General features: G+C 37.3%; 4 protein-coding genes across 8 annotated transcripts in view; 2 read left to right on the top strand and 2 right to left on the bottom strand.

Moving 5' to 3' along the window:
• The window catches only part of MS3_00003477 (uncharacterized protein), an 11,896-nt gene extending 3,345 nt beyond the window's left edge, over positions 1-8,551 (top strand). Inside the window, exons 3-7 of the mRNA XM_051211289.1 lie at positions 2,002-2,185; positions 3,095-3,662; positions 4,655-4,691; positions 6,819-6,916; positions 7,734-8,551. Coding sequence (XP_051071329.1) covers positions 2,002-2,185; positions 3,095-3,662; positions 4,655-4,691; positions 6,819-6,916; positions 7,734-7,858 — 1,012 coding nt within the window. The 3' untranslated portion in view covers positions 7,859-8,551. The remainder of the gene's footprint in view (positions 1-2,001; positions 2,186-3,094; positions 3,663-4,654; positions 4,692-6,818; positions 6,917-7,733) is intronic.
• A 34,321-nt stretch (positions 8,552-42,872) lies between these two features.
• On the bottom strand, positions 42,873-59,720 carry PPP2R1A_1 (Serine/threonine-protein phosphatase 2A regulatory subunit A alpha isoform). Of its 5 annotated transcripts, none has more exons than XM_051211292.1 (9): positions 59,654-59,720; positions 59,513-59,606; positions 58,127-58,502; positions 55,917-56,192; positions 55,598-55,822; positions 51,082-51,354; positions 49,846-50,163; positions 44,875-45,042; positions 43,987-44,545 (listed from the first exon to the last, which is right to left on the bottom strand). In XM_051211292.1, the coding sequence occupies exons 3-9, from the start codon at positions 58,490-58,492 to the stop codon at positions 44,387-44,389; spliced, it is 1,785 nt and encodes a 594-aa protein (XP_051071332.1). In that variant the 5' UTR covers positions 58,493-58,502; positions 59,513-59,606; positions 59,654-59,720; the 3' UTR covers positions 43,987-44,386. The 5 variants fall into 5 exon arrangements, with proteins under 5 accessions (XP_051071330.1, XP_051071332.1, XP_051071331.1 ...); XM_051211293.1 differs by lacking the exon at positions 59,513-59,606 and adding an exon at positions 45,814-46,059 and having other exon boundaries at positions 44,245-44,545; XM_051211291.1 differs by adding an exon at positions 45,814-46,059 and having other exon boundaries at positions 58,127-59,720.
• A 17,194-nt stretch (positions 59,721-76,914) lies between these two features.
• Positions 76,915-95,541, bottom strand: MRPL21_1 (39S ribosomal protein L21, mitochondrial). The gene is made up of 4 exons (XM_051211295.1): positions 95,344-95,541; positions 95,249-95,310; positions 85,911-86,231; positions 76,915-77,822 (listed from the first exon to the last, which is right to left on the bottom strand). Exons 1-4 carry the CDS (start codon positions 95,505-95,507, stop codon positions 77,815-77,817), a joined length of 555 nt encoding a protein of 184 aa, XP_051071335.1. The 5' UTR covers positions 95,508-95,541; the 3' UTR covers positions 76,915-77,814.
• A 108-nt stretch (positions 95,542-95,649) lies between these two features.
• Positions 95,650-100,766, top strand: MRPL21_2 (39S ribosomal protein L21, mitochondrial; the record flags this gene model as incomplete). The annotated part of the gene is made up of 3 exons (XM_051218740.1): positions 95,650-95,686; positions 100,307-100,627; positions 100,664-100,766. The coding sequence occupies 3 exons, from the start codon at positions 95,650-95,652 to the stop codon at positions 100,729-100,731; spliced, it is 426 nt and encodes a 141-aa protein (XP_051071336.1). The 3' UTR covers positions 100,732-100,766.
• Between the last annotated feature and the right edge of the window lie 43,413 nt (positions 100,767-144,179).

Here is a 144,179-nt window from a genome sequence, read left to right on the forward strand (position 1 = left end):
GATCTGTAACAATATGAAAACAAAATATTTCAGCTTTATTCAATAATCATACCTTATCTAAAGTGAGTACCTTCTGAGTACATTATGCTCGTTTAAATTTATAACTGGATGCTTTTGTTGTTGACGAAAAATTATTCACTAAAGTCAACTTTATGACGATTCTTCATCTACTGAACCAACAGAAACAAGATGTTACTTATGTCCATAACTAACCAATCTAATCGTTGCTTATACTCCCATCACGCCAATTGATCTGATGTGTCTCGATATTATCCTTATTACATGTAACCTGCCAATTGAAGGATATTATTATCCTATTATATTAGTGTGGCTCACAATTTCTATTCATTTCGATAAGATACGGAATACTAGTCGGTATGTTTGTGCGTTTCACTTAATGACTATAATTCCTCTAATTATTGTACTAATCGAATTGTTTTTTTACGTTTAGAAACAGATCAAGTTTAAAACACAGTTGTCCTTGTTCTGACCAGAGCTTTCATATAGACTCCGGGGTCGCCAGTATCGCGTTTACAGTTCTAGTAGTACATCTTTAGGACAAATTAAATCCTACACAAGTGTCACACATAACAACAACATGGGAGTTAAGTCAGTCAGTCAGTAACTACGTAGAACTTCGTACGTACGTATATCAGTTCGAGTTGCCACACCACATTAGCACAGAGATGCAGTTGTCGACTCAAATCCCGTAGTGGTAGAGGTGGTAAGAGTATAAGCAGAAATCCGAAAGATTAGGGTTTGAAGATGTTATTTAAAGAGTATAATACAGTGAAATAAATTTGGAAAGAGGAAAACTGAGACAAGGAAGAATCAGGAGATTAAAATTTGGGAGAACACAAAGAGTGGATGCACCTGCACCATTGCAAACGATTTTGAGCCATGTCATTCAGGGTCTCTACCATCGGTTGCTATCATCTCGCGGTCCCCAATCAGGTAGTCTACACCTACCAACATGACTCAGTTCACTTGTCAGTGACTTCATGGATTTGTGCCATGTTTTAGTTTGGCCGCCCCTAGCTTTCTTCTAACCTACTCCTATACCACTGAACACCGCACGTCGAGGCAGTCGGTCGTTGGGCATACGTAACACGTGTCCCAGACATTTCAACTGATAAAGTTTCACCACTTGATCAATTGATTTGCCATCCCTACCTAGTACCCGTTTCCTAACAACTGAGTTACTTACTCGATGGTCCCAGGATATACGAGCAATGTTTCGAAGATACCTATGATCAAACAGTAGTAACCTACGAATATCCTCTACTCTTACCGGCCATGTTTCACAGCGGTAAATTAGGACGGAATGTACTGCTGCGCAGTAAGCTTGTCCTCTGTTTGGTAGACGGATATCTCGCCTACGCCATAAATGGCGCAATTTGGCAAAGGCTAGTCCAGCCTTCTGTGTCCGTGCTGTGATTTCATAACACACCAGAGCACAAGAGTTGATCAGATTACCAAGGTAAGTGAAGTGGTCAACAATCAGTGATTGAGACCAGTTAGATGGGATTACATCCAGCTCCCAAATTCTACCTAAGACCTCAATCAGTCTCATTGCTAATACTGGACCACCATCTTTAAAAATCTTCAGGAGTAAACCTGTCAGGGCCTGCTGGTCTCCCTCACTTCAGATTTCCTATAGCTTTTTCAACTTCGTAAAGAGTTGGAGGACCTACATTAACTTGCCATTCAGGTTGACTAGAAATCGTGGTAGTTAAAACGTAATGACAATTAGTACGAAATAATGAAAGACAGTAATTCTAAAGTATTAATTTAAGTCATTACAAACAACCAAAAGCAGTTTCGCCACGTGTTTTAATGAAACATGGAATATTAACAGAGTCCTTGGAATACGGTTATAGTTAGTATATCACGTCTGCGCAAACTGAAGACTTCAGAATTAAGTGAAGTATTTAATTATTTGGATTTCTATTAATTGTTCTAATATGTTTGTATATGTAAGTTTCCTATTATTAATTACAGAATTGCAGCTATAATACTTGCATTGCCGATCACAAATAAGCCTGAATTTTCAAAAAGTGAATCAAGTGCAATAAAAGGTAATGCATTGCTAAAAGAGCTTTCATCAATTGCTGAACATTCTGTTGAATTAGAAACTGTTGTCAGTGCTTGTTTTACTCAGTTGGAAAATCTTGTTTCTCAATTAGTAAGCATGAATAATTTTTTTAAAACATTTACCTCCCAATTTTGACAGCCTGATTACGACCGTCATTAAAAACATCTTACCGAAATTAGATGTAAGACCCTCCCGGTACATAGAAATCTGAGAATTTTCTTATTCAAAAAACAAATGAAGCAGAAATTATCTTTTTATTAGTAATCATATGATGAAAACTATTGACACGACTTACATGTACATACCCGTTGATACCTGAACAACGTTATCTTTTAAAATGATTTTCTAGAGCATTGTTCTGTTAAGGCCTCATTAACAAGACTGCAGTCTATTAGCGGATAGCACTGATAACAAAGCTATAATCACATCGAGCGAATATATATATATATATAAGAATGAGTCATCGAGCGATATTTAGGTGATTAACAGTTAAGCTAGAGAAAGATATGTGCGTAGGCCGTCACATGTGATCGAACATACACGATTATACATACATGATAGTGACCATAATGATAAAAATAAATAGACGAGTTGTTACTGTCCGAATAAACAAATAAGCTAATAAAACGGCTCGACAGAATTGACTGTAGGAGAGTTGTTGTACACTATTTAGGTTTAGATTTTGAGAGCTTTTCCTTATGATACTCTTCCTTTTAATCCGACTACTTCCTTCGTTTTGATAAGACCAGACTGTTGAAACATTACTATAATGCATCAAATTAAAGGAGTCAAGTAATTCCAGTAAAATACTAATGCCTTTCAAATGTTAGCTTTTTCGTGTAATTCAATATTTGAATTCATTGTTACTCATGGTAAACAAACAATGAAAATTTACCAGCAGATTCACTTAAGATACTTCTAAAATATTATTCATATTTTAGAATCTTTATTTGTTTTGTCGTCACACAAATGTTCATCGGTATTATATTTTCAATATAGAATCAATATTACGAACCTACCCGAATATGTACTACTACCTCATGGTGGTGGATCCGTGCACTATGTGAACATCTACCTCGACTTATGCAAGTCGCTCCATTTTCCAATCCTGTAAACATATTACGTCTTCTAATCGAAGATGTTAAAAGGAAATCTATATTATCAACAAATACCAAACAAAATACTGGTCACCAGACGGCAGAACCAACAAAATGGTCGAGAGCACTTGAATACGGTCTTCAGGAAGCCAAATCTAAAATAAGAGTAAAAGAAGGCAGTGGAGCGTTAAAGTACCAATGGCCTAAGGTTGGTGAGATTTTACAAGCTAAAGAAACTATAGAAAAACAGTATATACTGGAAAGCAAAAGTGGAAAAAAATCACCGACAAGATCACTCTCATCTCATATCATAGATACTGCTCCTTCCCCAATAGATGAAGAACAACATCGTTTCTTTGTAACGAGCGATAACGAAGAAGAAGACGTTTGCATTCTACATGAACAAGTAGATACTTCCTCTCTTTCCGATAATGATGATGATGAAGAAGAGCAAGAACAAGAAATTAAAGGTAAGATTTCATCACTAAATTTAGTTGTATTAATGTTTAAATATGATATTAAGAAAGCAATCATGATGTGACAAAAGTGAACGTTTAACTTGGTGTGCAGGATGTAGAAAAGAGCCAGAAAATAATATAATTATTCAAAAAATAAAATGTGTTAAAGTCTCCGGTTAATGACGTTTCACATTTTATGAACCACAGAAAATAATCTCACTTTCCCATTTGAACATAACTCATCTGTTGATTTAGGTGCTCGTATTTGTCTTTAAACCTGATTCACTTTTTTTTCTGCTCTGGCTCAAATTTGATGGAACGTTGGCGTTAAGCAAATATACATGCCACCGACCCTTGTACATATTTATCGACGTAATTCGCGTTAGAAAATAACGGAGTAAAATGAATTTTGAATACGTATATTTTATAAACTCGTTGCCTCAGATAAGCAATCAGAGAAACGAAACGGAGAAGCAGACCGGAGAAGATAATTGTGTCAACTCAGTTTGATAAAGCCTGATTCAACATTTATAGCTAAACAAAAGTAAGCTAAAGATATGTGCTGAGTAGCATAAGCAACGGACTTACATACGCTCATATAAAAATATTTAAGATTAATAAGAGGATAATTGATAAGATACAAAATGTGACTCATGAAGAATGAATAAATTGGTCTATCAAGAGGCTAGAATAACCTATGTGGGCTTGACACAATACCGACACCACAACGTGATACCTAAGATGAATGTTCAGCGGCACTTAACTTCCAACCTTGACCTAAATTTTGATCGATTTGTATACAACACCATCAACAAGTATATCTACGTGAGTTTTCAATTCTTTGCATTTTCATTCACGTTTGACTTTGGACATGAACGTAAATCTCTTACATTCTGTTCGTCTAAGTGGTATATTTTCTTTTATAATAAATTCCAGTTATGTTGCGATTTATTCTCTGTTTTCTAGAGTATACAAACAAGTTTTTTTTCATAATTTTTCTCTAGATAATTTATTACATAAACAAGAGAAGGTCCGCAGCCTGTAAGTATTCCTCAACTGCTTTCGTTATATCCGTGTATCCCATATCTTTATTAGAATTCGACCATAATTTTGGTAGATTCATTCCCAGTTTAGTGTAGACATTGTTCTAAATTATAATTCTGTTTATAAAAATCAATAATCCATTTTATTTTACAAACTTAACAGTGTGTTAATGCATGTGAGTTGTGGTTAACAGTGTAATCAGGCCACGCGTTTCATTTTATTCCAGCAGAGTCGTTTGTGTGTACCTGCATCCAAATATTGATGCCCACATTGAGAGTCAAGTTTAAAATCTGTCGCTTCGAAAGTGAAAACCTTGTTCAATAAATTACTAACCCCATACAGCCACTAACTTATTCAACAGATATGAGATTACCTATACAACTGTTTGTTCCGTTGTTGACTCTATCGATTCCCAATCGTGAATTGTTTCTTTGTTTTGTTAGGGTATTTTCTATGGGATATACCTTATTAATAAAAGGTTGCGAAAGTAGTAGATTAAGAACATTTGTGCACCTTCACACAAACCTTGACCTTGATCACCTAAATTATTAAATTTACTACTTTTGGAAACGTAAGAATACCAGGAAAAATAAATGTACTTCACTTGGGTAGCACGTGGAAGGCATAACTTAATGTAATGACATTATATTTTTCTGAATCCATTATCGCTTTTTATTTGTGTTGGGTTCGCCTAAATAAATTTTCATCAAAGATACCAATATTTGCTAGTTCATTTGGTTTCACCATACTTTAAAGATCCCAGTAATAAAATACAGATAGCTGTTTATGGTCTCTGACTATCAACACTATATCTTACGGTTGTAAAAGGAGGCAATACTTAGATTTTTGTTGACACTAGGGTATATTATGATAGTCATAAATGTTTGACTTTGACAAGTTAAGAGAAATCGATTTATTTATACTGAGATTGATGTTATATAATTCTGAATTGATTGAACGTTTTAGTAAATTGAAGTGTTTGACTCACTAAACGTCTTTATTAGAAGAAAAAGCGTAACAGTTTAATGTAATTACTTTGAACTGTTACGTGGAACTGGATAAAGAGAAGTTACCACCATTGTGTCGATGCCAGTATTTTAACGCTTGTGACGGTTGACTTAATTTCGAATCGTTTTCACCACCACGGTTATCAAACCAATGACACAGTAAAATTATTATCTCTTCTTCTGTTTTCCTATAGAACGGTTACCCGTAGCAAGTGAGCAGAGTATAACACGGAAAACGTTTACATTTGTAACTGGCCACTAAAAACTTTGCCGGTCTTTTATTAGATAACGTCATCCAGCTGTTACTTCAAGCAATTGAGCGTTAATAATTCCCGATGTTTACATTATTAGAGATGATTTATGCAAAAACACTTGTTATATTCTACGTATCAGATATCTCTTTGTAGTGTTCCTTCTGGATTGGTACTCCGCTCTTTGTCATTTCATTATAGAGGGTTGATGAGTAAGGTATTATCGCACTTTAATACATAAACTTATTGATTATTATACAGTACAGAAGTATTTGACCGAATGGTTTACTTCAAGATGATCCGGTGTTTAATCTATCTTTGATTAGACTCAACATTCCCCGGAAAGTTTAAATTTTATATACAGAGTAGAATAAGTTAACGTGTGCCAACGTTATTCATTAAGCAATTTAATGCGAGGTAACCCATAAACTCATTATGGTTTACTCTTGAAACTGCACCAAACTGGTTTTTATATCTCAAGGTACTAGTCAACAACTATTCACTCATATAATCCTCACTAGTAACCATCAAGTTAATTTTTATTTAGAATAAATCAGTATTTTTTAGTTTCATTTAAACCTATTCTTGGTAATTATTACTCTGAAATTACCTAGTAAGTAATTCTTACAAAAAACACTTTTTGTATCATGGTTTAATCCACTTATGAACCCCGTTCGTACGTAAATCGCAATCGCATTTACCTTATTATGTAACCTTTATCATTTAATATAAAATTTTATTACTTCTGCGTATATTTAACATAACAAGAAAACCAATAGAACTAAATACTGTCGGTCTGTCAAAAGTTTGCGTTAAGTTTTGGTATGAGGACAGCTAACCAGTCAATTGTTTTTATTTATTTCTAGATTTTATATTCCTATAAAAGCTGAACCGATAGAAACACCACCAGCTATAGAAGATGTACATGAGTTGATTGAACGTGTGCTCCAGTACTGTCGACCAGGTAAATATTTTCTTGCATATACTTAGGATCTTTCGTCTTTATTCCTTATAAATAAAACACCAAACTACACATAAAAAATAAACACACGTTTCATATGTTTTACATGTTCATCACATTAAGGATCCCATTATTTATCTTCCATTTCTGGTTAGTATGATAAGTTATCAACTTAAAAGTATTCCACAAACCAGTAACGAGACTGCTTTTCACAGTCGCGACTTTTTTGGCTTTATATATGTCAATTTGAAAATATAGTAATATGTTTTCACGAAAATGGCATTCTCAATAAATTTTTTTCAGGTCGTACAGTTTACATTCACATTAGTGGTTAGAAAGAATAATCAAGTTTAAAGCAGATCATCTTTTCATGAGTACAGGATAAGAGTTTGTAATCGCTAGTAGAATATTCTTGTTAGCGATTATAAATAATGGAAACATTACCAGTTTATATATTTTATGCTGGAGTTAAATCATATATGAAAAATTATTGAAGGAATAAGTTAATATATAGTTTTTGAATAAATAGTGGAATTCGTTAATTATAGCGATGTAAACAAATGTGATCTAAAACAGCTTCATAAACAAAACAATAAAATGGACAAAACACAATTTCTTTGAGATCAGCTAGCTTTCTTACAATAATTATATACATTTACTATAAATATATTTGTGTAGAGTTTTGTATCCCATTTATGTCATGGTGGAAAAAGAAATATTAGTTTCACACCGTGTAGGGCTAATAACGTTTACCATTTTACCCTGTAGTTATAGTAAATCTTAACAAAATATGTTCATTCCTTCTCTTTTTTTATCTTAGATATTGTAACAACTGTACGTCAGATCTTGTCAGATTTTGATTCACCAAACACTTCATCACTAGAAAAGTCAATACGGATTCAAGAAAGTGTTTTAGGACATACTAAAGCTCCTGTTATACAATGAACAACGTTTTGTGTTTCACTACCGTACATACTGAATAAAGATCTTGTCACTTGCAACTATAACAAAGGCAAAATCAATTCAGTTTAAAATGAAATAAGTGTATACGAACTGTTTAGTATTCTTACATTTGAACCATTTTGCATATAATATTTAGTTATAGCTCCTCTATTGTCTGATTTTAACGATTCTGTATTTCCTTGGGATAATTATAGCAGTGATAGACTGTTACTTAATGTGCTTTTACAGTCAACTTTTCTGTTATTGTTGTTTTGTTTTCCTTCTCTTCAGTTTTTCCTTAAATATTTACTTCCTTAGCTTAATTAGTAATTTCTTTATCGACTACTAGAAATGAACTAATATATGTACTTAATAATTTGTTTGTTATTAGAATCCCATCTTTTATGACGATTGGTGATTACGATGCTAACAGTTTATTGACAATAGTGATTACTTTTGTTGCAAAAATTTGGTATCATCCGAATGTCAAAGTTCTATTTAATTTCGTTTTACTAGTTTCTTACAAATCCCCTGTGATTCCGATTGTTAAGCGTGATTATTGATGCAGTATCGAAGATACTGCATCAATTAACTAGGATAACATCTATTTAAGGATTTTAGTCTAGAGTAGTTGGTCTACTATTTTTATGTAACGTGCTCTCCTAAACTTTTCTCAAGTTATAGTGTATAGGTCGTACAATTTTTGTCCTGTGTTTTGTGTGGGAAGACGTCTGCAAGCGAATAATTCGGCTTACACTAGCTAAAATGTCTAGAATACTTGAGTGTTCTCCACCATTTACTATTCGGACGTAGTGAGTTTTACGGTGACATGTTTATGGTCTGGCAACTGAACAAAAAAATTTAAATCTACCGATATACCAAAAATATTCGGTGATAGGACCGTATTCACTTTATCACTATAAAGCACTGTGATTTATTGGTGAAATTTGCGTATGCACTGCAAAAAGTCACATGCTTTCAAAAAGTAACGCAAATAAAAATATTTATATCTAACTCAAAATAAATGAAGTTCCATGTCATCAAGGTTTTTTATGAATTATTTGTTGTGTAAATTTAACGATCACACGATCTGGAACTTAAAAAACACCTAAAATAAATCAAAAAAATGACGCCTGCATTTCATTGCTGTAAGTAATTAACCGACAGAAAGTACCGATCAAACTGCACAAATTTCCATTACTTTCAGCCATTGAACAGTATAAATATACAAAGTCGATTTTATAAATTAATACATGAAAATGACATATGAATAAATCAAACACCCATTAAATCTCACAAGCAAAATTGTTTTGAATTAATTAAAAAGACAATCTTTGATTAAACTTCACGCCGAAAATAAGTGGACACTTATGCAGTCAGATGGATAGACCAAACAATGTACAATTTTGCAGCCACGTGTAGATTCATTTTTGGAACATTAACGCGAGTTACGGTCTCTAGTAGAGACATTATGGAAGCAGAATTACTGAACAGTTCAAGAACACACGAAATTAAATAGCTGCTCAAAGATGTTGATATAAGATTATCCAAATGGTTACGACAAGAACATGAATACGACTAAACTCGGAGAGGGAGGATTTTGTTTTTATCACTGAATAGTTTACCAGGTAAGTTGATTGAGGTCTTGAATTAAAGATCACAATATCTACATGATGTGTGGGCGAGAATGATAGTGATTGGTTGTCTGCTTAGTCAGACATGCAGATAGTCTGACAGGTGTTAGATGAGTTATATAATTCCCCTATCTTTATTCTTACTTATTATTGACTGTTCATTGTTGTTGGATTGTGTCAGGTTTTGGTGTGGAAACGTATTTACGTTCTAGTTCGGCTAATCACGTGTTCTTGATCAGAGTTGTGTTGAAGTACAGTAGAATAGACACTGGGAGGGAATCTAGTGTAGATATTCGTCTTAGGTAAATTAACGTCCCATAGACGAAGTGAAACCGAGCGTTGTAACACTATATCAACCAAATTCTTAACAAAAAAAACTAATTGCTGCGTAAGAAGCATTTGTCATGAACTGATAAGCCAGCTTATACACCTTTAATGAAGGACGTATATTCATAGAATAGAAAAATATTAGTCCCTGTATTCTCTCAACACGATTGCTGAAATATATATCTCAAAGTAATAGGAAGTAACAGCCCTTCAATTAAACTTAATATATACTAAATACCAAAATCCGGTCAAACGTCGAAAACACGAACTGACAATTGTCCCCACATGTAAATATCTTTTTAATCCGAATAGATAGTTCATTTAGTTGCACATTTTTTGCATTTGTTGGTTTCTCACCTTGCTACATAATCAATCACTTAAAAAAGAATTCAGGACTGTGAACTTCGATTAATTATCTATCTCTTAAATACCTGGTATTCTTGTTGGATCGAACTCTGTATTTTATTCACTCTGTTCCTAGATAATGGGATGTAAAGGACTTTCGTTGATATTCATACATTTTAATAACCTTACCCATTAATACTGTTTACATTAGTCATTGTAACACTTACTAAAGGAGTCTCATCGAATGACACTGATATTAGAAAATGAATTCAGAAATTGAAAAGCTGAAGAAAGGTAGTGAATTCAATGCCAATTATGTCCTTGAAATTCATAGATAGAAAGCTATAAGAGAATTTGTAAAGTCTTCTGACCAAATTATTTCAATTAGTGGGACTATTTTGGTGTATGGACAAACAATATATGTTTGTGAGTTGCAATTATATTAACAATCATTTGAATTCAATGAAAAATATATGTTATTTAAGGATATACATAATAATATCATTTGGAATGGTTTCTCAAATGATATCAGTGCGTGATGAAAACGACACAAATCACCACAAAATCTCTGCAAATAATAATCCTATATTAATCAGTGAATAGTTTGGAGATGGATATTCGCAATGATAAAACCCCCTGATTTGTTTAGTAAACTAAGTTAAGAATATGCCAGATATCCACAGTAAAGTTAAATTATAGTTGCTCTGCATTACCAGTAAAGTGCAATTTAAACAGCCGAGCCATTTGAATCTTTCTAGCTTACTGTGCAGAACCGTGCTCACCACTTTTATCATAAAGCAATACCGAAGCCTTATACCAATATTGAGAAATCAATTCCAGGCATTAACATCATCTATGGGAAAATAGAAGCCCTTAAAAATATTCTAATCACTGTTCTTGAAAGTAGATTCTTAAACTACATTGTATTTAACTCTGAAGTTGCTAATCCAATGAACTTTAGAATACCGTAAAGGTAACTCTCAAGTACTCAAAAATTCACATTTGTCAAACACATCCTTTATAATTATGTATATTAAGTTTAATAAAAGTGAAACTGTGTTATGTATTAGAAAATTTCTATTTAGAAAGTAAAAACGATAAGATATTTAAGAAAATAACAATATTCTGAATTAGAATCTAGTTATATATATCAAAACCAATAGTTATAATTTGACCATTAGTCACCTAAATAATAACTATGTCAAGTGTATCGTCAAAATTAACAGTGAGTGCATTATGTTAAATATCAAAGAAATCTTTTACCACTAAAATTAGTTTATGCACCAAAAAATGCGAAATTACGTAATATAGAAGAACTAGAATATTGAATAAACGAATATTCGACATTAGAAGATTTAAGGAAGAGAATTTCCATAAGTCCTAGAGATCAAACTTCACTGAGTTAGTCCTTCCTTTTAATATTGATGATATTTACAAACGTTTTCATACACAGTGCATTGGGTAATATATTGAATGATTGACATATTTGCATCGGTCTAATTTGACACACCTCATTAGCACAACAAGATAAACACTAAATTCATAGTAGTCACTTCAATAATAGTAATATACAAAAAAGATTGCATGTAAGGATATGATACAGAGAGGAAGAATTAGTTTGTAGAAGGAAAGATACAAAACAATTTTATTCTTACGGTTTAAGGGCGGACAAAAAATGTATACACCTCCATTGTGATCGATTCTGAGCCATATCACAAAGAGTCTTCAACATTTGGTTACGTTAAGCACGCGGACCCCAATCAAGTAGTCTGCATCTACCAACATGGCTCATACCAGAAGTTAGTGACTTCAAGCACTGATGCCACGTTTTGGTTCGGCCGCTCCCAACTTTCTTACAACCATCTCCAACACCGGTTAGCATTGCACGTCGTGGTAATTGGTGTTCAGGCATACTCAACACGTGGCCCAACCATCTCAGTCGATGATTTACCATCACTCCCTAATACCCTGCGTCTAACCTCACTATTACTTACCCGGTGAGCCCAGCAGATGCCAGCAATATTTATAAGATATTTATGGTTAAAAACTAGTAGCTTACAAGTATCTTCTACTCCTAATGATCATGCGTATTCTAAGTCGATAGGTGGAACCTGATAGAAGATCAGTTCTCGAAAATTCAGACGATGAGAACGCTATTCCCAGCATTAAATCTATGGTGAAATTGAACAAAAATTGAGAAAGTGGACAGCCTTGTCGGACACCACATGAGATTGCAAAATCAGATGACAGTGCGCCATTAGCTCTAACTCGACAGCGCTCAAGATCGTCGTATTCATGAAAATCGTGAAAGTAAAAATCGTCAACCACCAATTAGAAATGTTCCTCCTAGTGACTGGTTAATTTAATTAGATTACATAGAATTGGTTATTACAAATATATAATGCCTTGTTACTTTCTAACTAATCCTTAAGATGAAATCATTGCAAACTTTCTCATCAAAATACATTAATCGTGAGAACAGAGAGAAACGTTTTGTCACTTGATTTAAACTAACATGATATTCATCATTCTGGTAGTCGACACATAATTTATAGTTTCCCTATTGGTAGTTTGGACCACACCTACATAAACTATAGTGTCTTGCATATAGCACTGTAAATAGATTTGAATCAATATTGATATTATTTTTTTCCAGCCCATTAGTTTTAACTGCATTTGTGTGTTGTTGTTTTTTTCAGCAAAAATTATTATCTATTAAGGTGATGTAAATATTTTTATAAAGCGATTTAATAAATTTGATCACATGTTGAATCTAGTTATTCATCTGTCAAAATGAATTCATTGCTGGTATAATTGAATAGATGTTATATTGTTCTAACTAATAAGCTGTTATGTACTTTTAGTGGAGACATAACATTGCCTTCTTAAATAGGTTTATTTATTTAATTATTGGTCTCCGATTATTATTATTGTCTGTAACATTTTATTTTCTACTTTTTTCATAATGGTAGCCATTGTTTACAGCATTATGTTGATTTATCTATATTTTGGTAGAAGTGTTTCTTTGAAGGTAATAAAGTTTATATGTGTATGCATCACAGTCATATTTCTTTACCTTAAGACGGTATTCGATTCCATATATCGAAAGGTTTTATGGCAGTATCTGTCACTGAAATAAAGAACTACTAACCCTGTACATGTTCTCTACTTGGTTGAAAAATAACCAGTTATAAATCAGGTTATCCTTAGATTACTGGTATGCTATCATAGGTGCCTTCGGCAGTTTACTAGTGTGTGTTGGGATAATCGAGTAAACCATGATGAGATTAGACACAGGGTACCATAAAAAGATTGAAAATAGATTGGTGAGACAGTGAATCTTCGTCGGCATGTACTATGTATGACCAATCACCGCATACATCGACTTGCGATATTATCTGGTGTGGGATTGTGTCAGTAGAAAGCTAAGAGTGACCAAACCCAAACGTCACGTCTATCCATGACGTTGCTGACTGCTAAACTGAGATTGTCTCGTTAAGGCTTACATGATTATAGTAAACAGTGGTTAGAGACTTTGGGTGAACCATTCCCAATGACGCTCTCTGTTATAACTTGTGACTGCCGATTAATGTACAGTGACTTATCTGTCGGATCAATGACGCGTAAAACAAGTGCGAGCAACCTAGAGTCTGACTGGCCCTGTTTTCCGCCTAGCCCAGACAGTTAAGTTCAGAACACCAACCCGAGCCACTGCGATATGAATCATAATATTTCAAACATACTCTGTTTATATACCAATCAAGCAGACCACAACGTACCAATGAAATATGAAACAACATTTGTACAAGAATTAACCAGATGCGGCTGTGAATGAGGGAGGTAGTAACTAATATACTGGGTATAACTCAAGAATGGTAAAACGTATAATAATAGTTTATGGGTCAAAATAAAGCTTATAATAAGAGGAATATGAATATGCCTAGTTTAGTTACTTAATAATTATACAATGGAAATATACGTTTAGTATTGGTCTATCAATAGATCCCAAATTTACCGTTCATTATGTTTCTCGGGTCCTAACACTCTTTTTCTTCTACTGGATCCCAATTTTACTAATTATCTTAAACGAATTTATATTCCGTGAATCTATATTTCATTCTTCATTAACATCTGTTTTACTTAATTGTTTCTACTATTACTAATACTGTTGCAACTCAGATTACTGGTATCTTGTTGTGCTGACTTGGTGTAATAACTGGGAATGATTTATAGATGCATCAGGTTTTACTTTGCATTTGACTGTCTGATTTAAAGTGAAATTTGATGATATTGTTCTGAACGACAATAAAAGTTAGCCAATTAAATTGTTCGGACTAGAAACACAATTGTCCCAGGAACATTGAATTAGGTTGCAAATCCTTTTTATTATTTCGTACACATTTGTTTTTCATGATGATATAATGACTATTTATTAATGATTATTACACATCTACTGGATATTTTAGGAAACAGTTCTTCCATCTTCACCTCATTGTTTTACTTTTAAGACAAGTTAAGCAAGTACATATCACGAATCTGAATCTATTTCCTTCACGAGTATAATCTCCAAATTTACTTATTATGTGCCAGCTGTTAGCTTCACTGATTTTCTTAATCCTGATAGACTAATCAATCCAACTCCTAGGGTGGGAACAAAGTATAACAACACCATATTTTATTGCTCTTATGAAATGTTTATTTACAAATAAACTGTCATGAAATTTGGTACTTTGAGTCAAATCGAAACTCAAGTCATTCATGCTACCTTTCAGTGAGGGGAAGTACTCGGTTTCTAAGCATCAGGTGTTATTAGTTGGGACACCAGGATATTTGTCTTATATACAGAACAGTTACTGCTTTCCTTTGTGAGCATTTAAAATTTTTGTATGGTATGAAACCATTGAAATATCCACTCAGCTCATGAATAACTGAAGAGAAAAAAGAATTGTTTGCTTATAATGGTGATATGTTTAGATGTACATTCTTGGCAGAAAGTATCTCTACTAACATAAATTTCAGACATCGACTAACTACCAATTTTCAGATCTTATACCTTTTAAAATTTCAGTAACATGTAACTCATTGACCCATGATATGGTATAAACCTATTTTTTTAGTTGTCATTCAAAACAAATATCAGAATAGGTATCATTACCAAGGTCTGACTTGATAATTTCAAATAAATTGAGCACTGGGGATATCACAATCATATTATTTTATCTAAAACATAAGAATAGTTTTTCTGTTTAAACCGAAGCTACTCATGAGTAGTATGATTATAAACAATTATTTGTTTAGACATCCGCCTATGACTAGTTCAATTTATACTCTGAGCAGTTTCAAACATGAATTGGATAATATTAACCTGCAATTTCTTCTTAACCATCAAGGTTCATTCTTTTATGCCGTTATCGTAAATCATCAACTGAACCATCAATTTATCGGTATTCGATTAGCTGTTTTTATTCATTGAAACAGTAATCTTCAATTTATATTTATAAACGAAGTTAAAATTCCTATCAAAAATGTTTAAAAATTGGATATCGATAGATACAAATCTGAATAGATAAAGAATACGCATATCTGATATTAGAGAGTCACATATAGTTTGTTTTTATAAGTCTCAGTAGTCTCTTGTCATGTTTTTTTATGGAACTTATGTTTCCTTTAACATATTTGAGAGATAAGTAAGGCAAAATGAAAACAATGAGGGTATATAGTTCGAAAATATAAATATTAAATGAAACGACTACCTTTGTAATTGCTAACACATGAAACTTTTCCCTGATACATCAAACAAGCATTTCACAGTATAACCCTACGGTTCTTTTATGCCAACATAAGCTTTGTAAGATTAATCTATTATGACTGGAAATAGTAAGATTTACTTTCCAGTTGATTAATAGCGTAAATAATTTCGAAAATATTCAAACCCTGTTCTGACAAATGATCACTTTGTTATCAATGTTTTTTTCAACTTCCCTAGTCTAATGAGATATCAAATAACTCCAATTGCCATTCTCATTAAATAATAATAAGTTTTAAACGATTACCACTGTAATCCCATCTTTTTCAATCTTCCATTCATGCAAAAGTTTCAAACATTTGTTTTGACAGAATATGTTAGAAAATCCCTTTTTCGTGCAGAACTTATCAGTTTTATTTGACTGAAGTGATAAAGATTTTCGTTATTTTGATAGTAATATGCAATGGTTTAATTAGTACCATAAATTTAGTAAGCATCGTCATTTTTGACATTTTTGAATGAACTTAAATATTCCAGCTTACCGTCCTCTCACTGCCAAACGTTATTTAGAACGATGTCAGATTCAAAGTGAATGCATAAATAACTCTAAATAATTTCTGTATTTTTAAGAAGAAGCGCAGATATTTCTAGAACAAAAAAATATTTCAGATAGTATTAAATCATTCATATTTCGATTTTGAAAGTTGATTGTCATATCTGGCTTCTAATGCATATTAGTATCATTACTAGTAATAATTACTATAACCGCTCTGCCTACTACTTATACTTGAAAATGAGGAGCCATTACAGTCCTCATGACGCGAAGCAAGAACATGGAAGACTGGTACACATGAAGATTTACTGACCAGTCAAAAATACAATCATTTACAAATTGATTGTATACCCAGTTTGATTATTATTAAGAAAAATTCACATACATCAAAAGTGCCTAGAATTATAACAAATAACATACTGAATGTCATGTAGAGCATAGTTCACGTTATTTATTACAGAGAATATCATGGTTACTGATCAATCTGCAAAGGGTATCCACTTGACCAAAAGAGTCTATAGATTCATGATTGATATAGAAATTATAACCCAGTAAGACGACTGGACATCTTTGGAGGCGTTTTGCAGTGTAAACTAGGACTCCTTTTTGCGATTCAAAAATTTCTACAAGTGGTTTATGGTCTGTGTGACAATATGCAGCGGTGACCATGGAGTATTTTGTGAAACTTCATGGCTGTGAAAACTAAGGCAAGTCCTTTTTTCTTGATTTGACTTTAATTACATATTGCCCAAGTGAGTGTACGTGAAGTATGGCAAGTGGACTTCTCTGTACCGGAGGGGAAAATGCGTAAGATAATCGCTCGAATTCCATAATTTAAGGTGTCCGACGAGACCACAATTTCTAATTTAAGGTCTTAGTGGACTGAAAGTAAATCAGATGACAATATTTTTCTAATTTGCCAAACGATCGTTGGTAGTTTTTGACCATCGACAGTCCGCACCATCCAAAAAGAATTGATTCGTTGAATGTGTAATGTCTAGTAGTATCTCAAGCCCACATGGGTTATTCTAGCTTCCAGACAGTCCAGTTTATTCATTCTTCTTGAGCCATATTTTGACCTTGTAATAATCCGCCTATTAATTTTGACTGTTTTTATATGAGTGTGTATGTGTTAAATGCTTACCCTATTCATCACATGTCCGTGGCTTATTTTTGCCTGACTGTAAATACCGAGTCACGCTTGGTCAAATCTAGTTGACTCCATTTTGATTTCTCTCTCCTTATTCTGAATATCTGTCTGGACCAACGAGTGTATGAAATACACGTATTCAAAAATTATTCTCGTATCTGATGAATTTTATCCCGTTATTCTTTAACGCGAACTAAGTCGATAAATATGTACGAGGGTAGCCGGAATGTATATTTCGACCACATCATCATAAGATCTAATTGAAGTCAGACTAAAATACTCCAAATGTTGTTAGAGTTGGACAAAGGTCCTGTAGAAACTGACGATACCCAAGAATTATAGTAGCTCATGCCTACATTCTGTAGTACTGGTGTAGTGAACAGTACACAGGTGAGGACAATCGAATCACATTAAGCACACAATTACAGAGTTACTTGGCAAAATAGAACAACGATACTATAATACTTAATTTGCAAAATGTTCAATAATTGTCTCGAACGTCATTATTCTTGCATTTCCATACTAACTGCTTTCTATTCCCGCTCTTCCTTTCATAATCTTCCCCATCTTCCGCCGCCAGACATTACATTCTTGAGTCGCGTCATGTACTACTTATATCAATATAAGTAGCACGTACCGCACTGGCATTTGTCTAATCCAACTGATATTTATCAGGATCAGCTCTGTGGCCGTAATTGTCGATAAATAACGTGAGATACTTGATGTTTTATACAAACATTGCACTTATTTTTCCTTAAGTGGAAGCCCGATTGTTTAAATTTTGGCGGGATACTATCAAGTTACAGAACAATTCCTGATGAGTAAATCCAGTAGTAGGGCTGTCATCTAAGTAGTCAGTACCCCTAGTATATCACCTGTCACAATATTCATAATTTGTCGGAACATCTCTAGAATTCTCTTTACACCAAAGACAATCGCTGGTACTAACACAACCGTTTGTGAGTACTGATAACAAAAGTGTTTCAAAAATTCATTCACTTTTGCAAAATACTTCCCCCCATTAAGCTTTTGAAGATATCTTCTGTTACATGAAGTAAAGATCAATGATCTTCCAGGGGATTATTCAAACCTGTTAGGGAATGAACACACAAACGTTTTCAACAATGCCTTTTTGAGCTGCTCATGGAGAATTTTTCATAGGTTTGAGAGACACCCAGTTCATCCAGTCTGTACAATCCATTGTCTATTAGAGGAAGGGAGGTATATGGGACTGGTCATTTCGGTTTGAAAACAGATTGGATCTCCAGCCGTAGACATAAAACTACTTTCTGAACCGTACAATATCCAGGAAATCCACTGAATTTTGAACTATATTTACTATACTAGTGGGCGTATGAGTTGACATGGAAATCTGTAAACAAATAATGTTCTGTGCCGTATCCTATCATGACAGTTGCTCCATCTAGTCAATCCCCTATAAATCTAAACCATGACAATTTATGAGGTAAGATTTACCACGAACGTTTTTAGACCTAAATGAGACATGGCATTCATATTCACTAAGACAGATGGTGATCCACGTGTACGCCAAATATCACGAGAAATCAGAGTAATATCTGACCTTATATCAACCCGAAGTTTAGCAGATATAATGTTCGTCAAGATCTCAATATGTTTCCGTTTTACAGACAGATGAACACTCAAAACATCAAAATCATTATGAACATTCTTACATGGGACTTATTTGAATCTCTTTACATTAAAACGTGGTTTATTGCATCTCCGACAGAACCCATCTTTGTGACCGGTTCTCTGACATTTGTTTCATTTATTAGTTTTGAATGACCATCTTTTTCCATAATGTCAACCAACTCAAAACCAACAACTGCTTTAGGCCTTTGTAACTAACCAACCATACTGTGAAATTTTAGTTGATGCTTCGCTTTAAGTGTAAATACATTCACTACATGTGTATCTCCTCTGTTTTAAATTAATTTCGTATCGTGTGTTAAAATGCAGAATGCGATGTCACTCCGTTTTCACATCTTCGATAGTGATAGATGCACCTTGTTCCATGCGTTCTAAAATGAGTGAATACATTTCAGAGTCAGATGGTGACTGCAAATTAAACATTTGAATTGTTCTTGGGTTAGTGAACCCACATTAAAACGGTCATATGCCCGATTTACCTTACCAGAATAAGTAAGGAAATCATCAGTAGGTTCTTTAAATACTTTTAAATAGATGTAACGGATACTTAATAGGGATAACTGTTCATGCTGGAGATGCTAGATCCGCAGAAACCACTTGGTAAACGTTTTATTTGTGCAAATTTACCTTGGAAATCTGAATTTCTCATTTTCGCGCCGGAATTGTCTACTTTTATCTTCAGGTTGTATTTCCCATTTGGAAGAATCTTAAATGTCATTCGTTCGTTCCCTCTTTTAATACGCTATTTCATGACGTTTCCTAAAGACATCTTTGTACTGTATATATACGCTTAAGTTGTGCGCCTGTTTGTTTGTGCTTCCGACCGCTTGTGAGATGTACTTCGTTCCGTTCGCCTATTTTAGGTGATCTCGTAATCCCTTCAAAATTAGCAGTTCGCCAAAAATCTTCCGAAGGATATGATCTGTGTCATCAAAATTGGTATCTTTGAACAAATTTCGCAGGATAAAATTGGCATATTTAATGTGTTCACTTGTTCCCAACTTCCTGAGAGGAGCACGAACTTGTTCATCAGCCTAAATCAGCTAATTCAGTTTTAAATAAATCTTTATGTATGTTGTACCAGGCATCGGATGTAATCCCATTTTCGGGCTCAAAGATAAGATCAGTAACTGGTTTCAAAACCACATCCACTTTATTTGACGAATCACATACAGAAGACTGAGTAATTTTGGAAGTTACTTTATCCATTAGCTGCAAATATATGTTTTCAAATAGCTTATGATTATGTGCGAAAAATCCATTAAGTTCATTGACTGATATTTTTTTATTATTTCACATCCACAATTTGATGAGTGGGTATGCCATCACACGGAGGATCTGTTCTGAAACTGGTATATATGACACACTGGTGGAATCGAATTTAATTACCGCGCTTCCTACATTATTACTTTCTTAATCTTCCATTTCCATCATAGCTTCATGTAAATTTTTATAAAACGTCATCATTCTGTAGCTTAACAACTCACTACACGTACATTCTGGACTGGAATTAACTCCGATCTTTGTTTTTAAAATGATCTTTATCACTGGGATGATCGTGTATGACTATTACATCGTTTAATTTATTGCTTGCCACAGGTTCATGCAGCTGTTCACTGATACGTTTATTCATTCTGTAGACATTTTCCACTTCCGTACGATATTAAGAAATCAGTTCATCAATTTTTACCATATCTCCAAAATGTGAATGATTCAGCAGCCCCGATCCCAATTTTTCAATAAATCCTAACCGATTTTTGAATAATTTTTATTGCTGCTGCAAATGTATTTGCATTTGCTCCTTTTTTTGCGCTTTTTCAAATTATCAGCCAAGAAATAATCAAAAATAATTTGATATGGCTTTCTTTTTTTCCAAAATACACATCGCCAATTGTTGCAACAAAAAATATTCAAATTGACACAGTCATTTTTACTGTTATTTTAGTGCTTTTCAAGTATGCCAAAATTTTGAGATCGTAATCAATCACCAAAGGTCTATTAAAGTAACCTGTTTGATACATAAAAGTGAAAATATCTACGTTTTGGAACACCACTTAAGTCACAAGTTTCTTTGTTGTCTTATTTTATTCTGTCAGTCATGGGAAAAAGAAATGCAATTTGTAAATGACTGCATAAACTGATGTACAATCATGTCCTGTTATATCCACCAGGAAAACGAGAATAACAGCACTAAAATGCTTACAGAATACATCAGGAAATTTTGCTAGTAGCCTACAAATTCACCGTTTATCTATCTTTGAAAATCTCAAAAATGTTTACCATTGTATTCCAATGCACATTATCAACTACTAGATAATAACTAATATAATTCACTAACGTCATATCCTTAAGAAACTCTATGAAACTAAACGGTTAATCAGCTAAGTTAAACAATCCCTAAGTTGTACGTTATATGTAATTGAATCTTGAAATCATCAAGTAAATACCTACAAAAATAAGCCTACTATTAGGTTTTATGCAGTAATTGGGGTTATTTATAATACTTCAAAAACAATCATACCTTACAGCATCTAAACTATCATTGTTCTTAATAGCAGTGAAAGACTTTTCTATCGATTTACTTAAGTATTATATATCTCCACTGTTTAAGCAACAAATCATGATACGCTTAAATTTCCTTAATAATAATAAACAATCTACCAATAAATGAGCTTGAATTTTAACCTATTCTATGGCTTTATTATGTTGGCTGAACAACTTGAACGGCGAATAGAGTTTCTTTTCAGCTTATCAGACTTAGAAAGCGAAATCTTGTTTAACATCTGTTTCTCAATTTTGTTTACAGATAATGAGTTGATCTGTTGTAATTCTAAACATATATATGTAAAACACAGATTATCAAAAATGACCGAGGTTACCTTTTAGCCCAATGAGTTCACTGACTGGATGGCAAACAAAAAGAGAACAGACGACTAAATTTATTCTCAGGAGTATACGTTTTAGTAGAAATTGGTTAGACAATAAGATTCAGTTTTATAATTTTGTAGACATGCAAAACAAACGTATCAGTAGTGAAATTAGTATGAATCGAATTAGTAAAGAGGTGGTCATTATATTCAATAAAAAAATAAACATCGTCTACTTGTTTGTTGTAGAAAAACCCAAAGCATCGTTTAATAAAAAGAAATAGGTAATCCTTACGAAGGATTTGAAGAAACTGTGTAGAAATAAAATCATTTGTTTTATGAAGTAAATAATTTTACCGTTTGTGAGTGACAAGTCCATTCTAATATCGTTATCACAAATTGTTGAAGAGAATGAATGAAATTTCAGTAACTAAATATTGTCAAACCAAATAAAAATAAGATTTGGATCTATACAGATACCAACAAGGTAACAATATATTCATAAGAATCGAGGATGTAACCAATTCACCAAATGCTCTTTGTCTTATAACCACTGCATCACATCCAATGCGTACGAAAGTTAGACAAGATTTAAAGGCTAGAATTTACTACTAAACTTTGCTAGCTGAAGTAAAGTGGCTGCTTTCGCCATTTCAAGATCAGTTACTCCTGAGCTTTCAGAATGCTTTTAAGAACGAAAATTGAATTTTCATAACTAATCACACAAATATAAACTACTGAAGCATTAGAATGATTTATTTCCTAAAACATGCAGACAAGTATGGTTATGGTTTTGTTTTAATGAATTTATTGAGCTGGTTTTTCATTTCACCACACTAAAGTTATGCTGATTTTGGTGCTAGATCATTAAATTCTTTCTCCGAGGTGTTCAGCTCTGTGAACGTTTCACTGCTTTCCGTACAGGATTGTTACATTAAAGGTCAACATGTGCTTTACTCATGTATCATCGACAGTGTGCATCAATCTACGTATATCTTACAAATCAGATCACTGGTAACGAAGAGAGAAAGGCCTACTTTAAATTCCTTGAATATGTTCCAAAAACATCTGAGCTAAATGAGATTCAGAGTATTCAACAGTATGATCTCTAGATACTGCATTTATATAAAACATCTGAGACATATCTTTTTTCAAGGCGATTGATAAACAACAAACTTGTGACCTTCTCAAATGTTTTTGAACTATGAAATGCTTCAAACGTGATTTATTTATTCACGCCTGGATTACATTACTATTTATACAATTAAGTTGAAAATTGGTTAAACGAATAATAGATTTAAAAACATTTGGAAATCATTTTTAAGAACAAGGAGGATAGTGGACTGATTATCTGTGATTTTTTTAGAAACACTTGTATCCCATAAGTTTTTCATTCTCAATTATACGTGAAATGCATAAGTTTGGGCCCGCATTCTACCCCTCTATGGAAGTATCCAATTCTTTTTATCATCGAATCGCTCAATGGTTGGAGGATGTATTTGAGGTAGTTAAAAGGCAAGTATCACTTTATTATGTTATGTGGAAGTAGTTAGTTTCCTGATACTTCTGCTATAGTTATTACATTATTTTATTTTAGTCTAATTAGTATAATTATATCCTTGACAAAAGCTCTGTTCTGTCTGCAATTAAATCAATCCATTTAAAAGCGAATTAAAATTACCATGTGATTTTCGTAGACGATGGTTCAGAACTTAGATATACAGTTCAGTGTTAATAGCAAAATGAAAACAAATAATGAAATGGAGAAGAAATAATTTACCTATTTGTCAAGCCTATGAAAGACTGGTTTATGTTCAAATATAAGATCAATCGGTGTTACTCAATCAATAAAAGCTTTGATATTTTGATTAAATATTTGTATAATACATTTGTCATCCATAATGAAAACATGAACCAATTCGACGTTTTCATTAGTTCAACACTTGCTATTTATACTTAGAATTTATTTTTTTTTAAATAGATCTTATTTTTTGATGTGCTTTTTATGGTGATTGTTGATGAATACTTTAAAGGATCTATCTAGAGAAATCAATCGTGGAATTTTCAGTTAAACGACTTTTTTAGCTAGATACCTTTAAACAAACCAATAGGGTTATTCAATCTTTGTTTTTAAATATCCTTGGTACAAAGAGTATCAATGAAGAAATAGGTTTTTTTAAACTGTAGATTGAAAAAAAATCACAGCAGCTATTATATAGAGTTAACAATATCATAAACTAAAAGTTTAAAATATTACTATAAACGTAGTATTGTAGTAAATGATAAGAATAGTCTTGTTAGCATAACTTCATATCAACTAATATGCATTTAGTCTATAGATCAGTAAGTGTAGACAATTTTAGTGGCTAGGATCATTGACAATTGAAATCTCTGATAAGCAAGTCGTTTGTTCAATAAGTTCAGATAAATCAAGTCTATGAGTGGTAACTAACATTGAACATTGTAGACTATTATACTTCTTTAATACTCATCTACTTAACACAGATTAAAATGTATAATAAATTAAAGATCTCAGTTGAATGACTGGTTGGTAAAATTTAGGTCAGTAACTATATTTAGAAAGTATAACGGTGATTCTTCTCTCACGATTAAATAATTCGAATTTTTATATCATTAATTTACGAAAGAAATCTGTAAACTGTTTATTTTATTTGTTCATTTTGCCAATAGTTTTATTCTAACCAACAGATTGAAAGGATCATTATTTTCTTTATAACTTTTATTCCCCTCCTCGGAAAATTATACGTTGTTAGATTATATTATTTCATCTAAAAAATCTGGGTATAAACAACAAGATAGATATAATAAAATCAGCTGACTAATCTGCCTCCTATAAACTAATTGGTCTGAGTTTAGTGACTGATCTCATGAGCGATTTGTGGGTTCACCCGTTTCATCAATTCTAGTAGTTTTCTTAATCCATAAACCCATTACATGAGATTTTTTAATAACGAATACCTTTAAAAAATTAACTAGTTTTAAAGTTAGGTCTGTTTAGCTCCTTCCTGATCTTAACTAAAGACCTTAGTTTACTGTTTTTCAGAGATGAAACTAAACCAGTCAAGAAGCAAAAATCCTAGCTCTCAATTCTCACTTATTTCTAACATAGACCAATCACTTAAAGTCACATGAGAACAATCGTTCTTATTCTCAGACTTGCATGATATTAAGATCATTTCAAAAGTACTCAAGGCACCTGTATATCACAAACTTATAACAAATCGACTCACCAATATAATTTCTCCTTTATTCGTCTTTCATTAAGTCTGTAGTTTTTGTCGAATATCAAACATGACTAGTTTCGTTTTGAACTCCGACCTAAGGTAACCATTCGATGTCAGTACATAGTGCAATGTTTCAAAGTAGAGAATAGCTTTAAGAGTTCAATGGACAATATATGAAAGTTTCCCCTATTAAATTTCCTTCTACTGCTTCATCATTTCCAACGTATAGTTGATTTAGTGGTTATGATAATAAGAATTCTCACTACATTGTTATGCTTACTTGTTTAGTTACCTGTACCAAAAAAATGGCACATCAACCTCTCAATTTCTATTCATCCAATCAGATTACAGTAAAGAGCTTAATCCACTCAGGATTCTATCCATTTGGTCATATTGACAGATTTTATATCAAGGAAAATAGCTAAACACGATTGGTTTATACTTAAACATGTTACTAGATAGTGGTAATAATTATCTTCTAACAGTATAATAACTAAATCGGCCTATATACTGCTTGTAATAATTAAATTTAAATTGTATACATACGTTTATATTCTACATTTTAAAACTGTTGCGAAAGAGATATAACGACATATTACTAGTTCTAATTTATATAGCGTTTGGAATTTTCGAAATAAAATTTAGTTATTTGAATTGCGTAGTCATCTATACTTCCGGGTAAAAGTTTAACATGTCAGATACAATATATAAAACCACTGGGATACTATTTTCTACGGTGATTTTATTGTCCTTCAGGAATGGTAAGTTACCGTATGGTTTCTTATTTACTCACAATCGTTTTGAATATTCATAACAGTGAATATCGATGCTTTGGATAAACATCAGTTTTGGATTTGTTTTATTTTATAATAAGGTTTTCTATTCTAGACTTCTGATTTTATTATCCTTTTATTAACGACTAAAAATATGATGTGATCTAGCACTTAAGTGAATACTGATGAACACGAATATTTAAATTTTCTATTTTAAGTTCTATAATGACTACAATTTCACAGTTTATCTTTTCAGCATATATAAAGTACCATTAATATAATTATTCATGAAATAACAGGTTTCAGTCAAGCAACAACAATTATCCCAGAGGAGGAACATTAATTTACTTATTTACTGGATTCTTCTAAAGGGTTTACAATCTAAAAATAAATACACTTCAACCATAGAAATAAGTGTATATCCTTTGTGTAAAATTTACAGGAAAGTCGAAATTAAGAATAAGTCTAACTTGTATATAGATTTATAAAAAGACAATAATTGTGAGAGAATCAAAAGGTCGTTTATACAGTTATCTATTTATTAATTAACCGTATGAATGGTCTAAAGGAAAAAACCAAGAGCATGGATGAGGGTTTCTACAAATGGAAACTAGTGTTGTACACTAAATAATAGCAAGTACACTGGATATTGATTAGCTGAGAAAAGATCAAATAGGGAGCGAGAGTGAAGAAAAATTAGTTTGATATTGAAGGCATAAATTCCCATCTTATGTCATAAATTAATCAAAAGTGTGGTCACCACAGCAAAACAATTTTGACAGTGATATATTTTGGAGTACATAGATTTAGTTAGCTTTCGACAAAGATAGCTCCAGAAGCCGTTAAGTTTATGTTTATTTTCGAGTCTCACCACCGGGTTAGCTAACTAACAAATAATGACCAAACACTGTCGAAAAAAACATTGTCGTTTTAGTATATATTTTTATAAAATATGCTCAAGTACTCGAGCAACAACTCGTCCTCCTGTGTGTGGTCTTTTTCAATGCATGTGATTGGGTAAGACTGTTGTTTTTGTTTGACTGAACTTGCTTAAACGGAAGAACTTTATGAAATAACACGTTAGACTAAGTGCATTTCTACTTTGTGACAAACTGGTTTGTTGAAAACAGAAAATCATAATTCAGCGAACTTCATTTGAAAACTAACCTTATTTGCAACACAACTTTACAAGATACAAATTTTGGAAATATTTTGAGATGGAGAATAATACTAATTTTCGAGAATTCATCTTAGCTTACTGAGTGATGTTCATCCAAAAAACAAGCGAAGTGGAATTATGACTGCTTTTCGTTGTGTTTGAAAGACTCTGGGAGTTATAAGTAGAAAATTGTCATAAACCTCTTAATGTTTTGGTTTCATTATACGCCTAGAAATTTTAAATCGATCTATACATTATGGACTTAGAAAAATATAAGTCACACAGTTTAGGGTAAAAACTGTGCATTCACTAATTTGTCAATAACATAAAATGTCTTTAGGTATCAATACTAAGGTTGGACTGGATAGTTTCAAATAAACTGAATATTGGCTAGAAAGTTAATAATAAATATTTTTTTCTTATGTCTCAATCAGTAAGAAAATCTTATTTCTGATGTTTCGTGACTTAATGTGAGTCACTTCTTCAGAGTAGATAAATGGCATATTGATCGATCGAAATACAAGTATCCCCTCTGAGGTTAACTCATAAATCCCAACTTATTATTTTTTCTATCTATCTAGAAGTTTCGTTGGTACTCAGATATCCTCTAATTGATTTACACAATAAAATAACAATCAATTAACAATATTTTGTCAGCTGTTTCAAAGTTATCTGACGGACCTTTGATCAACTCAACTATCAACAGAAAATACTTCTTTTAGAAAACGAACACTTAAGATAAAACTACTACAATTAAAGTTTTACCACAGAATCATTTTACTGTGATTCAATACTCGACAGTAGCATTCATCCTTAGTCCCTTTGAAGCGCAAATGTACATTCTCTAAGTCTTATAACGACTGCATTAGTGTTTACAAATTTAATTCCGGTTATTTCCCAGTATATTTTTGCTTCTATCAATTTATACTGAAAGTAGTTACCAGTTTAGATATGTTCCTAGAAATACTAATTTAAATATTGATGGTAATACATTCATTTTAGTTGAATTTATTGTTAATTCATTCGGTTTATGATGAACAAACTCATCTTAATTTGTAACTAGATTCTAGCTTCATTCCTGCCAGTCATTAGAAATGTTACTGCTCCACTAAAATTAAAACTTCAAAAACTCCCTACATATCCATATTATGAAATATACGTTACTAGTAAAGTTTAAAACTATATAGTAACAGAAATTATATGAGTCGCATTTCCGAGCGATTGGATCACTACACAGTCAAACCAATGTCGTGTTATCTAATCTTTCAACAACGTTTTCACTGCAGTTTCACTTGGCTGTATAAGGACATTACGCAGGGCTTTGTCTGTGAGGTTCTCTCAGCAGCCATGTCTGAACTAATATTTTACATAAGATTTTTAAAAATGTTTAGAGTGAAATCAGTGGTAACAAACAAAGAATATTATTTCATTGTAATATAGAATCAGGTTACTAATAAGAGAGGACCTAGAAACCGAATAACTATTGTTACTACCTTTAAGGCGAAAGAAAATTGATGTTTGAATCAGTGAATTAACCATAATTACTCAGTGTTTGTGTCTTTTGATTCGTACCAACAACAGTATATATCTACACTCATTTTCTCTGTTCATTACCACAATAACATAAGTTATAAGTAAGCTTCGCACACCTACCTAAATAAGTTAATATTTCATCCTACAAATAACAGTTAAAATACCAGTAGTGTTCTTCATAGAACAGAAGAATTTCTTCTATTTAAACCTCTTCATCAGATACAAACAGCTTAAAGTCACGATGGTTGGCATGATTAGAAACAGGTTTCATGTACTCTAGTTAATAAAGTTTGGATGGATGTTCGAAATAGGACCAGAAACCTTAAGTGGGAAACTGATGCACATTTGTTTTGAAAATCTAGTCCCGCTATGTAGGAAAGGTAGTTTTAAATCTCTTATAATCATATGAAAACTAGATGGTTACATAATCACGTCGTAAAATTTCAAAAAATTAACTTGATAAGTATAAAAACAAAGTTATGTAATAGGTGAAGGTACTTTTTTTGTAACTACTTTTGGTAGAACAGGAAGGATTTCACTATAGATTCCTTTTGTATATACAGGTCAAATCAGGAACGCTCGCATTTAATAACCTAAGTATGAAGGATTAAAAGTGTCGTTTTTTCATTCGTTAAGTACTTTGAGTAACTTGCAGAAATGTACATCATAACTATAAAACGTAAATTTCTAAAAGCGTTTCAGGAAATACAATGTTATTTGTGTTATATAAAAAGTGGCTTTGAGGAGTGCATTCTTAGAGGATATAGTTACTCTTACTTTGTGAGAGTTTAGACTCTAAAGATCTATTTCTTATTCGATGTCCTAATATGGAGGATAATCACACTGGGAAAGAAAACTGAAAAAAACAGACCTTTTTAGAGAAATGAAATGTAAAGAGGCTTTTAATATTTAACCTGTTACTCTATCTCACCAACATAAACATAAAGCGAAACACCCCCTCTCCTTTGATAATAATCAATGGTCAATGTTTAGATTTTGAGTTGTTTCAGTAATTTAGTGAGTAAAGAAGTTGAAAACAAACATGATCATAACTAATAGACTAGTTTATAATACAATTTCGCATTAACATCACTAAAGTTACTTAATTTTAATTTTGTTGTTTTCTGTGGAATTCGGTCTCTTGTAAGTTTATATTTGACCTACGGATATGTAAATGTTGGAAAGATTTCGGAAAGAAATTATATTATGATGATGATGAAAGTCTGTTTAATTAAACGAACAAATTTAATGCAGTGAATAATCAAAAATCCTTAGATAAAGACCCACTAAGATATATTTCTTACCTTTTTATACATTGAATGTAACGACTCATTATATTTAAAGATTAATTTTCGAGCCATATAATTTCACACTGGTAATGTTTAAGTCTAAATTTGATCTGTCTCTGTTGAAATGTTTGCCAAAATCCTTCGATCCTACCTATAATCATAGATTTTATTATACTTTCTGGTAGTGGCTAGTACTGGGACATACACTCAGATGCAGTTGCATCCATATGATGCTTTCTGAGCAGGATAAAACATCCATCTTAATTTCCCTTCTTGACTACTCTTCATTTGTATTTCCAATACATTTAAGGTAATCCAGTACTATAAAGTATTATTATTCGTCTGAAGACAGCCAACATGATAACACTAGTGATGACAGTGATGAGAATAATAATGGCATAATATATTTCCTTTTTCATTATTAGTATCATGAACAAACTGGGTATGTATTCACAGATTAATAACTTCATCTAAACTTTTTGATCACCATCATTTTTTCGCGATACTAAGGACTATGATACAAGATAAGGAATCAACATGTGTTCTATTTCTTTTCATTGATGAAGGTCATCTTGTCAGTTTGAAAGTGCAAACTATCAAACATATACATAAAATTTTAAAATTAGTCTATATTGGTGTTCTGTGGGATGAAAAGTGTCTTGATGACATTTAATTATAAAAACCGTTTTCGTAAAATTGGTTATGATGACATCGATGATTATTAATATTTCATTTATTTATTTGTTTCATAATAATTAACATGATAACCATAGTTTTAGCTAGGATCAATAGACTTCTATCTTCTGATAGTATTCGGTTATAGTCGGTATGTGTGTCGTTAACCAAAACGTATTTCATTCAAATTAGTGAATTGATATTTTTATCTGTAAAACTTAATGTTTTGATTACCTCTAACTCTACGTTTTCTGTTTTAAGTTCCGTGCCAGTTTAGAAATACTTTTGAGTCATCTGTTATGATTTGAAGTATACTAAATGAAAGGACTATTTTCCAAGTCATAACATTGATTCAGACAGTTTAAATACAACTAAATATTTCCTGATGTAGTAAACACCAAGATCTGACTTTAGTTAAACGACTATCGAAAACAAGGAAGCACTGAACAACTGTCCTATCCTAGTACATGACACCTTAGTGACGTGCGTTTGCAACCCAGTTAAAGATCAAAACCTGGACATACTAATGAGGGCTTAGCATTTAGACTACTGAGTTAGAGGAAATAAACAATACTTGAAACTGAGTAAAGACTTTTGAAGGGATTGAGATAGTGATACAAATAAAAGATTAAATGAATCATACCACATGGGTCCTTTCATTTTTAAAATGATATTAAGAATTCACTAAGTCTGATCTTTTTATGTAGCAGGATATTATTCTTATTCATGTATATAATGACCAAATGATCGAAATAATTACACCTTTAGTTAACAACATAACTCTGTGATCGAGTGTGATATAGAGATTTATTTCACTAGTCGATACATATTTCAGTTTGGATTGAACTACCTTTTCTTATGTATTTACTATTATTGCAACATGTAGTGGACTTTTTAGTTTTATCCGATACCTAAGAGTCACTAAACTAACGAACTAGTTTTATGTAAATGCTTCTTAAAAAGATCATCTATTTAGGTTGCATAAATTGTTTTCAAATTCTCGAGTTATTACTTGCATAAAACTAGTTACAGTTCAAACAGAAATATTCACTTTTTACCTTTTTTACTACAAAGGTGAATGAAAAAGAGCTATAAAACAACTGTATAAAAGTTTATCCCTAAAGTTCTTTAATATGACCACGTGAAAATTATTCTTCAATTAATTTTTGTTATTTCAAGCTGGCTATTTGTCTAATCGATAGTTTGATATTTTGATTGAACTAATTTACTTGAACAACGTTGAACATGATCACATCTGTTCAGTATTAGTATACTTTTCTTATCAGATAGCTGACATAAAAATGATAAGCAAAACAAAATAGAAGACAGAACATAAAAACAGATTATATTAAGGCCCATTCTAACCACGTGATGACACCCAAAGTCGTGATAATCATTTATGTAAAGTAAATACATCACGTATTGTTGTGTTCTGAGTGGAACTCACACAGCAATGTTGAATAGAATAAAATTTACCTGAATGAATATAAATTTTTAGGATTTGCCAAGCTTTAATGAGGATGAAATAATTTAGACTATACACAACCCAGCTTCTATGTAATAAATTAATACAGAATTAAGAAAAAAAGAATTCAGCGAAGAAAATTTTCGACGAAATCATTTACTTAATGTACGATTTCTTTTGCTAATGAAGATCTCCAATTTATACATTTAAGGAATAGTAAAGGATAGTTATTGTCTGATCACATAAGTGGATAACTAAGCTCTAAGAATTGTGTTACATTCCTGTATGCATGAGAATAAATCCGCCCGTAGCCCCTCCATGGTTAATGTCGATACCAAGCCGGAGTAAAAAAAGAGAAGGTTAAGCATCGGTTTGGTAATCCCACATCACAAAAAGAAACCCCAATGGAAATTCGCTAGAACAGAGAACCGCATAATCTCTTCCCCATGAGGAAAGCGGCTTCTCATACAGGAAATTTATGATGTATCACGATGAAAGCCAAGATTCTTCTGGAACCACAAGACTGATGAGCGTTTTGACAACAGCAACATCAGAAAAAATTAGCAAGTGCATCGCGTAAATCACACTACTTTCAGTACCGAGAAAGGTCTGCAGCCGAGTGTTACCGAACCGAACGAAAGATTTAGTCGAACCCCAACTTCAAGACCATTTAACTGGCTTTCGTAAGCATCGATCATGTATCTACCGAATAGCGACACTGATGTTCCTTGCTAAAAAAATCGACTGGTGAAACACATCACTATAAAAGAACTTTCTTGATTATGAGAAAACATTCGACAACGTGGATAGAAAAACGTTTTAGAATCTTATTTAACCCTATGAATGCCATTAACATCATACGCATCTCGTACAAAGGACTGAATTTCAAAGTCGTCCGCGGAGAGCACATTACAGGTGTATTCTCATCGAAGGCGAGTGTTAGACAAGGACACCTATTATCGCCTATCCTGCTTTTACCAGTCGTTGATTGGTCTATGAAGACCTCGAGATCCCGGTAGAGTCACCGAATACAGTGAACACCTTAGACAGAGCTGGATTATTTGAACTTAGCAGTTCTATCACATACAAAACAAAATACAGACGATGACAGTGAATGTAATATTGGCTTCAGCAGAAATACGTTTCAGTGTTTACGAGGAAAAAGCAAGGTTCTGAAGTGCAAAGCATAGAGAACCGATCAAAGCACTCTATAAGGAGTAGCGAGCTTAAATAACTAGGTAAGTGATGTATAAGAACATTGGTCATACCAGCCTTCAATAGATACTGTAGGTTAGATTACAGTTATCTAATCAGTGGATGAACCTGATTTGTGTTCATTATCCGAATCACTATTCCTGTTCTAGTTTTTTGATAGTTTAAAATCAAATAATCTCAGTTCCCAATTGTGAAGGTGGTCTTGTTCGGAATACAAAATATTGATGGTATAGAAACTGGAGATATACCACTTTTTGTTTACAATTGTGAGTAGTAATACATGTTACTCCCAATCTAGCAGCTTCCTAAGTTATTGATTGTTAAAAGAGTCCGTATGAGTGAAACAATTGATTCGGCAATGCAAATGACAGTGTAAAAATCTGTTTTTTACAGACACCATAGAAGTAATTGTACTCAATGCCCATATGTCGATAGAACTATATAGTGGTATATTTTGTGATAGTGTCTAATTGTAAGTTAAAAATTTCAAAATTACAATTAATTTTTATTCCTAATCTTAGTACATAAATCAAAACATATAAAATTAGAAAAATTTTATTATTCATTTAGTTAATACTTCAGCGTTTATTGTGGAGAATCACTCGCCATCATTATTGAAACGAAGCTGGGTATATTCAGATACATATAACTGCGAAAAAATCTATAGCTGTTTCAATACGAGACAGTGTCGTCTGAGGTATAACTCACCGAATTATTTCTGTGCAAACATTTATCCCTGTGGGTCGTCATGTGCACCACTGGACTATCATGTAAGTCTGTGATAATCTCTTCATTATTCTTAATCTTACATTTTCAAGTACTTGTCTATATTAGTAACATCACTATTTTGAAAAACAATAGTCAGTTTTTAATTACTTACATCAGTTAACCTCCATGGAGGAACGTGAACCGCCTACCAGGATTCGCTAACCAACTCTGCCCTAGGCTCTCCTCTGGAGCCGCTTTCAAATGCTATTCATCCCGTTGAAGTCTACATCCGATTCCCGACATAATGTGTCCATTGGTCTGCCCATTTTCTCCTTGTATTCAGGATTTTAAATAAGAGCTTGCCTAACGATGCAATCTGAAGATTTCCGTAAGCTTTACTCCACCCAGCTCCAGAGTCTTATTCTAATTTCCACTCCAACTGCACCTCTTTGATGATAACTGTAGTGGTTCAGAAAGTTTCAGCTCCATACAACAGAACAGTTTTGACGTTCGCATTGAAAATTCTGACTTTGATGCTGCCTGACAAGTGTTTTGAGTTCTAGATGATCTTCAACCGTAAGAATTCCCTCCTTATTTTGCTAATTCTCATCTTCACGTGTATATCAGATCCTTCTTGTTCATCGATAATGCTGTCCAGCTTCCGCCTCTTTCGGAGTTTCTCCATCAAGTGTGATTGGATTGGTGTTCTCCATGTTGTATTTGAGGATCTTGCTTTTTCCCTTCATTATTTGAGGTCCACTGATGCAAAGCCTGATGCTACACTAGTTGACTTCACCTGCATTTGTTGTTGTGTATGGGATAGAAAAGCTAGATCATCTGCAAAGTGCAAATCGTCTAGTTGCGTCCAAGTAATCCATTCTATTCTGTGCTTCATCTCAGATTTGTAGATTTTCATAACCCAGTCAATCACTAGAAGAAAGAGAAAGGTAGAGAGTGTGCAGCCTTGTCTGAAACTGATCTTCACTTGGAATGTGTCTGTCAGCTGTCCTCCATGCACGACTTTGCAGTGTAGTTCGTCATATGAATTTCGTATGATGTAGATGATCTTCTCAGGTACACCATATTGTCGAAGAAGGTTACATACGGTTCTCCTATCCACACTGTCGAACGCCTTCTCACAGTCAAGGAAGTTGATTTGTAGTGACAAATTCCATTCAAGCGATTACCCAACAATGATCCGTAGTGTCGCGATTTTGTCTATGAACGACCAATCCTTATGAAATCCAGCCCGTTGCTTTCGAAGTTGCGTGTCTACTAAATTTTTCATTCGGTTCAACAACACTACGTTGGAAACTTTTCGTGGTACTGATAGCAGTTTGACGCTTTTGTAGTTCTCACACTTGCTCAGATCTCCTTTCCTTGATATTTTTCTTTCCAGTCTGTCTGCACTTGTTCTTCCTCCCAAATCTTCATGAATAGAACGTGGAGCATGTTTGCAGTTACTTCTTTGTCTTACTTCAATGCTTCAGCTGGTATATTATCAGGTCCTGCTGTTTTCCCACTCGTGATTTGTTTGATGCCCATGCTGATTTTTTCGATCGTTGGAGTGACATCTATAGGAAGGTCTGTATGTGCTGCTTCGATGTTTGGTGGGTTCAGTGCTCTACCCACTGGTGCCGTTGTTCTTAAACCGCAATGATTGATTTAACTTCTTTGTCCTTGGCTGGCTTACAATATTTCCCTGATGGTTTCTTCGTTGTCATATAGTTATCTCATATTTCCTTCTCCTGAAGCTTTTCCCACTGTCATCGCTAGATCTTCTACACGCTTCCAATTATCAGCTCTAATGCTCCTCTTTTCTCGATTGTCTGCTTCTGTGTATTCGGCATGTACTTTGGCTTTTTCTGCTCTTACCATGCTGTTATTAATTGCTGTCTGCTTTATTCATTCTTTAATCCTGCGCAGGGGGTCGATAGATTCACTCCTTACAACGGTGCTTCTTGCTCCTTAGAACTTCATGCTGAGGTTACTGTCTCTTTAATCCCTTTACAGTTATTCTCCATAGCAGTTCCCACTTCTTTATGTAGATCTTGCGAGACTTGAAACCTGTCACTGAGAGCTATCTTGGATTCGTTAAATTCCTCAATATTTGAAAGGAAAGCTGTATTCGAACTTTATAATGCTGTTTTTCCACTTATTCAGTGCTTCTTTAGCTTCAGTTTCACCTTAGCCAAAAGCAGGTGGTCATCTGATAGATATGGTTTATGTTTTTAAACTAAGACTTTCTACATTTCTGATGCTTCAAGCAAAATAAACTGACGAACAATGAAGAATAATTATTATCGAAGCTCCCACGTGAAGTTGTAATAATCATTTATTTCACTTGCAGCGCGTTCAGGTTTCCGATTGTATGTGATCCATCTTTTATTTTAGTTGTGATCATGAAAAGTCACTAGCACTTGTCACTAAATGACGATTCAAGTTTGCTGAATAAATGGTTATTTTTATGTCTCAGACATAGATACTGAGTTTATCGTCTTTAACTCAGTAATCATAATAGGCATCCAACTACTTGATGAAGGATGATTAAATTAGATGAAAAGTTCAGGCAAAAAGAGTATTTTATGAAATACTATTATGTGATCGCACCAGCTGACATGTGTGGAATACGTATTATGGATTGTGATTCAAAACCTATTCAGGAATAATATGTTATTTGAAGTAAGATGATTCAATTAGCGAAACCTTATGGTGGTCAGACCCTAGACGAAGCATAAAGAATAACAACAATGGTAAAAATGTACTTCTTAGACATTCTCAAAATCGATATTTGTTTCGATTTCGCGACATGTAGTGAACGAGAATTTAGGTGGTTAAAACCAACTTATAGTTCCATGCAAAACTACAGAGTGCTTTCGTAAAATATGAAAACCATACATTAAACACATTGTGTGCTCATCTTTCAGTTGTCTCGTACTTGCTTCATGATTCTTCCGATTCTGTGCTTATAGAAATTACTCTCTATTCCTCTTCCTGTTCTCTTTAATTCAATCTTCTGCTGCCAGGTATTCCGCTCTCGACTTTTGTTACATACTACTTATATTTGACAACATAAATAGCATACAGCATGTATATCCATACTGTTTACTTTAATAATGTCTTATTTTCATTGATTCGCTATTTGTGTGACAATAGAAAATGTCAAAGATTGAGGCCATGATCTTTGTATGACTTCACGATATCTAGTACGTTGATCATCTGTAGAATTCTAACCCCATGAACCTAAGATTTCTGACTGTTAGTATAATTACGTTATAATCTGTTCATGTTGCCCTCAAAAGGCAATTTAGGATGGAACATTAAAAATGTTGAACACACGAGCAGCTCAAATCATCGTTTATGTTTTAATACCAGCCTGTCATACTAAACATCCTCAAAAGTAATATATAATAATTATCAAGAGACTAGTTAAAATTTGCCATTTTTGAAGACTATATGGTCAGTTATCCATTTTGAGTTTTTGTTGTCTGCAGAATGAAAAGTGACTGCGGAAAAAATTGTGTAAAACAAAACATTCCCATAGTTTTGCTCTACAAGACACCCAAACACGGTATTTGAAATTACTTTTAAGAACAAACTATAAATAGTCAGCTAAATCTTTCCATACACTTACATATTCTCATGCATACATATACATGTAGTGAGACTTAACCAGTTAAAAACCACATGAAAATGCAAGATATTTTTGGTAGGTTAATGTGTTCAGTGACTCAACACCATAGGCAAGGTATGATCGTAAGAAAGAGGAACAATACTATGAGTAAAACATATGGTAAGATAGCAATCAAATGCAGCATAAACATACAAATATATTCAGAGTGCAATTAAATATACGTTTTTCCAAATTTATCGTCCTGTACTAAAGCTTAATTTATTTTCTCCCTTTGAGGGCTACTACCGTTTCATCACGCTAAGTTGATCATCGGATGTTGGGACTTCTTGAATCGACAATTTCCCAGACTCCTTAGTTTCTCAGACTAAAGATAAAAAACTATTACAACTCCATGTTTGAATATTGGCCTGAACAAATAACCCCGCAAGGCATAAAAATAGAGTAAATATATCACTACTACCTTTGATGCATATTTAAGTGGATACTCCAGAAGTGGTTTAGTATGTGAAAACTAGTTCAGACAATAGAAAATGATGATAAGTAACTTAAAACCACTGGTGTTTGTTAGTAAATTTTCTAGATCTTAAGACAGTATACTGTGGAGTCACATTTAACATTTTAGATTCATCATTTACTGAATACATAGTGAAACAGAGACACTTGAAATCATACTACTCGCTATGATGCTGTTGTTGGAATACAGAAATAAAACTCTCCGTAATTATGCGAATCGTTCGTAAATCAGTCAATTGTTCTGGGATTTGTTTCGTTTTCATAGATTCAATTAATGTTATGTGTGTTATTTGGTTTAACATTAAAAGAAGCTATCATACAGTTAGTCACAGATCACTTGTCTAAGCTTTTACTGTATACATTTCCGAAATTCGTTTAAAGTTAAAAAATAAACAGTAGTATTATATTCCCTCTTTAGCATAACAGATGAATTATTTTTTGAAGTGTGCATCGTGAGCATTGACTGTAAATGGAGATGCGTTCAGTGTATATACTACAAAAGATTAAAAATAACTACAAATGTGCTTTGACTGCTTTGAATTTTCACGAAGCTGTTTAGTAAAAATAACGTGCAATCGATAGTTGACTTGATTTCAACCGAAACATTTGATATGAATACACTTAGTAATATTCATACACGAGGAATTAACTTCATGTGTACAAATCAAGAAATTTCTAAAGCCCAGTGAGATCAAACATAGAGAATTTGGAAAGTGAGCTAACCGTGTGAAGTGAATAACGATATTAGAATCTTTATATATTTTTTTGAGAAAGCAAAATAATACAGTGAATGTCGATGGTTGGTCACTGAATAACAAAGCATCATATTAACACTAAAAGTACGTATATACAATGTATTGACGTCGAATACTGACCAGTAAGCTTCAATTTTTAATAATGGACGCACAGAAATAGTTTTATGGAGAGAACCATTTGATAACGTTAAATGAAGAAGGTAAATAAATAAAATTTTCAAATCTACTATGACTTTAAGAGTATATGATAATTATTGAGAAAACAATAACAGTAATGCTAAAATATTCATTTCATAACTTTTTTTCAGGGTCATTTAAGGTCATACGAACTCGCGACAGAATAGAAAAGTAAACAACTAAATTGAAAAATATCAACAAGTAAAACCTCATGTTAATAACATTTGCCTAAGACTACGACAAAATAAAGATGCAATGTTATATTATTCACTTTTATGGAAGCAACTAGGATGGGTTAGCAACAAACCATTCAAATAAGATATATATATATATATCTTCATGCCTATCCCTCCGAAGGTCCTTAATTAAAAGTCCAAATCGAAACAGTTTCGTGTTTCCAGTTAATGTAAAGTCAAAATATTAATAAGTGCTTAACTTAGATTATGAGATATAAAACCGAGTTGGTCATGTTTGAAGACTCTTATATGTTTTAGAAAATACCTAACAACAAATACTATCATTATTGTTGTTTGTGACTGGCTGAATTTTAGCTTTAAATATTGAAGCGTAAGATCGTAAATTTGAAGGTTTAATTAAGCATTCTACTTGATCAATAAGTATAATCAATCTAAGCTTCACCACATCTCATTTAAACGAAACGTGTCAAATAATTGATTGACAAACATATTAATTGCTATATGAAATTGTTATCACTGTTGATCGCCTGTGATTATATTGGCACTCAAGTAAAACATAAGAACTGACCGAATAACATAAAGTTCTGTGATTCTAAGCGAATTTTCTGTTAGGTAAAATAACTAGATGAGGATTTGCATAATGGATCAGTTCAGTATCTTTTGTTTTGAGTCATTGTGAATGAAAATTAGCTCAGTAGTTTGCAAAATCACAAGTGGCCACTACCAAAGCTTAACCAACAATAAATTTGAAGATAATCAGCCCATAGCACTTAATGGCATCGAACATTATAGTCGACATAAGATCAAAGAAACGATGGACGGTTTCCGATGAAAAATGTATCGAAAAAATCAAAACAGACAACCACAGAAAATATAGTGTAATAAATCTATCAAGACAATCATTATCCAAAACAGAATACCATATTTTCTGAAAAGGATTGTGCTGGAACGTTAGGAATCCCACGAAAACAGAATCTATGGGTGGTTTGAATAATCACTCAAGACACCGGGATTAAACGAGTTAGTTCAAAAGGAAATACATAGAACCACGGTACGTCTACTTATAAGTTAAGCGCTCAGGAGCAAAGAGCACTAGGAACAAATCTTTCTACAAAATTCATATCACAACTGCTGAGCAACGAAAAACAGTTATGTTAGCACATAGATTTGTTCCTTGTAACGTTTTCGATTGGAAGGTCAAATATACAGATAGAATAAATAACTCCTATAGGACTGATTGTATCACGGCTCTACTCAACAGCAATAATTCAAAGACTCGAAGTTACAGCTCTATCAAGAGCAAAATTAAATATCTGGATACCTTACATAGATCACATACTTGTTATTCCCAAGAAAGAAAACTGGAAATCGTTCATCAGCTCATCAGCGACATCGATGAAGTCGATTATGCAATGGGAAAATCAGAAAAGTAAAAAATCCGATTTCCGATATCTTCATTAGTACGACACATGAACTTTGGGAACATAGGAATATAAGGTGCCAAGCCATACAAACTAAATACTAAAATACGATAGCAATGATCCAACAGAGCATAAAAAACTGTAAATGGATATTATTCAAAAGGCGAAATTCATTATAGCATTGTCATTGTCCGAAAAGTTAAGGAAATTCATTTCATTTCAGTGTTCCGTAGAAAATGGCACGGAACTCAATTCAGGATCCCATCGTCAGATACACAGACATAAATCCGACTTGTCAAGCTATGTGGAAAAGATCAATCGAGCACGTGGGTCAGAAGTTAACCAAACAAAATGTGCAATGGGAACCCAAAGATATGAGGTGGAACCTAGGAACACAACCAGTAGGAAACAAGGCCATCCAATCAAACTTCTTTGAACCTTCTGGAATAATCAAAAAGCTGTCACATTTGAAGTAGGTCCTGAGGATGCACGTAATTCAAACCGACATCTCCGAAAATGTAACTCCACGGAAATGTAAGAAGTTGGTTTAAAAGCACTGCGCCGAAAACTATATATCAAGGAGCAACGTCATTGCTCTCATGTTATCTCTAATGCTGAAGAATGTTTAGGTCAAATAACAAATGAGTTCATGAAAAATAGATTGGTATGTTAGATGATCTGTTAATTTCCGCACAACACAACAGAAAATATGGCAGCCTTCAATACACTCTAGTACTCTTTATACACCTGAACGTCGTTAAGGTGATTTTTTCGTAGGAACTTTTAGGAAAATAATTTTACTCTAGACCGAGGCTATACGATGTTCTTCTATTCTGTGGACATATATCCTGTCAAGCTGGGTATACATATAAACGAAACAGGACCGTAATATTTATATTTTAGTAACTCATTAGTGTGAATATTTAAAAAATCTATGACCGTACGAAATAACCTTCAGCTAATTTGGTCACATAGATGTCTTAAATCTCGTTGGTGTAGACGAAAGGATTATGTAGTGACAGAAACAAATTTGTGCCGATAATACGCGAATCGACAATCAAAAATACTGCCACTCTCTGAACCTTAATGATCTATGGAATATCAGAAAACCGCCAGGTATATGAATGAGGAGCTAAAATCCAACTTCACATACATTTTTAGGTAACCTAAAACAATGAGAAATTCATTAAAGTTTTTGCTGATTGGCCTAGCAACATAGCAGGTTGCTTGATGACCTAAAATTTTGATTTTCAATTCGGTCTTTTTATCAGTGATATGTCCAGTAAATAAGGTTATTAAGCTACTTAATAAATTATACGGTGTCAGACTACTGCACCAAAGCACTGGTTACTAAAGGATTTTTATCGGAATGTAAGCCCATTGCATGTCGTGATGGCGGGACCGATATTTAATACTAGAAAGTTCGAGTTAAACCGGCCGACATAACTGAGTGAAGACATGATACGTGACGGACTGTAATGAACAGCGCTGATGGACAGCAAAGGTGATTACTCCTAGCATTTACTTATATCAAATTGGGCCACTGGAATAGGAATCATTATTTAAATGAATAATTTCCTCAATATACTTTACCAGCCAAAATTTTCGATTGAAAAATAGTTGAATGACCCATATTAACTAATACAAAATAAACCGAAACCTGAGATTAGAATGTTTTGTGTGCATCGATTTAAGACATAACTTATTAATATACACACAGGCCACTACTTTTAAAGAAACGAAGCAATTAAAGATGAGTGGGAACCTATATGTATAAAAACTATACCGAACAATTAAAAACACCACTTGACTGGTGAAAATATGGAAGGAATAGAAAATGTACTGTTAACAGGCTGGGGAATTCACCCTATTAGTGCTGTTATTCTACACAACCAGGTGAAGATAGTTTCTACAGGTAGTTAATTTCAGGAAACAATAATTTCCGCCTTAGTAACTTTATTTAGTACTGGATTATGATAATATTCAGGCGATCAATCTTATTGCAAAGAATCTGTAAACGAACTGCAACATAATTGACGTATTATTTACAATAAATGTCAGCATATACTTAGTGAAACCTATTTTCAATGAACAAGTATATCACTATCTTTAGGGAATTTTATTACCATGTTTTGTACCCATATCATGGTAAGCGTTTTAATGCTTGTTAATCTCTAGGCAATGTGATTGGTAGTAACAGTAACATTATCGGTATCAGCAAGAAAATTGGGAATCGAAAAAAAGCGTCATTATGGATAATACACGTTTGTCATAAATTTATATTTAGAGAAATGAATTACAGATAAGTTTATTTTACTGAGTGTGAATTAGAGACGCTCGCTTAATTTATTCATGGTCTAAACGTACTTCAAAGTAGTAACTGTCAGTTACTAGAAAATCATAAAATACGATCTTTTCTACGGACACTCAAACTATTTGGTGACAAAAGTACATTCCCAAAATAATTCAATTATTAATGGATCGTTGGTGTTTTTTCTAGAGATTTTAATGTCTTTCATTATTTTATTTAATTATTCAACATATTATTGCCCATTCAAAAGTCATCAGAAACTTGATCACGCTACTTTCATAGTGTTGTATTAATATGAACAAAGATCCGACATAAATTACCAAACAATAATGTCGCCGGACAGCAATCACAAATTATTGTAGCTGCATTTAAGTTACAAATCACACAAGATATGAGCATTTAACGTTGAAAGGATTCAGAATCCAGTAAGTTACTGAAGGCGAAATGGTAGCAATGATGAATATGATATTTTTATGAACAAACTATGGAATTTACCTGTAACTATGATGAATTCATTTTACGTTTTATGTAGCATATGGTTTCATACTTATGGTCAGTTACGAGTACTTTGTGTTTTTAACTATGCAACCCGGCAGGTAGCTTCTTAGAATTGCCTTAGATGGTAAAGCAGTAGTAACAAGCATACTTATAAAAGTTTAAGCTTTAGTTATCTGATCAGCTATAATCAGCAGCACACTTCCACATAGTGCATATTTTTGTTTTGCGACATTGTACAAGGAATTCGGGCCAAGCACACGACTAATATTCATAATTCGTAACGATATTGTATTCCGACGTTTTATTGAATAAAAAAGAAAAGATGAATCACAAACATTTGAGTTTTGCTTTATGAAAGCAAGCTACTTTCATGCAGTTGACAATAAATAAATTAAACGACGACATGCACTTCCCTTATCGTTTTCTTCAAAATAATAATGAGAACAGAATTTAATAACTAATACAAACATATGCAACTAGTTTACGTTAAGGCACATACACAGACACAATTGAACAAGAACCACAAACACACAAGCTCACATTTACTTTATTAATAGAGTATCACTACTCTGGAAGTAAGGTACCAGATATGCTGACAATTTACATGTATTTAAATATCATAATTATCCTGTGCACAGAATAAAACGCGTGTGGTTTCTTGACATGGCTTTCATCTTCCTGAAAGATGAAGTAATTCGCTGGATTCTTTGGCATAATAAACAACATCTGGATCTGTATCAGAGCCCAGTTTTTCTAACGTTGGTTTAACAAATGTCTGTATAGTCGATGCATCCAGAAGATGGCCAATTTTGCCCAAAATTTGACCAACCTAGAATGTGCAGAAAAGGCATTGGAAAACTGTATCATTTTTAAAACTATATATTGCGGTAAACATCAATAAAACCTTATATACAATGTTTCATGTTGTGTTTAACCAGCATAAGATACTACATGTCTGACATTGATGAAAACGTATGATGTATATCAGGCTCAAGGCTTTAATTTTTAGATAAATTTGATAATAGTGACCTCGACTTGACATGTTTACAGCTTAGTCTCTACCTACGTTTCTCTGCATAAAGACAGAAATGGATAAAAGCATCAAAGACAGCTTAGTTATGCTTATAATAACACTCAAATGCTGAATACCACTCTTACTTTGAAACGAACATTTGGCACAGGATCTTGACCCAGTTGAACTATAGTAGGAAGTAAATGTTTCTGCAGTAATTCCGACCGACAAGACTGAGCTTCACCTAGCTGATGAAGGGATGCCAAACAAATCATTCGACGAAGATAGTTGGGATCGTAAGAGAGTTGTATGAGCTGTAAATTTTTTTAGAAAGTAATGTATAATTGTCAAATATTTGGTTGCTTGGCATCATTATATTAAAAATAACCGTGAAAAAGTTTGATGCATTTTGTGTGAATTTACTTGTGGTATTTTAATGAATTGATAAGCTAACCTTTACATAGACTTATAAATTTTCCCAGATATTTGAACAGAACGTATCTTCATGTTAGTCAGTATTTCATGTAGTGATTGTTTAACAAATAAAGTGACACTATGGTGACATACATGGAATAAAAGCAAAACAATTAAACTATGACTAGAATAACCTCCAAAACCACATGATTTGTTACAGTTAAACACTTATCAACCGACAGAGACGATAATTTATTTCTGAAGAGCTAAACATATATTCTGATATCTGAATTCAACTACGTCAATAACAAATATCATTTGATACCAACACAAAAATTGTAACCCCATGAAGTAAGAAATCAGACCACTGTATCGAAAACTTTCGGCTCAAGAGTGCAGTAAAATAATCTGGGTCTAGAACACTGAAATGACCAAAACTAATTTAGCAGTGTATAGGTAATAATTGACTATAGTGTGACCTGCCAAATATTACCAAACCATTATTTAAATGCCTACATTTAATTTAGTTGCTTATTTACTTACCAGTGCTTTTAGAAGTAGCGTTGGTACTGAAGCTTCATGTGTATGGAATGAACATTTTTCAAACAATAAAATAAGATTAACTATGAGAGTTAAAAGACCATAAGACAGTAAGTACGTCGAAAACTCACACCAGTGTATATGTAGGCAAATCACAAACAGGTAAACAATAATTCCTTGGACTGGAGATTTCAGTTCGTAGTAAAATCCCAATGACCATAGACTGTATGCAAAACACGGCATTATGAAAACACATGGATTTAACAGAAGCTTGAAACTCGTTTGACCTTGACATAACATAATAAATTTGTTCTGCTCAATTCTCTACGTCATTTGCAGTCTAGTCCTCTTGAAGCAGACAGAGCAGATAAATATTCCTTAGGAATATGTGAAAGAATTAGTGAATGAAACATTACAAAAGAAGCTAATCACTAATAACTTAAAAACTGCTCGAATAAGGCTTTACAAGCAAGAGTTTATATTCCCCCTTCGAGGGCATAAATAAAATTCTTGGTAAAACATGGATAAAGCAGTTATAGTGTGGTCAGACGACTAATATCATGCACTATACATTCTCGTATGTAGAGAATCCATCTACCAACAATAATCATTTCACATATTTAGGTTATAATCAATATGATAACAATTCATTACAGAAAAGATTTAATTTGCTACAAAGAAAAGTATATCAAAGCAAGGGTTTTCTTTAACATGTTAACTAACAAGTGGCTATTAGTTGAAAAATTCAATCAACGGATAGTACCTGGACCAATGTGTGGAGAAGAATATACCAACATGTAACCACATTATGGGTCTTAAATACTGCTTTAACAGTTTGTGTATGGAGGTGGGATAACATTAGGAATGTAGCATGTCGTGAAGTGGAATGAACGTGATTATAAAATACAAAGCGATACTAAAAGAAATAAATTCGGAATCCCGTCGTCCTTCAAATTTTCACTATGATGAAAGAATATTACCGTAATACAATGGGTCCTGATTACTAGCCACAACCATTGTATTTAGTGGGTACGTAAATTAACTTTCCTTTGCAATTGAGTGACGAAGACTCTACAATGTTACGAATCCCTTGACAATTACTCATGGTGACATACAAACTAAATTCCAATTAAGTCAAGCAATGAAGACAGATAGAACTTCTGAAAAAATTGTGAATCAAGGGAGAATGTTAGCTTTTTCGTGTTTTTCGTCGCAACGGAAAACTGAATTTCTTGACGTCGCATTATACTACCCAGGATGACTGAATAGTATTAAGTCTAAGATCTGATGACGAAACTCTATTGTTAATTGCATAGAAGTGCATCATGATTTATTATCAACATTCTAAGGATTGTTCTAAAGAATGTTATGGTTTTATATACTTATTAAACGACAAAATGGCTCTCATCCTCAAGAAAGCGAATAGTCACATTTTATTTAAGATCTACGATCACCTGGGAATAGTGGATCACGGACATTACGCACTTCGCAAAATCCAAACGTGAGATCACCGATGACAACTGGGTTTCACTCGCTTGCAATAACTAAAGTTATAGAATCGATCTATCTACGGCAGCTTCTTAATCTACCAATATACTTTGGTATTACGGAGTAGCAGCATAGGGTATTTGTGACAAGCATATACATAAGGTTAATATTTTTGATCAACAGTTAGTTGAGTAGGATTCCCATCAATAGCATCCTGAATTTGAGTTATGCAAGGATCACCACATATTTTGCGTTGATTTGTTCATTATTTCACAGAGAATGTCTTCTATGAAGATTATATTTATCAAACAGAACAGAGAGAATAAATATTTCTTTTTAACTAGTTTTTCATCATGGGTAGACATAAACGTATATGATTTACGACGACAAAATGCTGGTGTAGTAAAAAAGTTAAATAATATTGTAATTAATGTCAAAATGGGGAAGGGTTGAACAAACTTCTGCAAAGATGTATGAATGCGGATACCAACATGTTCAGAGGTATGTGATTAACCCCACTATGTGGTGAATTTGGTGGAAGTTTAGTTCAAATTAAGATGAGGTCTTACGTTCACTAAGTGAACGAGAACGTAAGTCGTAGTCATTTCTAACCATTCTTTTCTTAACCAGGTCATTAAAATGGGAGTGGGTTATAAATGAACGTTGATCCACCACATACATTACAAAAACATTTTCTAATTTCTTTCAAGTTTTGGTTTTTACGTGACTTTAGTATTCCTCTCTTAATTCTTCCGCAATTTCCGCAAAATTAACGGATTATAAAAAGCTTTTATAAATTTTCTTAATACATAATATCAAGAAATGATAGTGGGAAAAGCTTCAGGAGAAGGAAATATGAGATAACTATATGACAACGAAGAAACCATCAGGGAAATATTGTAAGCCAGCCAAGGACAAAGAAGTTAAATCAATCATTGCGGTTTAAGAACAACGGCACCAGTGGGTAGAGCACTGAACCCACCAAACATCGAAGCAGCACATACAGACCTTCCTATAGATGTCACTCCAACGATCGAAAAAATCAGCATGGGCATCAAACAAATCACGAGTGGGAAAACAGCAGGACCTGATAATATACCAGCTGAAGCATTGAAGTAAGACAAAGAAGTAACTGCAAACATGCTCCACGTTCTATTCATGAAGATTTGGGAGGAAGAACAAGTGCAGACAGACTGGAAAGAAAAATATCAAGGAAAGGAGATCTGAGCAAGTGTGAGAACTACAAAAGCGTCAAACTGCTATCAGTACCACGAAAAGTTTCCAACGTAGTGTTGTTGAACCGAATGAAAAATTTAGTAGACACGCAACTTCGAAAGCAACGGGCTGGATTTCATAAGGATTGGTCGTTCATAGACAAAATCGCGACACTACGGATCATTGTTGGGTAATCGCTTGAATGGAATTTGTCACTACAAATCAACTTCCTTGACTGTGAGAAGGCGTTCGACAGTGTGGATAGGAGAACCGTATGTAACCTTCTTCGACAATATGGTGTACCTGAGAAGTGAGTGAGTAGGTGAGTAATTAAGTATTCTGACAGTCGCTTAACTGTTCCCGATTTTACAAGTAATTACTTTGATTATTACAATCACCATATTCCATCACTTAGTTGATAAATGGAATGATTTTTAGTAACTTGTAGAACTTACAATATTATTATGTAATACTGTTACTCAATCAGTAATATGTCGTTATAAATTATATACACCCTAATGTTTTTTACTATCGTTGAAGTAAGTGCTTCTATGATCTTGCTGTTCATCTTGTGCTAATGAGGTATAGAAACTTGTACTGATGCATATATGTGCCTGGTCCTACGTTGTAGCTGACTGACTGAGCCATGATGAAAAATAATTGAGAAAAATTTCCCCTCTCTGTTCTTCTATTCACTAATTGTCTCAATGGGATTTATGTTTATACTCAGATATGAAATTAGAAAAAATTTGACTAAACTTATATCTCACTTCATCGGTAGTCATTAAAAGTGAAGAAAGCAACGCAAATCAACGATAAGTCAGTGAAACTTTTCCATAGTCCTTAAACAGACGATCAGGCGAGCATTATACATGGTCCGTATGCAGCAATGTTTTGTAGCCCGAATTGGGGTTCGGAGGCAATCGGATATGCTTTTAAACAATTTTCGCAGGAAACAACCAATAATAAATGAAGAAAATACGAAGTTATCATAAAAAAGAACGACTCTACAATTCCCAATAACAGTCAAACAAAGAACTGGTATTTGCGTTGATATTATGTGGAATGACAGTGAATACAATAAAACAGGAAAACTGAAGGTTAGGTCCAACAAACAGAAACACTGAAAAATTGTTGCATTGTTTTGATTGCCATAATTCAGGATGTCTAAAGGAATTCTTAGACAAAAAAGTATCAGTTTAACGATAAAATAATATGTTTTACAATATAACCTACAAAAAATGTGATGTGAATGAAATACTATTGTTAATTAAATGGCCTTGATCGACCAAGCCATTGAGTAAAACAAATATGAAGAAAAACACTAAAAACCCATTGACACCTGGAGTTGAAACAAGTTTGCTATGACAAAAAATGATCAGCTAATGTGAAAATAGAGCGCGACCATTTGACCGCAAGACTGAAGAAAAATTAAAGAGTACTGAGGATAGCTAACTTACACGAGGGATGATTTGAGAACTGGCCCAATCGACTCCAAATTGATCCATAAGTTTTCGTAAATTTGTTACAGCTGCTTCACGTACAGCGTATACATCGTCTACTAGCCAACCCAAGCATAAATTTGTGAGTCGCTCGTTAAAACATTGCAAACCAAGTTGACTGGCTAATAGTGGCATATACTCAATTATTGCTAGACGAACACGCCACTTTGTATCACTGGCCAATTCAACAATAGCAGGAAGTAGACTTTGACTAAGTTGGGTAATTCCCATAATTTGATTTACACACTCTAAATTAGATATAATATTCAAACGGACCTACAAAAAAGTGAGACATATTTCCGAAAATTGGATATTATAAAAAACAAAACCATACATAATTCAGGATACATTGACAACAGATAAATAAAAATCTATTATTATGCAACAATTACCACACAAATAATAAGATGACAGAACTGTGCGAAGGACAAGGAGGTAAATTTTTAGAACGAGTTTCTCTCAATATTCTTCACCTTGGCCAGATGGATACTGGTTATAACAGTAAAAAAATGTCTTGACGCTTTCAAAAATTACAATTAGTACAATGGGTTACTTATGCTAAAATTTCCTACATGTAAAAAACAGAATTATGGAATTCGGGTAACTTTTGTAAACTTTCCCAGCTCTTTATTGTATGGTACTACAAGGTCACTTTTCCACGCATAAAAAAGATTTTTGTCTGTTATGTCATATGTAACCAAGTGAAAAATGTGCAAAATAAGCTTACTCTGATTTTTAACGTACGGTAGAAAAGTATCGACAAAATGATTACACTCTATTATAATCTAAACACAACATAAATATTTCGCTGATTAAGATTGGAACAAAATAAACTGGACTTCAAAACTATAATAAAACTACTGGACTTTTCTCCATTGTTTTGACCTACATCTGGTTACATAAGTATTATTTTTATCAACTTGCCAAACAAATTTATAGTTATATAGATGACACTCACCAAATGTTTCCTGATTTTATTCTTGCTGATAATCAACGGACAACAAAATTTACATCATCCGGATAATAGTTTAACTATACAGTAATTCAATATGAGTAGGAGTGAAAAACAAATAGGAACTTTATGATGAAATTGACCAGATCTAGCAATTTGTGTGAAGTAATAACACAGAAATGTATAGGGTGTTTCATTTACTACGGCTAATCAAAAGTAGGAAACTATGAATCTAAACTTACATCTGGATTTTCGTCCTTTAATTGAATCAACAGTAATGGAAGAAGATGTTCTAATGTATTCTCCTTGCCAAGCAGCGGAGCTAAAGCCATCATGACACCGGCCAGAGCCGTTTTTACCTGTAAATTAGTTTCACCGACCATTTCCCGAATGATAGGTAACAATGTTTTCATAATTACGGATTCACGAATATCAGGGGCTAGAGACGAAGCAAACTTCTTCAGTTTGCCTGCAGCCGCTGCGCGAACTTCTCCTTCTGGATCTTTGAGAAGGATCTAGAATTGAGACAGAGTTTTTTGCATTAGAAACGAGTGCATACTTGGTCAGAATATTTCACCAAAAGCATTTATTCATCTAAACAGTAATAGTTTAAAAGAGTCAGCGTACCGCTAGTGAGTTGACGCTTGGATTCCAAAAACCGGATTGTAGTTCTAAACAACATCTCACCTACGTCGCTTTAGGTAGACGAATAGTATTGCTGGTTTTCACATAAAGTGTGGCTTAAAGTCAAGCAGTCAAACCTACTTCTATTAACAAGTTACATTATGCGAATTACATTTAATGAGATGTGATTCACTGACACAAAAGAAGCTGGCCTCAAACTATGCAGTAATAACATGAGCTATTATTGTTATCTAGTGATGGATGAAAGATGTTATCATTACGTACACAAATTATGAACATATAGCCTGGGACAGATGTGCAGTGGCCCAAGTTACTATACTTTCCACACCTGATTAGCACGACGAAATACAAATAACAAAAGAGATGGGAGTGTAATATAACGGATGGTTTAAAATATTTCTATCTCACGGATATTACGATAGTACGTCAATAAGACTAATCACGTTATATAAGAACCAGGACTCACAAGTCAGAACAGAGAACCAGAATAACACTAAATAATACTTTATTCAACAAAATTACAAGCGGACACACTTAGTGAGTCCGGAGTAGAAATCAATGACAGAAAGGGAAATCAAATATTTAATAGACCGTAGGCTGTGGCTGTTTGTTCACGCTCAACGACTAATCATATTTTTCTTTCACTACCACATATCAGAATGATGTAGTAGTTGTAGTGATAAAAAGACTAGACATTGAGAATATAGTTTGAGAAGACAATGGAAAGGTATGGATGAAGGAATACTGGAATTTAAGATCAAGATGAAGGGTGAGTGCACCAGCGCCATTGTCGGCTATTTTGATTCATATAATCACTAGATAAAATTCTCCTGTTATTTAACCATAAATATTTTTGCTATATTTTGACGATTTAAGAACATTAATTAAACCATGTAACAAGTAAAATGAAGCTAAGAGTAGAGAAACCAACGATGACCATGCATTAAGTACACGCCATTCTACTTCATTAACAATATGATCGAAATCCTATTGAGAACGAATATACACGTGTGTACGAACCATTGAATTAATCGATGGTTAGTTAAACACGGTAATCAGTATATGATTATTGAAGTGATTGGCTGTTATTTACATTTCAATGTCAGGATAGGTATGAAAGTGGAGCGGAAATCGGTACATATATGAATGTTACTGAATGCGAGTTGATCAAAGAAATAGATTATTATTTACACATTTGATCAATTTTAATTAACTGGCCACGTTATGTCTGTAAACTAACGGGAATATGGAATCTTTCCGACTCATGTTTCATAAAATACAAAACAAGAAGTCTAATAGCATGTTTCTTTAGTTTCAGGTCATCGATACTTTCATTCATTGGGAAAGATTGACGTTTAAGTTAAAACAACAAACACCATACCACATAGTTTTTTATTGTGACAACGGCACCTACTTCAAGGGTTAGATGCCACATCTTAATTCATTAGTTTGACTGTGAAATCGGCTTCCGTGAAATTAAGAGAGGGGAAATTGGAATATAAATTAACAGAAATAACACAGAAACCAGTAAATGAATTCCTTTTGATTAAATATCCTCAAAAGAAATCTCCAAACTACACTGAGTAGCTCCCTTGCTAATAAAAAAATTTTCATTCTAAAACGTTGAATATAAATACAAGCGAATCCCACTCATTTTTATAACGTTCATATCTATTCATTTAAGTACCTTGGACTTCTTTCTCAACTCCCACTTAAAATAGTATATTTCGACGTAGGAAATGTTTCGGACTTTTTAATAGATGCCCTAATTACTTCAGATATAACTTCACTCCACTATTGACCGATATATTGAAACCGTAACGTCGATGAAGGTAATTGTGAAAGAATGGACGTTAGTCACAAATTGAATATATCAATGGCAGCACGCAAGATCAAACAGCGGCGAATATGGTTTGAAAAGGGATGAGTTCTAGAAATAGACGTATGAAATTATAGTGATTATCAAGACTTGTGGTAAGAAAGAATGAATCCATTTGCTCCATTGTGACCGATTGATGTACTAAACATCTATCGATTGAGATGGATGAAACACGTATTACGTACGCTCATCTACAGCCTACCTCGACGCACGATGTTCGCTGGTGTGTAAGTACATTGTGTGAAAGGGGCAACTAAACTAAAATACTAGCTGTTAGACAGAGCCGCGTGATTAATGTTTAGTGACCGTAAGTGACATAGCCCAGAACCATTCACAATAGCGCAAGCGCATTCAGTTTTTGCTGGATCTAATTTCCTCAAGTTATTTTCTTCTAATTTTATTAATATTATTAATATTCTTTTTTGGATAGTATCTTTGATGCCTCATCTTCTCTACTACCACTGACAGTGTCACTACTTATACTACTCTGAGATTCGGCTTTACAACCTTACTGTATCGATAAGGTGCGGGGACTTGAACCAATACCACGTTTCACTTTGAAGATGACTGACTGAATAAGTGATCGATCCTGAAATGTCACCTGACGTCTCTTATCACTGATCGCGGTTAATGTGTTGCCCCTGACTAGGTGGTCTACACCTACCACAATGACAATCCAACAAACACTGACTTCAGAGACTGATAGTATGTCTTGTTTTGGCACCCAAATGTCTCCATCGAACCCATTTCCATTCCAAACATTAAAAGTCGATGTAAACGGTAATTGGGGTGTGACAAACGTTCCCATCAGATTTATTTGGTGGTGTACAACTTGAATTTTTTATGCGCTCTCATTCATTGTTGGTGAGTTGAAAGGTAGAAATCTATATGAGCAAGAGTAAGTCCAACAGTAACTATTTCGACAACCTTTCATTATATACGAATCATCAGGAAATAAATCCGCCACTTATTTACCAGTTAAACAGTGAAAATTTTATTGAGTATGAAGGAATTCCGACACAATTGAGCACCAACAGAATATGTACCAAACAAATAGAGATAACACCGTGAAGAAATACGGGAAGGAATAGGAGTAAAAGCAGGAAATATATACATAAGAACAGTATGTAACAAGAGAAAGGTTCGTTAAAGATACAGCTGAAAGAATCGTTCTAGTTAAATGAATTCCTTTCAATATTATGAAGAATGTAAAAAAAAATACGGACGAGTTTCTATTAGCTTCTACGTTGAGGTATGTCAGATAAAAGCCAGAGTTTCACTCACCCTAGGACTCCAACCAGGGAGTTGTGATAGACCGACAGATGCCAGTCTTAAACAGTTGTCATAAACACAGACCCGTGATAAATATCATCTAACCCTACTTTTTCCACAAAGTCTCAACAATGCAAGATGTGACATTCGTAAAGCATGTTCAAGTCACTGAAGTTAGTGCTTCCCGATAATGATACTGGTTGGATTTTCGACAGTGCGTTCAAACACATATTGCCGAACCTTAGCATGATTAACATAGCGCTGCCATCAAATGTCGGACATGCTTCGGAGAGCAAAATGACCGAGGCGTCACCAAAAATATCTCTAGCTCAGATGGGCAAGCATAAAATAAAATGACCTTTTACAACCAACCTAATGTCACGACAGGCGCCGAAGATGGACCGGGTAAGTAAGGGCGACTTTAGGTTTCGCCATGTGTAGATTGACTTCATCTGTTACGGCATCGACAGCACTCACACGATTAACAAGATAAGCAAACTTTTCTAACGCATCACCATAAAGCATCCAAGCACAAGCTTTTGTCAGTCATGAGGATATATTTTACCTTCAGAAGGTTCAAAGAGAATGTTACGGTTACGGATAGTGACTCTAAACTGGTCAAAAGCGATTTAAATACATTGCATACCACCTCACAGTAAAACGATGTCATCTGTGTACTCATGGTTGAAAGGTCTTTCTGATAAAATAAGAAACTAATGTGTTTCAAATTTACAGACATCAACATTTAAAAGGCTTTGAAAATGTTACCTTATCATGAAATACATAAATCAAATTAATGGCCTGTTTATGAATGGGACTATGAAGTTAATGATAATGTATGAACGTTTCAACACGAAAAACAGATGGTACGGTTAAAGCAGAAGTGTACCTATAATCTTTCTTGAGATAAGGGGAAACGATTAAGGTACGAATATCACGCTAAAATTATGGAGAAAGCTAACCTGGTAAACGTCTACCAAGTGCTGTCCAGCAAGTTGGGGTTTTACTGCAGCCTGTAGATCAGTAATGTGATCAGCTAATTGATAACGGACTCGCCAAGATTTATCTTCTGCAGCTCCTCTTATAAGAGGAATGATGTGTGTCAAGACATCTTCAGTAGGAAGAACTTCAGCGAAATCTACTGACGCATTCACACCCAGTAATCGTACAGAGTCCTGATCATCCTGCTAAAACAGAAAACAATTACGATGGACAGCAGTAGATAAACTCGAATTTTTACTCTTGTGGTTTAATGGAAATGTAGAGATATATTGGGCTTACTTGGGAAAGAGGAGGTAATAGCGGTAACAGGTCCGAACGTAACGCATCTAGATCCAAACAACGAGCTAGTTCTCCGAGACGGTTAGCAGCTGCACGCCTGACCATAGGAGTATCGTCAGTGCAAAGCTGCTTAAAGGCGCGACGCAGTTCTGCACGGACAGCAGTAGAAGACTGTCGATAAATCACGCTAAACAGTCCACAAGCAGAAGTACGGCTAGTAAACCAGTCACCTGTTGCCAAACGCTTGATCAGTGGCAGAAAGTGAGTTTCCAAATCCTAAAAACAAAGACAAGCAGATGAGTCCCAATTAATGACTAGCATTGTATCTGTTTAAAGCACTATAGTATAAAATCATGATCTACACATATACTATGTATGTAAAATATATAGACACTTCACTTCATTATTTAGGAATCAACGGAGTCCATCATGATTGTAAACTAAAAGACCGAGATCCCGATTCGTAGATACTACACTTCCATCGTGATCGAGATAAAAGTCAAAAAGCATAAGCTGTTAATTATTTATTTAAACACATAAATATTGGTACAAATGGGCACAGAATACATATGCACCACACAAGTCACTTAATTTGTGTGTGGGCTGTGATACTGTTGTTAAAGTTAACTAGATGAGAGAGGAATATTTACTGTTTAAGAAATAAAAACCAAATTTATTCGTTTTAGTTTTTTTTTAAGTTAAGATGGTGTTCCTCAAAACTTTATGTATGAGTTTCAGAGTAAACTCCAGATGGGAAGTTTATTTCCCTCCATACAGTTTGATCACGCCATCATGCTTGAAGATACACCGTAAAGGTATATTGGTTCTTTTAATTGGTGTGAGCTCAAGTAACTCATTTAACAGTTAGTCAGCCTGCAAGAATATTACTCAATACTCATCCAGCAAAAGTCACAATACTACATTACTTACATTTTTCTCCGAAGAGAATATAACTGCAATTCATTAAAAACAATAACCATACCTTTCAACTACGGGAATCGTCGAAACTAGAGGTTATAGGATGTTTAAGTTGCTGAGTTACATCATGGAAGGGTAGCTCAGTGGTTAGGCCACTCGAATTTCAACCGCTGAGTCGTAGTTTTGAACCAAAAACTTGGGACAGTTTATAACGAATCATCTAGACAGTAAACTACAGGACATATTATGACTACAATTGACAACTAAACCGGAGGCTTTAGGAGAGGGAGGTTTACTTGACAGCCCAGTGTAAGATAGTTGGACAGACGATAATAGCAGCAGGACATACTATTAACGTGGGATCTACCACGAACGTGTATCGGTCTGTTCTCACAGCTAAAGATAGCACGGCAACAATCAATTTTGAATTATTATTGATCACAATTCGGTATCAAGTCTGATGTAGATATGAGTAGCAACACCTGCAGACTTCAATATGTTGGAGGGATTTGAAGAAACAATGACGTGAATTGCATAAAAACGAGAATCCCAGCTATTTACTCCAGTGAGATGCCACGGGGATATTCTATACATTTCTAAGCCCCCAAAAGAAACGCAATGTTGATCTTAGTAGAGAATGAATATTCTGGAATTTGTAGGGAAGTCTTTTATAGAGAATGTTAAAAACCGAAAAACAGAGGCAATTCAGTATAAGGGAAACTAAGAACATGATATCCAAGAAAACGCAGTCATTACCACAGTCTTAGATAACTGGAGCACAAATCGAGTTGTCAGCCAAGGATATTAAGATGAAAAGTAGCTACAAAGTGACCAACTCGTAATCAAATGCTCTGAGTTAATTATTTGCATTACTACATTGTCACGAAGCGTCCAAAGAAGAAAAAGTAATTATGATACGATCCTTGGTTGGCGCAAACCTTAACCCAGTGACGCTGAACAGTTGTATTTCATCAGAAACCGGATAAACAAGTCGTACGTGACTACATGGAGTTTAAAAAAAGACGATTTCGGGGCAGTCCAAACAGCACTACCTGTATGGAACTTATCCAGTTTGTCCCACACTTGTAAGCTTTAATAATACTCCAGAAGATAGTTACGTGTTGTAGTGAGTATATCATGAGAAGGGTAAAGGTCCCGAATCTTGCTCACAGCCCTGAAGAAAATATTGGAGTTAAAATGGATATCGACACAACCATGAATAGGCGTACGGTTATAAGAAAACTTAAAGATAACGTCAAAGCGTGGATCCAGTACAAAGAGGAAAAACTAACCTTGGGTGAGAAACTAGGTGCAAGTGTTCGCAACGTCTCCACAGCTTTATCCCGCACAACCGTTTCTTCAGCAGATGCAAGTCCTTCCAATGGTGGTAGAAGACAATGAACATATTCAGGTCCTCCAACCAATGGAACAAAGTCTGCCAATTGTTTGGCCATTTCCCTAAGTACCTCATCCTCATCATATATGGTATCGGTTAGGAATGGAACCAATTCTGTTCTTGTCCTCTCTGGACCAAGTGCAAGAGCAATAGTAGTAAGTTTTCTGATGCTAGCCAGACGAGTTTGCATTTCCTCATTTCTTAACTCATCAATAAGAATAGCAATAGGAAAGAGACTCTCATCGGTCAAATCTGCAGTCATCTTTCTGAATCTACGGATGAACAAATCGGAGTTAAGATGAATGAGCATGGCTAACTCTAGTCAAATTTACTTTAACGGAAGCTATGACTTTAAACCCAAATTCCAAGAAGAAACACAACATAACCATAAAAACAAAAGCCGGTTACATCAACTGGTCATATATCTCTTATGAATAGCAAACAGTTTTAAGAGTAAACTTGCTTAATCATTTATCTAGATTATACGTTTATAGGTATTATGAGCAGCTTGATCAGTTGGCTAAAATCACAATCGAAGTAGATTCCCAGGTTAATTAGCTCCCAAATAACTATCACTGTTCAAATAAAAGTATATAACCAACCAATTAATAATATTAAATAAAAGATCGTCTCTATCTTACCGTGTTGTTAATGTTACAACGGCTTCATGAAGAGATACGAGATAATTCTAAGGCAGTTATCGTTGACCAATTGACAGGAAGCAGAAACATTAAAGGAGTAGATAATGAAAAGCCATCTTAACTGGTCAAGACTCCTAACAAACAGGTTGATGTTAAAATATTAAGTACGAAAATGTGATTCAGTGTGACTGGAGTAATCAACGAAGCTAACTCAAAGTCGACTTACTTAACTATCATGCTGTGTTAAAGCATTGACACCCCTGTTTTGTCAAAATGACTTTGACGTAGGGCACGCTTCGGACACAAAGAGTAACTGAACCTTTTGAAATGACTCAAGACAATGTAATTCAACAACCTGGCCACTGAATCGCAAGTTTGACACCCTGAGGTCGGTTAGGGAAGTTAATCTTCATGGGTCCAATCACTATTTGGCGAAATTCTTGCTGGCGCAAAGAACAACGTAGAAGTACAAAGATACGGTGATGAACTGATTACTGTCTGTGACAGAAGTCACCATTAGTTTGTCAAAATCACCCATTGTATTTAAAAGCATATTTGTAGATAAACACAACAGGAATACTGTGTCAAGGTAGAAAGTTATGAGTAGTTAAGCTGAATGTCATTTGAAAAGCCCAACGTACGGAATTGTAGCATTTACTATGATAATAGTAGGTAGTGTGAATTTTCGTCCTAAATGGCAAGAACCTTAGTATCCAGATCAGCTTACAGGATAAACTTCAATTACAAAAGTCGTTTCAAAAGACTGCGAATGATAAGCCTACCTGAGACAGAATAAAGACCCAGAAACTGGGGATTATTCGACTACGCTAAAACCTTTCGGAACTAATTAAAACAAATATATCCTAACTTAGTGTCACATCAGATGGCTTATGACACAAATCATTAAGATTAATTTATTCGTAATTACTATCGGCCATCTGACCAACTTGGGTTTTTTATCACCTTTAGGAGTGTTATAGATAGGCCATACGAAGCTAGGACCAAACACAAAGGCAAGTTGAAGCTGACCATTCCACTTGTGAACTGTCTAGACGATAAAAAAACGTGTAAAGGACAGGGCCTACCACCTCGGCAAACCTCATATAGGTGGGCTACCTGTCCATTCACGTAAGGCTCATACAGACAAACAGGAAGAAGCTCACGCGTTGTCAAGTATTTCGAGGTGTCTAGTCGGAGTCATTTACAGGAAGCCAACTGCCGACATCGAGTACGATAGTCGTATGCTGGAAGGACTATCCCGCTCTACTCGTCTCGGTTTCACACATCCTGATTCTAGGGGACTTTAATCTCCCTAGAGTCAACTTCGCGGAACACACGTATACTGGAGGCGACAACTCAATTGAAGCTCGGTTCTTCAACCTCATCGATAACTTGGGATTGTACGAAAATGTGAGGTCGGCAACTCGTTGGAGAAGCAGTCAGACCCCACCGCGCTTAGACTGTATTCACCAACGGAGAATTTCTAGTTGACAACCTCCCAATCCTGGCTCCGCTGGGAAAAAGCGATCATGCCGTCATAGCCTTCAGTTTTGTCAGCAAAACTAAGCTAAGATACCCCACCAATAACTTGCGTTGGAATTTTAAACGGTTAAATGTGCCAGCTCTACACGACTATCTACAACAGGTGGTTTGGGATGTTCACCCCCAACTCGATGTGGACGGTCATTGGGACTTCTTACTGCACACGCCCTTACGTGCTACAAACCATTCAGTTCCTCAAACGGTTCCCAAAAGCTGCAAGCCACCTACAATAATCAAGAACCGTACCCTTCGCCTGCTAAGCCGCAAAAGGCACTGTTGGGCGGAATACGAACGAACTGACAACGACGGAGCGTACAGGCAATATAATTATATCAGGAACATATGCACGAAGGCTATATGAGAAGATAGGCTTCAGTACCAGACAAAGCTTATGGACAAATTTGCCTCTAATCCTAAAAGCCTATTCCGCTAAGCAGCCTCTCTTCGTCAAGCCAAAACTGGAGTTTCCCAACTGGTAGGTCTTAACGGCCCGACCAACAACGATGGCGACGCCTTCTGGCTGAACATTAGTCCCAGACATTTCAACCGACCAACACTAACTTTACTGATGACAGTTTCATTTGCAATTCCACCTTCCGAACCTAAGCGATGACTTGGTGTTCCGGAAACTGCAGCACTTAAGATTAGACACTTCTTCTGGCCCGTACATGGTCCACTCCGCCATGCTGAGGGAAGCAGCCTCAATCTTGACAACGCCGCTTGGTGTGATGTTCTCACACTCGCTAATTCGAGGAAAACTACCGGAACTTTGGAGGCTGGCTCACATCACACCAATTTTCAAAGGAGGTCGACACAATGAACCTTCAAGCTACCGACCGGTGGCTCTTCTCTCCATATCCTCAAAAATCATGGAGTCCCTGATATGCGATGGTATAAACGACTATTTACTGTCCTTAAATCTCTTCTCACCCCAACAGCATGGTTTCAGGAAGAGTTACACTTGTATTACCAACCTTCTGAGTGCATTGGACAGACGGAAAAACATCCTTGATCACAAGGGGAAGGTTGATATGATCTACCTAGATTTCTCAAAAGCTTTTGATAAGGCTAACATGTCTTATCAATAAGCTCTAACGATTGGGTATCAGACCACCTCTAATCGATTGGCTAACTTCATACCTGAAAAATCGACATTTTAAGGTCAGGGTTAATTTCACTTCCTCTCAGGCTATGGAATGTCCTAGTGGGGTCCCTCAGGGCTCAGTACTATGACCTCTTCTCTTCTTGATCTACATAAATGATTTTCCTCAACAGGTAACGTCAGACTTACTACTTTTTGCCGACGACGTGAAACTTTGGAGAGAGATACGCAACCAAGAAGATATACTGGCACTTCAGGAGGATCTGACTCGACTTCAAAGTTAGGCGTATGACAACGGACTTATCTTTAACACTTCAAAATGTAAAGTAGTCCATCTAAGACATTTTTCAGACTACAACTACAAATTAAGGAACTCCTCTCTAGAGGTATCTCAAGTTGAAAAAGATTTAGGAGTGCTGGTACCCTACGATTTGAAGTCATACTCTGTGACAAAAATACCTTTCGAGAAAATCTTGCACTGGTAACACTGAAGCGCATTTTTGGCCAGTTTGACAGAAGAACTTTCCATATAATCTTCAACAGTTTTATTCGTCCCCATTTAGAGTACGGAAACATTGTATTTCCCTCCTCAGTCCAAAAGGATGAGGACACCCTGGAGCGTATCTAACGGCGGGCCACGAAATCAGTTCGAGGACTCAAATTTAAACCTTACGAAGAGCGCCTTCATTCCCTTAACCTTTACTCATTAGAGTATAGGCATCTTAGATGTGACCTAATGGCTTATAGTATCCTTAACACTTCTGCACATCCTCTCAAACACCTACTTAAGCTTAATTCCAACACCAACCTAAGAGGTAACACTCAAACACTGGAGACACAACATAGCAGAACGGACTGTAGACACAACGTCTACTCCTTAAGAGTTGTCAAATGCTCGAATTCGCTGCTGACTGAACTAGTCCAAGCGACTTCCCAGGAGTCATTTAAGAGGAAACTTGACCTATTCTTAGGGACTAAGGATAATATCTTACTATGATTTACCAATTTCTTTTTTTCCAATCTATTATAGTTAATATACCTAGGTCCCTGCCGTGGAGTATTGGCGATCCACTGCTACTAGGCACGGGAACCTGTTAAGTGGAAGCTTCTTCTATTCCGTCCACAACCATTTGAACCATTTGACCCATTTAGATGTCAATAATAGAGTTGTTTCAGTTTCAGTTTCAGTTTGGGAAAGACAGGAGGCCTGATGGCCTGTGTTAGTCCTGGCAATGGTGGTCCCTCAGTTGATCCAACTTTCTTTTGAAAGAATCGACGGATGGAGCCTCAACCACGTGTTGAGGTAATGAGTTCCACTCGTTGATGATTCGATGGGAAAGTCGATAGTCAGCTGAAAAGTAATTTGTTCTTGGCTTGTGAACGTTTTTGGAGTGTCCTCGTGAATTCTCTGTTTTGGAAGACAAGAAAAATGAGGGCATATCAGGTGCTAATTTGGCACTAAGCAATTTGAAAACTGCAATCAGGCCGCCTCTAGTTCTGCGATATCACAACGGGAAAAGGTTCAGCTTGGCCAGTCGAGCTTCATACGGAAGCTTCGCTATTCCGGGAATCAGCTTAGTTGCCGTTCTCTGAACCTTTTCCAGAAGCTCACTGTCTTTTTTTAAGCAGGGGCTGGCCGCTTGTATCCAGTACTCAAGTTTAGGACGTACGAACACTGTATACAAAGTCAAAAACGTCTTGGCGTCGACATGACTAAAAGCCCCACGTATTGACCATAACGTTCTAAAACCTTTGGCGGCTATTGCACGGCAGTGTGCAGTAGTCTTTAAGTCTTGGATAACGATGACTCCTAAGTCATTATATGTCTGGACGACAGGTAGCTCAGTGTTATTCATCGTGTATGTATCTGTACCTTAATGACCGATATGCATCACAACACACTTGGAAGTATTTATCGGCAACTGCCATGTTTGAGACCATTCAGATAATTTCTTCAGGTCATTTTGGAGTTCTAAGCTATCACCCTCACATCGTATCGTTCTCCATATCTTGACATCGTCAGCATATAGCAAGACCAATGATGATAGGAGACGAGGAAGGTCATTAACATACAAGAGAAATAGCATTGGCCCCAAAACTGTACCCTGGGGCACTCCACTAAGCACAATTCCCCAGCTAGGTAACTTTGAGTTCACCCGAACTCTTTGTTGACGCCCAACTAAGAAGTCTTTTATCCACACAAATAGATTGCCTCCAATCCCGACATTTATTAACTTATATAACAGCCGGTTGTGCGGAACCTTGTCAAAAGCTTTGCTGAAATCAATGAAGACTACGTCTACAGGTAACTTTTGGTCCTTAAGAGCGCACCAGCTTTCACGAGCCACTAATAAGTTAGTGAGACAAGAGTAACCTATTCTGAAACCGTGCTGCTTCTTCGAAAGAATCCGGTTTTTATCGAGATACTTAAACAGCTCCTTCCGAATAATCTTTTCTATGATTTTAACAAACTCCGCCTGGAGTCCCTCCGGGGGCTACTGCCGGTCCCAAGCCCGGATAGAGGAGGGTTGGGCATGGGGTTAGCGTCCCCATCCCGTAGAAAACTAACTCGCTAAAAAAACGCTTACCAGAGAAAATTATTCAAACCTTTTAAACTCTGCTCTGGGAGTCAGAAGGTCTTCATTTAGAAGAATTATGACGCCTCATGATGAAAGCCGAATTCCTTCGGAAGTTACGAGGCCGATGCCCCTTCTGACAACCAGAGCAACCATTTATTTAGGTACATGGAATGTTCGTACAATGTGGGACACCGGGAGAGCCTTCCAAATTGCTGAAGAAATGAGAAGATACAACCTAGAGGTGCTTGGGATCAGTGAAACACATTGGACACAAGTTGGACAACAACGACTAACTACAGGAGAGCTCCTGTTATGCTGCGGCCATGAAGAAGAAAATGCACCACATACACAAGGAGTTGCATTGATGCTGTCCAAACAAGCAGAAAATGCACTTATAAGATGGGAATCTCATGGACCAAGGATCATCAAAGCCTCCTTCAAAACAAAGTAAGAGGGTATTTCAATGAACATCATCCAATGCTATGCGCCTACCAACGACTACAATGAAGACGCTAAAGATCAATTCTACAATAGGCTGCAGTCAATCGTCGAGAAGTGCCCAACAAAGGACCTGACCATTCTGATGGGAGACCTAAACACCAAGGTCGGAATGAAGAACACCGGATATGAAGACATCACGGAACGACATGGAACAGGAGAAAGAAAAAGAAATGGTGAGAGATTTGCAAACCTATGTGCCTTCAATAAACTGGTTATAGGCGACACTATATTCCCACATAAACGCATACAGGAAACCAAATGGACTTCACCGGATCACTCTACACAAAACCAAATCGACCATATTTGCATCAACAAAACGTTCAGGAGGACTATAGAGGACGTGAGAACCAAGAGAGGAGCTGATATAGCATCAGATCATCACTTGCTGGTCGCCAAGATGAAGTTGAAACTCAAGAAACACTGGACAACGGGGCGGACAATATCACAAAAGTTCAATACGGCCTTTCTTCAGGATACTAACAAATTCAAGATAGACCTCAGCAACAAGTTCCAGGCCTTTCATGATCTACTCAATGGAGAAGGAACTACTATGGAGAGCAACTGGAAGGGGATCGAAGAAGCAATCACTTCAACATGTCATGAGGTTCTGGGCCACAAGAAGCACCATCACAAGGAATAGGTCACTGTTGATACACTGGATATGATTCAAAAAAGGAGGAACAAAAAAGCAGCAATCAGTACCAGCCGAACAAGAGCAGAAAAAGCCAAGGCACAAGCTGAATACACATAAGTAAACAAACAAGTGAAGAGGAGCATCAGAACCGACAAACGTAAATATGTGGAAGGTTTAGCAACGACGGCGGAAAAGGCTGCAAGAGAAGGAAACATGAGACAATTGTATGACACGACAAAGAAACTCTCTGGAAATCGCCGCAAATCAGAACAACCAGTGAAAAGCAAGGAAGGCAAGGTAATCACCAATATTGAAGAAAAACGAAACAGGTGGGTAGAACACTTCAAAGAACTGTTGAATCGACCAGCTCCACTGAACCCACCCACGGACCTCCTAATGCTGGCCCACCAACAATTAAAGAAATCAGCATGGCTGTCAGACAAATCAAGAGTGACAAAGCAGCAGGACCGGACAACATTCCAGCAGAGGCACTTAAAGCAGACGTAGCGGCAACTGCAAGGATACTCCACATTCTCTTCTGCAAGATTTGGGGTGAGGAACAAGTACCAACAGACTGGAAAGAAGGACTTCTGATCAAGATACCGAAGAAAGGCGATCTCAGCAAGTGTGATAACTACAGGGGCATCACTCTTCTCTCAATACCAGGAAAAGTCTTCAACAGGGTATTGTTAAACAGGATGAAGGACTGCGTAGACGCCCAACTTCGAGACCAACCTGCAGGATTCCGTAGGGATCGATCGTGTACAGACCAAATCGCAACTCTACGGATCATTGTGGAACAATCAATTGAATGGAATTCATCACTCTACATCAACTTCATTGACTACGAGAAAGCATTTGATAGCGTGGACAGAACAACACTATGGAAACTTCTTCGACACTACGGCGTGCCTCAGAAGATAGTCAATATCATACAGAACTCATATGATGGATTTCAATGCAAAATTGTGCATGGAGGACAGTTGACAAAGTCGTTCGAAGTGAAGACCGGTGTTAGGTAAGGTTGCTTACTCTCACCCTTTCTCTTTCTCCTGGTGATCGACTGGATCATGAAGACGTCAACGTCTGAAGGGAAGTGCGGGATACAATCGACATCTAGGATGCAATTGGATGATCTAGACTTCGCAGATGATCTGGCCCTTCTATCCCAAACGCAACAACAGATGCAGGAGAAGACGAACAGTGTGGCAGCAGCCTCAGCAGCAGTAGGTCTCAATATACACAAAGGGAAAAGCAGGATTCTCCGATTCAACACAGAATGCACTAATCCAATCACAATTGACGGAGAAGATTTGGAAGATGTAAAAACCTTTACATATCTGGGCAGTATCATTGATGAACAGGGTGGATCTGATGCAGATGTGAAGGCGCGGATCGGCAAAGCAAGAGCAGCATATTTACAACTGAGGAACATCTGGAACTCAAAGCAACTGTCAACCAACACCAAGGTCAGGATTTTCAATACAAATGTCAAGACAGTTCTACTGTATGGGGCAGAAACCTGGAGAACTACAAAAGCCATCATCCAGAAAATACAGGTGTTTATTGACAATTGTCTACGCAAAATACTTCAGATCCATTGGCCGGACAGTATTAGCAACAACGTACTGTGGGAGAGAACAAACCAGATCCCAGCGGAGGAAGAAATCAGGAAGAAGCGCTGGAAGTGGATAGGACACACATTGAGGAGAGCACCCAACTGCGTCACAAGACAAGCCCTCACATGAAATCCTCAAGGCGAAAGGAAAAGAGGAAGACCAAAGAACACATTACGCCGAGAAATGGAGATAGAAATGAGAAAAATGAACAAGAATTGGATGGAACTAGAAAAGAAGGCCCAGGACAGAGTGGGTTGGAGAATGCTGGTCAGCGGCCTATGCTCCATTAGGAGTAACAGGCGTAAGTAAGTAAGTAAGTAAGTAATGATTTTAACAGCCACACTAGTTCGGCTAACGGGGCGGTAATTCTCAGGTTTGTGTTTCGTACCTGTTTTGGAAACAGGACTTACCATGGCGTTTTTTCAATCTTTGGGTAAACGACCCTGCGTTACGGATAGGTTAAAGCATATACTTGAAGGGTTCGCAACGAAGTTAGATAATTCCTTCGGTAGCCTAGGATGCAATTCATCGGGCCACGTGGATTTACCTATGTCAAGCTTAGTTAGTAGACCAAAGACATCGAGTTCTTTAATGGTCACGCTATCCAGTGTATGTGTGGGGGGATTTGTATGCGCCGATGGGAAGGGTGCCTCTATGGTGTATACATTGCTAAAGTAGTTTGAGAACACTTGAGCCTTACCAAAGTCGTCCTCCACTAGTGACGCGGTAGCACTGTCTCCCCAGAGAGCAGGAATATTTCCTCTGCTCTTTGTCCTTTGGTTTATATAAGAATACAAGCGTTTAGGACATTCTATGGATTCCTTAACAATCTTTTCTTCGTACAACTTTCTAGACTTACGGAGGGTCGAGGCACAGGTATTCTGGACTTTTCTATACTGGGATTTAGTTTCATCAGTCCCCAGTAACCGAAATCTATCCCACATTTTTCTTCTCTTACGGAGAAGGATGCGGACCTCCCTGCTGAACCATGGTGGGGAGTTTCTCGGCCCCCTTGGTATAGTCCAAGGGATGTGGGGTGTGATAACTTTTAAGTATGAATTTCGAAATGCGTCTCAGGCCGTTTCAACTGAGGACCCTGAGTTTATTGTCCAATCTACTAACGATGCTGAGTGCATGATATCTGGTATATCCAGACGTTAGGTCTGGATTGGGCTGACGCGTGCTCGTGACTGAGTTATATGGAAGTCGAAAATTAAAACTGCGTGATCACTTTTACCTAGGGGTGGCATATAATAGAGGTTCGCAACGTCATCCTCATAGTGGGTGTGTGTCAGATCTAGTAAGGATGATTCAGTGTCCGGGTCGTACCTAGTCGCTTCTTTCACATGTTGCACTAGAGCACACGTGATAACCGCATCAGCTAGTTCCTGCCCGAAGGAATTTTCTGACGACTCAGTTCGCAGATTTTCCCAGTCTACCATAGGTGCATTAAAGTCCCCTAGGATTAGACATCGACCACTTTGTGACCAAGTATTGAGACTGCTTAGCAGGACTTCATTTACCTCATAGCTTGGACTGCGATAGACCAAACCAATCAGCAGCTCTTGTCCCTTGCCTTTCAAGCGGAAACTAACTAATTCACACGTCCCACTCTCATGGGATACACTGTCGATAATGCCAAATGGGATAGCATTCCTAATGAATAGAGCTACTCCCCCTCCTTTACGCTTTTGTATTCTGTCGGCCCTTACTAACGTAAAACCCTCGAAGTCAAGTTCCATACTATCTATAGCCTGTGTCAGCCAGGTTTCTGTAACTATGATTATGTCTGGCTTTGTAAAGTCAATCTGTACACCTAGTTCCGATCGCTTATTAAGTAAGCTCCGGGCATTAGTGTAGCAGATCAGAAGCCTATTTAAGTGGCTTCGTGCTTCACCCAGAGTGGCTTCGGCGTCATTCTCTGTCGAAGCCTTAAAACCCGAAAATTTACAATTTTTAGGTCCTTTTCGCCGGCGTCTAGCCTAAGTTGTAGTTCTTTTTCGGCTTCCCGTCTTTTTACACGGTCTGCCAACGGTAAGTCCTTTCGTATAAAGACTCCTGAACCCTTTAATTTGTGTCCATTCTGTAAAATTAGGTCACGTTCGTTCGAAGAGTTGAATACTACTTTAAGCAGTCTGGAATGATTTGGTTTCAAGTCCGCTAGACTACCTAGTCTGTACACCTTTAGCAAGGTGACCCCAGTGATATTTTGAGGCATGAGTTGATTAAGCAGCTGCTTAATCAGCACAATGTCATGCTCAAAACGAGCTTTAGGTTCAGAGCTCTCGCTCCCCTTGATTTTATGAAAAATAGCTGATCTGTCGCTATGATCAGCCTTCGATTTTACAACTACTTTCGCGGGAGTAGGATTACCTTTTATATCGCTACTTTTTTTCTTCCTTACAACCTGACCCACTTGTCAACGGTGCTGAGAGAAGCAACAGTCAACGACCTGAGAGGTCAGGTTGTAAGATATAAACTATGGTTTGGATTGAATGACAGCTGTCTGGATGAGTTAGATACGCGCCCTCACCCGATTGAAACCAAGACAAAGTAACTGGGTAAGATGATGGTTCTATAATTTATCATAAATTTAAGTGTACATTATTACCTAGACAAATATAACCACTCAGCTATCCAACCAATAATTGTTCAATTGATCAAATCTAAACTACAATAAATAAGAAAGTTGATAAAGGATGAAAGAAAATTACCAATCACCACAAATAAATGTTATTCTATCCTGTCTGGATAGATCACGTACACATTCGTTCAAAAGGTCATAATTGGTCGCTCTATAACACAGAGTGTTTTTAATACTGAAAGAGTGCTTCAATTCACAACCAAAATGCACAATTCCAGTCAACACAGGTCAAGCAATCAAAAGCAAGAACAAACCAAAATGGCTGCCGCTCAGACTTAGCATAAGGTAAAACAACATAAGTGCAGTTCGGGAAGAAACACGTGAAATTAGTAAAGGTGTAATAAAAACGAAAACTATAATAAAATACAAATATTAACAATTCAAATGTAGTCAAAAGGTTAACAATGTACAACTGAGAGGATCAGTAGGAACAAGGTGCAAGTATATACATGGAGGGATTTTCACAAGCACACAAAGCATTCAAAATGGATCTTACAAGGTTATGCTTACAGCTTGAAACCGATCGAGCCCTGCACTTGCGGCTTCTAGGCGTTTCCTGTGGGATCCAATCTGGGAGACGGGGAACAGAAGAACTTACTTTTCTTGAGCTTTTGTTTAAGCCAGGCCCATTTGGAGACTGCTTTTCCTTTTTTGATCGGCGTGAGTCATCTACTATCGAACTAAGCTTAGTTTGCTTCATGTCGATTTGTGTGTCGACAGATCAAGTGCTGTGTGACGTGTCTCGACTACGCTTGCTAAAACACCTCTTTGAAGCATCAACCAGTGAGATGGCTTCGGTTAACAGGCTGTTTGCATCCGAACGGCACTGTTGATAAAGCCATACGCAACCCTTCTTACTGAACCGTTTGAAAGCCGCAGCCGTTAAGTTCGTGCAAACTTCGTGGTACCAGATTTTGTACTCGTCGCACCGCATGCCGCTTTCAACGGGATAACGACAACCCGGACGTTGGCAACAGCTTTATTTACACTGTCCGGTCATTTAAAAGGATTTTTTCAAAAAGGAACGAGATGCGATGGTGCTCAGGAACAAAAAAATAATCAATGACCACAAAGTGAAGAACTGTAGATTGTTAGAACCAAAAGTACTAACAGATACAATTGAAAATGAGGTACTCAAGAGTACCAACGACAAAACTAATTGAAAGAACGGTAAAAACGGTGCTCTAGTCGAATACTTTAACTGAAATGAATTCAATTAAAGTGAAAACAGTAGTTTTGATACGTAATAAACGATCAAAACAATGAAATTTACTCAGCGAAGAAAAATACCACTGTCCTTTTTAAAGCATTAAGTTGCAAATGAGCAGCTTTCTATAGGATTCATTATTTCGGTTATATTTTCCACGGTAATTTTGGTTTTGCTTGTGACTCAAGCACTAAAATGCCTGACAATATTTATTTGTAAAGCGTATTTACTTGGTTGCTACAGCAGCATCTAACTGTGCAACCCGCAATTAAACCTTCTACCCCGAAACAATCAATGAGTGACCCCTCATTATATATTGGTGGCCATGTCGCTACAGCAGCAACCAGTGATCCAGATAAAACAACTACTGTCCCGAGTAGTTCTAAGGTAGATGCTACTACTGATGGAATATGGATGACGCGGAAACGCAGAAGAGTAGGGAAGACAGCTAAAACTAATGACCGTTTACTTGATAAGTCCTTGGTGGACTCTCAGATCACTCAGCCAAAGTCCAAAAGTAAGGCCTCGTCAAACATTGTTGTGAGTCACTCGCTCGACTCCCATGACTCTTTTACAATAAAAACTAATCGTAAGATACCAGTAGTTAATATACAGGACCTATCGTCACGATTGAAAGCTGTGAACACGATTTCAAAAGAAGCTAAACCCCTTCCCAGTTTAATTATTTGGAATCAAGAGGGGTCGAAAGACAATGACGCTGCTAAGAGACATGCACATGATCTGCAGTTAGTGGAATCTGTGATAAGATATGAATTACCTGAAGAGGTTCCAGGTGCATATATCACGAAAGTAATACGACTCGGTAAATGGGTTTGAGGCGAGACCCAACCAAGAAGGATCTTGAAGCTGGTTCTCGGGAATTCTGAAGAAAGAGATATATTATTGGAAAACGCACAAAAAACCCTTGATTCAAATATTCGTATCCGACCAGATTGGCCGCATGAGGATCGAGTCAAGTGGGAGAATGCTCTTACGGAGTTGAGAACTCGCAAGTTAAGTGGTGAGACTAACCTTACCATTAAGGGTTTCCGGGTATTCAGGTCTTGGAAGCCAATGCTTCTGAGGCGTGTATGGGTAAAACGAATGATTACCAAAACACCTTAAGTGTGTGCTACACGAACACCCGTAGTTTTAGAAATAAAACGTCCGAGCTAAGTCTGATGGTGGATGAATTAAGTCCTGATATAATTGTTGTTACGGAAACTTGGTTCACCGTAGATATAGTATGTTCTCCAACCATTGCAGGCTATATCTGTATTAGAAGTGATAGAGTTTTAATTCGCAAGAGGGAGGCATAATGTTATACGTTAGAGATCATTTTCGTATACAATAAATCATATCGGAGGCTCATGTCAGTGGTACATGTGAGGTAGCATGTTGTAAGATTAAATCCAGAAATGGGTTAGTGACATAAGGGGGATATATCGTAGTCCGTGTTGTCTTGCTTACGACTTTATCTTAAGACACATCTGTTCTTGGAGTATGGCAGAATGTTGTCTCATCATTGGGGACTTCAACGCATTGCATGTCAACTGGATAGAGCTTACAGCTCCAGGTGGAGGTTTCGATAGCGACCTTTTATCAACCGTTGTTCAGTGTGCACTTGTACATTCGAGTCCGTAACTTCACCGTTTATCCCATGGTCAGCACGTAAGCTATCACATTGCCCTCCATGGATTAATAAGAAAACCTGGAAGCTGTTAAAGCGTAGGAAACACTTCTGGGACTCACTCTTGTTGACAGGTCATGCGTCATTTAAGCGTGAGTACCGAAAATTCCGGAATATCTGTAAGAAAACCATAGCTTAATCCCGTACTACTCAAGAACGACAGTTGGTATGTGATAGCCGTACTTGTCCGAAACGATTGTTTTCGTATGCTAAACGGCGAATGAAACGTAGTGGTGGTATTCCCCCGTTACACGAAAATTCAGATTTACTAGCTGAATCAGATCGAGCAAAGGCTGAGACTTTTTCAAACTATTTTAGCAAAGTCTTCTCTACGTTCATCGTAACAAATACTTGTCCCATTCACACCGAGATACCAACCATTGAATCTGTACAGGTGACTGGGGAAACTGTCCTTCCGTTGATAACTAACCTCAAACCTGGTAAGATACCGGGCCCTGACGGGTTACATCCACGGTTGCTGTCATCTCTTGCGGACATTATTTCAAAACCGCTCGCGACACTTCAACATGTTCCTTTCACTCGCACAACTCCCTAGAGATTGGAAAGACTCTATAGTCAGTCCTGTATTTAAGGATGGTCAGAGACAGATCGTATCTAACTACCGGCCTGACAGTCTAACTAGCATTGTCGTTAAGTAACTTGAAAAGATGATTCGGGTTAGGTTGCTAAGCCATATATTTTCACACAATCTGTCAGCTTCTGAGCAACATGGATTTCGTAACAAGCCTTCATGTTTGACTAACTTACTTATTGCGAGAGAGGATTGGACAGTAGCCTTAGATAAAGGTCTGTCTGTCGATGTGATATTCATAGACTTTGGCAAAGTATTTTTCAAGGCTTCACACGTAAGTCTTATGCAGAAGCTCACGAGCCTCGGAATAATATGTACTGTACAGGAGTGGTTAGGTGACTTCTTATGTGACTGCAGACAGAGAGTAAGGGTCAATGGGACGCTATCCGATTGGAAGCCGGTCAAAAGTGGTGTACTCCAAGGCACCATCTTAGGCCCTCTGTTCTTCCTTCTCTGCGTTAATGTGTTACTACTGTTGCTTAGATCTTCGACATTATTGTTTGCGGATGACGTAAAGATCTGGAGGACAATAAAAAGTGCAGCTGATCATCTGGATTTTCAAGCTGACTTAGACGATTTCGTTATATGGGCTCGAGCTCGGGGCTTAGAAATCAATTCTAGGAAGAGTGCGCTAATGCACATCGGTCACGGTAATAGTTAACATCATACTATTGATGGTAAATCTCTTCCATGAGTTCAAGAACATAAAGACTTAGGAGTGATAATAAGTCATGACTTAAAAACAACTGCGCATTGCAACGCAACCGCTGTCGAAGGTTTTCGTGCGTTATAGTCACTTCGTCGAGCGTTCAAATCTTTTGACGAGGAAATATTTCGAATTTTATATCCCATATATGTTAGACAACATTTAGAGTACTGTATCCAAGCAGCTAGCCCATGTCTGGTGAAGGATACTAACTCCCTTGAGCGTGTCCAGCGTGTGGGACGAAACTAGGGAAGGGTCTTTCTAAACTCCCTTACAATGAGAGTTTAAAACGCCTAAACCTTTTCCTTTTGTCGTATCTTAGGACGCGAGGTGACCTTATACTGGTATTTCGTATCTTTAATTATGATTTGGGTGTTAGTAGCTTCTATCTTTTTGCTCCCTCCAGCACTAGTAATCTCCTAGGTCATAGCGAGAAGGTTTATAAACCACGATCTAATAAACTTAAAGTGGGGTCTCGTTTTTCTCATCGAGTAGTCAATGATTGGAACGCCTTACCCGAACAAGTAGTATCAGCCCCATCAGTGAATATTTTCAAGGAGAACCTGGACCTTCACTGGGAGGCAATCTGTCAGGATTAACACAGGTTCACCAACCTACTATCCTTTTTAATGAGGACTGAAGACTAAGCTGTCATCACGTTCAATTTAGCTCTAATATGGTAAATGAGAACACAAATGGAGACAATCGAATGTATTTGAACTCACAAATTACAGAACGCCTTGATTGAATCTGAGAACTATACAATAAATATTTCATTTGCAAAATGTCAATCAATTGTCTCAAACTTCTCTGTTTCTTTTCTTTACAGCAATCTTCTCTATTCTCATTTTCTTTCTTACGACCTTAACATTCTGCCGCCATGCATTTCACTTTCGATTGATGATACAAAGTATTCATATCCATCGACGACAGTAACACACACCACACTAAGAGACGGTGTCGAATAATCTTAATGAAAACAGTACCCATCTTAAAGATGTGTCACAATAAAATATTTACTCATTTTACTTCTCTGATTCACAAATTGAAAATCGCTTAGTGAACATTTTATTTTAATGAGAGCCATCATTTCAGGGACAAATAATATGTAAGCTACTATAGCCTACCATAACTTTTACGGAAGTATAGACATTGATGACCTCTGTTAACACACAGATCCACGGTTGCTAACTTACAAGCTAACTCAAGCATGCTATTCCCCTTGTAACATGAGTCATCAACTAAGTCTACCCTCGACTCTTCTTTCCAGTTATTCTTAACTTTTGCTCATGGACAAGGTGCCTAGCTCACATAATGAACTTACGCATAACTTGGCCTAACTCTATTATTTCTCCAATAATCCACCGGAAGCGAAATATCAGAAGGCAGTTAATGGACCAAATCGAGATATATTCGCTGGCGATCTCGTGGTATCGAAAGGATATCGAGATCGAGCCAGGATAAAAGCTTGGTTACAGAACGCAACCGAATTCGCGCGAGGTCACAATCAAAGTGTAAGAATAATGGATGCTTTTTAGCACGGTTAAACAAAAGCACATTAAAACAGTCACTGGTAAAGTTGCTTATAATTATGATTGTCTTTATTAAACCAGTCGTGTTCTCGTGATACAAGTGAGTCACTACAATTTTATTCAAACACCACGAGAACTCTTTGAGACCAGTTTTTAAAAGTCACTTTCTGAAAGAAACTTCAGGCTGGAGAAAAGTAATCATGTTCAGTTACAAGTCATGTGATAGTTAATAATAGGATTGATTCAGTAGAATTATGAGAATAATGTGCACGAATATCCTTAGTATCTTACATAGTTCGTAAAAAGAAGGAATAATAGAGAATAAATAAATTATATCTGACTGAAATAAAGTATCAACAATTGAGTATTCATAAAGTGAAACAATAGTAACAACTACATGTCCGGATAGTTCTGAATATTTTATTGGTTTTCAAAGAGAAGAACATCCTCCATGGATTATTCTAGCTTCTGGATAGACCAATTTGTTCATTCAGAATGAAGAGCGAGAAACCAATGTGGAGGAGGCGAGTGAGCCATTTAGTTTTCCATCAAGCGTGACTCAATATTTATAGTCAGACAAAAATAAGTTACAGAAACGTAATGAAGAGAGTGAGCAATCAACACACACTTACTTACTTACGCCTGTTACTCCTAATGGAGCATAGGCCGCTGACCAGCATTCTCCAACCCACTCTGTCCTGGGCCTTCTTTTCTAGTTCCATCCAATTCTTGTTCATTTTTCTCATTTCTATCTCCATTTCTCGGCGTAATGTGTTCTTTGGTCTTCCTCTTTTCCTTTCGCCTTGAGGATTTCATGTGAGGGCTTGTCTTGTGACGCAGTTGGGTGCTCTCCTCAATGTGTGTCCTATCCACTTCCAGCGCTTCTTCCTGATTTCTTCCTCCGCTGGGATCTGGTTTGTTCTCTCCCACAGTACGTTGTTGCTAATACTGTCCGGCCAATGGATCTGAAGTATTTTGCGTAGACAATTGTCAATAAACACCTGTATTTTCTGGATGATGGCTTTTGTAGTTCTCCAGGTTTCTGCCCCATACAGTAGAACTGTCTTGACATTTGTATTGAAAATCCTGACCTTGGTGTTGGTTGACAGTTGCTTTGAGTTCCAGATGTTCCTCAGTTGTAAATATGCTGCTCTTGCTTTGCCGATCCGCGCCTTCACATCTGCATCAGATCCACCCTGTTCATCAATGATACTGCCCAGATATGTAAAGGTTTTTACATCTTCCAAATCTTCTCCGTCAATTGTGATTGGATTAGTGCATTCTGTGTTGAATCGGAGAATCCTGCTTTTCCCTTTGTGTATATTGAGACCTACTGCTGCTGAGGCTGCTGCCACACTGTTCGTCTTCTCCTGCATCTGTTGTTGCGTTTGGGATAGAAGGACCCCTAACTAGGGATACTACCCCTAACTCAGGGTCTAAAAGTCGGAAAAATGAAATTTTCGCAAATGCGATAAAAACGATCTTGGTGGTCTAATTATAGTATTCCGACATCAGACAATGGGTTTTAAGCGTTATTTCGGCCCTAACGCTTCAGGCTGGGCTATTTCGCTTACTACCCTATACATGTGTTGTATGCACTATTAGCTATATGGTTATGTAGAGCTGAAGGTATCATATGAGGCTGGAGGTTCGCCATTGTGGACGGTTCGGCATTGCTTTGGCAAGTTTTGCTGACTGTTCATGCAAAAATTGGTTTGCTGGTTAACCGATTTCATTCATACTGGTGGTTGCTTTTCAGTGTTCCCGCGGGCCATTGTCATTGGGACATTGTAAGGCATGCCGGCATTGCTAATATTAACGAGTTTGACTGTCGTGTAAGCGGAATGGGTCAACAATCAACACACACATGACCATATAAAAGCAGTCAGGATTAATAAGCGAATAATCAACGAGGTAAAAATTCAGCTTGGAAAGCATGAACCAATTGGTCTGTAGCGTGGCGTCGAGATTAACTATGAACACCGCTACCAAGAAACACGCGCCAAATAAATCAGAAGGCGAAGGTTGAACGTAACCAAAGAAACCCATAAAATCCCCGAGAAGCCAAATACCAGAAGGCAGTTAATGGACCAAGTCGATGTTTATTTGCTGGCGATCTCGTGGTATCGAAAGGATACCGAGATCGTGCCAGGATACAAGCTTGGTTACAGAACGTAACCGAATTCGCGCTAAGTTACAATCAAAGTGTAAGAATAAGAATGGAAGCACAAAATAGCTGTCATTAGCACAGTTATGGCGATACAAAACGTATATTTGTAGGTTTCAGCCTAGGAAGCATGCTAGAATGCTTCCTACATACTTATATTATGCACAGTACTTTGTGATTGCTGATTGCATAGTTCAGCTCCATGATCATATTGATAAATCAATAATAAGCACCGACCATTTAGCTTATTTCTGCTCCTTGGAAAAGAAACAAATGAGAAACCATGAAGCAACAATTTGAACCTTGCATGTTACCAATAACCACAGAATTTCATAAAATATTTGGCGAGGAACTGTGACTCTTATGGAGAAAACTCTGCTGGAAGCAATAATGGTTCTTGAGAATATTTTCATACAATTTTTCAATATTTATAGATCTAAATAAAGCAAAATAACACACCACGTAGAATTAGATGGTTACATCTATTTCGTGTATTCTGTTCTCTTCGTATCGAATATAAAATTTGTTTGAAATGACAAGCGCGAACTTTAGTTAAGTGTGACAATTAAACACCCTGTACAGATTCATGTGAACTATATTTGAAGTGTGTTTTTACAGTGATTGTATTCCCACTTATTTTAAATTACTGAGTAAAAATTAAGATATAAACGGTCGTATTTTTGGTCTTTGGATGATGTGATTTTGGGACTTGTTTGGGAATGTGTTGTTGGAGAGCCAGTAAATCTTCATTGAACCAGTCTTTCGTGTTCTCACTCCGTGAGAATTCTAGTGGTTCTCGATTGTCAGGTATAACTAGTAAGACCGAGGACATAACAAATCCATCTGGACAGCAGAAACAACTTCCCCAGATATAAAACTTGGCGATACGGGTACAAAATTGGTAATGCCCGATGCCAAACATAACAGAATTCCTCCTGTATATAAAAGTGGTGCTGAAGACACAATATAAATGACACCCCAAACACGAAAGTAAAAGATCAGCTGACAAAATTGTTTCTAGACAATGTTTTAGGTTGAAAATGACGTATCCACACCCTAAATTAGTCGTTCTGTATCAAAAACTGTTCATTGAGATAGATAAAAGTGGACAAATTCCCACCTCACACAAACACCCTCTGCGTTTACCATTTTACTTGGACGTGCCGAATTATTTACATTAAAATAAAAAGAAGGGTTCCTGTTCACAACAAATGAAACTAATGTGACTGTTCATCACCTGCTTGATATTGAACTCAATATCTTTCAAAATGATCAGTATGCGAATAACTATAAATATATTACGTTTTATCGAAGCCATTGGTACAAAAGTTTAAAAGTGAACTTATGCACTCAAAAGGACCTAGGTATAAGTTTCACGTCAGTCTGGTAACTTCAGGTTCTAACACATATGATCTATGATAATATCATTCAGAATTTCGGGACTTTATGTGATGTTTCCGTACAATAGTAATCATGAATAACTAATACACCGAAGAATTCGAATCATGGATTACAGAACATATCATAATTTAAACTTTTACAGTTAGTAATCATTGTATGTTATAAAGATTCATTAATCTTGTACACGATATATATCTTCGAAGATTTTTTTACCGATAATGGTGTTATCTGAAAATTCTTTAGGTAGATTATCGCACCAGATCAAAACCAGTAATCACTATATAATTTCCTCAAAACAAATCTTACGCATGACTTAAAAGAGGTACATAGCATCCACTAACTTCTAGTGAAGGGTTCCTATTGTTTGACCAAATGTTTGGAAGATGCTTTGAAGCTTCAAACATTTTGTTATCCTGGATTTCTTCACATCCTGCTGATGGGTTTATCTTGACTTTAGTATTACAAGATTTAGTTGACTTAAAGCGTGTTAAGATACACTCAAAATATGTAAACGTAGGTTGGTGTTTATTAAATAATCAAACAGTAAATTATCTAAAACTGGCTAGTGTAGAAAAGAATCTTTATCTGTAGTCGGAATCATATTACGCGAATTGGAATATCTAAACTAACAATCTAAAAGATAGTGAATAGATAAACTGAATGAAATAATTGGTTAAGCTATTTCTGTTCACTAAAAAATGATTTTTGTGCAGAATAGACGATTTGTTTATTTTACAGCAAGTGATATGAAGATATCATGGGACGACATGGACTGAGAGAAAAGAACGAAAATGGTGAGAGATTCGCAAACCTATGTGCCTTCAACTAACTAGTCATGGGCGGCACCATATTCCCACATAATCGCATACACAAAATCACATGGATTTCAACGGGTAACACTACACAGAATCAAATTAACCATATCGGCATCAATAAGAAAATTCAGAAAGACGAGGGAGGACGTGAGACATAAGATAGAAGCTGATGTAGCCTCAGGTCATAACTTGCTGGTCGTCAAGATGAAGCTCAAGCTCATGAAGTACTAGACAACGCAGTGGACATCACAAATGTTTAATACGACCTTTCTTTAGGATACTGACAGACTCAACGAATTCAAGATAGACCTCAGCAATAGGTTCTAGGCGTTTCACGATCTACTCAATCGAGAGGGAACTACCATGCGGAGCAGCTGGAAAGGGATCAAAGAGGCAATCACTTCAACATTTCATGAGGTTTCGGGCCACAAGAAGCATCACCACAAGGAATGGGTCACTGTTGATATACTGGATAAGATTCAAGAAATGAAGAAGGAGAAGGCCACGTGTTACGTATGCCTGAACACAGATTACCACGATAAGTAATGCTGACTAGTGTTGGAGACGGTTGGAATAAATTAAGGGGCAGCCAAACCAAAACGTGGCATCAGTGCCTGAAGTCACTAACTTCTGGTCTGAGCCATGTTGGTAGACGTAGACTACTTGGTTGGGATCTGCGTGACTATCGTAACCAATGGTTGGAGACTCTGGGGGACATGTCTCAGAATCGATCAAAATGGTGTAGGTATGTGCATTCTCTATCTTCCCTTAAACTATGAAATTAAAATCGTTTCATATCTGCCTTTCTACGAACTAGTTTTTCTCCCTGTACTATATCCTTGTATGCAATCTTTCTTTCATATATTACTTCTATGAATCTGCTGTTCATCTTGCCGTGCTAATGAAGTATTGCAACTTGGGCCGATGAACATGTGCCTGGTCCTACGTTGTAGCTGACTGACTGACTCATGTGCCCTTGGAGACTGGTTAAAAGCTCACTTCCAACACCTATTTTACCCGACGAAAGAAGAAATATTGTGTTAGCCGTACTCATAAATATGTCTACTACTCAGATATTTACATGACTTGCAAACACCAGACGTCACCTGAAAAAACAAAAATGCATTGGTCGTTAAACAGACCAACAAGATATTGAACGAAATTAACAACCATCATCATGTGCTCTCTTATAAATGCAAAGAAATATTCGATTTTACAGAATAACTTCCACCTTTTTCTCTAGTTCGGTTGTAAATTACTATTAAAAAATTCAAGGCATCTAAATTTGAATAAATATACATACATACAACAGCCGGAACTCATATTTAATATAGTTAATAGGGTGTTGTACTGAAACAACTTGTGGTTAGCATAAGTCACAGTATTATGATAAAACAACATTAGTGGGAATCTGACATTACATATCTTGTTTGTTATAGTACATATAAGACGTTCTGTAAAAGCAAATATGGTCAGGCCTTCTGAACGTTCTTCATAATTTAGTTTACATTCTGATTTAATATATTTTTAATACTCTTCGTTTTCAAATTCCTGAATTGTACTAAGACATTTGATTTCTTAATCCAAGTTTTGGTACGATTTAAGCCAAGAAATGACACGTACTTAGAATTCGCTTTCAACCTGGTCGCTAAGTGTAATGATTAAATTCTTACCAACTAGAGCTATTCCACTTCCTCCATCGTATTAATTTTTATCTAACTGTGCGTTTGAGAACGGGGCACAACGTTAAGTCATCAAATTAAATTTCAAACCAGTCAGAAGTGGATCAGATGAAAACCAAACTACACTATAATTTATTGTAAGGACCAAATGTTTATTCAATACAAATAGTAAGTGTACAAACTGATTTCCAATTAAATGACTCACCAACTCTGCAGTTTTTTCCTCAAGCTTTGTAGATAAAGAATAACTAAGAATTTGAAGTCGATAACCTTAACCAATGGAGATCGACAAATAACTGAACATTTTATAAGTCAGGAAAATTTTTTTCCTCTATTATACAATAAAATCGATACCTTATCATGAATATTATTCTCGAGCTGAAATAGTTTTTGTTATCTTGTTTTTTTCCAAACACTGCAAGAATACCATATTCTCCAACTTACCAGTCATATGCATGTAGTGGAAACAAATGATAACTTGAATTAAAAAATATATCGGCAAATTCGAAAAATGACCGAAAAGATTTGACTTTGTACAGTGAGATGTAACGGATATACGAGTAATTACAGAAATTGTATAGTGGGACTGATGCGGAACCACACAATCATTGAAGCCGGACAAACAGTAGTTAGGAAGATTTACATTATCTGTTGAACATCTGGAGAAGGTCATAGGAGGTGAGCGCAAAACACTCAATCGAGACAGCATGACTCGGCCGTGCAGGCGTAGTCACTATGTATCACCTCTTCCTTTACATATCAAATATATAATCATATCCCCAGCCGAAAAGTGTTCTTCATAAGTTCATAAAAAGTATGCTACCGACTGTCATCATAAGACAAGTCAGCATGAAAATAATAAAATGACTTCTACATAAGATCGTATGGATTAGGTAGTCATATCATAGCGATTCCACCATATTAGGTTGCGTCTGTTATTCTAGTAGGATAAATAAATGTACTTAATACCGACTTAGACAGTGATTTTACATTGGTAAGACCGACTGAAGAGACGCATCCTCTTGTCATTGTGACTTTAACGATTGATCTTTACTTATTTTAACTCATTATTCTATTAGTCAGTTGATTAATGCTCACATGTATGATGTTTGGATTTTAGCTTTTTCCTGAACCTCTGTCACTGATGAAATATATATGTTATTATTAAAAATAGTCACCAATTAAAACTTGGAATGCTGGTTTGACTGACATTGTTACTAGATAAAAGCTATATTTTCCCCCTATTTTTTGACTTTAGAATGTGCAATACTTAAACCTCCATGACTTAAGAATTAGTCCAATTGATAGAGAGCATTAAGAATTGGATGTCGCATAAATATATAGTCTGCCAGACTGTGTTGTTACACGTGATGTATAACCTATATTTTTTATGCTGAAGAGAATGCTAGCAACACACAAATATATGATATTCCGCATGCTATTGATAATGGCTAACTGACAAGAGAATGTCAAATAGACGTTTTTGAATCGTTAACATCAACAGAAGAGTTAACTAAAATAAATGAGTTGTCGTGGTTGATGAACGCCATCTACATTTATACTTAGCTTACGGTAGAGTGATAATTCATCATCAAACATAGACTAAATAGTTGAACAGGCATAATTTTTTATATTTCCACTATATCCGTGATAAATTGAAGATTGCAAAAATTATGATATTGAAATCTCTAGATATTGCACAGAATACACCTGACATTAGAGAGTTTTGTCGGACATATAAAAACACTTAACATAAACATTTACTTTTATCAAGATTGAGAGTAAATCTCCTGGCATAAAGATTTACACAGCATTGGAAATAGGAACGAAACCAATCAGAATATGTTAATGTGAAGAGCTAATTTCGTTATTTATTTTTATTTAGCTATATTACGTTTTCTAACATAAGCCACTTGGAATAAAAACTTTTACTGAAGATATTTGTGATTCAATATGTGATGCGCTTGGCCAATTAGACAGGCCAAATGATAACAGCAAGCTGTTGGTCAGGCGCCGGCTGCCGTATCTGAGGAACAAAACATATGCCATTAGTTGAAAGTTCGTATTTATTTTTCTAAGAAAGGTATATATAAACGAGTGCACATTTATCCTGCAAAAGGCTCCACCCTTACTCTCATATTTTCTAAGCAAGTGGCTGATTGCATATGAGCTTTTATATTAGGCGCAAAATCAAATTACCACGTATAATAATAGAACGTTTATGTTTTATCTGGCCTGTCAATGTTTTGCTTTACAATTATTATTATTATTATTATTATTATTATCATTATTATTATTATTATTATTATTATTATTATTATTGACTGCAATTTATTCCGTTAACGAGTTTATATGAATAGAAGACATCATCCTAAAAATAAACTTTATTATTGCCGTCAGGAGACTGTCATAGTATTCTTTTATTACAAGCACTCTCGCTAATATATCGATAAACAATGAAGGTAATGATGATACTTTTTGCGGCAAACTTGATAATAAAATATATTGCTTTATTTCACATTATCAGTTGTGTGCAATTACAGAAGAGTAAACAATAAAATCGTGTTTTACTAGAAACAGAACTCTCTTTTCGTCAATCTCCATGGGTAAAAAGGCATTAACTTCCCTTAGATTTATTTGGAAGTAGAAAATAAGTACTCCTCGCAAATACTGAAATCTTAATATTTAACTGATTTATTTTTTCAGGGACGATTTTTGACTACATTGGTAGACAAGTAAACCCGTCAAATAAGTTTATATACACCATCATGTTTATCACGTAATAGATTTTATTACTTAACAAAAGATTAATTCCATGTAAATAATCACCTGTTTCTTTAATTCGTCCAAATCACTGACTTAAAAATGTATAACATTCCACAAAGACGAGTTGGTTAAAGTTGTCACACTTTGCAATACAAATCGGAAACTAATACATATGCCGATACGTTAAGAAAACAATACTGTGGATTTAGAAGGGAAAAAAGACAACTAGAATGTATATTAGATATTTGGAGGAAAACAAATAGTGAATGAACTTGTGACATTGAAACCAACTTCCGGCTATTTATGAAGATAGTTTCAATGGCAGGCTGAAATCAGCTGGAAAGAATTCAAGAACTAGTTAGCGCTGAACGGAAGTCGAGTTTCAGTTTAGAATGCTTAAATATAGTGCATTCGTAAACTCATGTTCAACTAAACTCAGGACCTTCAAATCTCTTAGATGGCACGATGTTTTGAGATCAGAGTCACGCTCTAATGGTTCACATCACCATCAAAGTGATATAGACAAAAACATCTTGTTGTTGCGACAGACATTTTTCTACCCGACCAAGTTCAGAAACTATACGTTCAATATTTAGCAAACTTTACTTGAAACGTTCTGTTATTCAAAATTAGGAATTAAGGTGGCAGTTACTATCAATCCTTATATATTTATCAACCAGTCTAAACGGAAGCTCATTCTGTTGACTTTTGGTAGTTTTCGAATAAAAGTATTAGTTAAAAGGCGAACAATAGACGAGAGAATTGATGACACTTGAAGTCACAAGATGGAGGAGATAATAATGTCATGTAAGCGATTAGCAAATAGAAGAACCATGATTGGATATCCCTTCTTTGGATTTTATAAATGATATACTACTGGATTTATTAAGAAATGTTTAGCATTTTCACGCATCAAATAGATGTTTAAATATAATACAGTAAAACGAGTATTTCTAAAAAGTCACAATATTTGAGGTCAACAAATGTTCCAATGAATTTATATGGCAATTAAAAATTTGACCAAACAATGAGTGAATACTTGGTAAACTTTACTTTTACTTTTAATTAACTTCTGTTGTCCAGTAAATAAATTATAAGCCAATAAAACCTGTTATAAACTGTTAGATTTTAAGGGTGATGCTTTCTTTTATGGTTATTTGATTCTTAATATTCACTAAGTTTGGGTTACGAGCTTTTGAAGAGATTAAAACCGATAAAAACAGTTTCATATATGACTGGCTTTGAAATAGTCGCTTGAAATACGCAGAATGATGAGTAACCAAGGTCAAGTAACCACCCTCGAAACTCACTTCTAAAAGCATAGGATATTATCTTTCATTTGAAAGGAGAGAAAATCAGAAACATGTTGTCATTTCAACCTGAGATGAAGGCTGTCAGAATCCTAGAGTACCAAGACTAACGTTACAGTAATAAACTTTACAATACCATGAAAAGTATAAAGTACATGCTCTCTGCCTTTTCTTGATGTTTTAAGCTAGACATTTTACCATATTATGAAATCAAAGTTTGAGACTATTTTCCTTCGAGTCTGTTATGATGGAAATACATTTTCATCGACAGAGAGAGAGGAAAGAAACAAACTTTGACATGATTCGGAGAATATATACTTTTTGAGTACCGCAGTAGTTTACACTATCAAATACTTCAAATGAACAAAAATCGCAGAAAACGGATTTTTAAAAGTATACAAAAGCCTAAATGTTTTTTAACGAGTAAGCGTATATTCAAGGACTAATTTAATGAGTTGCTAATGTATTGGGACGAACATCAATAATCTGAAGGACAGTAACATTCCCTGGAATACTGAAAAGAATGTGAAAAAAATAAATACTAATTTACCTCGCAGTTTGTGGTGTCTACGACGACGATGGAACTGGTACCAAACTTTAGGGTGTTCAAGAGTCTTTTCAATCACTACAGCCTCAACATACACCTGATGCACTGGTAAAATTGGTCGACCGATAATAGTAAAGTCTGATGATCCTAAAAGTAGGACCTTCTGTAATTGAACACGATCACCAACGTCAGTTCCATAGAACGGTGTTTTGATCATAATTAAATCGTTATTAGTTACTTTGAACTGTTTCCCTGCAATAGCCACGACAGCAAAGTACTGGGAACGGTTTTCGGATATGGAAGAATTAACTGAATCATAGATACCTGTAGAAAATTAAATATAAATATTAATATGTCAGTCAGGGTATCTGAAAAAATTAATTACTACAATATTTAGGTAGTTCATAGTCTTATAACCACAGTTGTTGTCTTGATGCAATTGTAGAGCTGATGTATTGCAGTGACCCAATCGAACTAAATCGGCTGGAGGATTTGTTCTTTTACCATCTATTATGCCAGGTAGGTCGGTTTGAGAGTGCTAGTATGAAAAGTGGTGGACTCTGTCCGAGGACTTAGTCGTAATGCCGACTGCCTAGGAGTGTGACGGCAAAAATATTTTTCTTCAGGCAACCAGATTCTGTAGCGACGCTGCCTTTCCGAGACGAGGAGCGGGTTGCAAAAGTTCGACCCTGAGAGCCACCCACATCGTCTTGTCCCATGAATTTACGTCGCAAGCTATAAAGCTTTTTAAGCACAGAGCTAACTAGGACTACTAAAGGAAATCATGCGTGATTGATCTCAAACAATTATCCATTGGATGCTGGAGCCATGTTTCCAGATTGTAAAAACCAATTTTAAACAAGTTTTCTTTGCAAGTGCCTCAAGAACAAATATTTCTCAACAATGTTAGTAACCAGGAAACGGCAACTCATTTGCCTGTCTTATAGGGTATTGAAGCGTCACAGAATCAAGATCCCTAAGATTTCAGCTAAACGGCGAAACTGTCAAGAGTATATTCCAGTCAGTCAGTCAGCTACGGCGTAAGACCAGGCACATATGTGCATCGGTCCAAGTTGCCATACCTCATTAGCATAACAAGATGAACACTGGATCCATAGAAGTGGTTTATCTCAGTACCAACTATTAAACCAGTTGGTCAATCGACAAAGTAATGTTCGTCCCAATGTAGGTTGATATAATATCCAAAAAGCTATGGAATCAGCAGTGACATCCACCAACGGCTTGGACCAAAAGGTTATGAAACATCATTGGATTTCTATAATGTTCACTAAGTCGATAGATGTTCAGAAATTAATTCCACCAAGCTCAAAATACAATGGTGAGCAAAGACAACTCAAACATAGACTGGCAAAAGTCTACGGAATGCTTGTGAGTAGCAGTGAGCAGCGAAAGCAAAAGAGACTGAAAAGGCGAACAACTATTTCAATTCATCGAGGAGATAGTTATTAAAAAGGTAGTTGTTAATGATATTTATGAAAAATATGGGACATTGATACATTTTCAGACCAGAAAATCGGGATGATTCGCAGAATATCTTAAAAAACGGCTCAAGTTGGCTCTAGATACCTTCTAGTTGCTTAATGTTACCGAATAACTTGAATGGGACATTGTCGAAAGCCCGCGACTCTTAATAAAATCGAGAAGGCCACAACTAATCTACAGCGAGAGGGAGTAGGTCATGATAAATTAGCCCCTACGATATTTAAGAACTACTAACCTTGTACAGACTCTCTAATTAAATACTACTGGTTGAATCAGAAGTGTGTGGAGAATTGTCATCGAAATCGTTAACATCAAGTGTTCATCAGGGTTGAATAATGTAACTGTTTACTTGAATTGGTTGTAGATATTCTCTTAGAAATAACTGTTCAGGAGTTGATTCCTTACCAAGATCATTTATCTGTTTAGAACATGCAGATGACGGTTTTGTTTCGTGAAGATACTAAACTGCAGATTCTACTGATCGCCTTGAATGAAAACGTAAACATTTTTCGGATGCATTCCTATTTCTCTAAGTTCAAAATAATACCTTATGACTGGTCTACGTCAACTTCCGAAGTTACTGAGTACGTCGATCGTCTACTTGGAATCCCTCGAGTCGAGGTCGTGGATGCGCACTGCTGATGAGTCCCACAATGGGACGAAACAGCCGTTCAGTGCTTCCAGGTTTTCCATGGTGGTCTAGCTTCAATTGACTCATGATCTCAACTATTGAAATTAATAAAATCTCCACAAAACCCCTTCTGATACTAATCGACATATGCTCACTAGAGACTGGCTTCATCAAGATGTATATCCTGGAGTTCTAGTGGGAAGCAGTAACCAGTGGAGTTCAACCAGGTCTGTTGTGAGATAGTAACTCACTAATGACAATGGTGTATATGTCGCTCAATTTCGTGGATTAGTTGAAGTTAGACATTAACACCGTTGGATGCCGGCTAAGCCCAGGGTTGCCCCACTGAAACTTATAACCATTCCGAGATGGGATTGTCAGCTGCTGTGCTAAGATTGAAAAACACGTTGAATAACAATTGCGTATCCCTATCTCTTCTGTCATTTATTGGAGGGATTCATTATTCGTACGTCATTGTATAAGAAATACAACCGAAAGATTCAAGAGATTCGTAAGCAAACGATTAGCGACGATTCACGAACTGTCCACAGCGAGCCAATGGAAATATGTTAAAGTAAATAGAATCCTGAGCATCATGCTTTAGATGATAGCATTAAAACAATTGAGTGATTCCACGGACCGAACTTTTTATGGCAAAACGAAAATAGCTGGCCAAATTCACGCGAAGAGGAAAACCATGTTTTAACCCATTTGTTTATAGAAGAATTAAGCGAAACACCGGCGTGGAGTCATTTGGACCCATTTTTGAATCAATTTAGCAATTGTAAGACCTGGTCCAAAATGTTGAGGATATTCGCTCTATGCAGACGGTTCGTTTACAATATGAGGGTGAGATTAAACAGAGGACCCTTAATTCTTGGTAGACTGAGATTGGAAGAAATTGATAGTACGAAGCAGAATATAATTAAATTAGTTCAAATTATCACATTTCTCATAGAGATGGAGACGCTAAGACACATACAGCATAAAGACGAGCACGACAATACATGTGAATCGCAAGAAAGACCGAGGAAAGGAGTAGATGGATCAGTTATGAATAAGGAAATGATACTCCATCTAATGTCTGTTGGTAAGATAATGAGAAGTAGCGTTGCGCGTAGGAGCTCGATAAAGAATCTTAATCTTTTTGTAATAGATGAAGTCATCCGAGTAGGGGGACGACTTAAATTATCGTGCTTGCTCTTCGAGAGCAAACATCCCCTTATACTTCCTAGTAATCATATTATTGCTGACTTGATTGTAATGCACTATTATTCGCAGAGTGCGCATTCCGGCATTACTGTCAACCTGAACCGTCCTCGCAAATAGTTCTTGGTCAATAAGGTTCAGGCCGCTATCCGAAGAGTCCTGAAACGGCGCTATCTATGCAAGAAACTGAACACTACGCCATGCACACAGATTATGGCTCCACTATCTGAATGTCGCCTGGAAGTTTACGTACCACCATTCAATTTGGTGTTTATCTGCCAGTCCACGAGAACTAACCATCGAGTCGCCAGATGCACGGAGTGTGTATCTCGTCGGCTGTCCGTTTTGTCGAGGTGAGGTCAAGTGAATGGCCACACTAGGATCCTGTATGCGTGTTTCAGAGACAAAACATAAATCAATGGTATGATATTCTAGGGTCTTAGTCAAGGAGGCCTGGTGGCCGACATACGGTATGTACGTTGAAGACTCCAATGTGTAGTTTGGAGCGAGGTTTCAGTAGACCTGGGAGTGTTTTGCGCACAGGAATCGTTGGCCAGGGTGACACTTGAGGAGAAGGCAAAAGAGGAGGTTTAGAGTTGAAAGTCGACATAGGAGGTATAATAGGAATTGAAGGGGGAGATTGATTATGAATATAGTGATCTTGCATGCTGCTAGGGGTATAAGGGGTTTCCACTTCCCGATTGCCCGCACCGTGGTAGGGTCCTTCTAGAGGCACCTTAGAAGGATATCTCGTTAGAGGTAGTCTTAGTGACGTGAGAACGTGACCGCAGTGTCCAAGGGACAACTGTTTGTGGCCGGTTATATACGATTCTTCTCTTAGATTTGGACGTGTAGTAACCTTACCGCCGAAGACGGAAATCCGTGGGATAAGGCGGGGTGTGCATTTTTAGGGTCGACCATTTATAATCCCACACAACCTTTGTGGGAAGGCAGCATTGCTTTTATGATGGTTGTCTGAAGGAAACAGCCTACTGCCGTCACACCTCTGTACAATCAGCGGTACGGCTTCGCCCTCGAACCTTGAGTTTTTAGTCTTATCGCTCTGCAACCGATGTTTTTTATGCTAGGAACTTGACGAACGATTGTTTCAGCCAGTACAGCTTGATTGATTCATTAGGTAAGCCCAACCACCACGTCAAGGTAGCGACAACAGTCGGGAAATAGGAACAATAACGGGGCGGATGTGCAAGCATTTAGCATACAATTCTCTTTGAACTTAGCACCTATGAACTGTAAACACGATAAAATCAGACTGGCTTCAGAAATGGCCGTGGCTGCATCGACCACATATTCACCACTAGTCAGATTTTAGAACACAGGAGTGTCTGAACACCGATTACCACGATGCGTAATGCTGACTAGTGTTCGAGAGTCAGTCAGTCAGTCAGTCAATAACAACGTAGAACTTCGTACGTACGTACATCAGTTAGAGTTGCCACACCACATTAGCACAGAGATGCACTTGTCGATTCAAATCCCGTAGTGGTAGAGGTAATAAGAGTATAAGCAGTAATCAGGAAAACTAGTGTTTGGAGATGTTATTTAAAGAGTATAATACAGTTAAGTAAATTTGGGAAGAGAAAAAAAGAGACAAGGAGGAATAAGGAGATCAAAAATTGGGAGAACACAAAGAGTGGATGCACCTGCACCATTGCAAACGATTTTGAGCCATGTCATTCAGGGTCTCTAACCATCGGTTGCTATCATCTCGCGGTCCCCAACCAGGTAGTTTACACCTACCAACATGACTCAGTTCACTTGTCAGTGACTTCATGGACTTGTGCCACCTATGATCAAATACTAGTAACCTACGGATATCCTCTACTCTTACCGGCCATGTTTCACAGCGATAAAGTAGGATGGAACGAACTGCTGCGCAGTAAAAACACATCCTTTAGTCGATAGACGGATATCTCGCCTACGCCATAAATGACGCAAGTTGGCAAAAGCTAGTCGAGCCTTCTGTATCCGTGCTGAGATTTCGTCACACACTAAACCACAAGGGCTGATGAGACTTCCAAGATAAGTGAAGCAGTCGACACGCTCAACTACTTCACTCCTTATCATTAGTTCGGGTGTCAATGCAACCCAATCCTGAAGCAACATTTTACATTTCGAGGGGGAGAATCGCATCCCGAACATGCTTGCATTATTGTTTAGAGTGGTCAGAAGACTCGGCATTTTGTCAGCGTCTTCACCAAATAGAACTATGTCATCGGCATATTCCAAATCAACAAGTGAAACTCCCGGTAGAAGTTCAACCTCTGGCAATTTAGACGAGGCAAGTGTTATCTCTAAAAGTACGTCGACCACAAAGTTGTACAAGAATGGAGAGAGTGGGCAGCCCTGATGAACACCACTTGAGGTAATCAATTCTGATGACAGTTCGCCATAAGCTCTCACTCGACCAGTTGCGTTCGAGTAGAGAGCCTTTACAAGGTTAATGTACTTCTTTGGTACTCCTTTCAGTGACAAACACTGCCACAGAACCTCACGATCAACAGAGTGGAATGCTGCTTCAAGGTCGAGAAATACTACCATTGTGGGGCGTCTGATTTCCTATGGCATTTTCAACTTCGTAAAGAGTCGGAGGATCTACATTAACTTTCCATTCAGGTTGACTAGAGATCGTGGGAAACCGAAGTGTGGCTGAAGGCCAGTTGAACTGATCCCTAAAGTGTTCTGCCCATCGATCCAATCTCCTGGATTGAGAATGAATAACATGTCCATCTTTCTCTGAGATTTTTTCGCTAACAGTCGGGTTCCTTTACAAGTCTGAACAATTGTCTGCTATTACCTATTGCCGCTGCCTTTTCCATCTCTCTTGCTTTCGCTACCCACCACTGTTCGCGATCATTGCGTAGACTTCTTGTCAGCTTGCGCTTAAGCTGACTCCGCTCTTCACTATGTTCAGAGCCAGGTGGAATGAGTTTCCGAGCATCTATCAGTGTGGTAGATGCTGCTGAGATCCAGTGTTGCTCCCTAACCTTCTGGTTTACCTTACTAGCAGATATCACTGATGCTTCCACAGCTTTTCGGATATCATTCCATGATGTTTCGGGGTGGGCATCACATACATGGCTGCCTAACTGTTTTCCTAGTTGTTCCTGAAATATACTCTTAGCTTGACTATCATTAAGTAGGGCCCTAAGAGGTTTCCTCGCAGCATCTTTCTTACGTCCTGTAAGACGCAAACAAATACGCGCTCGTACTAGAGCATGATTTGAATCTAAGCATGTGCTCCAGAATGAGCGACTGTCTTCTATCGAGCCCCTCCATCGGTAGCTGATAGCGATGTGATCTATTTGGGTCCAACGTCGGGACGAATTAGGTGGTCGCCATGTTAAAAGATGTTTTTCCTTATGCTTAAAGTTAGTATTTGCAAGGAACAGGCGGTTATCTGAGCATAGCTGCAACAGACGGTCGCCATTATCTGTTCTTTGAGCCGCGACACCATAAGATCCGCCTAGGTGTCTTTCCCTTTCGCTTAGTTTACCTACTTGAGCATTAAAGTCACCGGCCATTATTACTACATCCGAGCGCCTAGCTTTTCGGAAAAGGTCGGAGAGCTTTCTGTAAAACTCATCTTTTACATCATGTGCGCTGCAGTCAGTGGGAAAATAGGCAGAGACGACGAAGAGGCAACGACGAGTGTCCCTATCTTTTCGGATCCCTACACTTCCGTTTAGTCGGACAGCGCACAAACGACTGTCTACTGGGATCCACTCTAAGAGAGCTAGTTCTGCCCTAGGACTCAATGCTATACGTACGCCGGCGAGGCCACGGGAAGCAGAATCAGGGCTTCCAGATACACGAAGCGTAAATCGAGTCGGTTCTTTATTTTGGCATGGTGAGGTTAAATGAATGACGCTACTCGGATCCTGTATACGCGTTTCGGAGACGCAGCACACATCGATGGCGCGAGATTCGAAAGTCCTAGCTAAGGAAGCCTGCTGTCCTATTTGGCAAAGTGTTCGTACGTTAAAAGCTCCTACGTGTAGTTTAGAGCGTGGTTTCAGGAGACCAGGAATAGCCTTCCACGTACTCGAATCGTTTGCCCTAGCGGTGCGAGGTGATAAAGAGACGTGAGGAGGGTTAGTCGGGGAGATAAGAGAGGTATTAGGAGGTGTAGGAAGGATTTGAATGTGACCAACTTGGTCTCTTGTGCTGTTACGGGTATGAGGGCTGGTGTCACTTCCCGGCTGCCCACACCGTGGAAGGATATTTCTTGAGGAACCTGGAAAGGAAATTGGATTAGTGTTGGTCTTGACGACCTGGGAGCGTGACCGCAGAGCCCAAGGGACAACTGCTTGAGGCCGGTCGCGCACGGCCTTTTTGTGGAAGGTTTTTGACGTGTTAGCTCCGTTCTTCAAAGGGCCTTACCGCCGGAGACGGAAATCCATGAGGTAAGGTGAGGTGTGATATTTTTAGGGTCGACCTTTTCTAGCCCCACCCCTCCTTGTGGGAAGGCAGCATCGCTGTCATGCTGGTCGTCCGAGGGAAACACCTTACTGCTGCCACACCCCTCTAAAGTCAGCAGTACGACTTCGCCCTCAGACCTTGAGTTGCTGCTTTTAGTCTTACCGTTCTCCAATCGACCTGCCTGGCATGGTAGAACCTACAGGAACATATGTTCCAGCCAATATAGCTCGGTTGGGCCATCACGATATGCAAGCCCGACCACCGCGTCAAGGTGGCAGCTTTGGTGGGAGTGTTGGAGACGGTTGGAATAAAGGGGCAGCCAAACCAAAACGTGGCATCAGTGCCTGAAGTCACTAACTACATGTCTGAGCCATGTTGGTAGATCCAGACTACTTGGTTGGAGTTCGCGCGACTATCGTAACCAATGGTTGAAGACTCTGGGTAACGGCTCAGAATCAATCACAATGGGGTAGGTGTATACACGCTTCGTTTTCCTATAAACCGTGAGATTGGAGTTACGTTGTACCTTGATTTTACGAACCGATTCTTTCTTCCTGTATCATATCCTTATAAGCAATCTTTCTCTTATACATTACTACGACTGAAGTGACTACTTCTGTGAATTTGGTGTTTATCTTGTTGTGTTAATGTGGTGTGACAATTTGAACCAATGTTTATATGTGCCTGGTCCTACGTTGCAGCTAAATGATTGATATTAAAACAACGGAATCATAGCTATCTCAATAATTAACTTTCACATGTCGAATTATTTTCTTCAGTTAAGGAATAAGGTTATGTTATGGAGATTTAGATTCAGACAAGGGTTGTGAGTTAGTAGTCATCACAAAGAGCTTTCGTCATCAACTAACACCAGTGATAATGCAAAAAGGTAAGGTTCATATATTGAGACTTAAGGTAGAATTTGCAGATGGTTTTATAAATTGGCGTTAAAGCTTTCATCACAGACCGACATCAGCTATAATGTGATTTTTTTTGTCGCCCTTTTCCTTATAAACTAGTGATTGGAATTAAAGGTAAGTATTAAATCGGAGAATACTATTCGGCAGCACGAACCTTTCTTGACTGCGCATAGAATCACATCACGTACTTAACCAGACTCTCCGTTATGAGCAGGTATATTTTGCAATTCAGCTTAAGTACCATTTTAAATTCACATTGTGGTTGCATAATAGATCATTTTTGTTTCCAAGGATCTTAAGGACCAGTCATTGTGAATATTAACTCCGTCCGTCATAGCATAAGACTTATCATCACACCTTAAGTTTCACGTAAATTACACAAGGCGTCATCATCACTCTGAATGAACAACTCAAGGCCGCCAGTACACTATACTTTCACCATTTTGTGCATAGATTTGAAGATGGTACGGGGATTGACAGTTTACGTAACCCAGACGTTATGACAACAGAAGAAGCAAGATCGAAGTTTGATTAACCATGGAGGATATTAGTAACAGAATTCATATTTTCTCAAAACGGATATGACTGAAATATCCGGCTATGAGAAGTGTACTAAAAAAGGTTAGAGGACTTACTCTGATGCAGTAACGTATTATTCTGTGGCAAGGAAAAGGGCTTCGGTTGATTTATATCCAAACTAAAAAAAAATAAATGAATCACAGCTACATACAATTCATTATCAAGGACAGTATAAGCTTTGTGTAGCTCGAAACGGGTGGGTTTTCTCGGAGTTTGTTTCCGAATCCAATCTTGCAGAAAGGTTGAAGTGGTCAAATTGACAAGGCAACAAACTGGTTGGTGTCTAGAACGAAACAGCAAGATGAAGGGTAGCATGACCTTCAGGCCGAGATGACCTTAAATTTCAAAGATGTAGCTAAAAATATTGAACGGTCTGTAGTCGATTAAATAGACATAGGCTTTATCAAACTCCCAAGCTTTTAGGGATGAAATTAGTAAATCAACGTTCTGAAAAGATATGTTTTTGTTTCTTTGTAGTAGAATCTTGGTTATTAGTAAGCGTAACTGGAGATTTTGTTCTGCATTATTTCGGAAGCATTATTTTCATTAGGTGGAGCTTACCTACTTACTTACTCCTGTCGCTCCTCGTGAAGGAGCATAGGCCGCTCACCAGCATTCTCCATCCAACCCTGTCCTGGGCAATCCTTTCTAGCTCCGTCCAGTTGTAATTCATCGTTTTCATATCTGCTTCTATTATCCGACGCAATGTGTTCTTTGGCCTTCCTCTTTTTCGCTTCCCTTCAGGATTCCAAGTTAGGGCTTGCCTCGTGATACAGTTTGACGATTTGCGCAATGTATGTCCTATCCATTTCCATCGTCCTTTCCTAATTTCTTCTTCAGCTGGAAGTTGGTTTGTTCTCTCTCACAGAAGGCTATTGCTGATGGTATCCGCCCAATGGATGTTGAGTATCTTGCTTAAACAACCATTTATAAATACTTGTACCTTCTTGATGGTGGTTGTTGTAGTTCTCCAAGTTTCAGCTCCATGCAGTAGAACTGTCTTGACGTTCGTATTGAAGATTCTCACTTTGACATTGGTTGAAAGTTGTTTTCAGTTCCATATGTTCTTCAACTGTAGGAATGCTGTCTATGCTTTGCCAATCCTCGCCTTTACATCTGAACCTGGACCTCCTTGTTAATCGATGATGCTTCCCAGGTATGTGAAGGACTCTACATCTTCCAGAGTTTCGCCATCAAGAGTGACTGGATTGCTGTTCTCTGTTTTGAATTTGAGGACCTTGGTTTTCCCCTTGTGTATGTTGAGGCCTACTAATGCAGAGACTGCTGCCACACTGGCTGTTATTATCTGCATTTGTTCGTGTGTATGCGATAGGAGGGCTAGGTCATCTGCAAAGTCCAAATCGTCTAATTGGTTCTGAGCTGTCCACTTTATGCTGTTTTCCCTCAGATGTCGAGGTCTTCATAATCCAGTCGACCACCAGAAGAAAGAGGAAGGGAGAACGTAGACAGCCTTGTCATACTCCAGTCCTTACTTGGACCTCATCCCGTAGAAAACCAACTTGCTAAAAAAATGCTAACAAGAAAAAATAGTTTAAACCATTAGGTGGAGCGACGAAGGAATAAAACTAGGAGTAGCGAATCACAACACTATAAGATTTGAAAAATTTATAAAGTCTTTTTCAGAAAAATAATCCAACTATATCAGTTTCACTCCAAACGAATTCTAAGGATTGGACACTATTTGAGCGCTTTTCAGTGCTCTCTTCTAAAATTATTTACTATTAGGTCATAACACCTAGAAGGTGAAATGCAGAGGATTATTATGCATTTGACGAATCACATATACACTCGTTTTCATGCTTTCCTACTGTATATCATACGAAACTCTTGATACCAGGTCAGTTTATTCTCATATGACAACTGCCTACAGTTTACGATTGCCGAATTCCATGGTCAAACAGAAAATACGAATACCAGTTTGTCACATAGTGTTGATGTGTTGTGTAGCATTCTTGGTTGTGCACAGCACTCTCAGTCGTCTTATGTAAATTTCAACTTACATGCCTAGTATCAGTTGGAAGTATGAATCGATAATACGCTAAATTCCAGCCGAGCGTAACCTACAACCAGAGTGAAACTACGTAAACAAATAATTAGAAGTTTCTTGCATAATAACTTCCATCTGCTTGAGTCAACGACCAGTAAATGATAGGGCGTAAGCCTATAGATTTATGGTCTTTTCAAACACAAGCAGATCAATCTTTTTAATATAATAATAGACAAAATCCAAAAAATGTAGATTTGTCATGATGTGACCATTTAATCTATGAGATCTTACGTCACACCATAGCCCACACTAACTCATCCTACGTGTCAACCAGCGATATGACGACAGGTACTTCTGAAGAAAACATTTTTACTGTTAAGAGAGTAATATTCTAGATATAAAAACAAGATGGTAAATTGTTTATAGTTTTCTCTCTGTCAGTGATATTTTTCCTTCAATATGAAGTTATTGAAAATAGAAACACATTTGCCTCATAGTAGAATAAAATTCATGTTTAAAATTGATCCTAAATTAGTCATATAATATATAATCATAATATTTGGAAGACACTTTTGATCAAATATCTGCTACGTACTCGTGTCTTTTTTATTCAGAGACCGTGTTATAAGCCATAAAGCAGTACAAAGCATACTCCTGTCCATTATACTCTCCCTTCGGCCTGCAGTATGACATCTTTCATACCACACAAGTGACACAGGTTAACAAAGGACAACAAGGGTTTTAGAAATGGTCCCGAGACTTTGTCATAAACTAATCAACCAGGACTGATGATGAGACAGTTGAAGCTAGACCACTATAGAAAACCTGGAAGCACTGAACGACCGTTTCGTTCTGTTGTAAGGCTCAGCAGTGCGCATCCACAGCCTCGCCTCGCGGGATTTGAACCCAAGGCCCAATGATCTCGCGCGAGGGCAATTAACCACTGGACCATTGAGCCGGCATCCAACGGTGTTAATGTCTAACTTCAACTAATCCACGAAATTGAGCGACATATACACCATTGTCATTAGTGAGTTACTATCTCACAACAGACCTGGTTGAACTCCACTGGTTACTGCTTCCCACTAGAACTCCAGGATATACATCTTGATGAAGCCAGTCTCTAGTGAGCATATGTCGATTAGTATCAGAAGGGGTTTTGTGGAGATTTTATTAATTTCAATAGTTGAGATCATGAGTCAATTGAAGCTAGACCACCATGGAAAACCTGGAAGCACTGAACGGCTGGTTCGTCCCATTGTGGGACTCATCAGCAGTGCGCATCCACGACCTCGACTCGAGGGATTCCAAGTAGACGATCGACGTACTCAGTAACTTCGGAAGTTGACGTAGACCAGTCATAAGGTATTATTTTGAACTTAGAGAAATAGGAATGCATCCGAAAAATGTTTACGTTTTCATTCAAGGCGATCAGTAGAATCTGCAGTTTAGTATCTTCACGAAACAAAACCGTCATCTGCATGTTCTAAACAGATAAATGATCTTGGTAAGGAATCAACTCCTGAACAGTTATTTCTAAGAGAATATCTACAACCAATTCAAGTAAACAGTTACATTATTCAACCCTGATGAACACTTGATGTTAACGATTTCGATGACAATTCTCCACACACTTCTGATTCAACCAGTAGTATTTAATTAGAGAGTCTGTACAAGGTTAGTAGTTCTTAAATATCGTAGGGGCTAATTTATCATGACCTACTCCCTCTCGCTGTAGATTAGTTGTGGCCTTCTCGATTTTATTAAGAGTCGCGGGCTTTCGACAATGTCCCATTCAAGTTATTCGGTAACATTAAGCAACTAGAAGGTATCTAGAGCCAACTTGAGCCGTTTTTTAAGATATTCTGCGAATCATCCCGATTTTCTGGTCTGAAAATGTATCAATGTCCCATATTTTTCATAAATATCATTAACAACTACCTTTTTAATAACTATCTCCTTGATGAATTGAAATAGTTGTTCGCCTTTTCAGTCTCTTTTGCTTTCGCTGCTCACTGCTACTCACAAGCATTCCGTAGACTTTTGCCAGTCTATGTTTGAGTTGTCTTTGCTCACCATTGTATTTTGAGCTTGGTGGAATTAATTTCTGAACATCTATCGACTTAGTGAACATTATAGAAATCCAATGATGTTTCATAACCTTTTGGTCCAAGCCGTTGGTGGATGTCACTGCTGATTCCATAGCTTTTTGGATATTATATCAACCTACATTGGGACGAACATTACTTTGTCGATTGACCAACTGGTTTAATAGTTGGTACTGAGATAAACCACCACTGAATTAACCACTTCTATGGATCCAGTGTTCATCTTGTTATGCTAATGAGGTATGGCAACTTGGACCGATGCACATATGTGCCTGGTCTTACGCCGTAGCTGACTGACTGACTGGAATATACTCTTGACAGTTTCGCCGTTTAGCTGAAATCTTAGGGATCTTGATTCTGTGACGCTTCAATACCCTATAAGACAGGCAAATGAGTTGCCGTTTCCTGGTTACTAACATTGTTGAGAAATATTTGTTCTTGAGGCACTTGCAAAGAAAACTTGTTTAAAATTGGTTTTTACAATCTGGAAACATGGCTCCAGCATCCAATGGATAATTGTTTGAGATCAATCACGCATGATTTCCTTTAGTAGTCCTAGTTAGCTCTGTGCTTAAAAAGCTTTATAGCTTGCGACGTAAATTCATGGGACAAGACGATGTGGGTGGCTCTCAGGGTCGAACTTTTGCAACCCGCTCCTCGTCTCGGAAAGGCAGCGTCGCTACAGAATCTGGTTGCCTGAAGAAAAATATTTTTGCCGTCACACTCCTAGGCAGTCGGCATTACGACTAAGTCCTCGGACAGAGTCCACCACTTTTCATACTAGCACTCTCAAACCGACCTACCTGGCATAATAGATGGTAAAAGAACAAATCCTCCAGCCGATTTAGTTCGATTGGGTCACTGCAATACATCAGCTCTACAATTGCATCAAGACAACAACTGTGGTTATAAGACTATGAACTACCTAAATATTGTAGTAATTAATTTTTTCAGATACCCTGACTGACATACTAATATTTATATTTAATTTTCTACAGGTATCTATGATTCAGTTAATTCTTCCATATCCGAAAACCGTTCCCAGTACTTTGCTGTCGTGGCTATTGCAGGGAAACAGTTCAAAGTAACTAATAACGATTTAATTATGATCAAAACACCGTTCTATGGAACTGACGTTGGTGATCGTGTTCAATTACAGAAGGTCCTACTTTTAGGATCATCAGACTTTACTATTATCGGTCGACCAATTTTACCAGTGCATCAGGTGTATGTTGAGGCTGTAGTGATTGAAAAAACTCTTGAACACCCTAAAGTTTGGTACCAGTTCCATCGTCGTCGTAGACACCACAAACTGCGAGGTAAATTAGTATTTATTTTTTTCACATTCTTTTCAGTATTCCAGGGGAATGTTACTGTCCTTCAGATTATTGATGTTCGTCCCAATACATTAGCAACTCATTAAATTAGTCCTTGAATATACGCTTACTCGTTAAAAAACATTTAGGCTTTTGTATACTTTTAAAAATCCGTTTTCTGCGATTTTTGTTCATTTGAAGTATTTGATAGTGTAAACTACTGCGGTACTCAAAAAGTATATATTCTCCGAATCATGTCAAAGTTTGTTTCTTTCCTCTCTCTCTGTCGATGAAAATGTATTTCCATCATAACAGACTCGAAGGAAAATAGTCTCAAACTTTGATTTCATAATATGGTAAAATGTCTAGCTTAAAACATCAAGAAAAGGCAGAGAGCATGTACTTTATACTTTTCATGGTATTGTAAAGTTTATTACTGTAACGTTAGTCTTGGTACTCTAGGATTCTGACAGCCTTCATCTCAGGTTGAAATGACAACATGTTTCTGATTTTCTCTCCTTTCAAATGAAAGATAATATCCTATGCTTTTAGAAGTGAGTTTCGAGGGTGGTTACTTGACCTTGGTTACTCATCATTCTGCGTATTTCAAGCGACTATTTCAAAGCCAGTCATATATGAAACTGTTTTTATCGGTTTTAATCTCTTCAAAAGCTCGTAACCCAAACTTAGTGAATATTAAGAATCAAATAACCATAAAAGAAAGCATCACCCTTAAAATCTAACAGTTTATAACAGGTTTTATTGGCTTATAATTTATTTACTGGACAACAGAAGTTAATTAAAAGTAAAAGTAAAGTTTACCAAGTATTCACTCATTGTTTGGTCAAATTTTTAATTGCCATATAAATTCATTGGAACATTTGTTGACCTCAAATATTGTGACTTTTTAGAAATACTCGTTTTACTGTATTATATTTAAACATCTATTTGATGCGTGAAAATGCTAAACATTTCTTAATAAATCCAGTAGTATATCATTTATAAAATCCAAAGAAGGGATATCCAATCATGGTTCTTCTATTTGCTAATCGCTTACATGACATTATTATCTCCTCCATCTTGTGACTTCAAGTGTCATCAATTCTCTCGTCTATTGTTCGCCTTTTAACTAATACTTTTATTCGAAAACTACCAAAAGTCAACAGAATGAGCTTCCGTTTAGACTGGTTGATAAATATATAAGGATTGATAGTAACTGCCACCTTAATTCCTAATTTTGAATAACAGAACGTTTCAAGTAAAGTTTGCTAAATATTGAACGTATAGTTTCTGAACTTGGTCGGGTAGAAAAATGTCTGTCGCAACAACAAGATGTTTTTGTCTATATCACTTTGATGGTGATGTGAACCATTAGAGCGTGACTCTGATCTCAAAACATCGTGCCATCTAAGAGATTTGAAGGTCCTGAGTTTAGTTGAACATGAGTTTACGAATGCACTATATTTAAGCATTCTAAACTGAAACTCGACTTCCGTTCAGCGCTAACTAGTTCTTGAATTCTTTCCAGCTGATTTCAGCCTGCCATTGAAACTATCTTCATAAATAGCCGGAAGTTGGTTTCAATGTCACAAGTTCATTCACTATTTGTTTTCCTCCAAATATCTAATATACATTCTAGTTGTCTTTTTTCCCTTCTAAATCCACAGTATTGTTTTCTTAACGTATCGGCATATGTATTAGTTTCCGATTTGTATTGCAAAGTGTGACAACTTTAACCAACTCGTCTTTGTGGAATGTTATACATTTTTAAGTCAGTGATTTGGACGAATTAAAGAAACAGGTGATTATTTACATGGAATTAATCTTTTGTTAAGTAATAAAATCTATTACGTGATAAACATGATGGTGTATATAAACTTATTTGACGGGTTTACTTGTCTACCAATGTAGTCAAAAATCGTCCCTGAAAAAAATAAATCAGTTAAATATTAAGATTTCAGTATTTGCGAGGAGTACTTATTTTCTACTTCCAAATAAATCTAAGGGAAGTTAATGCCTTTTTACCCATGGAGATTGACGAAAAGAGAGTTCTGTTTCTAGTAAAACACGATTTTATTGTTTACTCTTCTGTAATTGCACACAACTGATAATGTGAAATAAAGCAATATATTTTATTATCAAGTTTGCCGCAAAAGTATCATCATTACCTTCATTGTTTATCGATATATTAGCGAGAGTGCTTGTAATAAAAGAATACTATGACAGTCTCCTGACGGCAATAATAAAGTTTATTTTTAGGATGATGTCTTCTATTCATATAAACTCGTTAACGGAATAAATTGCAGTCAATAATAATAATAATAATAATAATGATAATAATAATAATAATAATAATTGTAAAGCAAAACATTGACAGGCCAGATAAAACATAAACGTTCTATTATTATACGTGGTAATTTGATTTTGCGCCTAATATAAAAGCTCATATGCAATCAGCCACTTGCTTAGAAAATATGAGAGTAAGGGTGGAGCCTTTTGCAGGATAAATGTGCACTCGTTTATATATACCTTTCTTAGAAAAATAAATACGAACTTTCAACTAATGGCATATGTTTTGTTCCTCAGATACGGCAGCCGGCGCCTGACCAACAGCTTGCTGTTATCATTTGGCCTGTCTAATTGGCCAAGCACATCACATATTGAATCACAAATATCTTCAGTAAAAGTTTTTATTCCAAGTGGCTTATGTTAGAAAACGTAATATAGCTAAATAAAAATAAATAACGAAATTAGCTCTTCACATTAACATATTCTGATTGGTTTCGTTCCTATTTCCAATGCTGTGTAAATCTTTATGCCAGGAGATTTACTCTCAATCTTGATAAAAGTAAATGTTTATGTTAAGTGTTTTTATATGTCCGACAAAACTCTCTAATGTCAGGTGTATTCTGTGCAATATCTAGAGATTTCAATATCATAATTTTTGCAATCTTCAATTTATCACGGATATAGTGGAAATATAAAAAATTATGCCTGTTCAACTATTTAGTCTATGTTTGATGATGAATTATCACTCTACCGTAAGCTAAGTATAAATGTAGATGGCGTTCATCAACCACGACAACTCATTTATTTTAGTTAACTCTTCTGTTGATGTTAACGATTCAAAAACGTCTATTTGACATTCTCTTGTCAGTTAGCCATTATCAATAGCATGCGGAATATCATATATTTGTGTGTTGCTAGCATTCTCTTCAGCATAAAAATATAGGTTATACATCACGTGTAACAACACAGTCTGGCAGACTATATATTTATGCGACATCCAATTCTTAATGCTCTCTATCAATTGGACTAATTCTTAAGTCATGGAGGTTTAAGTATTGCACATTCTAAAGTCAAAAAATAGGGGAAAATATAGCTTTTATCTAGTAACAATGTCAGTCAAACCAGCATTCCAAGTTTTAATTGGTGACTATTTTTAATAATAACATATATATTTCATCAGTGACAGAGGTTCAGGAAAAAGCTAAAATCCAAACATCATACATGTGAGCATTAATCAACTGACTAATAGAATAATGAGTTAAAATAAGTAAAGATCAATCGTTAAAGTCACAATGACAAGAGGATGCGTCTCTTCAGTCGGTCTTACCAATGTAAAATCACTGTCTAAGTCGGTATTAAGTACATTTATTTATCCTACTAGAATAACAGACGCAACCTAATATGGTGGAATCGCTATGATATGACTACCTAATCCATACGATCTTATGTAGAAGTCATTTTATTATTTTCATGCTGACTTGTCTTATGATGACAGTCGGTAGCATACTTTTTATGAACTTATGAAGAACACTTTTCGGCTGGGGATATGATTATATATTTGATATGTAAAGGAAGAGGTGATACATAGTGACTACGCCTGCACGGCCGAGTCATGCTGTCTCGATTGAGTGTTTTGCGCTCACCTCCTATGACCTTCTCCAGATGTTCAACAGATAATGTAAATCTTCCTAACTACTGTTTGTCCGGCTTCAATGATTGTGTGGTTCCGCATCAGTCCCACTATACAATTTCTGTAATTACTCGTATATCCGTTACATCTCACTGTACAAAGTCAAATCTTTTCGGTCATTTTTCGAATTTGCCGATATATTTTTTAATTCAAGTTATCATTTGTTTCCACTACATGCATATGACTGGTAAGTTGGAGAATATGGTATTCTTGCAGTGTTTGGAAAAAAACAAGATAACAAAAACTATTTCAGCTCGAGAATAATATTCATGATAAGGTATCGATTTTATTGTATAATAGAGGAAAAAAAATTTTCCTGACTTATAAAATGTTCAGTTATTTGTCGATCTCCATTGGTTAAGGTTATCGACTTCAAATTCTTAGTTATTCTTTATCTACAAAGCTTGAGGAAAAAACTGCAGAGTTGGTGAGTCATTTAATTGGAAATCAGTTTGTACACTTACTATTTGTATTGAATAAACATTTGGTCCTTACAATAAATTATAGTGTAGTTTGGTTTTCATCTGATCCACTTCTGACTGGTTTGAAATTTAATTTGATGACTTAACGTTGTGCCCCGTTCTCAAACGCACAGTTAGATAAAAATTAATACGATGGAGGAAGTGGAATAGCTCTAGTTGGTAAGAATTTAATCATTACACTTAGCGACCAGGTTGAAAGCGAATTCTAAGTACGTGTCATTTCTTGGCTTAAATCGTACCAAAACTTGGATTAAGAAATCAAATGTCTTAGTACAATTCAGGAATTTGAAAACGAAGAGTATTAAAAATATATTAAATCAGAATGTAAACTAAATTATGAAGAACGTTCAGAAGGCCTGACCATATTTGCTTTTACAGAACGTCTTATATGTACTATAACAAACAAGATATGTAATGTCAGATTCCCACTAATGTTGTTTTATCATAATACTGTGACTTATGCTAACCACAAGTTGTTTCAGTACAACACCCTATTAACTATATTAAATATGAGTTCCGGCTGTTGTATGTATGTATATTTATTCAAATTTAGATGCCTTGAATTTTTTTAATAGTAATTTACAACCGAACTAGAGAAAAAAGGTGGAAGTTATTCTGTAAAATCGAATATTTCTTTGCATTTATAAGAGAGCACATGATGATGGTTGTTAATTTCGTTCAATATCTTGTTGGTCTGTTTAACGACCAATGCATTTTTGTTTTTTCAGGTGACGTCTGGTGTTTGCAAGTCATGTAAATATCTGAGTAGTAGACATATTTATGAGTACGGCTAACACAATATTTCTTCTTTCGTCGGGTAAAATAGGTGTTGGAAGTGAGCTTTTAACCAGTCTCCAAGGGCACATGAGTCAGTCAGTCAGCTACAACGTAGGACCAGGCACATGTTCATCGGCCCAAGTTGCAATACTTCATTAGCACGGCAAGATGAACAGCAGATTCATAGAAGTAATATATGAAAGAAAGATTGCATACAAGGATATAGTACAGGGAGAAAAACTAGTTCGTAGAAAGGCAGATATGAAACGATTTTAATTTCATAGTTTAAGGGAAGATAGAGAATGCACATACCTACACCATTTTGATCGATTCTGAGACATGTCCCCCAGAGTCTCCAACCATTGGTTACGATAGTCACGCAGATCCCAACCAAGTAGTCTACGTCTACCAACATGGCTCAGACCAGAAGTTAGTGACTTCAGGCACTGATGCCACGTTTTGGTTTGGCTGCCCCTTAATTTATTCCAACCGTCTCCAACACTAGTCAGCATTACTTATCGTGGTAATCTGTGTTCAGGCATACGTAACACGTGGCCTTCTCCTTCTTCATTTCTTGAATCTTATCCAGTATATCAACAGTGACCCATTCCTTGTGGTGATGCTTCTTGTGGCCCGAAACCTCATGAAATGTTGAAGTGATTGCCTCTTTGATCCCTTTCCAGCTGCTCCGCATGGTAGTTCCCTCTCGATTGAGTAGATCGTGAAACGCCTAGAACCTATTGCTGAGGTCTATCTTGAATTCGTTGAGTCTGTCAGTATCCTAAAGAAAGGTCGTATTAAACATTTGTGATGTCCACTGCGTTGTCTAGTACTTCATGAGCTTGAGCTTCATCTTGACGACCAGCAAGTTATGACCTGAGGCTACATCAGCTTCTATCTTATGTCTCACGTCCTCCCTCGTCTTTCTGAATTTTCTTATTGATGCCGATATGGTTAATTTGATTCTGTGTAGTGTTACCCGTTGAAATCCATGTGATTTTGTGTATGCGATTATGTGGGAATATGGTGCCGCCCATGACTAGTTAGTTGAAGGCACATAGGTTTGCGAATCTCTCACCATTTTCGTTCTTTTCTCTCAGTCCATGTCGTCCCATGATATCTTCATATCACTTGCTGTAAAATAAACAAATCGTCTATTCTGCACAAAAATCATTTTTAGTGAACAGAAATAGCTTAACCAATTATTTCATTCAGTTTATCTATTCACTATCTTTTAGATTGTTAGTTTAGATATTCCAATTCGCGTAATATGATTCCGACTACAGATAAAGATTCTTTTCTACACTAGCCAGTTTTAGATAATTTACTGTTTGATTATTTAATAAACACCAACCTACGTTTACATATTTTGAGTGTATCTTAACACGCTTTAAGTCAACTAAATCTTGTAATACTAAAGTCAAGATAAACCCATCAGCAGGATGTGAAGAAATCCAGGATAACAAAATGTTTGAAGCTTCAAAGCATCTTCCAAACATTTGGTCAAACAATAGGAACCCTTCACTAGAAGTTAGTGGATGCTATGTACCTCTTTTAAGTCATGCGTAAGATTTGTTTTGAGGAAATTATATAGTGATTACTGGTTTTGATCTGGTGCGATAATCTACCTAAAGAATTTTCAGATAACACCATTATCGGTAAAAAAATCTTCGAAGATATATATCGTGTACAAGATTAATGAATCTTTATAACATACAATGATTACTAACTGTAAAAGTTTAAATTATGATATGTTCTGTAATCCATGATTCGAATTCTTCGGTGTATTAGTTATTCATGATTACTATTGTACGGAAACATCACATAAAGTCCCGAAATTCTGAATGATATTATCATAGATCATATGTGTTAGAACCTGAAGTTACCAGACTGACGTGAAACTTATACCTAGGTCCTTTTGAGTGCATAAGTTCACTTTTAAACTTTTGTACCAATGGCTTCGATAAAACGTAATATATTTATAGTTATTCGCATACTGATCATTTTGAAAGATATTGAGTTCAATATCAAGCAGGTGATGAACAGTCACATTAGTTTCATTTGTTGTGAACAGGAACCCTTCTTTTTATTTTAATGTAAATAATTCGGCACGTCCAAGTAAAATGGTAAACGCAGAGGGTGTTTGTGTGAGGTGGGAATTTGTCCACTTTTATCTATCTCAATGAACAGTTTTTGATACAGAACGACTAATTTAGGGTGTGGATACGTCATTTTCAACCTAAAACATTGTCTAGAAACAATTTTGTCAGCTGATCTTTTACTTTCGTGTTTGGGGTGTCATTTATATTGTGTCTTCAGCACCACTTTTATATACAGGAGGAATTCTGTTATGTTTGGCATCGGGCATTACCAATTTTGTACCCGTATCGCCAAGTTTTATATCTGGGGAAGTTGTTTCTGCTGTCCAGATGGATTTGTTATGTCCTCGGTCTTACTAGTTATACCTGACAATCGAGAACCACTAGAATTCTCACGGAGTGAGAACACAAAAGACTGGTTCAATGAAGATTTACTGGCTCTCCAACAACACATTCCCAAACAAGTCCCAAAATCACATCATCCAAAGACCAAAAATACGACCGTTTATATCTTAATTTTTACTCAGTAATTTAAAATAAGTGGGAATACAATCACTGTAAAAACACACTTCAAATATAGTTCACATGAATCTGTACAGGGTGTTTAATTGTCACACTTAACTAAAGTTCGCGCTTGTCATTTCAAACAAATTTTATATTCGATACGAAGAGAACAGAATACACGAAATAGATGTAACCATCTAATTCTACGTGGTGTGTTATTTTGCTTTATTTAGATGTATAAATATTGAAAAATTGTATGAAAATATTCTCAAGAACCATTATTGCTTCCAGCAGAGTTTTCTCCATAAGAGTCACAGTTCCTCGCCAAATATTTTATGAAATTCTGTGGTTATTGGTAACATGCAAGGTTCAAATTGTTGCTTCATGGTTTCTCATTTGTTTCTTTTCCAAGGAGCAGAAATAAGCTAAATGGTCGGTGCTTATTATTGATTTATCAATATGATCATGGAGCTGAACTATGCAATCAGCAATCACAAAGTACTGTGCATAATATAAGTATGTAGGAAGCATTCTAGCATGCTTCCTAGGCTGAAACCTACAAATATAAGATTTGTATCGCCATAACTGTGCTAATGACAGCTATTTTGTGCTTCCATTCTTATTCTTACACTTTGATTGTAACTTAGCGCGAATTCGGTTACGTTCTGTAACCAAGCTTGTATCCTGGCACGATCTCGGTATCCTTTCGATACCACGAGATCGCCAGCAAATAAACATCGACTTGGTCCATTAACTGCCTTCTGGTATTTGGCTTCTCGGGGATTTTATGGGTTTCTTTGGTTACGTTCAACCTTCGCCTTCTGATTTATTTGGCACGTGTTTCTTGGTAGCGGTGTTCATAGTTAATCTCGACTCGACGCCACGCTACAATTGGTGACCCGTATTTTGGAACACGCCTCAACTTCTGGTCAAATCTTCCAAAGAAGCCAATTCTGTGAGTCTATGATTTATCTATCCACGTCTGTCGTATATTTTCATATTTTTTAATGTATAATATACTCGACATGACGAATAACGATAAGAATAGTATTAATATAATAGACTCACATGTATGTGTACCGAACCCTTGTTACTTTTTATTCGCGTGACGATGAATTCCACGCTTTATTCGAGAAATTTTCCCCTATTAACAATTTTCCTCGCTGACCTGGCTGCTTGGTACGGAATGCATTCGCATAAGCATTAACGTCTACCTCCCAGCATCAAATGGTTAAGTTGAACGGTTTCACTACCAACTTAACAGTGCTCTACGAGCACACGAGAACGACAACTGGTACGAAACCTTATCGCTCGTCCCCTTAGGTATTCGAACGGGCTTGAAGGCAGATATACAATGTTCCGCCGCCGAACTGGTATGCGGCACAACATTGCGTCTGCCCGGAGAATTCTTCACACCACGGGGCAGACCTGATTTCGGTAAATCAGACTACGTCCATCGACTGTCTGCATTTATGCGAACGCTGTCTCCGGTGTCAACTCGAATACAACATCGACAGGTCGCTCTCGAGAGAGAGTTATCTACCTGTCCACATGTTTTCATACGAGTAGATTCGGTACGCAAACCTTGGCAACAACCTTACGAAGGCCCTTTTCACGTGATCGCTCGTCACGAAAAGACCTTCAAGGTTGATCGACATGGCCGCGTCGAGATCGTCAGCGTCGATCGTCTCAAACCAGCACACGTCGATGACAGTGCCCTATCTGGTAACCTGAGATTCAATGCTTGACCTATCAAACCTAGCGGGATCCTTAAATCTTCTTCAGGTCCCACGCTAGATACATCTGAGGCCTCATTCTCACGTCCCGGTCAACAGCACGCGTCATCTGCACCGTCTACGGATGAGACGATAGTCTCACGTCCAGATCAGCAGACCACGCCGCCTCTGACCTCGGATGAGATTGCAGGCTCACGAGACGCGAATGAGACTACCGTCTCACGTTCCGGTCGCCGAGTACGGTTGCCCGTACGCTTCCGCGACTAGTCGCACAGTCAACAACCGATACGGTGTAGGAATATTCCTATGCTACACGCGTGCTACACTCTTCTCTTTTTTGATTTTCTTTTTGTTTCCTGAGCCCACGCCTTCGACCATCTCCGTTTGGTTCCGTCGACTTCAGTCAACTTTGGCGAAAGCTGGACTGGCCACCCATGCTCTTGTCAACGCACTCAGTCGATATATTGGTTTCGAATGCTTGGCATACGCTTGATCTCGAACTTGGTCGTTATGGTCGCTTCTGGTCTTTTGGCTCAACGTGGTTTCGTCCTTCGTCTGCAGCGTTCCTGGTCCGCATTCCCTACCAACGCAATCTTCAGATTCTGGATACAAACCAATCTCGTGTAGCATGCCAACTCAAGCAACAAATACAGCGCATCGCTCCTGGTACCGTTCTCCGAAAACGACCTTCGTTGGCAACTCGACGATCAACGATCGCTTTCTTGTTCGCCAATTCTTCTGTCCTACAATCGGTCGTCAGCCGATCAGCCCCACGATTTAAACCGCTATTTATCGAAAGTGTAAACCCTTTCTAGCGGGGGCTCCTGTAGTGACTCACAATTATCACGAGAACACGACTGGTTTGATAAAAACAATTATTATTATAACCAACTGTACCAGTGTTTGTTTTAATGTGCTTTTGTTTGACTGTGCTAATGACAGCTATTTTGTGCTTCCATTCTTATTCTTACACTTTGATTGTAACTTAGCGCGAATTCGGTTACGTTCTGTAACCAAGCTTGTATCCTGGCACGATCTCGGTATCCTTTCGATACCACGAGATCGCCAGCAAATAAACATCGACTTGGTCCATTAACTGCCTTCTGGTATTTGGCTTCTCGGGGATTTTATGGGTTTCTTTGGTTACGTTCAACCTTCGCCTTCTGATTTATTTGGCACGTGTTTCTTGGTAGCGGTGTTCATAGTTAATCTCGACTCGACGCCACGCTACAGACCAATGCGTTCATTCTTTCCAAGCTGCATTTTTACCTCGTTGATTATTCGCTTATTAATCCTGATTGCTTTTATATGATCGTGTGTGTGTTGATTGCTCACTCTCTTCATTACGTTTCTGTAACTTATTTTTGTCTGACTATAAATATTGAGTCACGCTTGATGGAAAACTAAATGGCTCACTCGCCTCCTCCACATTGGTTTCTCGCTCTTCATTCTGAATGAACAAATTGGTCTATCCAGAAGCTAGAATAATCCATGGAGGATGTTCTTCTCTTTGAAAACCAATAAAATATTCAGAACTATCCGGACATGTAGTTGTTACTATTGTTTCACTTTATGAATACTCAATTGTTGATACTTTATTTCAGTCAGATATAATTTATTTATTCTCTATTATTCCTTCTTTTTACGAACTATGTAAGATACTAAGGATATTCGTGCACATTATTCTCATAATTCTACTGAATCAATCCTATTATTAACTATCACATGACTTGTAACTGAACATGATTACTTTTCTCCGGCCTGAAGTTTCTTTCAGAAAGTGACTTTTAAAAACTGGTCTCAAAGAGTTCTCGTGGTGTTTGAATAAAATTGTAGTGACTCACTTGTATCACGAGAACACGACTGGTTTAATAAAAACAATCATAATTATAAGCAACTTTACCAGTGACTGTTTTAATGTGCTTTTGTTTAACTGTGCTAAAAAGCATCCATTATTCTTACACTTTGATTGTGACCTCGCGCGAATTGGCACGGACTGGCGGGTAAGCCACGGATTTTCGCGCACACGTTACATATTGTCGTGGATTTTTTGTGTCGTTATTTAACAGCTATTAACAGGCTTTTTTGCATGACACATCAATTTCTGTATTGCTAGTGCTTGTAACATAGTTTTTATTCCAATTTATTGGCAGTTTGACGTATTTCTTGCTCACCACGTAAGTAAATCTGAAGTTAGCTTAATATAGTTATTTGTAACAATACAAACTCAAGCAAGTAAAGTTCACCGTGTTACTAGTCAAAAAATACATCACAGATTGAGTTTTCATGAAAATGAACCGTAAAATCTTTTACATATGGTTCACCTCCTTGATTGCGGTGACGGTGAACATGGATGTCGGTAGTTGTTTATAAAATGTAAGTAGAAGCAATCAAGCGTTAACCTAATTGTGAATATTATATAACTTGTTTGTATTTAGCCATAAACAGTTATATCCATTAGAGGTACCATTGTTTTGTACTGAAGTGACATAATTATGTAACGTATCTGAGAAAAATTATGTGAGTGACAATTGACGTTTATAGTGTTGTCCAGCGGCTTTGTGAACGTCTGCAGTAATAGTGTATAACACCACATCAAGTAGGAACAAAATCTTCATGAGTAAAACGATCGGTGTTTCTTTTGAGCATGGTGACACAACCATATTTTTTAGTTAATACTGATTTGTGACGTGTCTGTTATAGGGTTCACAAATGAGTTATTATAAACTCTTCACTCCGTCTCGGTAATACAGTTGTTGTGTTACTTAGGAAGTTATGAATGAATGTCACTACTTGTAAATAAAAGACTTATAGGCACAGTCTGTTACTTGCTATTTGAATAACTTATTGAATATGATACTGAGAACAAAGTTTAATTGTTTGTCTCAAAACGGATTTGTTGTTTTTCAGAATAGTATGAAGCTTATGGAATTTAGGATTACGGAAGATCGTGTGGAAAACCAGTTTACAAGTTTACGATAACTGTTTTATATTGCCTACTGCTATGTTCACTCATCTAATGAATTATTTAAATACAAATATAACAACCATAAGCAGTGTTTTACATTATAAATCCTGTAAGTTTGTATAATTATGGTCTAAATAAAGCCAAAACAAATATTGACGCAGAATCATGTGACTGCATTACATTTCGTGGTTTCTCACAAGTTGCATACAACTGAATATGCATTATAATTTAAGATTGAGGGAAGAAATAGTATGAAAGATAATAGAAAGCAAAGAATTGGAATGACCTAGGTTATCAATAATAACTATACATATGTATATGCTTGAACAGGTCAAAGGTCATTTGATGTTAGACTTAAGGGAACATAAAGGATGGGTGGTGTAATAGTCGAGTGAAGTTCAGAAGCATACAAGATAAATTGTGTGATAATTCTAGATGTAATGAATAAATCAGTGAATTAAGAACTAATAAGATAAGTGAAGACAATCTGAAGAGTTAACATAATTTAGCAAAGAAGTGTGAGTGGAAGGGTGGTCTAAGGATTACGTAATCCATCTTATCAGGGAACTAGCTGCATGAAATTGTCTAGTTCCATACTAATACTAACTTGATAATGGACGTAATCTGACAACGAAAAATATGTAAGGCGGTTGTTTAATCTGTAAGGTTTTACGTGGAAGTCGCATTGTTGTTTTATTTGACTCGTTGATTCATCACAATGAACAACGATATAACGCTAAATTCTAACGACAGTTCGTAACTAATACAGTAGTACAAATTCTTAATTTTCACACACAATTATTCGTTAAAGCGATTGGTAAACCTCCCCATGAAAGTATGAAGACGAGAATAAAAAATGAGAAAAAGTTTATTGATTTTTCATGACTACTAAAGTGGAAAGATAAGTTTACAAGTTGTATAAATAGTGGTATAAAATAAAGCCACAAAGAACTGTTAATCGTAAACCTGCTGTCTAGCTGTTTATAATTCTTAAGTAAAAATTGTAGACTTTTCTCTCCACCTGATTCGCGAAGAGTTCACCATATTTCTCAACAATTTGTTGTTTGCACATTCTTTGGAGCCGTTGAAGTTGTATATATTCTTTACTCCGTCTCCGTAATGAAATTCCTGTGTTGTTTTGTAAGTTGTACCTATTGTCTAATTTCCATCTGCAGCAACACCTAAGAAGTTGATGAGCTATGCAGTTTATATTTTATAATTTAAATAGCTTACCTGTTAGATTTCGTCTTTTAACATATGCCAGCAGGAGATGGCGGCACGGATATCGACACATATTAAACGTGCTACAATTACATTGACAAATACTTACATCCACTTCGTAATGTTGTCCGCTGTCAACCATAAACAACCACTCGCCGCTTTCATATTCTAAGTTAACAAAACGCATTTTTTAAGTTCGCATAACACCTTGGATCTTGCAAATGGAGTCAACATGTTAAGTAAGGGGATAAGACGCTGTGGAGCATCATAATTGTATGTTCTTCCACTGATTATTTGGTCTTCAATGCTTTTTCTAGAGAATGTCATTGAACTCCACTTAAAAGCCTTGTACATGCATTTGTGCAAGCTGTCGCTTTTGCGTACATATCTTTTATCTGCCTATTTAATGACTCAACACGATTATTCGTGTTGTTACCCAAAGCTAATACACTGCCGTAAAGGCACGCGCCCACATTGTTTTACGTGGCATCCAGAAACGTGATAGGGACAGTTCGACCTCGACCCCAATTGTCTGTCACCAATAATTGGAATAATGAATATATACATAGTAGGACAAAACGAAAATCCTATTCACTTTTTATTATTAGTTTTATAAGTAGAATCAATACACAAGAATTTTTATCGAAAGTGTAAACCCTTTCTAGCGGGGGGCTCCTGTAGTGACTCACAATTATCACGAGAACACGACTGGTTTGATAAAAACAATTATTATTATAACCAACTGTACCAGTGTTTGTTTTAATGTGCTTTTGTTTGACTGTGCTAATGACAGCTATTTTGTGCTTCCATTCTTATTCTTACACTTTGATTGTAACTTAGCGCGAATTCGGTTACGTTCTGTAACCAAGCTTGTATCCTGGCACGATCTCGGTATCCTTTCGATACCACGAGATCGCCAGCAAATAAACATCGACTTGGTCCATTAACTGCCTTCTGGTATTTGGCTTCTCGGGGATTTTATGGGTTTCTTTGGTTACGTTCAACCTTCGCCTTCTGATTTATTTGGCACGTGTTTCTTGGTAGCGGTGTTCATAGTTAATCTCGACTCGACGCCACGCTACAATTGGTGACCCGTATCTTGGAACACGCCTCAACTTCTGGTCAAATCTTCCAAAGAAGCCAATTCTGTGAGTCTATGATTTATCTATCCACGTCTGTCGTATATTTTCATATTTTTTAATGTATTATATACTCGACATGACGAATAACGATAAGAATAGTATTAATATAATAGACTCACATGTATGTGTACCGAACCCTTGTTACTTTTTATTCGCGTGACGATGAATTCCACGCTTTATTCGAGAAATTTTCCCCTATTAACAATTTTCCTCGCTGACCTGGCTGCTTGGTACGGAATGCATTCGCATAAGCATTAACGTCTACCTCCCAGCATCAAATGGTTAAGTTGAACGGTTTCACTACCAACTTAACAGTGCTCTACGAGCACACGAGAACGACAACTGGTACGAAACCTTATCGCTCGTCCCCTTAGGTATTCGAACGGGCTTGAAGGCAGATATACAATGTTCCGCCGCCGAACTGGTATGCGGCACAACATTGCGTCTGCCCGGAGAATTCTTCACACCACGGAGCAGACCTGATTTCGGTAAATCAGACTACGTCCATCGACTGTCTGCATTTATGCGAACGCTGTCTCCGGTGTCAACTCGAATACAACATCGACAGGTCGCTCTCGAGAGAGAGTTATCTACCTGTCCACATGTTTTCATACGAGTAGATTCGGTACGCAAACCTTGGCAACAACCTTACGAAGGCCCTTTTCACGTGATCGCTCGTCACGAAAAGACCTTCAAGGTTGATCGACATGGCCGCATCGAGATCGTCAGCGTCGATCGTCTCAAACCAGCACACGTCGATGACAGTGCCCTATCTGGTAACCTGAGATTCAATGCTTGACCTATCAAACCTAGCGGGATCCTTAAATCTTCTTCAGGTCCCACGCTAGATACATCTGAGGCCTCATTCTCACGTCCCGGTCAACAGCACGCGTCATCTGCACCGTCTACGGATGAGACGATAGTCTCACGTCCAGATCAGCAGACCACGCCGCCTCTGACCTCGGATGAGATTGCAGGCTCACGAGACGCGAATGAGACTACCGTCTCACGTTCCGGTCGCCGAGTACGGTTGCCCGTACGCTTCCGCGACTAGTCGCACAGTCAACAACCGATACGGTGTAGGAATATTCCTATGCTACACGCGTGCTACACTCTTCTCTTTTTGATTTTCTTTTTGTTTCCTGAGCCCACGCCTTCGACCATCTCCGTTTGGTTCCGTCGACTTCAGTCAACTTTGGCGAAAGCTGGACTGGCCACCCATGCTCTTGTCAACGCACTCAGTCGATATATTGGTTTCGAATGCTTGGCATACGCTTGATCTCGAACTTGGTCGTTATGGTCGCTTCTGGTCTTTTGGCTCAACGTGGTTTCGTCCTTCGTCTGCAGCGTTCCTGGTCCGCATTCCCTACCAACGCAATCTTCAGATTCTGGATACAAACCAATCTCGTGTAGCATGCCAACTCAAGCAACAAATACAGCGCATCGCTCCTGGTACCGTTCTCCGAAAACGACCTTCGTTGGCAACTCGACGATCAACGATCGCTTTCTTGTTCGCCAATTCTTCTGTCCTACAATCGGTCGTCAGCCGATCAGCCCCACGATTTAAACCGCTATTTATCGAAAGTGTAAACCCTTTCTAGCGGGGGCTCCTGTAGTGACTCACAATTATCACGAGAACACGACTGGTTTGATAAAAACAATTATTATTATAACCAACTGTACCAGTGTTTGTTTTAATGTGCTTTTGTTTGACTGTGCTAATGACAGCTATTTTGTGCTTCCATTCTTATTCTTACACTTTGATTGTAACTTAGCGCGAATTCGGTTACGTTCTGTAACCAAGCTTGTATCCTGGCACGATCTCGGTATCCTTTCGATACCACGAGATCGCCAGCAAATAAACATCGACTTGGTCCATTAACTGCCTTCTGGTATTTGGCTTCTCGGGGATTTTATGGGTTTCTTTGGTTACGTTCAACCTTCGCCTTCTGATTTATTTGGCACGTGTTTCTTGGTAGCGGTGTTCATAGTTAATCTCGACTCGACGCCACGCTACAATTGGTGACCCGTATTTTGGAACACGCCTCAACTTCTGGTCAAATCTTCCAAAGAAGCCAATTCTGTGAGTCTATGATTTATCTATCCACGTCTGTCGTATATTTTCATATTTTTTAATGTATAATATACTCGACATGACGAATAACGATAAGAATAGTATTAATATAATAGACTCACATGTATGTGTACCGAACCCTTGTTACTTTTTATTCGCGTGACGATGAATTCCACGCTTTATTCGAGAAATTTTCCCCTATTAACAATTTTCCTCGCTGACCTGGCTGCTTGGTACGGAATGCATTCGCATAAGCATTAACGTCTACCTCCCAGCATCAAATGGTTAAGTTGAACGGTTTCACTACCAACTTAACAGTGCTCTACGAGCACACGAGAACGACAACTGGTACGAAACCTTATCGCTCGTCCCCTTAGGTATTCGAACGGGCTTGAAGGCAGATATACAATGTTCCGCCGCCGAACTGGTATGCGGCACAACATTGCGTCTGCCCGGAGAATTCTTCACACCACGGGGCAGACCTGATTTCGGTAAATCAGACTACGTCCATCGACTGTCTGCATTTATGCGAACGCTGTCTCCGGTGTCAACTCGAATACAACATCGACAGGTCGCTCTCGAGAGAGAGTTATCTACCTGTCCACATGTTTTCATACGAGTAGATTCGGTACGCAAACCTTGGCAACAACCTTACGAAGGCCCTTTTCACGTGATCGCTCGTCACGAAAAGACCTTCAAGGTTGATCGACATGGCCGCGTCGAGATCGTCAGCGTCGATCGTCTCAAACCAGCACACGTCGATGACAGTGCCCTATCTGGTAACCTGAGATTCAATGCTTGACCTATCAAACCTAGCGGGATCCTTAAATCTTCTTCAGGTCCCACGCTAGATACATCTGAGGCCTCATTCTCACGTCCCGGTCAACAGCACGCGTCATCTGCACCGTCTACGGATGAGACGATAGTCTCACGTCCAGATCAGCAGACCACGCCGCCTCTGACCTCGGATGAGATTGCAGGCTCACGAGACGCGAATGAGACTACCGTCTCACGTTCCGGTCGCCGAGTACGGTTGCCCGTACGCTTCCGCGACTAGTCGCACAGTCAACAACCGATACGGTGTAGGAATATTCCTATGCTACACGCGTGCTACACTCTTCTCTTTTTTGATTTTCTTTTTGTTTCCTGAGCCCACGCCTTCGACCATCTCCGTTTGGTTCCGTCGACTTCAGTCAACTTTGGCGAAAGCTGGACTGGCCACCCATGCTCTTGTCAACGCACTCAGTCGATATATTGGTTTCGAATGCTTGGCATACGCTTGATCTCGAACTTGGTCGTTATGGTCGCTTCTGGTCTTTTGGCTCAACGTGGTTTCGTCCTTCGTCTGCAGCGTTCCTGGTCCGCATTCCCTACCAACGCAATCTTCAGATTCTGGATACAAACCAATCTCGTGTAGCATGCCAACTCAAGCAACAAATACAGCGCATCGCTCCTGGTACCGTTCTCCGAAAACGACCTTCGTTGGCAACTCGACGATCAACGATCGCTTTCTTGTTCGCCAATTCTTCTGTCCTACAATCGGTCGTCAGCCGATCAGCCCCACGATTTAAACCGCTATTTATCGAAAGTGTAAACCCTTTCTAGCGGGGGCTCCTGTAGTGACTCACAATTATCACGAGAACACGACTGGTTTGATAAAAACAATTATTATTATAACCAACTGTACCAGTGTTTGTTTTAATGTGCTTTTGTTTGACTGTGCTAATGACAGCTATTTTGTGCTTCCATTCTTATTCTTACACTTTGATTGTAACTTAGCGCGAATTCGGTTACGTTCTGTAACCAAGCTTGTATCCTGGCACGATCTCGGTATCCTTTCGATACCACGAGATCGCCAGCAAATAAATATCTCGACTTGGTCCATTAACTGCCTTCTGGTATTTGGCTTCTCGGGGATTTTATGGGTTTCTTTGGTTACGTTCAACCTTCGCCTTCTGATTTATTTGGCACGTGTTTCTTGGTAGCGGTGTTCATAGTTAATCTCGACTCGACGCCACGCTACAATTGGTGACCCGTATTTTGGAACACGCCTCAACTTCTGGTCAAATCTTCCAAAGAAGCCAATTCTGTGAGTCTATGATTTATCTATCCACGTCTGTCGTATATTTTCATATTTTTTAATGTATAATATACTCGACATGACGAATAACGATAAGAATAGTATTAATATAATAGACTCACATGTATGTGTACCGAACCCTTGTTACTTTTTATTCGCGTGACGATGAATTCCACGCTTTATTCGAGAAATTTTCCCTATTAACAATTTTCCTCGCTGACCTGGCTGCTTGGTACGGAATGCATTCGCATAAGCATTAACGTCTACCTCCCAGCATCAAATGGTTAAGTTGAACGGTTTCACTACCAACTTAACAGTGCTCTACGAGCACACGAGAACGACAACTGGTACGAAACCTTATCGCTCGTCCCCTTAGGTATTCGAACGGGCTTGAAGGCAGATATACAATGTTCCGCCGCCGAACTGGTATGCGGCACAACATTGCGTCTGCCCGGAGAATTCTTCACACCACGGAGCAGACCTGATTTCGGTAAATCAGACTACGTCCATCGACTGTCTGCATTTATGCGAACGCTGTCTCCGGTGTCAACTCGAATACAACATCGACAGGTCGCTCTCGAGAGAGAGTTATCTACCTGTCCACATGTTTTCATACGAGTAGATTCGGTACGCAAACCTTGGCAACAACCTTACGAAGGCCCTTTTCACGTGATCGCTCGTCACGAAAAGACCTTCAAGGTTGATCGACATGGCCGCGTCGAGATCGTCAGCGTCGATCGTCTCAAACCAGCACACGTCGATGACAGTGCCCTATCTGGTAACCTGAGATTCAATGCTTGACCTATCAAACCTAGCGGGATCCTTAAATCTTCTTCAGGTCCCACGCTAGATACATCTGAGGCCTCATTCTCACGTCCCGGTCAACAGCACGCGTCATCTGCACCGTCTACGGATGAGACGATAGTCTCACGTCCAGATCAGCAGACCACGCCGCCTCTGACCTCGGATGAGATTGCAGGCTCACGAGACGCGAATGAGACTACCGTCTCACGTTCCGGTCGCCGAGTACGGTTGCCCGTACGCTTCCGCGACTAGTCGCACAGTCAACAACCGATACGGTGTAGGAATATTCCTATGCTACACGCGTGCTACACTCTTCTCTTTTTGATTTTCTTTTTGTTTCCTGAGCCCACGCCTTCGACCATCTCCGTTTGGTTCCGTCGACTTCAGTCAACTTTGGCGAAAGCTGGACTGGCCACCCATGCTCTTGTCAACGCACTCAGTCGATATATTGGTTTCGAATGCTTGGCATACGCTTGATCTCGAACTTGGTCGTTATGGTCGCTTCTGGTCTTTTGGCTCAACGTGGTTTCGTCCTTCGTCTGCAGCGTTCCTGGTCCGCATTCCCTACCAACGCAATCTTCAGATTCTGGATACAAACCAATCTCGTGTAGCATGCCAACTCAAGCAACAAATACAGCGCATCGCTCCTGGTACCGTTCTCCGAAAACGACCTTCGTTGGCAACTCGACGATCAACGATCGCTTTCTTGTTCGCCAATTCTTCTGTCCTACAATCGGTCGTCAGCCGATCAGCCCCACGATTTAAACCGCTATTTATCGAAAGTGTAAACCCTTTCTAGCGGGGGCTCCTGTAGTGACTCACAATTATCACGAGAACACGACTGGTTTGATAAAAACAATTATTATTATAACCAACTGTACCAGTGTTTGTTTTAATGTGCTTTTGTTTGACTGTGCTAATGACAGCTATTTTGTGCTTCCATTCTTATTCTTACACTTTGATTGTAACTTAGCGCGAATTCGGTTACGTTCTGTAACCAAGCTTGTATCCTGGCACGATCTCGGTATCCTTTCGATACCACGAGATCGCCAGCAAATAAACATCGACTTGGTCCATTAACTGCCTTCTGGTATTTGGCTTCTCGGGGATTTTATGGGTTTCTTTGGTTACGTTCAACCTTCGCCTTCTGATTTATTTGGCACGTGTTTCTTGGTAGCGGTGTTCATAGTTAATCTCGACTCGACGCCACGCTACAATTGGTGACCCGTATTTTGGAACACGCCTCAACTTCTGGTCAAATCTTCCAAAGAAGCCAATTCTGTGAGTCTATGATTTATCTATCCACGTCTGTCGTATATTTTCATATTTTTTAATGTATAATATACTCGACATGACGAATAACGATAAGAATAGTATTAATATAATAGACTCACATGTATGTGTACCGAACCCTTGTTACTTTTTATTCGCGTGACGATGAATTCCACGCTTTATTCGAGAAATTTTCCCCTATTAACAATTTTCCTCGCTGACCTGGCTGCTTGGTACGGAATGCATTCGCATAAGCATTAACGTCTACCTCCCAGCATCAAATGGTTAAGTTGAACGGTTTCACTACCAACTTAACAGTGCTCTACGAGCACACGAGAACGACAACTGGTACGAAACCTTATCGCTCGTCCCCTTAGGTATTCGAACGGGCTTGAAGGCAGATATACAATGTTCCGCCGCCGAACTGGTATGCGGCACAACATTGCGTCTGCCCGGAGAATTCTTCACACCACGGAGCAGACCTGATTTCGGTAAATCAGACTACGTCCATCGACTGTCTGCATTTATGCGAACGCTGTCTCCGGTGTCAACTCGAATACAACATCGACAGGTCGCTCTCGAGAGAGAGTTATCTACCTGTCCACATGTTTTCATACGAGTAGATTCGGTACGCAAACCTTGGCAACAACCTTACGAAGGCCCTTTTCACGTGATCGCTCGTCACGAAAAGACCTTCAAGGTTGATCGACATGGCCGCGTCGAGATCGTCAGCGTCGATCGTCTCAAACCAGCACACGTCGATGACAGTGCCCTATCTGGTAACCTGAGATTCAATGCTTGACCTATCAAACCTAGCGGGATCCTTAAATCTTCTTCAGGTCCCACGCTAGATACATCTGAGGCCTCATTCTCACGTCCCGGTCAACAGCACGCGTCATCTGCACCGTCTACGGATGAGACGATAGTCTCACGTCCAGATCAGCAGACCACGCCGCCTCTGACCTCGGATGAGATTGCAGGCTCACGAGACGCGAATGAGACTACCGTCTCACGTTCCGGTCGCCGAGTACGGTTGCCCGTACGCTTCCGCGACTAGTCGCACAGTCAACAACCGATACGGTGTAGGAATATTTCTATGCTACACGCGTGCTACACTCTTCTCTTTTTTGATTTTCTTTTTGTTTCCTGAGCCCACGCCTTCGACCATCTCCGTTTGGTTCCGTCGACTTCAGTCAACTTTGGCGAAAGCTGGACTGGCCACCCATGCTCTTGTCAACGCACTCAGTCGATATATTGGTTTCGAATGCTTGGCATACGCTTGATCTCGAACTTGGTCGTTATGGTCGCTTCTGGTCTTTTGGCTCAACGTGGTTTCGTCCTTCGTCTGCAGCGTTCCTGGTCCGCATTCCCTACCAACGCAATCTTCAGATTCTGGATACAAACCAATCTCGTGTAGCATGCCAACTCAAGCAACAAATACAGCGCATCGCTCCTGGTACCGTTCTCCGAAAACGACCTTCGTTGGCAACTCGACGATCAACGATCGCTTTCTTGTTCGCCAATTCTTCTGTCCTACAATCGGTCGTCAGCCGATCAGCCCCACGATTTAAACCGCTATTTATCGAAAGTGTAAACCCTTTCTAGCGGGGGCTCCTGTAGTGACTCACAATTATCACGAGAACACGACTGGTTTGATAAAAACAATTATTATTATAACCAACTGTACCAGTGTTTGTTTTAATGTGCTTTTGTTTGACTGTGCTAATGACAGCTATTTTGTGCTTCCATTCTTATTCTTACACTTTGATTGTAACTTAGCGCGAATTCGGTTACGTTCTGTAACCAAGCTTGTATCCTGGCACGATCTCGGTATCCTTTCGATACCACGAGATCGCCAGCAAATAAACATCGACTTGGTCCATTAACTGCCTTCTGGTATTTGGCTTCTCGGGGATTTTATGGGTTTCTTTGGTTACGTTCAACCTTCGCCTTCTGATTTATTTGGCACGTGTTTCTTGGTAGCGGTGTTCATAGTTAATCTCGACTCGACGCCACGCTACAATTGGTGACCCGTATTTTGGAACACGCCTCAACTTCTGGTCAAATCTTCCAAAGAAGCCAATTCTGTGAGTCTATGATTTATCTATCCACGTCTGTCGTATATTTTCATATTTTTTAATGTATAATATACTCGACATGACGAATAACGATAAGAATAGTATTAATATAATAGACTCACATGTATGTGTACCGAACCCTTGTTACTTTTTATTCGCGTGACGATGAATTCCACGCTTTATTCGAGAAATTTTCCCCTATTAACAATTTTCCTCGCTGACCTGGCTGCTTGGTACGGAATGCATTCGCATAAGCATTAACGTCTACCTCCCAGCATCAAATGGTTAAGTTGAACGGTTTCACTACCAACTTAACAGTGCTCTACGAGCACACGAGAACGACAACTGGTACGAAACCTTATCGCTCGTCCCCTTAGGTATTCGAACGGGCTTGAAGGCAGATATACAATGTTCCGCCGCCGAACTGGTATGCGGCACAACATTGCGTCTGCCCGGAGAATTCTTCACACCACGGAGCAGACCTGATTTCGGTAAATCAGACTACGTCCATCGACTGTCTGCATTTATGCGAACGCTGTCTCCGGTGTCAACTCGAATACAACATCGACAGGTCGCTCTCGAGAGAGAGTTATCTACCTGTCCACATGTTTTCATACGAGTAGATTCGGTACGCAAACCTTGGCAACAACCTTACGAAGGCCCTTTTCACGTGATCGCTCGTCACGAAAAGACCTTCAAGGTTGATCGACATGGCCGCGTCGAGATCGTCAGCGTCGATCGTCTCAAACCAGCACACGTCGATGACAGTGCCCTATCTGGTAACCTGAGATTCAATGCTTGACCTATCAAACCTAGCGGGATCCTTAAATCTTCTTCAGGTCCCACGCTAGATACATCTGAGGCCTCATTCTCACGTCCCGGTCAACAGCACGCGTCATCTGCACCGTCTACGGATGAGACGATAGTCTCACGTCCAGATCAGCAGACCACGCCGCCTCTGACCTCGGATGAGATTGCAGGCTCACGAGACGCGAATGAGACTACCGTCTCACGTTCCGGTCGCCGAGTACGGTTGCCCGTACGCTTCCGCGACTAGTCGCACAGTCAACAACCGATACGGTGTAGGAATATTCCTATGCTACACGCGTGCTACACTCTTCTCTTTTTTGATTTTCTTTTTGTTTCCTGAGCCCACGCCTTCGACCATCTCCGTTTGGTTCCGTCGACTTCAGTCAACTTTGGCGAAAGCTGGACTGGCCACCCATGCTCTTGTCAACGCACTCAGTCGATATATTGGTTTCGAATGCTTGGCATACGCTTGATCTCGAACTTGGTCGTTATGGTCGCTTCTGGTCTTTTGGCTCAACGTGGTTTCGTCCTTCGTCTGCAGCGTTCCTGGTCCGCATTCCCTACCAACGCAATCTTCAGATTCTGGATACAAACCAATCTCGTGTAGCATGCCAACTCAAGCAACAAATACAGCGCATCGCTCCTGGTACCGTTCTCCGAAAACGACCTTCGTTGGCAACTCGACGATCAACGATCGCTTTCTTGTTCGCCAATTCTTCTGTCCTACAATCGGTCGTCAGCCGATCAGCCCCACGATTTAAACCGCTATTTATCGAAAGTGTAAACCCTTTCTAGCGGGGGCTCCTGTAGTGACTCACAATTATCACGAGAACACGACTGGTTTGATAAAAACAATTATTATTATAACCAACTGTACCAGTGTTTGTTTTAATGTGCTTTTGTTTGACTGTGCTAATGACAGCTATTTTGTGCTTCCATTCTTATTCTTACACTTTGATTGTAACTTAGCGCGAATTCGGTTACGTTCTGTAACCAAGCTTGTATCCTGGCACGATCTCGGTATCCTTTCGATACCACGAGATCGCCAGCAAATAAACATCGACTTGGTCCATTAACTGCCTTCTGGTATTTGGCTTCTCGGGGATTTTATGGGTTTCTTTGGTTACGTTCAACCTTCGCCTTCTGATTTATTTGGCACGTGTTACTTGGTAGCGGTGTTCATAGTTAATCTCGACTCGACGCCACGCTACAGACCAATGCGTTCATTCTTTCCAAGCTGCATTTTTACCTCGTTGATTATTCGCTTATTAATCCTGATTGCTTTTATATGATCGTGTGTGTGTTGATTGCTCACTCTCTTCATTACGTTTCTGTAACTTATTTTTGTCTGACTATAAATATTGAGTCACGCTTGATGGAAAACTAAATGGCTCACTCGCCTCCTCCACATTGGTTTCTCGCTCTTCATTCTGAATGAACAAATTGGTCTATCCAGAAGCTAGAATAATCCATGGAGGATGTTCTTCTCTTTGAAAACCAATAAAATATTCAGAACTATCCGGACATGTAGTTGTTACTATTGTTTCACTTTATGAATACTCAATTGTTGATACTTTATTTCAGTCAGATATAATTTATTTATTCTCTATTATTCCTTCTTTTTACGAACTATGTAAGATACTAAGGATATTCGTGCACATTATTCTCATAATTCTACTGAATCAATCCTATTATTAACTATCACATGACTTGTAACTGAACATGATTACTTTTCTCCAGCCTGAAGTTTCTTTCAGAAAGTGACTTTTAAAAACTGGTCTCAAAGAGTTCTCGTGGTGTTTGAATAAAATTGTAGTGACTCACTTGTATCACGAGAACACGACTGGTTTAATAAAAACAATCATAATTATAAGCAACTTTACCAGTGACTGTTTTAATGTGCTTTTGTTTAACTGTGCTAAAAAGCATCCATTATTCTTACACTTTGATTGTGACCTCGCGCGAATTGGCACGGACTGGCGGGTAAGCCACGGATTTTCGCGCACACGTTACATATTGTCGTGGATTTTTGTGTCGTTATTTAACAGCTATTAACAGGCTTTTTGCATGACACATCAATTTCTGTATTGCTAGTGCTTGCAACATAGTTTTTATTCCAATTTATTGGCAGTTTGACGTATTTCTTGCTCACCACGTAAGTAAATCTGAAGTTAGCTTAATATAGTTATTTGTAACAATACAAACTCAAGCAAGTAAAGTTCACCGTGTTACTAGTCAAAAAATACATCACAGATTGAGTTTTCATGAAAATGAACCGTAAAATCTTTTACATATGGTTCACCTCCTTGATTGCGGTGACGGTGAACATGGATGTCGGTAGTTGTTTATAAAATGTAAGTAGAAGCAATCAAGCGTTAACCTAATTGTGAATATTATATAACTTGTTTGTATTTAGCCATAAACAGTTATATCCATTAGAGGTACCATTGTTTTGTACTGAAGTGACATAATTATGTAACGTATCTGAGAAAAATTATGTGAGTGACAATTGACGTTTATAGTGTTGTCCAGCGGCTTTGTGAACGTCTGCAGTAATAGTGTATAACACCACATCAAGTAGGAACAAAATCTTCATGAGTAAAACGATCGGTGTTTCTTTTGAGCATGGTGACACAACCATATTTTTTAGTTAATACTGATTTGTGACGTGTCTGTTATAGGGTTCACAAATGAGTTATTATAAACTCTTCACTCCGTCTCGGTAATACAGTTGTTGTGTTACTTAGGAAGTTATGAATGAATGTCACTACTTGTAAATAAAAGACTTATAGGCACAGTCTGTTACTTGCTATTTGAATAACTTATTGAATATGATACTGAGAACAAAGTTTAATTGTTTGTCTCAAAACGGATTTGTTGTTTTTCAGAATAGTATGAAGCTTATGGAATTTAGGATTACGGAAGATCGTGTGGAAAACCAGTTTACAAGTTTACGATAACTGTTTTATATTGCCTACTGCTATGTTCACTCATCTAATGAATTATTTAAATACAAATATAACAACCATAAGCAGTGTTTTACATTATAAATCCTGTAAGTTTGTATAATTATGGTCTAAATAAAGCCAAAACAAATATTGACGCAGAATCATGTGACTGCATTACATTTCGTGGTTTCTCACAAGTTGCATACAACTGAATATGCATTATAATTTAAGATTGAGGGAAGAAATAGTATGAAAGATAATAGAAAGCAAAGAATTGGAATGACCTAGGTTATCAATAATAACTATACATATGTATATGCTTGAACAGGTCAAAGGTCATTTGATGTTAGACTTAAGGGAACATAAAGGATGGGTGGTGTAATAGTCGAGTGAAGCTCAGAAGCATACAAGATAAATTGTGTGATAATTCTAGATGTAATGAATAAATCAGTGAATTAAGAACTAATAAGATAAGTGAAGACAATCTGAAGAGTCAACATAATTTAGCAAAGAAGTGTGAGTGGAAGGGTGGTCTAAGGATTACGTAATCCATCTTATCAGGGAACTAGCTGCATGAAATTGTCTAGTTCCATACTAATACTAACTTGATAATGGACGTAATCTGACAACGAAAAATATGTAAGGCGGTTGTTTAATCTGTAAGGTTTTACGTGGAAGTCGCATTGTTGTTTTATTTGACTCGTTGATTCATCACAATGAACAACGATATAACGCTAAATTCTAACGACAGTTCGTAACTAATACAGTAGTACAAATTCTTAATTTTCACACACAATTATTCGTTAAAGCGATTGGTAAACCTCCCCATGAAAGTATGAAGACGAGAATAAAAAATGAGAAAAAGTTTATTGATTTTTCATGACTACTAAAGTGGAAAGGTAAGTTTACAAGTTGTATAAATAGTGGTATAAAATAAAGCCACAAAGAACTGTTAATCGTAAACCTGCTGTCTAGCTGTTTATAATTCTTAAGTAAAAATTGTAGACTTTTCTCTCCACCTGATTCGCGAAGAGTTCACCATATTTCTCAACAATTTGTTGTTTGCACATTCTTTGGAGCCGTTGAAGTTGTATATATTCTTTACTCCGTCTCCGTAATGAAATTCCTGTGTTGTTTTGTAAGTTGTACCTATTGTCTAATTTCCATCTGCAGCAACACCTAAGAAGTTGATGAGCTATGCAGTTTATATTTTATAATTTAAATAGCTTACCTGTTAGATTTCGTCTTTTAACATATGCCAGCAGGAGATGGCGGCACGGATATCGACACATATTAAACGTGCTACAATTACATTGACAAATACTTACATCCACTTCGTAATGTTGTCCGCTGTCAACCATAAACAACCACTCGCCGCTTTCATATTCTAAGTTAACAAAACGCATTTTTAAGTTCGCATAACACCTTGGATCTTGCAAATGGAGTCAACATGTTAAGTAAGGGGATAAGACGCTGTGGAGCATCATAATTGTATGTTCTTCCACTGATTATTTGGTCTTCAATGCTTTTTCTAGAGAATGTCATTGAACTCCACTTAAAAGCCTTGTACATGCATTTGTGCAAGCTGTCGCTTTTGCGTACATATCTTTTTATCTGCCTATTTAATGACTCAACACGATTATTCGTGTTGTTACCCAAAGCTAATACACTGCCGTAAAAGGCACGCGCCCACATTGTTTTACGTGGCATCCAGAAACGTGATAGGGACAGTTCGACCTCGACCCCAATTGTCTGTCACCAATAATTGGAATAATGAATATATACATAGTAGGACAAAACGAAAATCCTATTCACTTTTTATTATTAGTTTTATAAGTAGAATCAATACACAAGAATTTTTATCGAAAGTGTAAACCCTTTCTAGCGGGGGCTCCTGTAGTGACTCACAATTATCACGAGAACACGACTGGTTTGATAAAAACAATTATTATTATAACCAACTGTACCAGTGTTTGTTTTAATGTGCTTTTGTTTGACTGTGCTAATGACAGCTATTTTGTGCTTCCATTCTTATTCTTACACTTTGATTGTAACTTAGCGCGAATTCGGTTACGTTCTGTAACCAAGCTTGTATCCTGGCACGATCTCGGTATCCTTTCGATACCACGAGATCGCCAGCAAATAAACATCGACTTGGTCCATTAACTGCCTTCTGGTATTTGGCTTCTCGGGGATTTTATGGGTTTCTTTGGTTACGTTCAACCTTCGCCTTCTGATTTATTTGGCACGTGTTTCTTGGTAGCGGTGTTCATAGTTAATCTCGACTCGACGCCACGCTACAATTGGTGACCCGTATTTTGGAACACGCCTCAACTTCTGGTCAAATCTTCCAAAGAAGCCAATTCGGTGAGTCTATGATTTATCTATCCACGTCTGTCGTATATTTTCATATTTTTTAATGTATTATATACTCGACATGACGAATAACGATAAGAATAGTATTAATATAATAGACTCACATGTATGTGTACCGAACCCTTGTTACTTTTTATTCGCGTGACGATGAATTCCACGCTTTATTCGAGAAATTTTCCCCTATTAACAATTTTCCTCGCTGACCTGGCTGCTTGGTACGGAATGCATTCGCATAAGCATTAACGTCTACCTCCCAGCATCAAATGGTTAAGTTGAACGGTTTCACTACCAACTTAACAGTGCTCTACGAGCACACGAGAACGACAACTGGTACGAAACCTTATCGCTCGTCCCCTTAGGTATTCGAACGGGCTTGAAGGCAGATATACAATGTTCCGCCGCCGAACTGGTATGCGGCACAACATTGCGTCTGCCCGGAGAATTCTTCACACCACGGAGCAGACCTGATTTCGGTAAATCAGACTACGTCCATCGACTGTCTGCATTTATGCGAACGCTGTCTCCGGTGTCAACTCGAATACAACATCGACAGGTCGCTCTCGAGAGAGAGTTATCTACCTGTCCACATGTTTTCATACGAGTAGATTCGGTACGCAAACCTTGGCAACAACCTTACGAAGGCCCTTTTCACGTGATCGCTCGTCACGAAAAGACCTTCAAGGTTGATCGACATGGCCGCGTCGAGATCGTCAGCGTCGATCGTCTCAAACCAGCACACGTCGATGACAGTGCCCTATCTGGTAACCTGAGATTCAATGCTTGACCTATCAAACCTAGCGGGATCCTTAAATCTTCTTCAGGTCCCACGCTAGATACATCTGAGGCCTCATTCTCACGTCCCGGTCAACAGCACGCGTCATCTGCACCGTCTACGGATGAGACGATAGTCTCACGTCCAGATCAGCAGACCACGCCGCCTCTGACCTCGGATGAGATTGCAGGCTCACGAGACGCGAATGAGACTACCGTCTCACGTTCCGGTCGCCGAGTACGGTTGCCCGTACGCTTCCGCGACTAGTCGCACAGTCAACAACCGATATGGTGTAGGAATATTCCTATGCTACACGCGTGCTACACTCTTCTCTTTTTTGATTTTCTTTTTGTTTCCTGAGCCCACGCCTTCGACCATCTCCGTTTGGTTCCGTCGACTTCAGTCAACTTTGGCGAAAGCTGGACTGGCCACCCATGCTCTTGTCAACGCACTCAGTCGATATATTGGTTTCGAATGCTTGGCATACTCTTGGTCTCGAACTTGGTCGTTATGGTCGCTTCTGGTCTTTTGGCTCAACGTGGTTTCGTCCTTCGTCTGCAGCGTTCCTGGTCCGCATTCCCTACCAACGCAATCTTCAGATTCTGGATACAAACCAATCTCGTGTAGCATGCCAACTCAAGCAACAAATACAGCGCATCGCTCCTGGTACCGTTCTCCGAAAACGACCTTCGTTGGCAACTCGACGATCAACGATCGCTTTCCTGTTCGCCAATTCTTCTGTCCTACAATCGGTCGTCAGCCGATCAGCCCCACGATTTAAACCGCTATTTATCGAAAGTGTAAACCCTTTCTAGCGGGGGCTCCTGTAGTGACTCACAATTATCACGAGAACACGACTGGTTTGATAAAAACAATTATTATTATAACCAACTGTACCAGTGTTTGTTTTAATGTGCTTTTGTTTGACTGTGCTAATGACAGCTATTTTGTGCTTCCATTCTTATTCTTACACTTTGATTGTAACTTAGCGCGAATTCGGTTACGTTCTGTAACCAAGCTTGTATCCTGGCACGATCTCGGTATCCTTTCGATACCACGAGATCGCCAGCAAATAAACATCGACTTGGTCCATTAACTGCCTTCTGGTATTTGGCTTCTCGGGGATTTTATGGGTTTCTTTGGTTACGTTCAACCTTCGCCTTCTGATTTATTTGGCACGTGTTTCTTGGTAGCGGTGTTCATAGTTAATCTCGACTCGACGCCACGCTACAGACCAATGCGTTCATTCTTTCCAAGCTGCATTTTTACCTCGTTGATTATTCGCTTATTAATCCTGATTGCTTTTATATGATCGTGTGTGTGTTGATTGCTCACTCTCTTCATTACGTTTCTGTAACTTATTTTTGTCTGACTATAAATATTGAGTCACGCTTGATGGAAAACTAAATGGCTCACTCGCCTCCTCCACATTGGTTTCTCGCTCTTCATTCTGAATGAACAAATTGGTCTATCCAGAAGCTAGAATAATCCATGGAGGATGTTCTTCTCTTTGAAAACCAATAAAATATTCAGAACTATCCGGACATGTAGTTGTTACTATTGTTTCACTTTATGAATACTCAATTGTTGATACTTTATTTCAGTCAGATATAATTTATTTATTCTCTATTATTCCTTCTTTTTACGAACTATGTAAGATACTAAGGATATTCGTGCACATTATTCTCATAATTCTACTGAATCAATCCTATTATTAACTATCACATGACTTGTAACTGAACATGATTACTTTTCTCCAGCCTGAAGTTTCTTTCAGAAAGTGACTTTTAAAAACTGGTCTCAAAGAGTTCTCGTGGTGTTTGAATAAAATTGTAGTGACTCACTTGTATCACGAGAACACGACTGGTTTAATAAAAACAATCATAATTATAAGCAACTTTACCAGTGACTGTTTTAATGTGCTTTTGTTTAACTGTGCTAAAAAGCATCCATTATTCTTACACTTTGATTGTGACCTCGCGCGAATTGGCACGGACTGGCGGGTAAGCCACGGATTTTCGCGCACACGTTACATATTGTCGTGGATTTTTGTGTCGTTATTTAACAGCTATTAACAGGCTTTTTGCATGACACATCAATTTCTGTATTGCTAGTGCTTGTAACATAGTTTTTATTCCAATTTATTGGCAGTTTGACGTATTTCTTGCTCACCACGTAAGTAAATCTGAAGTTAGCTTAATATAGTTATTTGTAACAATACAAACTCAAGCAAGTAAAGTTCACCGTGTTACTAGTCAAAAAATACATCACAGATTGAGTTTTCATGAAAATGAACCGTAAAATCTTTTACATATGGTTCACCTCCTTGATTGCGGTGACGGTGAACATGGATGTCGGTAGTTGTTTATAAAATGTAAGTAGAAGCAATCAAGCGTTAACCTAATTGTGAATATTATATAACTTGTTTGTATTTAGCCATAAACAGTTATATCCATTAGAGGTACCATTGTTTTGTACTGAAGTGACATAATTATGTAACGTATCTGAGAAAAATTATGTGAGTGACAATTGACGTTTATAGTGTTGTCCAGCGGCTTTGTGAACGTCTGCAGTAATAGTGTATAACACCACATCAAGTAGGAACAAAATCTTCATGAGTAAAACGATCGGTGTTTCTTTTGAGCATGGTGACACAACCATATTTTTTAGTTAATACTGATTTGTGACGTGTCTGTTATAGGGTTCACAAATGAGTTATTATAAACTCTTCACTCCGTCTCGGTAATACAGTTGTTGTGTTACTTAGGAAGTTATGAATGAATGTCACTACTTGTAAATAAAAGACTTATAGGCACAGTCTGTTACTTGCTATTTGAATAACTTATTGAATATGATACTGAGAACAAAGTTTAATTGTTTGTCTCAAAACGGATTTGTTGTTTTTCAGAATAGTATGAAGCTTATGGAATTTAGGATTACGGAAGATCGTGTGGAAAACCGGTTTACAAGTTTACGATAACTGTTTTATATTGCCTACTGCTATGTTCACTCATCTAATGAATTATTTAAATACAAATATAACAACCATAAGCAGTGTTTTACATTATAAATCCTGTAAGTTTGTATAATTATGGTCTAAATAAAGCCAAAACAAATATTGACGCAGAATCATGTGACTGCATTACATTTCGTGGTTTCTCACAAGTTGCATACAACTGAATATGCATTATAATTTAAGATTGAGGGAAGAAATAGTATGAAAGATAATAGAAAGCAAAGAATTGGAATGACCTAGGTTATCAATAATAACTATACATATGTATATGCTTGAACAGGTCAAAGGTCATTTGATGTTAGACTTAAGGGAACATAAAGGATGGGTGGTGTAATAGTCGAGTGAAGCTCAGAAGCATACAAGATAAATTGTGTGATAATTCTAGATGTAATGAATAAATCAGTGAATTAAGAACTAATAAGATAAGTGAAGACAATCTGAAGAGTTAACATAATTTAGCAAAGAAGTGTGAGTGGAAGGGTGGTCTAAGGATTACGTAATCCATCTTATCAGGGAACTAGCTGCATGAAATTGTCTAGTTCCATACTAATACTAACTTGATAATGGACGTAATCTGACAACGAAAAATATGTAAGGCGGTTGTTTAATCTGTAAGGTTTTACGTGGAAGTCGCATTGTTGTTTTATTTGATTCGTTGATTCACCACAATGAACAACGATATAACGCTAAATTCTAACGACAGTTCGTAACTAATACAGTAGTACAAATTCTTAATTTTCACACACAATTATTCGTTAAAGCGATTGGTAAACCTCCCCATGAAAGTATGAAGACGAGAATAAAAAATGAGAAAAAGTTTATTGATTTTTCATGACTACTAAAGTGGAAAGATAAGTTTACAAGTTGTATAAATAGTGGTATAAAATAAAGCCACAAAGAACTGTTAATCGTAAACCTGCTGTCTAGCTGTTTATAATTCTTAAGTAAAAATTGTAGACTTTTCTCTCCACCTGATTCGCGAAGAGTTCACCATATTTCTCAACAATTTGTTGTTTGCACATTCTTTGGAGCCGTTGAAGTTGTATATATTCTTTACTCCGTCTCCGTAATGAAATTCCTGTGTTGTTTTGTAAGTTGTACCTATTGTCTAATTTCCATCTGCAGCAACACCTAAGAAGTTGATGAGCTATGCAGTTTATATTTTATAATTTAAATAGCTTACCTGTTAGATTTCGTCTTTTAACATATGCCAGCAGGAGATGGCGGCACGGATATCGACACATATTAAACGTGCTACAATTACATTGACAAATACTTACATCCACTTCGTAATGTTGTCCGCTGTCAACCATAAACAACCACTCGCCGCTTTCATATTCTAAGTTAACAAAACGCATTTTTTAAGTTCGCATAACACCTTGGATCTTGCAAATGGAGTCAACATGTTAAGTAAGGGGATAAGACGCTGTGGAGCATCATAATTGTATGTTCTTCCACTGATTATTTGGTCTTCAATGCTTTTTCTAGAGAATGTCATTGAACTCCACTTAAAAGCCTTGTACATGCATTTGTGCAAGCTGTCGCTTTTGCGTACATATCTTTTTATCTGCCTATTTAATGACTCAACACGATTATTCGTGTTGTTACCCAAAGCTAATACACTGCCGTAAAAGGCACGCGCCCACATTGTTTTACGTGGCATCCAGAAACGTGATAGGGACAGTTCGACCTCGACCCCAATTGTCTGTCACCAATAATTGGAATAATGAATATATACATAGTAGGACAAAACGAAAATCCTATTCACTTTTTATTATTAGTTTTATAAGTAGAATCAATACACACGACTTCGGGATACTGATTGTACAGCCGTATCTGATCATAACTGCTGAAGCATATCGCCATAATACATCCATTTTCTGCATGCTCTCTAACTTCACCGTTTTGTCGCATCATCTGCAATACCTGCTTCCGAGTCCAACCTGAAATATATTTATATACACTTACCAGTGGAGAGTTCAGTTTTCATATTTTTGACATCAGCAGCGGTCACCTGCTTACCTGTTCTTTCCTTAATACTTTCGATAACTTCGTCCGTCGACTGACAGTGCAATATAACTGGTTTCAAGTTTTCTTTTTCTTCTGATGACAATCATCTACTCAACGGATCACAAACCATCCACGAACTAGTACACGGATGGTTGTGAGACATGTTGTAAGATTTCATAACGTATTGTTGACCCTCCAATCTTACGCGAAACATCGATTGGCAATTTAAAAATCTAGACCTTAAATGTAACACATTAGTTAGAGTCCTCACGGTTTTTTATTCACATTCAGACCTTCTGATTTACGTTTACGACCAAACGTGCAACGAAACACTACGAACAAGTATTTATATCTCACATCCTTCAACAATCTACTTTCTGCGTGAACATAGTGTGTATGGGTCATCTGAGAAAACATAGATTTATCCTATCATACTTTATGGAAATCCTTTAGCGCATTATCTAATTCAATCCAGCTTCCGAATCTCTTGTTCAGCATAATACGTTGGAACGCGTCGCTTACGTCCACTGAAATTTCACTTGAGCATGAAGCACTAGAGACAACATACAATAGTTATTAAAAAAAGGTTATTCCTTGAAAAAAATTAACTGAAGGAAGAACAACAAATATTTAGGACTTACCCTTCAGTTGACATTTCGTCTTAACTCACAAAAACTATGCGCATCTATAACCTTTTACGTTATTTTATCTTTCTTACGTTGTTTTCTGGACCTTATCAACAAATTATATATAGCTGTTGACTTTCACTACGGCACTTAGGACCACAGATCAAGTTTCGAAGGAACAACAGAGCTAAAGTGTGCACTACAAAACAGAAAATACTCAGTTAATGCTCTTAGCAGTTATTTAGTGTTTATTATGCATCAAAAGATGACTTATATATGGAAACATTTAATACTCATAGGACCCAACACACACACGGCAATTGAAATACGGAATGCCCGCTTCCAGTCAGCGCGTTCAAGGTCGTTGAAACGAAACGGCGGACAGGTTTGAAAGGGATTACCGTTTTTACCTTGCCCGCGAATTCGGTTGCGTTCTGTAACCAAGCTTGTATCCTGGCACGATCTCGGTATCCTTTCGATACCACGAGATCGCCAGAGAATATATCTCGATTTGGTCCATTAACTGCCTTCTGATATTTCGCTTCCGGGGGATTTTATCGATATCCTGGCACGCGTTCCTTGGTAGCGTTGTTCATAGTCAATCTCGACTCGACACCACACTACAAACTAATGATTCCTTTGCACTTGATGAATGCTTGATTTCGAATTCTAAATGCAGTACATTCCTTCATGCTTATCTATTACTTCTTGATCCAATTGCGTTATTATTGGGATTCTTAGTTTGTACTATAGTTCAAATACTCCTAATTATCACAGTTCTATATAGATATAAAATATATTAATTTATTAACATGAATGTGAATTCTTCACATATTTAAACCTTCTGATGAGAAATAAAGTTTGTACAAGTTCGTCTTTCGACCTGATAGATAAAATCTATTTCTTTTTGATAAATGTCCCGTTGGAGTTTAAAAAATTTAGGATTCCCCTTTTACTTTTGAAGTAGTTTTCCTCGGAAAGTTCACGAAGAACTATTGAATATAGTGAATTTGCAATTCTTAAAAACGTATGTGGACTAAATTTAACAAAGCAGTACATCTGAGGGGAAGTGCAAAATACAATGGATTGCTTGAGTGCAGCTAGACTACTTGCACTTCTCAGATGACCTAACTCTTCTATCCTATACACATCTGTAGTGTGGCGTTGAATCGCGGTTGACTATGATCACCACTACAGGAAAACTACGTGACAGTTAACCGATAAGATCCCCCGTAGGCCAAATATCAGAAGACAGTTGATGGCTGTAGTCGATATATATTTGTTGGCCATCTCGTGGTATCGAAATAATACCGAGATCGTGCCGGGTTACAAGTGGGGTTACTGAGCGTAATCGAATCCGTCCAAGGTCACAATCGAGGAAAGAATGCATGTATTTTGGTACAGTTAATTAAGTATAGTAAAACAATCCCTGGCACAATTGGTTATAATAATTATTGTTTCTATTACACCAATCGCGTTCGCTTGATAAAAGTAGGTCACTACACATCAACAAATGTAGGTCAAGACAACCAGTGTAGCAACAGACTCTGATATAACAGGCTTCAACATACGCAAGGGAAAAAGCAACATCCTTAAATACAACACGGAGAACACCAACACAATCACGTTTGGTGAGGAAATTCTAAAAGAGGTGAAAACTTCCACATGCCTGGACATCATCATCGATACAGACGTAAAGGCGAGGACTGGCAAAACAAGGAGGACATTCTTACAGTTGAACAACATATGGAGTTCAGAACAACTGCCAACCAAAATCGAAGCCAATATCTTCAATACGAACGTCAGGACAGTTCTACTGTATAGAGCTAAAACGTGGAGAACCACTACAAGTACAATATTTATAAACAATTGTCTACGCAGGATACCATCAGCAACAGTCTACTGTGGGCGAGAACAAAGAGGCTTACAGCTGAAGGGGAAATTAGAAAAAGACGTCGGTGTTGGATAGGACATACACCGCGGAAATCACCAGGCTGCATCATGAACCAAGTTCTAACTCGGAATACTGAGGGGAAACGGAAAAGAGGTTGGTCAAATAGCCCAAGGCGCCGAGAATTGGAAGCAGACGTTAACGGGATGAATAGTAATTGGAAAGGATTGCCCAGGACAAAGTTGGGTTGAGAATGTTGGTGGGCGGCCTATGCTCTTCCACGAGGAGTAACACGCGTAGGTAAGTAAGTACAGTCTGTCTCAACAATCACCAAATTAATAAAAAAATAATCCAGGAAGATTTTTTCAACTAAAAACAGAGGCAAGTTGTCCGGGCGCTTCGCATAATACTGAATCCCTTTGACCTCAATAGGAAAGAGGCCCAGAATATTCATTCAACTTGGACTGTTTAGCCAAACGACCACATATGACCTTATTTATTTTCCACAAAGACCCCCAATCTAAAACCCACTAAATTACATTACGAATGTATACGTTTATCACCCCTACGTCCTGTCGTACAAATTAATACGGTGACAGGTAATAAATATACATCTTGACCAACAACAACTTAACATTGACATATTGTGGTGTTTGAATTAACTAATGATTCTTCCGTACTTGTTAATTGCTCGATTTCGAATTCTTAATACAATACATTCGTTTTTGCTCATGTAGTACTTCTTGATTCGATTGCGTTAATTCTGAGATTCCTAGTTCATACGATAATTCAATTACTTTCAAACATTATACATATTTAAACCTATCATGATTTTAATAGTCGGAAAAATGAAAGTTTCGCAAGTGCGATAAAAGTGATCTTGGTAGTCTGCTTGTAGTGTTTCGACACCAGACAATGGGTTTTAAGCGTTATTTTAGCCCTAACGCTTCAGGCTGGGTTATTTCGCTTACTATCCTACATATGTGTTGTATGCAGCATAAACTATATGGCTATGTAGAGCTGAAGGTATCATATGAGGCTGGAGGTTTGCTATTGTTATTGTGGATGGTTCGGCATTGCTTTGGCAAGCTTCGCTGACTGTTCCTGCACAAAACTAGTTTGCTGGTTAACCGATTTCATTCATACTGTGGCTTTTTTTCAATGTTCTCGAGGGCCATTGCCATTGGGACATTGTAAGGCATGTCGCTATTGCTAACATCAATGAGTTTGACTGTCGTGTAGGCGGACTAGGTCAACTTGGCCTGTTCATGCTGTGCGTAATTGATTCACGCGATCATTGATCAAGTAACTATGCATGTGATGTGAATGTGTATATGGATAGTGCAAATGGTCCACTAGGGTTCTTAGTACCTGTGTGCTTGCACCACATGATTGAGCCGTACTATTCAGATTGTAACGTTAAAGCCTATACGGTGTCTGTTTCTTCTGTGAAGCGGGATTGAGCTGTACTGCTCGGTCTATAAAATTTAAGCCTGGGCATTGTCTGGCTCTCTTGTTAAACGAGGTTGAGCTGTACTGTTTGGTTTGTTACGTGAAAGTCTGGATGATGTCTGGTTCTCCTGAAGACCAGTGTAAAATTACCCTGGCCCACAAGGGTATATTATTTAACTAATAATAATGATTTTGATTGTGCTGTACATATTCTTCATTGTTTACTTGATTTTATTTAGACTTAAGTTAATTTTATCTCAGTAATTTATGTGCTGTGTAGAAGCGGTTCAAATTAAGTCACGAAACATCAAAAATACAATTTTCCACTTACTAAGGAGTCGAAAAATATTTATAGCGGTAAATCCTTAAAATAAATAGATCTGTCAGTCTTCGACATTAGATGCTGACCATATTCGTTTCAATGGACTCACCCAGCTGAAGGCTCTCGGTCATGCATCCGCACCAGATCACTAGTGGGAACGCTGTGCTCAACATCCCGTGCAATCGCTAGTCGGCCTAGATCAGTCGATTCTCGATGTATTGATAACCTATCAAATCTATCTTCTAACCTCCTCGCTTCTGTCTTTTGATTTCTCGTGGTGGCTACGATTCATGGTAGAAGGTGTTACTGGCCAAAGCGTTGTCAAACTCTAAGTCCCTGTGGCATCTTATTTATAACTAGGTCATTAGACACTTTCACACATTTGCTTGCAATGCGAATTTATTCATGGGTGGTTGCTGGTTCACGTCTAAATGAAATACAAATCGGTTAATTGCAAACCAACTGAGTGATAAATTATAGATCCAATTTACACTGTCGAGTACAAATGATTGGTATTTGAACTAACTTAACCCGCGAAATTATTGTGTTCATAGTAACATGATGCAGTTAGCACTCAAGAAATCCAACATTTTAATGATTATTTTGATTGAAATGTATGGTATCTGTACTAACTGCTGATTCCTTTGTCCCTGATCGCGCGTTGATTACGAATTCCAAGTATAATCTGTCCAGCTATGCTCATTTGGTTTTACCTGCCTTACATTGCAATATTTCCGTAATTCTTAGTTAAAAAATCAGTTGGGATACTTCTAATTATAGTATTGGCATCACGATTAAGACGGTGATTGGAAAATTGTATATTAATTCAAGTAGGAATGTCTTTGAAAACTAAATGAGGTGGTTCGAAATCTGATTGATAATTAGAAAATATATTAGAGATTATAAATTTGCAGCAAATTTCTTGACATTCATTAACAAAGGGGTGTGTAATCTGCTGAAGTATTTGCCTTTTCAGAGAAATTAGCTTTTTAGTCATGTTTAGTGTGCTAGCTTTTATTAGAGATAGATCAAACTTTTATAAGATGATGTGACAAAATGATCAGGAAGTTGAAGAGTATATTGAACTACAGAAACAAGTTGCAAAACGCGATTTGGGAGACCAGTTGGTGCTTTGTCCTTATCTATACGATTATAGATACACTGACTTATGAGAACAAAATCATGGTTCATACACCAGTACTGACATCTTAGAGTCCCGATTGGTACGTTTTCCACCTAGCCCTGCCTGTTAAGTTCGAAACGCAAATCTCGGCCTCCGCTATTCGAATCATATATGTCAAACATACTCAGTTTATGTACAAACAAATCGTACCATATCATACCATAAGATAGAAAATAACCTTTGTAAAAAACCCATTCCAAAAAGGCTGTTATTATAAGAAACTGTTACTAATAAATTAGGAAAATCTCAAGAACAGTAAATCATCTGACAATAGTCAGTAGATCAATTAAAAGCTTACAAAGAAGGGAATATTATTATGCATATAAGGTAGTCACTCAATAGTCATACAACAAGTATATATGTATAATATTAGTCCATAAGTAATTCCTCACGGTTGCCATTCATTTATTCTCGTCCGAATTTAACAGGAATTCTACCTCTTGACTGAATAAATATTCCGAATTTAAAGAGAGAATTATTTCAGAAACCTAGCAGTCCATTCCAAGACACTAAAACAGCGTGTATTAGCTATGAAGAGATGAAGCTTGATTTCCAGTCAGTGAAATTCATAATACTTTGCTCAGAAGTGATAAGTTAAACAACCAAGGTCGCTTGAATTTGCTTTTAGTTAATACTATTTTCCATTCTCGTAGCAATATGTATTGTCACATGCATATTCAATGATTTTCTAACGACAAAATAAAAACCACATCTTTTCTCTAATTTTTCACACTTTACATGTAACCACATTTATATTCAATACCTATTATTTCTCTGTATCAATTGAAAACTATAAGAGTATTATAACATAATTTTAGACTTTCTCACACTATGTTGGAGTTTCGGCCCGGATCATTATTTAATAATACTATTGTATTTAACCTTTCTCATTACGCCGTTAGTGCCACCACGTTCAAAAGAATTTTTTAATCAAGTGAACTCATTTTTGGTTGTTGTCTCAGAGAGAAGCTCACAAATAACATTTATTTCATAACAACTGTTATCACTTTGTCGTTTAATATGCCATTAATATTGTAACTAATTTGTTACCTTTCGCTTTACTCATAGAGAGACACTTAGGTTTGTAGTGTTAACTCTTGTGGTACACTACTGGTAAATTTGCGTACTGTTGTATCTTGAATAAGCTCTTTTGCTGGGATCCACCACATACGTAGCATGATTCAACAAATAACTGCGAAGCATGTTACAAATGTGAGAATAATTATCCTGTGTTAGATTAGATTCACGTAATTCATGTCGAACCGATGAGATAAATATCAGTCTCGAAGAGTAACAAAACTACTTATTTTGTATATTTATTTACTGTCAGCAAGGGATTTTACAAATTTTAATAGTTGAAATTACAAGTCGATTGAAGCTAGAACATCATGGAAGATCTGGAAGCACTGGACAGCTGTTTCGTCCTATTGTGAGAGTCCTCAGTAGTGCGCACCCACGAACCCGACTAGCGGGATTCCAAATAGATTATCGACGTACTCTGTTCACTAGTGACTGACTTCGAGAGGCATTTCCTGTAGTTCTAATGAGAAACCGTTACCAATGGAGTTCAGCCATGTCTGTTATGAGATATCAGCTCACCGAAGAAAATGGTGTACGGCGCTGCGATTTCGTGGATTGGTTAAAGTTAGATATCAACACAATTGGATGCCGGCCCCGTGGTCTAACGGTTAAGCGCTCGCATACAAGACTGACAGGCTCTGGGTTCGAATCTCGCAAGGCGGGGCCGTGGATGCGCATTGTTGTGTCCTACAATAGGACGGAACGGCCGTCCTGTGCTTCCAGATTTTCCATGGTGGTCTAGCTTCAATCGACTCATGATTTCAACTATTTATTTACTAATAAGGGAATAAATTAGAAACTCTGTGACTTGAAATTAATAAGAGCGCTCTTCTCTTACTAAATTCTATTCAGGTAAGACTAAACTCTACAGGGAAACCAGTGAAATTAAGAGTAGCAAACCCTAGCTTTTTGGCGCGATACCCATATATTTATGAAGAATTTTGTCGTCATAGCTGACGTCAGTTCTTGATTAAAATCCTAACATTAATTGATAACGTTAAATTCTAACCATAAAACCCAATTCTGATTCCTCAAACTATTCACTATCATTCTTTCAATCCTAGTACGTTGAGTTGTCTTAAGGTCACTATTATGTGGCTCAAAGGCCGTCGATCAGTGAAGATATACGCAACGCTGCTACGACAACCAAGTGCATCACAGGCTGGAATAGCTTGCTTGCTTCTATGTGGTCAATAAATTTCCTCCGAAATATTCGATTATGCTACAAAGTTTGCATTGACTATGGTTGTAAGGTCTATATTTATTATGAAAGTCTTAATGATCTACAGTTCATTTTTTATATTATAGGCTTGATTATTTGTAATCAGCTATTTTAAGTAAGATTTCTCCTCAAATGAAACAATAATTCCGAATCTCCTTAAGTTTGATATATTCGATCGTCGTAAAATTCACTTTAGTTGGCCTACTAATAATAGTTATAGGAAGTAATGAATTACTTATGTTTAATTACTATAGTTGCCTAATTTTTCATTTTTGTTGAGCTTGAGCGTCTAAATTAGAAAATGGTCAATATGAGAATTTTTGTGTTAACTAGCTTCCGGAAGCTGAAGTTGAGAACTTAGAACTTATGTAGTATGAGGTGAATTGGGGATGTGATAATGATGTACCACATTTATTATATTCCCCCTCGCGATAACACGTCAGTATTGTGTTTCATTAATAAGTAACACGTATGACTGATGATGTAGACCCATAGAAACAGTTTAACCTGAAATAAAATCTACAGAGAAACTATTGTTACGAATAGAACTGAAAATATTTGACTGGTTGAAGGCTTTTATTTTGAATATAATTAATTTCACTGAGTTCTTGATGCACGTTTGTGGTGTTTG

Source organism: Schistosoma haematobium, chromosome ZW, assembly GCF_000699445.3.
Source record: "Schistosoma haematobium chromosome ZW, whole genome shotgun sequence".
NCBI classification, from domain to species: domain Eukaryota; kingdom Metazoa; phylum Platyhelminthes; class Trematoda; order Strigeidida; family Schistosomatidae; genus Schistosoma; species Schistosoma haematobium.

What these genes read in the sequence shown, in the direction of transcription:
- PPP2R1A_1 (XM_051211292.1), bottom strand. Translation starts at nt 58,492, where the DNA reads ATGACTGCAGATTTGACCGATGAGAGTCTCTTTCCTATTGCTATTCTT. An exon ending in CACCTAGTTTCTCACCCAAG is followed by an intron (nt 56,193 to 58,126) that starts GTTAGTTTTTCC and finishes CTTTGTTTTTAG; the next exon opens with GATTTGGAAACTCACTTTCT. An exon ending in GTTCTCAAATCATCCCTCGT is followed by an intron (nt 45,043 to 49,845) that starts GTAAGTTAGCTA and finishes AAAAATTTACAG; the next exon opens with CTCATACAACTCTCTTACGA.
- MRPL21_1 (XM_051211295.1), bottom strand. Translation starts at nt 95,507, where the DNA reads ATGCTACCCTTCATCTTGCTGTTTCGTTCTAGACACCAACCAGTTTGT. An exon ending in ACTGTCCTTGATAATGAATT is followed by an intron (nt 95,311 to 95,343) that starts GTATGTAGCTGT and finishes ATTTTTTTTTAG; the next exon opens with TTTGGATATAAATCAACCGA. An exon ending in TAATACGTTACTGCATCAGA is followed by an intron (nt 86,232 to 95,248) that starts GTAAGTCCTCTA and finishes AATTTTCTACAG; the next exon opens with GTATCTATGATTCAGTTAAT.